The sequence below is a fragment of the Calonectris borealis genome, chromosome 18 (assembly GCF_964195595.1).
Source record: "Calonectris borealis chromosome 18, bCalBor7.hap1.2, whole genome shotgun sequence".
In the NCBI taxonomy this organism is placed as follows: Eukaryota; Metazoa; Chordata; class Aves; order Procellariiformes; family Procellariidae; genus Calonectris; species Calonectris borealis.
Window position 1 is genome coordinate 4,123,120 of NC_134329.1, and position 108,501 is coordinate 4,231,620.

General features: G+C 40.0%; 2 protein-coding genes across 2 annotated transcripts; one reads left to right on the top strand and one right to left on the bottom strand.

The window, feature by feature from the left end:
- Positions 1–624: 624 nt before the first annotated feature.
- On the top strand, positions 625–10,092 carry PRKAB1 (protein kinase AMP-activated non-catalytic subunit beta 1). The gene is made up of 8 exons (XM_075167295.1): positions 625–697; positions 2,194–2,368; positions 3,257–3,423; positions 5,169–5,262; positions 6,235–6,349; positions 7,646–7,779; positions 8,293–8,361; positions 8,443–10,092. Exons 2-8 carry the CDS (start codon positions 2,204–2,206, stop codon positions 8,518–8,520), a joined length of 822 nt encoding a protein of 273 aa, XP_075023396.1. The 5' UTR covers positions 625–697; positions 2,194–2,203; the 3' UTR covers positions 8,521–10,092.
- Positions 10,093–13,777: 3,685 nt separating this feature from the next.
- CIT (citron rho-interacting serine/threonine kinase) lies at positions 13,778–88,261 on the bottom strand. Its single transcript, XM_075167261.1, has 48 exons — positions 88,242–88,261; positions 87,793–87,913; positions 86,894–87,035; positions 85,440–85,615; positions 83,983–84,084; positions 83,599–83,741; positions 82,559–82,652; positions 81,016–81,219; positions 79,656–79,809; positions 72,043–72,223; positions 64,700–64,805; positions 63,686–63,829; positions 62,226–62,345; positions 58,498–58,668; positions 58,174–58,233; positions 57,561–57,614; positions 56,230–56,370; positions 55,732–55,857; positions 51,754–51,849; positions 49,879–49,995; positions 49,330–49,439; positions 46,216–46,390; positions 44,587–44,784; positions 42,334–42,387; positions 34,259–34,456; positions 33,595–33,788; positions 32,953–33,088; positions 32,434–32,538; positions 30,899–31,039; positions 30,596–30,703; positions 29,725–29,887; positions 29,317–29,481; positions 27,910–28,047; positions 27,457–27,637; positions 26,637–26,728; positions 26,227–26,331; positions 25,200–25,369; positions 24,165–24,245; positions 23,818–23,953; positions 22,419–22,558; positions 21,445–21,537; positions 19,584–19,692; positions 19,335–19,463; positions 18,402–18,482; positions 17,700–17,778; positions 17,402–17,584; positions 16,247–16,550; positions 13,778–15,762 (listed from the first exon to the last, which is right to left on the bottom strand). The coding sequence occupies exons 2-48, from the start codon at positions 87,886–87,888 to the stop codon at positions 15,739–15,741; spliced, it is 6,219 nt and encodes a 2,072-aa protein (XP_075023362.1). The 5' UTR covers positions 87,889–87,913; positions 88,242–88,261; the 3' UTR covers positions 13,778–15,738.
- Between the last annotated feature and the right edge of the window lie 20,240 nt (positions 88,262–108,501).

A 108,501-nucleotide genomic window follows, 5' to 3' on the forward strand; every position in this document is an offset into this window, starting at 1 on the left:
TCCTCGCAACTTTCTCCCTGTTGGAAAAGTGGAAGAAAGACAGCAACAGCTGATGAAGAGCAAAGGGTAAAATGAGATAGTGTAATTGGAAATGCTTAGAGAAATATGTTAGATGAGTATATGAGCGTAATTTAATTTGGGAAACATTTATCAGTTGAGGACTTAAATTTCCATCTGTGCGTCCTCAGAGGAAACAGAGCCGTGTGGCGGTGGTTTCACAGCCTGCTGTGACCATTGCTGGTCAGTGTCCGCACAGCTGGCTCTTGCCAGTTTCACGACGAGGGGAAATGCACTTATTGCCTAGTTCCAGCGCCCCGGTGCTCGCTCACCTGCAGTTCTCCTGAGCTTACCCAAAAGCTCCGTGTGGTGGTGACTTACGGAAAATGGCAGGTAACGAGCCGTCATGCTTCGCTACTGACCTCATACCTACACCAGTTTAGCAGTCATGCTAAGGCGGTATGGGATGGCCCTGGTGGAATAGTCGGCGCAGAGCCCGCCTCGGGGGCCTGAGGGAGGCTGCGCGGCCCCAGAGCGCCCAGTAAAGGGCCTTGCCTGCTGCCTGGGGCGGGGGCCGGCGGCGGAACCTGCGCGCCGGGCTCGGGTTCTCCCCGGGGCGGCAGCCTGGGCGCGCGGCCGGACGGAAGCGGAAGCGCCTCGGCGGCGGTGGCGGGACAGCGGCGGGCTCCGAAGGCGGGCGGTGGGTTCCCTTGGCCGGGCGGGGCGGTGCGGGAAGCTCCGGGGCAGCCGGCCAGCAGCGAGGCCGGGGGGAGAGGCGGGGTCCTGGCGGGTGCTGTGGGGACGGTTGCTACGGGGACGGTGAGGCCGGGGCGGGTTGCTATGGGGACGGCGGGCCGCAGCCCCGGGGCGGCTCGGCTGCGAGGCCCGGGCTTTGCCGTCCGTGGGAGGAGCGAGTGGCCCGCGCCGGGTGCCGGGGTGCCGTGCGGGTGCAGCCCCGGCGGCCTTTGTAACGCGTCCTGGGCGCTTGCCGGGGAGCCTTGCCGAGTCTGCTCGGCGGGTCCGGGCAGAGGTGGGGGCGGAGGCAGTGACCGCCCGGCTGCCCGCCTCGGGGCAGCTCGGCAGGTAAAATACACGGGGGCGTTTGCTGGTGAGAGCTTCAGTGGCTGTTCGATTTCATTCGGGCCTTCTCAAAAGTCCATCCCGCAGAATCAGCGAGTCGATATTTAAAGGAGATACAGAATGCTCAAAGCTGTTGCAGTTTCACATACCAGTTAATGTTTGCATGTATAGCTATTTTTTATCGTGCCAGTTAAATTATTTGTTTGTTTAGTTGTTTATTTACTCAAGTTGTGCACGCTGAGATTGGTTTCAGGTTGTGACTGAGCTGAGAACTGCACAGTTGAAAGTTGGGCAATGTCCGTAATTTGAGCTTACAGGAAACAGGGCAGTATCCCAAACACAGTACTCGCACCCTGCTCTGCGCTCTGCAAGGCCCTGTTGGTACGGTTCCACGCGGCCCCTTGGCCACCGCTAAGTTGCTGCTCTTCACCTGTAAGGAGTCTTTCAGATAAGATACGGTGTGCGCATCCAGTCTTATCCCTTCTGCCTGTGGATGTGGCCTCAAGGGTTGTGGAGCGGGAGGAAGTGTTGTGTTTCTTGCACAGCAGGCCCCTGCCTCTCCCAGAGAAAAGCGGAGGCTGGAGGAAGCCTCCAGTGGAACATCAGCGTGTGCTGTTCGTGTGTTAGAGCCACAGTCAGCCACTATAAGGATCCTCAGCCGGTTGCCGCCTGAGATAACTTTATTTTCTAGTGAAGTCACATTTCTAGTAGCATTCTGACAGAAAGTTCTACTCATGCTTCAACTGACATGGTAGAACATTATATGCATGGGTATTCAGAAGACAGAAGAACAAGCACTTAGCTTGGGAAGACAGAATGCCGGTGTGCTGCAGTGACAGATACCTGCTTGGTCAACTTTTAGAGTGGCTGAGTCTTGCAGAGATGCTAGGATATTGAACTGTAGCATGTTATTAAGAGAAGCTAAAAATTGTCATTTAGTGTCTTGGTTCTGAGTGTAATGTAATTTTAAGATGCTAGCATTTTGGGTTAATCAAGTTTCTTAGACTTTTCAACTCAGAAACAAAGCCCAGATCTACTGATGGGCCTGCTTTCCTGCCTACTGGTGTTCTGGCTTCAAAAGTACATGTGCTAATCTGGCTTTTCTTGCTCTTTTAGGTCCTTAAAAATGGGGAACACAAGCAGCGAGCGAGCTGGACTGGAGCGTCATGGGCATAAGGCATCCCGAGGTGACAGCTCAGGAGGAGCCATCGGTACGAAAGAGGGTGATAGACCAAAAATTTTAATGGACAGTCCTGAAGATGCAGACTTGTTCCCTTCAGAGGAAATGAAGGTACCGCTGGTTTGTTCATGTCTTCTAATGTTACTAGCTTGGGAATGCTGTTCAGTCGTGGTGCTGTTAGCAGCCTTCAGTAATTCTGTCATTGAGCTTACACACAAAACTGACTATCTCCCTTGCTTCCCACGCTAAGGAGAGATACTGCGTTGATGTTCAAACAGATACGATGAGTGTAATGTCATGGTTTCCAGCAAGAATTAATTGTAGAAAAACTAAAATGTAACTGGCTCCAAGCTCTTTCCCAGTTCAGTGCCCCAGCTTCCTCCAGATCCTTAATGCTCTTGCAGTCACCAGTGACATTTTACCTATTATTTTCCGTATTGAAAGATCTGTTAACTGGATTTTTGCTCAGTATTAGCTGGATCGTTAGAAACATCTTGCTGTGTATCGTGTTTCACAAGAAAATCTATCAGAAAATTACACTTAGATTTTTACTGTCGGACAGAGCTGTTTCCTATAGACAACTCATAATCTTTCTGCCAACTACAAATTTTGTGCCTATGGTATTTGTATAATCTAAATGCTTTAGTATATTTCTTCTTGATTATTTTTCTCCCTCCTGTTATATCTGTGTATTTTGAAAACTCTTGTGAGCTCAAGTAATTTCTTTTTAACCTAATTTAGACTGGAGGGAGGGGGATTATTTTGCCTTCCGCTCTTTCTGCAAATTTGGAAGGCTTTAACATCTTTGCAGAATTTGTACAAATGAATTTGTGAACAGCATCTAGAAATGCACAGTTTCTAATCTCTATCTGGCAAAAACTACTTCTAGACTTGTACCTTAGAGAATTGTGCCTGAGCGCAAAAATGCCTTCGGTAAAATATAGGTTGTCTAAGTCTTCCAGGAAAGAATTCCTTTTGATTAAGACACTGTGCTTGTAGGCTCCATTGGAGAAAGAAGAATTCCTAGCTTGGCAACAAGATCTGGAAGTGAATGATAAAACTCCCACTCAAGCTCGACCAACAGTCTTTCGCTGGACTGGAGGAGGGAAAGAAGTTTATTTATCTGGGTCCTTCAACAACTGGAGTAAAATTCCTCTGACAAGGAGGTAATAAACTGCTGCTGCAGTATCGGTGATATTCCTCATGTACTGGGAATGCTTAGTGCAGTGGGAAAGGTGGTCAGTTGATAGATTGGTATTGTGCTTGGATTTGCTACTTTCCTGCTTCTCTTCTCAAGCCCTTGATGAGAATCTGACTTTTTGATTCTTGGATGGCACAGGATGAAAGTTGAGCTGTGCGTCAATTTTGAAGGAGTGATTTGTTCACTAGGCACCATGCACCAATGACCCAAAACAATCCTTATTGTGCAGTCTGCTACCGGGGATAAAGTTGGGGTATGTAAGTTGAAGCTGGTTTTAAGCATAGTGTCTCTGATGGCAGATGTACTTTCTTGCCATATCATTGGCTTTTGCCCAGCTCAAAGGGTCCACATTCTGCTTAGGAAACTCTGAGCCTGGGATACCTGCTGGTAAACTACATGAACGAGAGAATAAATCTGTGTTAAGGTACCACGTGCTTTTTCCTGCCAGAGAGCTCTGAAGCTCTGCTTAATTCTGTACCTGAGTAAGTATTTCATTTAAACCAATGTTTTTTCAAAAATTTAAAGCTTAATGGATGGCAGAGTGTCCGAATTTAACTGTTGATCTGAGCCCTGTTGTCTGTCAACAATGACATATCCATGAAAGGTTGGTCTCCTGCCAGTTTCTGGTGTTTCTCATCTCAGTGAGAGGCTACCTGCATTGTCATTGTTGCAGAAGTGTCTTAGGAAACTTGAGGGAGGAGCATAGTGGCCTGATGAAATGGTGTGGGAGGATTGTTCTGTGCATGAACAATGTGAAATAAATTATCAAGACAGGAGCTGGAAAAAAGGCCAGTGGAACATCAGTATTACTGTCATACTCTAAGTAGAAAGCCTGGGAGACGGGAAGTGGTGAAATGAATCTGGAAGAAGGACAAAAATGTCTCTTTACCGAAGAAAAAAAAAAAAAAAGACAGGTTTGTCTCTTGTCAGATTAGGTATTCTGGGAAAGGAGATACTTGGACCTCCTTAGAGGCTGGATAAAATCATGTTACTGCATCAAATATGCTCAGGTAGAAGAGTTCATTATTCCAAACTGAAATTTCAAATCCAGCTCTGTGGTGGTACACTTGCACTCCTTACCTGAGAGGAAGTAAAGAGAGATACTGGCATTGTGTGGCCTGTTTGGATTGTTCAGATAGAATCAACTGTTTCTCAGCTTCTTTGAGATGCTGGTAAAGATTTCTGAAGAATCAGGAAATTCACAGCACAGGAGTATCAAAATTACCAAGCAGCAGCTATTCAGACCCAAAGTAACTCAGAAGTTGAGTTGGTGTTTTCATCTTCTAGTCATTGTTCATTTATTTCATAGGCATTTGTGAAATGCAATTTATGATAGCAAATTCTAAAAAGCAAGGAAATATGAGTAAGCTGATCTTGTTCCATCAATAGGAGTCTCACAGATAAAATAAGGTCTCATGCACTAACAAGTAACGTGAAGATGTGAGGATGACTTTACAAAAGCTCAGTGCCAATTCCTTGATGCCAGGAATGTGATGCTAGATGTGTTGGGACTTCCTGTCACAGAAGAAATAATCATTAACATTAACCTTAGTTTGATTCTTTACCTTTAGATTGCATGAGATTCTCTTAAACGTGGCACTGCCTTTTTAAGTTTTTGCATGTTAAGGAGGCTTGTATTCTGTGTTACAGTTTATAGATTGAGGTACTCTTCAGAATATTTTGGGGCTGATTGTTTGTCTTGAATTCCAGTCACAATAACTTTGTAGCAATCCTGGACCTGCCCGAAGGAGAGCACCAATACAAGTTCTTCGTGGATGGGCAGTGGACACACGATCCTTCAGAGGTAATGTTTTCTTCGACTCACTGTATTGAGGCATCTGAAGATGAGAAACTGGCTAGTTTCTCTACCAATAGCTGGCCTTTTCGGAGAGAAGGTATTGGTTAATGACAGAAACTGACTTTTTAAACTGGTGAGAGAGAGATTTCTGATCCTAGCTGGCCTAGGTGGCGGCATCAGACTGACAGCCTCAAAGGACAGGAGATTTTGTAACAAATGGGTGACAAGATCTCTTGGGTATTGGTTCATAAGAGATGGTGAGCTTTTCTTGTTAGCGCAAAACTGTCTTTTAGAGCACTGTAGCATTGCTGACAGCCCAAATATCTCTGTGCTGTACTTGCTATCTGTGCCAGAGTGTTGCTATTGCTGCTCTAGATATTTTCGTAGTCCAGTAATTGTGCCAAAATCTACCAGGCCTTTTCCTCCTCCTCTGCTATAAAATGAGATTTAACCCTAGCCTGCCCAGCAGTCCCTACCTGCTTCAGAACTCATCATTCACAATTGCTGGTTCCTGTCTTGGCAAACCTCGCAGAACCTCACAGAATTTACCTTGCAGTAAATTTATCTCTTGGAACCCTCTGCCCTGGATTCTAGTCTTAGCTTTAGTAGTAAACCAGCAATACCAACCGTACTCTGTCCTACATCAGGCCATGCAGATCTTAGCCTGGTTCTGAAAGCCCTGTAGAAGCTAAAAGTAAAGCTTAGTTCCTTGTGTCGTCACTGTTAACTTTAGCCCAAACCTGATCCTAGGCCTTATCTATAGCCCAAGAATTTATCAAGTGCTGTGGACCTAGCAGGTTCAACGGACATGCACCCCCCCAGTCCTAGCTGAGCAATGGTAAGCTCTTTTCATATCTGGTACTAGCATATTTTAAAAGCAATGTATCTCGTTCTTGGTAATGCTGATTGTGTAGTTTTGAGAATCTAACAGTCCTGCAAGCTTTTTTATTCTGACTTTTGTATCTTGTTTCTTCCCAGCCAGTAGTAACCAGCCAGCTAGGTACTGTCAACAACATCATACAGGTGAAGAAAACTGACTTCGAAGTATTCGATGCTTTGATGGTGGACTCCCAAAAATGTTCAGACGTGTCTGGTATGAGCGTACTAGTAATTTTATATCACGCTTTTTAGAGCTGTTAAAAATTCCATCTTCCTTTTATCTGGAGTTAAAGCTCCAGTATAGATTAATCTCCACTTTTGTCAGGCCCTGTGGACGTGTGCAGGAATCACAAATGCACAAAGGAAGAATGTGAAATGCATAAAGGAGGAAGCCTCTGACAGAGCAACACAGGCCACTGTGGATCTGATTAGGAGGAAGTCATGGGTGCTTAATAGCTGTTTGTTTGCCTGTGCGATGTGAAACGGCTGGTTTTGGTGCACTCAGTGGTGGATCAGTCTCTGCCTTACAACATCAAACCAATGTTTGCTGCCTACACTGCTCCTCGTACCATCTTTCTCTGCTAAGGGGATGGGTTGAGGAGGTCGGAAGTTGCACATTGAAAGGTAGAAATTAGGTGCATTTTAGTAGTGCTAACACAGGCTCAGGAATATGTCATATCCTCTCAGTTTAGTATAAATGATCTATATCTTAGAATAATATAAAAATGCTATTTTTGCCTTAAGTTTCCTATTCTAGTGTAACAGAAGGGAGGTAAGGTTTAGCTGGAGTCATCTCTGAGATCAGCCTTGCCACCTGTTCTATAAAAGACCTTTGTAGGGATGGAGATCATGATCAAAGTAGTACCTTAAGTCCTCCTTCAGAAGACCTGTCCTTTGAATCTGAGGCAGAAGGTGCATTTGGTTGTTTTTTGCTATATGCCACTTTCCCCTGGACAAAGCTTTTTTGGAGAAAGAATGTGATTTGTGAGACTTGGACAGTGCAGGAAGTCAGGAGATGATTCTAGCAGATGCCTTCCCCCCACGTGCTGTAACAGCCTTTCGTTATATTGCTTTAAACTCTGAAGAGCTCTATTTATTACCCTGTCCCTGCATGGGAGTAATACCTGCCTTTTACATGTGCGTACCAAGTTTTTAGTGCTTCCCATGGCGGTAACATTGTGGAGCAATGTTTACTATTAAGCGTTTGCTGGAGAAGTGCTGGGCAGAGATGACAGTGAAGTTCTGGAGTGCAGTAGAGCCTTCAGAACTCCGCCTCCCACATCTTCACAGCTAGTCTCAAGTCAGACAGACTTTGGACATCTTAAATCACTTCTTGGGCAGTGACTGATCCTCTGGCACTGCATCAGCTGCTGCAGTTCTTGTACTTACATGCCATTGATTTCTTTTGGCCGCATGTTCCTGGATGTGAAAATTGACTTGGAATACTGGTAAAAACGTACCGTTTTCTTACAGACTGTTTAAGAATAAATATTTAACATCTCTCTGGCAGAGTTGTCAAGTTCACCCCCAGGACCGTACCACCAGGAGCCCTATGTTTGTAAGGCAGAGGAGCGCTTTAAATCACCACCTATTCTTCCCCCCCACCTGTTGCAGGTCATCCTGAATAAGGACACAGGCATTTCTGTGAGTACATCGGTTTGTTTTGCTGACTAAGGGCCTTGAGGGTGTGAACAGATGGGGAAAAATGTGGATGCAGACAGGGGACAGGCAAGGAAAAACCTTAAGAGTAGTTGCCATGTTGGTAAATTCCTTATTACATATGTCCAGATGGATCCATCTGAAGTAAATTTATTTTTCTACTTTGTTCTTTTCAAAATTGAAAAGAAAACTAGATCGCTATTTTACTCCCAGAAACCCTAATCTTCCCACTGCAAGACTATTAAAATGTCAGAAGCACATAAGAAATAATTGAGCTCTATTTCATGATCGCAGAGAGGATGCAGAGGGTTTCACCCTGGAGGGATCTTGGATTGTTCTGAAACTTTGTCTACATTTGTTGATGGACTCAGCGTAAGGAGCAGTGTGATGTATTTGAGGGTATGGCTAGTTACAGACGGTGTTTATCACCCATCAGCTGTGATGAGTAAACTGTGAGTTCTGCTATTTTCACACTGTCTCACTTTCTCTTTCTTCCAGTGCGATCCTGCTCTACTCCCTGAACCCAACCACGTCATGTTGAACCACCTCTACGCACTTTCTATTAAGGTGAGAGGCCAGGGCATGTTTTCACGCTCGCAGCTTTTAGATCACCGTGTAATATGCTCACTTGTTTCCCATCTCCTGTAGGATGGAGTGATGGTGCTCAGTGCTACACATCGTTACAAGAAGAAATACGTGACTACTTTGCTGTACAAGCCAATATGAACGTCACAGTACTTTTGACCAATTGTTCTGGGCCAGTGCAGTCTCAGAAAAAAAATTCTTTTCTTAACCAAATGTACTCCTGCTCTGTGCTGTAGCAAATGAACTGTGATTTCGTATTGTCTCTGAGACTTCCAAGTTCTCCTATATTTGCCTTATTTTCCCAGTCCTACCTTGGAAGTTCTTGGAGATGGCAGCTTCATGGCAACTAGACAGATGGCAAAGGTGTCAGTGCCCATTGTCAGCTCAGTTAAAAAAACACCAATTTAATTAGGCTGAAAAATGTGAGGGCAGCCACAGATTAAAGGCCTTTAGCAGTGAGGCAGACTCTAAGAAATAAATAAGCCAGCCCAAAGTCTAGAAACTTCAGGATTCTTGTGGAATCTTATTTGACCTCAACACTCAGCAAGCAAGCCCATTACTGCTTTCATAACTCATCAAACACGCAATTATTTCAGTAGCAAGTTCCAAACTTGCATGGCTGAAATAAGTGTGAATATTGATGATCTTTTTGTAGCAGCCTTTCTAGGCAAAAATCAGCAACACAATCGCCGACAAGCTCATTTTTATTTTACAGTAGGCTGGGGTGCACTGTGTCTACTGTGAATAGCTCTGTAGTTTTTCTCTTCGTGAGAACTGAAATACAACTTTTCCCCTGTGGAATTTCTGGTAAAGACAATTGTTTTTAATGGCTGGATTTTTCATAAATGTGTCTTGCAGTAATCTGCTTTTTGAAACTAATTTCTCTTGCTGTCACTGATAAGGACTTCCTTAAGCTGGGATAGGTAGCTGTGAGGAAATCGATACATTCAGTTTGGGGATTAGTTCTTCAGTAACAGCCTGAAGGTGGCTGTAGGTCACCTGTATGGCAGTGGCCAAACTTGCCCCTTGGTGTAAGCAGTTGCAGCACGCCGGATGCAGCGCACTGCACCCTTCTGTGCCCAGGGCTAGAGCTGGGCCTCCGCTCCAGGTTGCAGCGTTGACCCTGGGTATGAAATCCCTGGTGCTTCCGCAGCCAGGGCTGTGGGGATCTCTGCAACTTTTTATTCTGTTTGTATTTTCTAAGTGATTATAGTAAGGCCGGGTTGCCTGTACTTGGTACTCGCAGCCCCTTCTATCCCAAAACAAATGCAACATAGATGCAGAACTGCCTGCCAGTGTGCCTCGGGCCTGCCCTGGAGGAACCAGCTGAGGAGGTGACCTGCCGGGTCCTCCCTGCTGTTTGTTTTTTGGTGCCTGAGGGTGCCAGTGACTGTGCCAATGATAACCAGCGCCCGTCCGACTGTGGGGAGAGCGCACGGCACGATCAGTGAGGAGTTTGAGTGGGGACAGAAGCTGCAGCAGCCAGCGTTCAGTGGAACCAGCCGCAGAGGAAGGGCGGTTTGCCATCCTCGGATCTGTTCACTACCCTTGTGGCAATATCCCGAGTAGCTCAGTGGATCTGGGGATAGTGCAATGGTTTTCTCTGAAAACTCCTTCTTCGTTCTGTGCTATGGATGGTATTTGGTATTCTGAAATACGGAATTGCTTTTGTTTTCAGCCTCTTTAGAAACAAATAAAACATTTTCAAGAAAAGTGGGTGACTTGCTTTGTTATTATCCTTTCCATCTTTGGTAACCTCAGCTTCCTTGAGGCTTGTTTTTTATAACCCTTGATTGCAGTTTTGCGCCTCGGTGGATTGTACAAGCTTTTCATTCATAGATGCAGTTCGAAATACTTTGTCCGCTTGCAGTTAATCAGTGAAGAAGACGAGGAAGGTGTGAGTGTGTATTTGTGACGTATCGTTTACAGGAAGAACAGGGGTCCAATTACTTACATGCTCCAGCGATCCGTTCCTTAGGGCTGAGAAAGTTGGTATTAGCCTTAAGCCTCCCATCGGCTCCTCTTTGTTCCAGCCAGCCAGTCTTCAAGCAGACTTTTTTTTCTCCAAGCCTTTCTCCTTGCCAGCGTGTAATTGCAGGTTGGATATGGTTTGTGGCGTCACATGGATTAGGCATTGGATTAGGCTGTGCAGTGGGACAGCCTCTGTCATATTTATTGGCACCAGAGAACGCTGACTTGTGAGGCGGTCAGGGAAGAGGCCGCGGGATGCGTGACCAGTGCTGGTACCGCAGAGCAGCATGTTCTGCGGGGAGGCCTGTCTGCGGTGCCGGGGCGGGGAGGTGGGGGGTCCTTTTAGCTGGAGCTGGTCGGGTCAGGGCAAAGATGCATCAATAGCAGAGAAGGGGCAGCAGGTTGGAACAGTTCCACTTAACTAATTTAACAGATTGCCTTTTGTTGAAATGTGAACGAACTCAGTCAAAACACCTAGAAATTTAAATGTAGAAGTATATGCTGGTAGATAAATGTGTGACCACAGCCATTCTTTGTCAGTTCCCTGCCAGAGAGAAACCTGGTTAAATAATAGTAAATAATGGTGTTAAATAATGGCTTCTCCTTCCACAGCAGTGTCAGCAAAGGTGCGCCAGGCCCCGATGTCTTGTAGGGCAATGGTGCTATTGCACAGGAGCGGCGGGGGGGTCTCCTGGGACACGCTTTGCTGCCGGCGTAGTAGGAGTGGTCACGGTCCGTTACCTGAAGGAGGGCTCAGGGCCTGCAGCTTGGGGAGGTGTGGGCAAGTGAGCCCTGGCGCCTGGCTGTGGCTCTTTGCTTGGCGTATATGCCACAGTGGGAGCGCTTGGCCAGACACCGTGGGCCAAGGCACCAGCAGTAAATGCCCCCGGAGCGCGTGACGGGGCTGAGCTGTGTGCTGCAGGGTGCTGAGCACGGCTTGAAGGCTACAGAAGCAAACTAGGTGAAGGCATTTGTGCAGCACTGAGTCTGTGTGGTAGAATAAGCGTCAGCAGCGCAGAGGCACGTGTGGGAAGGAATTTTTCAGCTGTGTTCGAAGAAGAGTAGATGTGAGAATGTATTGGCAGACAAGTCATGCAGCGAGTCCTCTTAAATGCTTTTAGTGCCAGCAGGGAAATGATACAAGTTTCTTATTTGAATGACCTAGAACTAATTTTTTTTTGCTAGAAGAGAGGAGCTTAGAGGTAGCTTAATAAGTTTGTTGTTTTTTTTTTTTTCAGTTGCAAAACAAATGTTTCACAAGTCAAAGACTAAAGAAGCAGAAACTTTGAGAAATGGAGAACAGAAAGGAAGGTGAAAGTATGCAATACTGTCCACACTTCTCATTAGTTCTCGCTAAGCTTTGTGGATTTATTTCCAGTTACATATATGCATGACTCACTCCAGGCTCTTCATCAGTGTTGGTATGGTGGAGCCACAGGGCAGAACCAAATATGTTACAGAAAGTTTTTTCTGTTTGGTGGTGGCTTTTTGTAGTTTGCAGCCTATAGCCATGCCTCAGATGGTAAAGAGCACTTGGTACGTGGCGCGCAGCTGGCACTGCACCATTAGCTTTTGCAGCCCAAAAAAAGCTTTGCTCGTTTGCCTCAGAAACCGGGGTGAGGGGCCCAGGCTTTGTGACCAGCAAGCAGCCCAGCACCCCACCTGCGGGCTTGCAGGAGTAATTATTCTGTGGCCACCTCTGCCTTCCTCTGCTTGCTTGGGTGAATGAGCACAGCTGCCGCTGGCCCAAGGGCCTTTCCCAGACGGAGGGGGGCAGGCACCAGGTGGCCGCCACTGACATCTCCCAGGAGCCAGAGCTGCCCCTCAGCCCCCCCGGTTCCTTTCTCTTCAGCAGGGGCATCTCGGGAGCGCTGGCTCCTGGCACGGCGGGCGGCTGATGAAGGAAGAGGTAGACGGGTTGATTTGGGTTTCACTTTGGGGTGGGGGCTTTTTTTTTTTTTTTTTTTTTTTGCTAGGTTGTTTTCTGCTTGACAGGTGAGTGCAGACTGTGTTCCCTTATTGTAATGGAATGAAGCAAATCCCTCCAAAGGCAAAAGCTGGGTCAAGAGTTGGATTTATTAGCTCGCTTACACTTCCCACCCACATCTCGAGGTCTGTGCTGTTATGTTTATTCTTGGCTGTTGCTAGGAGAGCACATTTTTTAAGGTAGAGGCAGAGACTTTTGTTAGTCATTTTTGGGACTCTTGAGTAAGCCGTTACATTCTGTGTCTACGGCAGAAATAAGAGCTCCCTGCCCTCCCCGACCCCCTAAATTTTAGCACAGCGCATGGTGGTCAAGCTGACAGTGGATTGGTGCAAGGTTCTTGGTAATCAAAAGGCTCAATAAATAATTTTTTTTTACTCCGCCAGTTTCTGGATTATTTTAGTTTTCTTACAATTCTGATCATGCATCATAGGACTGCAACAATGAGCTTTAAATAAGTATTCTTTGTGCACAGTAAAATAGAAATAAAGGAACATTTAACAAGTTAGCATTTCATCATATACATCAGATAGTAGGCACAATAGATAACTCAAGCAGCTTGGTCTTTATGTAGAGCATTTTCATGAAGAATGTCATGTAGACCAGAAAGTGAGAGGAGCTATTAGTAACCCGCCCACACCCCCTCCAACAAGCCCTTTATTGGGGTAAGGGGGTGGGTATGAACACGGAACAGTAGGAGGACAAATTAAGTTACTGTAGGCAGCAGTGTGAATATTAAAAACCTCTTCCTGTGAAAGAATACTTCAGACCCTGTAAAAACTGGTTCAGTTAAAAATAGATGTATTTACATTTAAGTCTGATCTAGCAAGTTTTCCCAGCAGGTGTAAGTTAAGCTGTACAGTAACTCTGCAGGTTGTACTCAATCTGACTTGAATTGTGAATGTGTGTTTTTTTTTAAAAGTTGCAGCTATTAGGCCTTAAAGCACCAGCGTATTACAGTGGTGGATGAGTCACTATCTCCGTCCGCTTTGCTACCAGTACACTGCTGGGATAAATCCCAAACCTGTCATTAGATCACACTATTGTTAATCAAGATGTTTTTTCCAGCTCAAGATGTGTGGGTCATTTACCAGGGCGAGACTGTTTTCCCAGATACTCACACGTGTCTTACCTCTACCCATATCACTAGTTAAGTACACGAGGGCAGAATTTAGCTGTAGGTGTTTGCAGCCGACTGCTGCTATAGTAAAATATTTGGACAAATCCACCTGTTTTAGTTCATATGAACATGCTTTGTTTTTGTGAAGCCACTTATGCTACGTGTTCAGGGAATCACGACTATTACAATGCTAGATATTGTCAAGGTTAGCTCTTTGGTAAGCTTTGACGCCTATAGATTACACAGCCTCTAATGCTGGGTGCAATGGTCGGATGGCTCAGTGTTACTCTATGTAGAAGGAAGCGTTCATTTCACCATGCCAGTCAAGATAGTTATTTGTTTTATTTGGTTATCGTTCAACAACAAAGTTCAATACTTTCCAGGTGAAGTGTTGAACTGTCCCTCTGGTTCCCTCCCTTGTCAATAATAAAAAGGTAATGAAGAAAAATCCTGTACTTTTAGAGACCTAAAACCTCATTTATGCTAACAAGCTTCAATTGCAATTTAATGTTACAATATTTCTTCATGGGAGCGAGGAGGACTAAGCTGAGGCCCCTCCAGTGTCTGAAGATGGCTGTCCACAACCACCATTAAAACAAAAAGCTAGTGTTGAAAAACGCACAGTTTACAATAAAAAAGTAGAAACCAATTCAATTCCCTTTTGTTACGAATATAAAGTTTCTTGTAAATATGTACAGTCCTTTGAGCTATTTCTATAGCAGGAAGCATTTCACGAACAAGACACAAGATATACACTTTCAGGACTCAACAAGCCCGTTTCTGAGGTCTTGAAGATCTTCCATGAGATGCAAAGATTTAAAGACTGATCTCAGTGACCTTTCAAAATATTCAGACCAGGAGACAAAAACTTTCACCAAGTTTCCTGCCAAATCATCTGATCTAAAATAACCCAACAGACAAGAGAACAGAATACAATATTCATGAAACTCGCCAAAGGACACTGACAAGGCATTTGAATTGTTATGGGTTTCTAGAACAGGTTAGCACAGGCTTGCAAGGGACTAGCAGAAGTTTGAGTGTGGCCAAGGGAAGATTGGATGCAGTTTTGCTCTTTCTAGTTGTAAAGAACATGGTGGTTCACTTAGAATGTTGCTATTGCAGATTGAATGGTCAAAACCTGCTTTGAAAATCATTTGCTCTCTGCTTCATGTTCACAGCAAAAGAGAATAGAAAGCAATAAATGGCTCGAGGTTAGATACGCAGAAGCAAAGGCGAAGGCGTGTTCAGTAACCGCTAAAGCTGTTCATTGTGAGTATCCTCTTGTGCCGTGACATTTGGTTCTTACTGTACGACAAGTTACAGGTCACGGGAAGAGCCAGCCCTGGGCTGCTCTTCCCTCTGGGGAGCCCGGGACTGTCAGGACCACGGTGTCGTGTCTGAAGGGACCACGTTCAATGCTGAGAGGAGAAGACAAGTGTGACTCTAATTCTTGTCATAGAATAAGGCTCGTTAACTCCTCCTTGCCAAATTTCCAGAGTAATTAACGGTTATTTTGCAGCATAATCTAAAGGTTTCAGTTAATTTACAAGTGAGGTACAATACACTACTCAGCAAAGCAACCTAAAAGGAGAGAGCAGCCAGTGATGGTGCAGCAGCATGCAGTGAACTGTCATGCAGAAGACCTGGATAAAGTCTTACACCCCAGTAGCTTATCGGTAATGCACTTTGTCTCAGGGCAGGGCACATGGGATCGTTTAAAGCAGGGTTCTTCCCTCCCCATCAGAGCTGCTCTAGAGCAATTTTAGTGAGAACAAAATAACTTTCAGAAGCGGCAGGTGAACAGACTAATCAGAAGTCATTTTTCTTGTGTTCTGTAGAGAATATCCAATCACACCTTCTATTGAAAGACTCGCTCACCTTGGCCCTTCTGTTTCCAGGCCACCAGGCACTCCCAGCACGTCTCAGAACTGTGATCAATTATCTGGTAAGGGGCGCTAACCACATTAAAGACCTGGGGCGGGACTCTAGTCCCATGTAATTTCTTTGATGAACTACTAGGGACTAAAGTGAATACAAAAAGTTCATGAACTGCTTGAAAGAGTAACAGTGGTACAAAGTGCAAAAACAGGAGTGCAGGAAAGTGCAGAGAAATTAACTGAGATGCGAACAATCTTCAAAAGCGTCACGTCTCCCGATGCAGAGCTAGCTGTGGCCCAGGAATGCTGTTTTGGTAACTGGGCAGCAGACATATGGAGTGCATATACTCAGTATATTTCCTTTTTTTTCCTGCAGGTCAAGATGAGTAACTTTGTCTAGCTGAGACTTACACTGAAGACTGGTCCCAGACCTGGCAGGGAAATAAAAAGACAGTTACAGGTTGCACATATTTTTCTCACGTGCGCACAGGTGCCAGCAGCAGTACGTCGCCTAACTACTGCTGCCACCGCTGAGCGAGTGCTGCATGCCTGCTTGCTTCTAGGTGGCATAATTCTGGCAAAGGCAAGTACTACCAGCATCGCTGAACACAGCAGGCTCCCACATTCCTTTCTCCAGACACTGTCCCCCTTCAAGTCCTCAATAACTCGACTTCTGTTTGCTTTCAGATCTGGAGGACTTTAGCCTGTTCCAGAGTCAAGCTGCTTTTGCAGTTACAGAACTAGCAGAAGGGAAGGTGTGCACAGGGCCAGTGAGTTACAGCATATGTGCCCTGATTTAATAGAAGTTGAGGGGGGTGAGATTTGGTTTGCTCTTGTACTTTACAGTACCACCAGCTCTTCTGCAGTACCTGCCTTTTCCCGAGAACAGAGAAGTGCCCCAGGCTCCTGACTTACTTTATTGACTTGGGCAAGGGGCGTTCTGGCACCGCTCACAGGCATTCGTCCTCGGCTGCTCTCTTCAAACAGCCTTCCAGGGGACCTTTCTCTGCGGGTGCTCAGGAGCCGGCCTGGAGATTTCTCCCTCTCCAGTGGTCGCCCAGGTGACTTGTCCCTCCGCAGCTCTGTCCTTCCCTCGCGGTACCGATGTGGTGTGCTTGGTTCTCGAGGGTGGCTTGGACCTTCCGGTGGTCCTGGGCTTGATGCTACCCGCTTGGTTATGTGCTCGTTGTATGTGGGCGGACCTCTCTTGTTAGGGCTACTGTCATTCAAAAATAATGGACGCGAACAGCTGAGCGACAAAAACCTCATGTTACATTTTCTTTTAGCAAAAATGTAACTTTCCCCAAACACCCAGCATCAGACCTCCCTGAGCCAAGATATTTTGATAGCTGAGTATTCATTACAGTAGCCACATTAGTAAATTGCTAATGTAAGTCATGTCTATGTATAGGCCACAAAACTACTTCAGCAGTATACTTTTCCATATAAAAGTACACTAAAATTTGATACATGTCTTTTCACATACAAAATTTTCAGTAGCTCTAGCATGTTCAGGCCAGGTTAGGATGAGCTACAAGCCTCAATTTCTCAGTTTCCAGCGCACAGTGGCACTATCAACCTCAGTATTTATTCACCTGGCTGAAGTATCGCCGTTCTGCTGAACAGAATAAGATCATATCACAACTTCCCAACGCTGTCTCCCTAAGGCGTAGTCATTATTTAAGAGGAAAGGGCTCCTGCTTTAGAGAGTGTTACAGTCAATCGATGTTTAGTGTCATATTAATAGCATCTAAGCTCACCAAGCTTTGAAGTCACAGCTATATCACAACATAAAAGTAAACCAGCTGAAGATGACAAAGCATTTGTGGAGGAGATTACCCGCATATTCCTACAGAGCTAATGTTTCTTTGCCTTCTGGATTTTAAAACATCAGTGACTCTACTCCTTGTTCCATTCCAGTGTTACAACAGCTGGCTAACGCCAGCCTCTGTCTCTGAGAATGGAACCAGGGCATCCAACATTTCCCCCCCATTTCGGGGGAAAAAGCCATCTGGAGCGAAGTTTGCTTACGAGGTGCACAAGGACCGTAACACAGGGACTTCATCATACCTGCGTGTAGCAGAAGATCCTCTGTGGTGCTGCTCATTGTTGGTCTCCTTCACTAGATTGCCCTTACAGCAAATCACCCTTAATTTGTCTTGGTAGGAGGAGGCCAAGTAGATAGCTCCAGATGAAATTGCAGGCCCTAGATACCGCGGATTCGGTATCTCCAAGTGGGCTCGTGCAGGAGTTCTGGGTAAAATTGCAGGAAAAAGCCTTTACTATGACAACACTGTCCCTTTTCCGGGGAAGTACACATACTCTTGCAGCGCATGCTGTTCAAAGTCATGAAAAGAGAACAACTTACCCTAGAGAAGCTCGTGCCTGAATCTCGATCACCTCAAGGGAATTGAAGTGGGTCACAAAGAGATAGGGCTCCCTGTAGGCTGAAGGAGCATCACAGAGGGAGGAAAAACACAAAATAAAATTCTCTATTAAAAACTTCTAAAAAGCATCAGTGAGCACAACAGAGCCTCACAGCCCCTTAGGAAAATTAAGGGAATATCTTTTCTGTAATAAGACATGGACACTATTACTAAATAACGAGATGCAAGCTTAAAGAATTGTTGCTTTGAAACGATCTGTATCTCTAGAATTTTACTAACCAAAAATGGTGAGAGAGGCAATAAATACAGACTCTTAACTGAATAAAATCCCACTGCGTAGTGCGAAAGGCCGGAGGGAACCACACTGACATTATATATTCTTGACTATTTCAGAAACTTCCAAGCATCACTAAAAATTCCACTAGCCAGTTCAGTCACTGTCAGACGGGGAACATTAAGGAAATATAACTTTGGTTTAGTTTTCCTCAAATTGTTTATACTTCAGAAGGTTTGCCATTTGGATTTATAATTATCTTAAATCATAGGAAAATCTCCACAGTTTCTGGGAGAATTGGGAGAGGGAAGAAGAAACGGAAGCGCTGAGTGAAGAGTACCTGTCCCACAAGGGTGCTTCCTGGTTTCAATAATTTCCATAATCCAAGTGAATGTCCCTCAACACCTACCAAAAGCTAAGGGCAAGCGATTCCATTTCAGGTCATCTGTCCTACTGCGTCTTCCATAGGAATCCACAAAGACACCGAACTCTGCCAAGAAAAGTAATGTCACGTCATGAGCACGTGCCCGAACTTAATTCATTTATTTTTGAAGTGACAAAGGCAATTGACCCTGGGCTTGTGAGCAGGGACAGGGTGCTTACTATCTTGCAAATCCTAGAGTGCTGTGAATTACTCTAATTGACATTGAATTGGCTACATGTAGGAGTACTTTCAGTACTGAAAGGTACTGCAATTCTAGGTCTCGCTATACCAATTAAGGTAAGTTTATTATTTAATCTACAGTTGGGAAGACTGTGAGACTCCTACTGTAAGTCACCCAAAATTACTGCCAGTGAGCTGCTGAAGCCTTCCTGTGCACCTCCATGACACTATCCTAGAGGACCAACAAAAGCAGCTATACAAAAAAATAACACCCTCTTTTATTTGATCACAAGAAGACTAAACAGTCTCATCTGTCTGTATGGAAACCAGACAAGAATGCCAAAGGTTGAAAACCCCTTAACATTTTATCTGGATAATCAAACACCTGCTTGCACTTAACATTGACAACAATCCCTTCCCTTTAGGCACAGAAGCCTACCGTGGTAACCGATCCACAGGCATGGAGAACTTTTAAGCCAGAAGCAAGCTGACCAAAAGCACCTCAACAAGTGCTATTTTAGTGCCAATGCGCTGTGCGTCTTACTGTTTAAACCACCAGCCACAACTCTTCCAGGGCGCTTAGATTCACAGTCTTCAACAAATCTTCGTTACCAGGTACTAGAAAGTCGTCTCCATTCAGCGTTCCTTCACAACAGTACTGGGTACCTTCTGGCAGTTCGCGTACCAGAGAGAGCAGATGTAGTGCAACAACTGCACAACCATACCACACACACTTACCGTGGAAACACAGCAGGTACTCCTCCCTCTGCCCCGTTGGGTTCACTTGGATGATACTGACTGGAAAACTGTTGGTGGAAGCAGCAAACACAGCAGAGGCCAAAGTGTGGTCATTTTTGTCCAGAAACTCTGCAAAGAGAATGGGGAAAAAGATCAGCACCAACGTTTTTTTTTCTAAACTGCTTTAGAAAAGCCCCACCAAAGCATCTGTGGAGCCACTTGGTGTGTTCCTCAGGAAATGTCTCCTACCCTCCAGTGTATACTGCTTCATCTCAATTTCATAGAACTTGTTGGTTCCAATGATGATGCTGTAAGTGGTCAAATGGATGCAGCTGCAAGGCTCAGAGGTTTCGATCTCCTGGAAAAGAGGAGGAAAGTACGGACCTGTATTAGTTCCCTATAACACTTTACAGATTTTTCTTATTTTGGAAGATTATATATTGCCACATTTATTGCTTTAAAAGGGAGAGACAGCAACCTCAAAATCACTAACTGTCTCTCAAAAGCAAAGTATCTCTGCAGTTAACACTTAAGAAGTTAGCTTGATGGCTCCTCAAGCAAAAAGGAAGACAAACATACACCATCTTCTTTCCTTCTTTGTACAACGTAACACAGATATGTTGTCCACCAAGATTTGTATTGTCATTGAACAGGTAGGATAGCTCTGTGGGTTAGCCTGACGCAACACAGGGATCCCAAGATCTTCTGAGGACAAGATTCCTTGCATAATTCCTAGTTTATCTGGAAATTTACTTGGCAGAACAGAAGAGCATATTCTGGGCTTGCTGCCATCTTGTTAGGATCTAAATTCACTTGTCTGGATTAGTAAAGATAAGGAAAACATGCCTTCTGAAACACGCCTTTAGATGTTTTGCGTGTAAGCCCTTGGCAGTATGGAGGCGAATGGCGGCACTAGCAGAGGACGGTGACTGTACATCTTCAGTGTTTCCTGCCGGCTGCTGCTCCATGGTGAGCGGGAGTTGGTATCAGCTACAATGCCTGTAGATGTTCCAGGTTTGCTGGCATCCGCATTGATTGTGCCAAGATCTTCTCCATCGAACATGTCTTTACTTTACATCTGAATTACTGTGCCGACGCTGCTGCCTTACAGCAGTGCCAGTGTAGCACTCAGTGGGCATAAAAGCCTCAGTCAAGCTGTAAATTGAACTGGTGCCTTCAACGTAACCTGCAGAAGCTCACAGGGATATGTAGTTTGACCTGAACATCCCCTGATTTGTGAATGGGAGAGGACATGCGTTTCTGGGTACCAGCCCATTTTAAGGCAGGGAGTGTTTAAGTTCTCTGTTCTGAGGAGAGATGCCTAATATTTTGGTTTTTTCTGGATGTGTATGAGCATATAAAATTTATTCGTGACAATTCCTTGGACTTGCCTTCGAGAGGAATAGTGGGTTAGATGCTCAGAGTATTATCTGCCTGCAGTTGGCTGTCTGAGGAAGAGTTGCCGTAGTTCTGCTTTTCATACCCATGCACGGCAGAATGAAGCAATACACGTACCAGCACCGTACAGTACCGGTGTTGCAGGTGGACAGGGCTACATACAGAGGAGGCGTACACACAGCCACGTGAGATCCACATCTTACCGCCTTGTTTGCTGGCCAGGAGAAAGTACACGTATATCAGGGTAAGTATGGGAAACAGCTGCCTATCCTGTGATGGAATCATACCAAATACCCTTTGATTTTCACTGGTACAGTAAGTAAATTCAGATACCCATTGCTTCCTCAATTGCAAAGAAGAGAGAAGTCGTTTGTTATGGATTTCTCCAAAGACAACAGAGGTGAGGGAACACTGCTGGACAATTAAGAAGAAAGCCTTTTCTGGGTAAATAAGCGAGGGTATGATTACCGCTGAGTCCAGTATCTCAGAAAAGCGTAGTTCTGTTCTGCATCTCTCCAAATATGCCAACTCTTATTAAAGGAAATTGCTGCCTACTCCAGTTTTAGTCAGTGCATGTTGCAGCTTGTTATCATTTTAGCTGACAAACAAATGTTCTTATGCATGCAAAAAGGTTTAAGATGTTTGCTCCAAAGCAAAGTCTTAGTGCAATCTGTGAATTACCTTAGCTACTGGAGGGAATTACTAAACTCACCTTTCTGATACAGAACTTGCTCAAGCTCTCATTGTATCGCAGAACAACCACTTTATTGGGCATGGCAGCACAAATACAAAGACCATTCTCAACCTGAAAAGAAGATTACAAGCACAGTTCAGGATGGTAATACAGAGTAAATTCTAATGCTGAGCGTGTGAAATGGATCTGAGTACCTCTTGCCACAAAAAGAACTTTGCAGAGATGGGCAAGTACATTTTTTAATAGGGTAGTTACTGTGAATTAGTGAAATAATGAAAAGTCTCTTCACATTCTCAAAAAAGAATGTGAATTTGAACTGCTTCTATGATTTCTTTTATACTTGAAAGAAGTTAATAAAAAATTGGAAGATTTTCAACAGAAAAATGTTTCATTAAAAGGGATAAGAAATTCACACAGGTTAGGTCTAAATTTTAACCCCTGAAACTGTTATCTTAAACGTCATCTTGAAATGAATGATGTTCAGTTTGTAATCAAAGTAGTCTGTAGAATTAATTGTTAATGAGAATTTTTGCTGTGGCTAAATGTTCTATGCTAAAACTGGGAATTGATGTAAATATCAAGCGTTATCAAGAGACGCAAACACCTAAGTAAATTTGCTAGCCTGGAAACTGTTAAATGAGATTCAAGAACTAACAATGGATGGAATTCACTGATTATAAATCTCAAAATTGAAGTCAGCTGTGAGGAGGCAGTTATACTATGCTGTGCTGTATTTCTTATTATGTAGCAGTTTAGACTATACCATCATGTCATCCTGACTGAATTTATTCATATTTGTAGTAGATCCTCCATACTGGCTCCAGCTCAGCCTCTCTTCAGCCCCTATACTCTTCTGATTTGAAGAAAAAGATTTAAAAGAAGGATATAGACCTTGGATTTGTTGCCAGTGAAGTAAAGGTGCTGATTTCATTAATATTAAACTCAGTGCCGTATAAAGGGTGGTCTGGGGGCATGAGGGAGCTGTATCCTACCTTTCCAGCAGCAAAAAGGTGACATCCTTTGACAGCCTCAAAGATGTTTGGTGAGACATCAGGCTGGGCTGGGAGGTGAGACTGGGCTAGAGATTGCTTCACTTTCTTTACATCAACAAGACACAGAGCCCTTTCTTCTCCTGGAAACAAAAATGGTTACGTTTTGTCACGGGAAAACTCCCTATTCTCTACAAAAGTCTGTTGTTACCCAAGCAGCAGCTTATCATTACAGGCTGTTACTGTGGTAACAGTCACAATGTGCCATGTAGAATTCATCCCATATTATTCCTATTAAAAGTGAAACGGAAAACTTACAAAAACCCAACCACACAACAGGCAGTGAATCCACTGGGAGAACAACCATTCTCTCTGTGGATTATTAGTGTTGCTAAGGTCTAGTAGGTCACAGTAACAGAGGCCTCATTAGGACACTATTCAAAATTAGCCAGGAAGTCTTATTTTACCCTTCAGAACTTCTTAAAGTAAAAGGTGCTTTAGCCTCTCTGTGCCAACAGAACCAGCAATGGACTTCCAATAAATCTCATTATAGGCCAAGCCCAGTTCCTCTCGGAAGTCTAGCGATACAGTAACATAGCCTTCTCCTAATTTTGCGTGAGGTTTTCTTTTTCCAATTGCTTTTTTCTCTGCTACCCTGAAACAAAGCAAGCATGGACAGCTTAAATCCTTACAAGGGGAAAAATGCAGAACAAACAGAACAAGAGAGAGAATTTGTTTTTCACTCCCTACAAATGTCATATAGACACTTGATAATTTGGGCTTTCAGATGAAGATACGCCCTAATGTTCAGCATGCCTACATCAGTGCAGGAAGGATTATCTCTGGAACACCACAGATGGAGAGATTAAAGCTAGTTTTCCTTTCCTAAGGGAATCTTAAATAAACCATGAAAGAAGCCCCAATTTTGTTACATGGATTAGTGTTTAGAGCAAGAGAGGTGAAGAGTTGTTGGCCCTAGGCCACAGTGATCACATCGTGGTCCTCAAATGGTCAACGACGTTAAAAAGAAAGGTTATGTAGTGATTAGGAAAAGAGATGCTCTCTGATCAGCTCAACACTTTTAAAATTGAACTTAAAATGACGACTAACTCCTAAGCTGAAAATGTTTTGTCTCTGGTTCCTCCCTCCCTCAGCTTTGGAAACTGGGAAATCACTTTCTTGTGAAGGTTTAACTGAGCCTTCATTCACATATTCATTTACTAGAAAGCCTCAGACAATACTGTGTTAACCACAGTAATTGATTCCTGACAATATGCTGATGAAAAAAAAGAAAAAGGCTGTAATGAATCCAAAGGAAAGCCCGGCACTGCAGTACTCCCAGCAGTACAAAGCAATTACCATATATTCACTGCAGGACAAATGGTAACATATAGCCCCCTACCTGCTATCATGAGTAGCTTCTCCAGATCCTTGATGAGGTGAATTTGGAAGACAGCACCCATTCCTGGGATGTGCGTTAAGGAATTCTTCAGGACATTCAGGGCATAGAGACCTTCTTCTGCACCCACCAGTACTACCTACAGTGACAACACGAGAAAAATAAAGATAGTACTTACATGAGGAGAACAAGGAATGCTCCAAGAGCAAACTTGGACAATACTGTTGAGCAGTGAAGAGAAAAAACAAACGAACAAACAAGTATATAATTACACATATTGCTCTTAAGATACCCTTTCCATGAAAGAAATACCCAATACTCAGAAGGGCCTGACTGAATATTATCATTACCTGGTCACTGAAGGGCATTGTGCAATTTATGTCCAAACGGTCTTCACCTTCTAGCTTCAGCAGGGAGTTTCCAAGCAACTTCTGCAAACAACAAAAAGATTTTTTTTTTGTTAAGTTAATCTTTATCTCTTTTCCTATTAGTATTTTAACAATGTAAGGTCATCATTTCAGACAGGCAAAAAGCTTGGCACAGATTTCTTTATCTCAGAACGCTAAAAATTGTGGGGATATTGCCTACAAAAGAAATAGTAAACATTTATCTACCTGAAACGCAGTCAGGCAAACCGATCAGAGTTAACCTAAACTCTGTCCCTATCCTTTCCGTTTCCCCCAGTCTCCTGCATTGGAGCAGTGAAATTTTCCTAGGGGAAGGATTAAAAAAAAGTCCAAATGTGGTGGGAGCATGTATTTTCCTCAAAGAAAATAGGAATGCCAGCATGAGAAAAGAGATGATTTCCTGCTGGTCAGATATTCCCTACCTCCAGAGCTAACATTCTAATATGCAATGCCATAGAATCAAATCTCCCTTTATCAGAAAACAAAGAGTTATCAGTGCAACAATGGTGAAAAAGGCTATCCAAAACAAAAACAAATCCATTTTAACCTCTTATTTTTACCAGGAATAAAGCTGAAAGTAAAAAACACACAAACACTCCCCCCCAAGAAACAAAAAACCCCCAACTCTGTAAGAATGGGAGAGGAGGGAACTTTTTGCTTGTTTCTTATGTGATGCATTATGAGATTGGATTTAAACCATGTCCTAACTGCTCTTTCTTCCTTTTCTGTTTGCTGGAATTACAGAGATATAAATTTGGGATCCTCTTACTATGCTCCCCAGGTCTAAAGAAGGGTTTGTAATACAAAGCATGTGTCTCACAATGAACTAGTTTCCTGGTACTCATATTGTACATCATAAGGCAGAAGTAATAACTTACCTTCAGTTAAACCTCAGTATGTCAAATACCGAAAAATTATTTTTCACAACTCTGCTCCCTCCCAGAATATTTTATTATTAAATTAAACTTTTATACTCACAGCATCAGCCTCAGCTTTTTCTCTGGAAACTCTCCCACCTGCCACTATTGATTCCAGTGCTGTGACCCAGCGCTGTTTGTCAGGGAAGCTGGGTGCTAACAGGTAGAGTGTTCTACCAGGCCAGCAAGTGGTGTGTGGATGAGACTCCAATTTTAGGATATATGGCACATCTGAGATGTTATATAGATAGAATAAGACTTAGATTAGTTTTTGGAATATTGTCAGTGGACTTAAAATCAACACCTTTCAGCCTCATTGGAGAGAAGTTGTATTTATCATGACGTGTTACCATGCAATTTATACATAGGTTTCTCCTTTACAGGTCCTGCACAGGCTAGCTACTTAAAGCTAAATATTAGCTGGATGTATGCAATCCATACATACAATGCTGTCTCTACTAAATAAAAATAATTTCTTGCCTTTTATTCAAAAGAGAAAGAAATACCATTGTGAAAAAAAGTACAAAAACAGCCACTTGACTAAAGTTTTCCCTGTACTGTTCAAGCAAAATCTGTAAAAATTGGTTATGGAAACCTTTGTTTTTAACAATCTGTATCCTTTAATGTTAAAGTCAAGACATACATAATCTTTTCATCAGTTCTATTCAATACATACAAATCAAAACATCGACATTTTTTCATAATAGACTGTATACACCCCACAGTATTTCTATGTTAATGACTTTCTGGTTAGAGCACAATGGTGGCATGAATTATGACACTTCACATTTGATAGAGAGCATTGAGAGAAGAAATTTAAATAAACCGAGTGCTTTACAAAACTCTTAAAATTTACTTCCATTTGGCTTCATTATATTATTCACAGTTCAACTACCATGACAGAAGCAATCGCCTATGTCTAAATCTCGATGACTGACCTATTCACCTAACTCAAATAGAGGTAACCTCAAAATTACACAGTTACAGAGCGGAAGTTAAAGGGAGAAAACTCTGTTCAGCCAAACAGAATGCCAACTGATGGCAAGCCAGATGAAATCCATTTGACCTCATCTACGTAAGATTCTCACCTGTCTTTGCTGTATTGGTAAGTTCAGTAGCTCCTACAGCTCCATGAACAGTTACATCACCATCAGGAAGGCAGAGCTCAAACTCCTCCAGAGGCCTCTGTCCAGCTGCGGGGAGAGTGGGGAGGCAGATTAAGAAAGAAGAACAAACACGTAAGTAGCAAGCAAATGATTGTGATAGCAAAATGAAGTGGGTACACACTGGATGTTTCACAGCTGGATTATTATGACATTATTATGACCAGCTAGTAAAACCGTTAAGGATCTAGAAAAACAACAATGTTGCCTTATTATAGAAGATTTAGCTAAACTAGGTATGGCCACAGCAAACAGTAACAATCTTTTAGCCGCTCAACTCAGGAAACAATATCTGAAGATTAAAAAAAATGTTCTTCCTAGAAATGCTAAGTTACCTTCTCTTGCTTCTGCATCATAAATGAGCACTTTCGTTCCCTCCAGGACAATATACTTCCTGTCCCAGCCCTGTTGCCCACGTTTATTATTCCTGAAGAAAATAAACACAAAACCATGTTGGATTTTCTGCTTGGATTCTGAATAAAACGAGCATGCAACTCCTAGGAAGACAGATTTCAGTGGCAATAAGTAATTGTAACGGGCATGTACCGATTATCACATTGTAAGAGCCAGGATAATATAAGGAACTGTTCCAAATGTTTTAGCACCTGATATGGCACCATGTCTATACCTGTTGTGCTTTAATCTGGCAAGCAGCCAAAAACTGCGCAGCCGCTCGCTCACTCCCCCCCCTCACCCCCCCAGCGGGACGGGGAGAGAATCAGAAGGGTAAGAGTGAGAAAAACTCGTGGGTTGAGATAAAGACAGTTTAATAGAACAGAAAAAGGGATAATAATAATGATAATGATAGAATATACAAAATGAGCGATGCACAATGCAATTGCTCACCACCCGCACTGACCGATAACCAAGTAGCGATCGGTACTTCCTGGATCACGCCTACCGTTCATATACTGAGCATGACGTCACATGGTATGGAATACCCCATTGGCCAGCTGGGCTGGCTGTCCTGATTATGTTCCCTCCCATCTTGTGTACCTAGCTCAGTCAGTAGGCACGGGAGCTGTCCTTGGACTAGGAGGGCACTTAGCAACAACTGAAAACATCAGTGTGTTATCAACATTCTTCTCATACTAAATCCAAAACACAGCACTAGGAAGAAATTTAACCCTATCCCAGCCGAAACCAGGACAATACCTTGGCACTTTCATCCATCCTTCAAGACGTAGACTGCTGCTTGGCTCCTTCAGCTGCAGACCGGGAGAATTCATTTTATCCCGGCAGAATGCTTCAGAGAAGTGTGTGGCATATTCTGCTGGCAGTCCACAAGTAGCTGGCAAGCAAGTTGAGCATTTTGGGTGACACATCACCTGGCATTCTGACAAAAGGACAGAGAAAAACTTTTGTTAAATGACAAAAAAATCATGACACCACTGCCTCAACTTCTAATGCACAAACCCCCGCTTTTCCAAGAATCTCCTTCTACTCTAAACCATCAAATGTTTTCTAATGTAGAATGTTTGCACCGATTTCAAAGACTTCATACTTGGTCCTTTCTTCAGCTTTCACTGAAAATCTGTTCGAGGTGGCTGATGCCTTTTCATTCCACCGTCCGGTTACACTTTGTTTATGCACACACTCTGCTCTTACCAAGACATTTAGATGCTTGCCGTCCAAAGTGCACAGTATCCAGACACACCGCACATTTTGTTGCTCTCATATTTAGCCCCACGTTAAAACGATGTGGGATATTATGATGCATTCGCTCTTTCAGGCGTCGGCTGTACTCTGGAAGGTACAAAATTTATTATCAGGATGAAAACTGTGATAGGGATGAAAATTGTAGTAAGTTTTGGCATTTTAAGGCCAAGGTAATATAAAGTGACCACATATCTCTATCAAAGCCCTGCTGACATGGACACTGTTTTCCCTTGCAATCTGCAAATCTTAAGCTACATTAGCATCTCAGTAATTACCTTATACAGATGCACAGAATGTGCCGCTTGAGAACAGACTGCAGAACTGAAATGGCTAGTGTTCGATGTAGCAAAATTATGTCAATCAAACCATCTAAATTTCGAGTCTGCACTCAGCTCCAATTCTTACGATGCGCTAAACTAATCTCCCAACTTTGCTTACAGCTAACAAACCCTTCAACACCTACACTGTTGTAATCCATACACAGCAGGCCTTCTTCATACAGCCTTCATGCTAGCCATCAGTGCCAGCATATCTCAAAGCATACCTAAAATCCCTGTTAGTGGATCTATATTGAGCAAAGTTTATCCTTGAAATTCAGGGCATGGTCTTTCACTGATGAACATGATTCTCTTCCCTGCCCATGATCTGCCTCTGAGGACATCTCCCCATGCCAATGTTACCCACCCTCAGAGCACCCTGTGCCTCCCCAGCTCTCTGTGATGGCTGGACCAGTTTGTGGGTTCTGGCTTTTTCCAGCTAAAAGCTGGAGGTTTTAGTTTAGAGTCTCTGGGTTCAACACTGACTCTGGAATACTGGTTAACTAAGAATAAATGAGCAGAGCTCTTAATCCTTTAATTTTTTCTGATGATCCTCTCCCCTCCATTCTCAAGGATATGGAAGGGTATCCCCTTTTTCTCGTTAATAGGATATTAATGTCATCTTTGACCTGGTATCTTCCTTTTATGCCTAACCAAAGTCTTCTCCCTTTACCAAAAGTCTTGATAAAATCTTTCTGCTCAGCACAACAAATCTGCAGTTTAGACAAGTAAAAATGTTAACTGCTAAGGAAACAGTCATGAATCCTTTTGATCAATGCAGAGAGTAGTACAGAAAACATACTCCTTTGAAAAAAACCATGCTCTTAAAACAATTCATGCTAATAATTATTTTATTGCTGAGGTTTTCAGAAATGAAATACATAATCCAAACAGAGAATTTTAAATCAAAAACGAAAGCAAAACTTATCATCTGATATTCCTATCGTGAAAAAAATCTGGTTTTGGAATTTAAAAAAAAGAGATCGCATTCAAATAGTAGACAGAAAAATAGTAACAGAAAAGTTCACCAAGAACCTACCCTCTGGCGTGGAAGATTCCTTCCTGCGACTGGAAGGTGGAGCTAGCAAACTGATCGGAGTAGGCTGATGCTCTGGTGAGCGGACTATGGCAGACATGATGATCTGCTGCCTGGCTGTGGCTGGAGTAGATGGATGAGGGTGGTCTGATATTTTCCGATGAGCAGCTACAGATGAGATAAATGCCACTCATTAACATAACCAATATGAAACACTGGTTCATAGCAGTGGTTCTGTGTAACCATTCCGTTACAACCCACAGAAAAAAGTGTAGCCTTATTGCACCTTCACAGCAGTGGGTAAGAATTAAACAACATATGTTACTGCTATAGTCGCACACAATTAAAGGCACGTTTTCAGACCAAAAACGTGCGTCTCCTTCCAGATTCATCTTTTCTGTTAACCCCTACCTTCTTCACGAGCAGATCTGAGTTCAATGCGTGTTTTCTGTAGAGCCTCCTCCAGCTCAGCAGAACGAGCCTTCTCCTTCTCCAGTGCCACTTTCAGCTCATTGTATTGCAGGGGAACCTGTGTGGGTAAAGAAGGGTCCTCTTTCCGCCGACTAAACAGGCCCTAGCAACAGAAACACACAGACAACTCCTAACTCCTAGTAAGAGATGGCTTAAACTAGGCAAAGTGAAACTAGCTAGTGGCAGTCCGGCCAGAGGGCCTAATGGTAATTCTGATATGCGTAAGGATGGATTTTTAGTTCGTATTGGCACTGGAGATAAAATGTTGAGATATGGATTAACTTAAAGAGGGATGTACATTACCTGTTAGTACTCACACCTTGAGTTTCCGAAAGCATCTAAACAGAGGATCTCAAAATAGGTGGTTAAAATTAAATTACTTAATTCAAAATGACAGAACGGCTTATGACAAAGATGCGACACAAGTCACATCGCCTGACTAATCAATCCTATGCTGTAACTAAAGACAACCACTCTAGATACACAATATGTTCATACATGCATACATACTTACCATTAAAAAAAAAAAAAAAAAAAGAAGCATGGTTAAAATTCTGTATTCCTACAGCCTCACTGAGGTGTAGCTACTGGGTTGTAACCTAAGTATTGTAGGAATAACAACATACTGGAAAAGCCATAAAGAACACGTTCTGCCTAGTAAAGTTTGCGTTCAGCAACTCAGAATACTCTTTAATGAGGACACATTTGTGTTACACAAAGAAAGATAAAACAGAATATTATGAATACAGAGCACGTAACTAATCACAAAACCATCATTTAATTCCATGCCTCTCAAACCTTTTTTACCCACCTTTTTCTTTTTCGCTGGTTGGTCCATCTTTGCCTGCAGGAAATCAATGAGTTTGGTTTGCTGAGAAATAGTGCCCTCCATTTTCACTTTTTCGTGGGAATAGAGAACCTGTGAACCACACACACGTAAGAAATTTCATCTTAATAGAAGAAACAAACAGATAACTCAATAGCAGAACAGAGCTAAAAAATAGTATAAGGAAAGTGTCACAGAGAAACAGTAGATCACATCCTAAAACCCCACAGGGAGTGGGGTTTTAGGATGGGGAGCACAGAGTGCTGCCCACTGTTTCCTCACCCTCACCTGAATGTTTTCCAGCTGATATTCCAGGTCACTTCTTTCAGTCTTCAGAAGATCTGCTCGATCTAGAGCCTCTTGCAGACCTTGAGTTAGGCGGAAGATGTGATTCTTTTGTAGATCCATTTGCTGCTGCAGCTTTGCCTGCTGTTAACAGGAAAACAAAGGCCAGTGTTTTGGTTTTGTTGTTTGCTTGTTTTTAAATAAAAGCTATTAAATGTTATCATTCCTTGTAAAATAAGCATCATTGCGGAACTTAAAAGTAAACAGACAATTATTTAAAAGCTTGGAAATTACAATATTCTAGAAATTTTCCTTCCTTTCAGAACACATTATGACTAAAGATCCATTTCTATGCAGTGTATTTATATTAATTTGTAGCAATACCATTTCTTTCAACTGCATGTTCAAGTTATTTGCTTTTTTAAGCATTTAAAATCTTGTAATTGTTAATAAGACTGCACATACATGAAAAATTTCTCAATGCCATTTTCTCAAGCTCTCTATACAATCACCAGAAGACATCTCAGTACTTTGTAATAAAAAAAAAAGTCTTCCCTATAAACTAGGGTAAACTCCTTCCTCTATAATCATATAAGATAAGGAAAATTATGTCCAATTGTTTACATCCTGTCTCCAACTAACAACAGAAAAGGGCACATGATAAACTGCTCCTAATTCTTTCAGGTTTTGTACTTCAATGAGAAAATCCCCAAGTATGAAAACCATTAATGCTCATGTTATGAAGCAAGAGCCAGAAATCTCTCACTGTGATGCATAATGGAGTTCTCAACTCCAGGATAACTTGTCAGTACCCCAGCTACATCAAAAGGCTCTAATTGCCCTGTCTAATTGCCTGTAACCACCCTTCCCCTGAAATCCTCTGCAACCTCCTCCCCCACTGTCCAGGTCCGGCTGCCTGCATTCAATGTCTCACTGATATGGTGCAGGTGTGTAACCTTGGATCAGACTTCTGTGAACCACGCTAAATTATGAAAAAAGAGCTGTGAGAAGCCTCACCCGTGGCCTCCACCCATGCACCCTCAGCACATCGGCTCCAGAGCTGCCTTTAAGCTATGGTCCTTGCACTTGGTCTGCTCAGAGCTACGTTTAAGAATGCTGTGCCTTGGCACAGACCTTGCCTTGCAAACCTGACCTGGGATGTGCCTCATCACTACAGGCTTCTGTAATGATCACCGGGCCGCTGGCTGAACCTGATTACCTTCACCAAACCTGCTCTGCTCTTCTTACTCAGGTACTGTGGGACTGGGCCCACTGGCTGCAAGGTCCCTGTCCTTCCCTGACTTGCTGTCACCCTTGGCTCCCAGCTCACCTTCCCTTGAGGAGCAGTTCACTTTTACCGCTCCCCGACATGGCCGCACACTTTGCAAAGTTTTAAGTAAAAACAAACCCCCCAACCTTATTAATGTCCCCAGTTACACAGAAGAAGGATGGATGTGTAACACTGCTATTCACACAACTTCCCGCCCCTCACGATGTGGAACCTTCTTCTGAAGTTAAACATGAATTTCCAAGGTTACCTCCTCCAGAAGTCTCTGCTTGAGCTCCCTTTCTGTCTCAAGCTTCTGTTGTAAACTGCGTGCATTCATCTCCAACATAGCGTGCTTCTTCTCCAGGTCATTGAGCTAGGCAGGTGGGATAGATGGTCAGAATAACATTGAACACTAACAAATATAGCATTCCACAATCTTAAAATCCAACTTCACCAAGCACACACTAAAGAAAAATGATACAATTATCCTTTACTTACTATAAAGATAACGAACAACATTGTGGTATGCCATTGCTCAAATGCAGATATCAAGTTATTGAAGGACTTCACTGTACACCAGGCATCATAGGCTGCTTTCTGCTTTAGTCTTTTTCAAAAGGAAATCTGAGGTCTTTAGCTTGAAGATAGGATTCTATTCTATGACCTCCAGTCTTTTTAATTTGCTCTAACATCTTGAAAAAGCTGCTCAAGACCACATTTCTTCAAGTAATATCTCTAGAAAAGTATCTCATCCAATTATGAGAGTCTAGGGTTGAAAGTTACTTACCTTATCAGAAAGGCTCTCAGCTTTGAGTTTTTGTTCCTTTAGTGCTTGCTGGAGGGCCAGAATCTCTGCCTTGTGTTCTTTGACAGCTAGTTCTACCACCTGACGAGATTCAGTAATACGCTGATCTGCTCTCACTCTGTATTAAAATGGAAAATAATGTTACCTAACTCCTTTCTGGGCTTGACCTCTTCCTAGCATGCAGTGGCATCAGTAACCCTTTCAGGGGGTTGCCTCAAATTCAAGATGTTACTTTATAAAGCCAGACCGTTTGCTGCAACACTTTTATATCATATAACCCTGTTCCTGCCCCTGCTAGAACTGCAGCCTGAAAATTCAAGACCCCACACGAAGTTAGGAGCAAAGACTATTTTTCCATATAATAAAGTAAAAGATAATAAATCAAGACATTTTATAAATTACAATGGTAAATACCACTCCCCACGAATCGCTTACTTGCGAAGAAACAAAAGGAACAATATCACTGGTGAATGACTACTAACTAATAAACCATTTTTAGAACTACCTCACAAGATTTTATATTTAGTTCCAACTCCCATATCCTATTCTAAATATAATTTTTGTACTAGCTTCTATAAAGCATTTTCATAAAAGTTAATAAAAGGAGGGGGAGGGAGGAGAGACCTGCTCTGTTTCTCAGTATCCAGCATCCTCTGCAACTCTCTAACTCGACATTCAAACTGGGACTTCTCATCCCCTAGAACACTTCTCCATGCTTCCCACTGACGCTCTTTCTCCAAGAGTTCATCATTCAGGGCCTCCAAGTCCATTACTTGCTCTTCCAGCATTGTACATGTTGTCTTCAAGGCCTCCATAGTCTAAAAATAAATCCTCCTATCAATTCTCACATCCCACATCAAGCGTGCACTTTAAGCTTCAGCCTTACCATTTAAATTACAGTACATGCAAATTTGCAGCAAACATAAGCTGGTAAGTCACAACCCATTTATTTCAAGGCTTCCATACATTCACTTGTGATTGCTGTTAACGTCAGTTCTATCTCATTATGAAAATTTTGAAATTTCCAGGGTCACAAAATTAAAATTAATAATTCTAAATTACAATATCTTCAGAGTGCAAAATTTCAAAATAAAATTGCATAAAAATACAATGGGAAATACAAAAATTTCCATTCACTCAACTGCTCTGGGAAGGCAGGCTTAAATGCCATTGCCTCTGGAAGCATATTCATTCCTTATAGGTTTCCATATTTAAAAGAATTTTTTGCCTTTCAGATAATTAGCTAGCTATCACAAAGAGATTGTGATCCAGACTTATAAAGCCTTACTTGTTTCTGACTGGTAAGCTGCATCTCTCTCTCTGTGATCTCTCGACGGAGATGGTCAACTTCACTTCGCAACTGGACAACCTCATCATTGGCCCCTGAGGCCTCATCAAGTTGTTTGGACAGGAAGAAATTCTGATTGTTCAGTTCTGCATTGTCTTCACTGAGCTGGTTCAGCTGCTCTTCCAAATCTGTAATCACCTAGAAAGAAAAATAAATTAAATTACATGTCAGTGAGTACAGTTTTTTTGAAAAAGTGTTCTCCTCTCACAGAACCATTTATTGCCAAGCAAGGAGACAACCTGGCTTTTAAATTTTTTCAAATTTAAACAAAAGCAATATTCTAATGGTAGATTTTATGCACCGGAGTGTACTCTGAGTAGGAATAGAGTTTTGTTTCTTACAGAAAATAGCTTGATTTTTTTAATTTCGTTTAGAGTATAAAAATGCTGCAATGCAATTTATTATTTGAGAGAGAACTGTCACATCTAAAGCACTGGATGGGGAGTCAGGAATTCTGTTTGTTTTCTCAGATCTGCTGCTGACTTAGAGTGTGCCTTTGCCAAAGCACTTTACCTTTTTTTGGCTCAATGTCCCCTTAAGTGAAATGAGGCTAATACCTCTCAGAGAGGCTTTCGAAGCATGATATTTAAGAAAACTGAACAAGAGGTGCAATGGAGGCAATACAATCTGGTGAACCTGCCTAGCAATTGTTTATATTACTATATGTAACACTGTATGTAACCAGGAAAAGCAGAAAAATTTTAAGAAATATATTCTGTCAAAGTAACAGCATTATGGATGGCAGCATGGGATATACGAAGAAAGAAAAAAGTGCGGCAACACAACAGCCTAACAGAAAATCAGTGAAAAGCAAAAACTCAACAAGGACAATAGCCTTGCCTTTAATGGAGTGGAAGCATCCATTTGTTTAATCAGAATACCATTATACTGTACACTTTAAACCACATTCCCCTTCAATTTAAAGAAAAATATGAACAACAGTGGCCATTTTCACAGTCCCATGTGATTTTTATGAATGAAAGGCCAAGAACACTGGATGGATGAATACCTGTACCTCCTCCTAACTCAAAAACATCATACAACAGAAGAGAAAGAAACCTCAGTATAATCTTGAAATCAGCTTAATAAAAAGAATTTCAGAAACTGGTAAACTTTATACAATTCATATTCAACTCTTACAAATATGTTCTAAAGGCATTTTTTGCCTAGATGACAAAGAAAAGTGAATAAGATACTTCATTAAATGGGAAAAATTAAAATTCCAGAGCACAGTTGGCCACACATTCAAATTTAAATGTTCCAATTTCCTACACAAGCCAAGGACTTAAATATCTGAAGCAGTAGAGCACAGAGCATACAGCTCTTCTCAGCTATCTGGAAAGATGACAACCATTTCTTCTTGAAGAATCTGTAACGCGTATTTTGGCAGCCTTTTACCATGCCTCTCCTAGACCTAAATTAACAGTATTTGATTTTTAAATTGTCAGCAGAAAAAGTCCAACTGACATTACTCCCTGCTGGGTGAAGGGGAGTTCCTGCTACCCATATGTTCAGGGTCAAATCAACATGATTCATACTTTAAAACACAACATTTCCAATGAAAATCTGATCGTGTGGTTGTTTCCTGAGCACTCTTACAGCCCTATTCAAAATACACATTTTATTCTGTATTGTATGCATCAAGTTTTCAAAGAACTCAGACTGTATCATAAGGATGTGTTAGTGTCTATACTGCTCTAGGGATAAGAACTTAGAAATGTATTTATACAAACAAAAAGGAACAAAAGAACATTTGTTTTTACAGTGTTTTACCTACCATTCTTACAAGTAACTTACATCTCTCACTGAGATTTCTTCTAACTGCCAGATAAGATAATCTCTCTTTTTCTTCTACTTGTTTTTATTTTCAGGTTTAACCACACCACATATCTAGGCAGTTTTGAGATATATTTTATACAACCATGGTTTCTTCCACATATATTTTATGTATCAATACAAATACTTTCTATAAAATTATTAAACTAGTTTTGAAATACAAAAAGCAGAGATAGGGGAAACACAAAATGGATAAGGTGACATGCAGAGTTAATGTATCAAACTACTTAATTAATTTTTTAAAACTGGCTGTATTTCAAGTTGATTTTATCCCTTAAAGGCTGGAAGTTAAGCTCCCATTCACCTTTATTCTATATTCTGAGATTTTGACTTCTTTCCCTAAACATAACTAAAATTAAACCAGACCATTTTATATTTCACTGTTACATTTTATCTAGTAGGATATTTCTGGAAAACTTAAGACAAATAACAAAGCAGTTAAGAAAGAACAGTTGCAGAAGAAGTGACATGATCTCCTTTCTTGAATATTTTCCTAACAGTATATTTATTGACAATTCCAAAATGGCTTGGCTTAAATTCCAAATATATTATAACCTATATAAGGTAATCTTTATAGATTGATAGATTTTAATTTTTTTTAAAGAGAGAAAATTTGTTCTTCTCAGTATAATTTTCCTTTTTTCATAGGGAAAGGGAAAATTTATTTAAAAATCCAATTTTTAAAAGCTATCTGCAGCTATGTATAACCCAAAGGATTACAGAGTTTATAAATACTACAAAGCCTAAATAGTAATGGGTAATACTGACACAGGAAAATGGGACATGGTGTGATATAAATGCCTGTCCTGGGAACCAAGAAGAAAGAAAACACAGATGAAGAAACAGATTTGATAGGAAATGTTGTTGTAGGCATACATACATACATACACCCTATGCCAGAATCCGGCACCTGAAAAGAGTTAATAGCTTTAGGTATTTTTCTTTTCAGTTAAGGAAATCTCCAGGCAAAAAAACCCAATTAAACGAACCAACCAACCCTGAGCTATTCTGGAGTTAAATTTGAAGTATATTAAAGGAAAGTATGTAAGAAAACACTATTTTATCCTTTAGAAACCCATAATATAATTACAAAAATCTTCAAATTCAAAGTTTATAAAACAACCAAACACTTGAAAGCTTGGAAAAGTGATTCTAGACAATCTAGACAGCCACTGTATCTGTGCCACTGTATCATCACTCACAGAGCAACTGAAATTTTCTCTTCAATCTGTGCACATCTTCATCACAACTAATCCACAAAATAGGGATATAATCTAACTACACCACACTAATCTTGCAGATTGTTCACTACATGCCACATCTAAGCGCACAACTTATCTTTATACCGATACAGAAGACTATATCTCATTTTTAAATATTACAGAGCAACCCAAACATAACAGCTCTTCAGCAAAAGTGGCCATATTCAGCACAATTCCCTCCCCATTGCATAGTTTCAGAAAAGCAAAGTGTTTCTCTGTTGTGAGATTGCGCAGATTCTCATTATACCTGGCCCTACAAACTTCCCCAGGCATGGATCACAAACTAAATATCATAGCAACAAGCAGTTCAGGGCCATGATGACTAGGCTTGCATACCAGACACAATGTACAAAATTTAATCCATATGTTCCACGTATCAAAACCACAGGCAAAATAATGAGGGAAAAGAGAAAAGGAAGCAGTTTTAGAATACTAATAACTGCAGCTTGCAAACTTCTCCATAACCATATTCCTTCATGAAGCCATCTCAGTTCTCAGATGCCACCGACAAACATGCAGGAAAATGCTAGGACACAGCAAGGTAAACTGTTTCAGGATGCTATCAGCAGCATTTTATTTCGAGTTTAATGCAATTTTTCGTACAACCTTAATTCAGAACTTCCAGACTAATGCATAGTTTTACTCTATCCATTTCCACTCCTCCCCACCCCCACCAGTCTTTACTAGAAAGCTAGCTGTCAGAAGTAAATAGGAAAACAGAAAAAGCTATCTCTCAGCCCCAAATTATTGTGAAGAGAAAGCAAAAGCAGGCATTAGATTCACTTCGTCTTAACCTACTTGCATTTGGATCTGAGAGACAAAGCTTTTCTCGCAGAGAAATACCAAGAATCGTCATGGAGCAGAATACCTCTTAATGAACACAGCTGCAGCTAGATACCAGTCTTGTATCTCTACCTGTTGGATCAATATATAACAATGAACTCCTCGCTTTCTTCCCCTTTCCATAGGCAGACAGCATCTGTGACTTGAAACATACCTTACACGGAGATCTCAGTCTCCAAAAACTCATCATGGCTTAGCTTGAGGGACATTGCTCTCTCGTTAGGAGCTGCAGAGTAGTAGGACATTGCACAGCCTGCATTCCTCTCCTTCCCACACCAACCCAATATTAAAACATAGTCTCCTGTACTCCTCTATCCTAGTTCCCAGAAGACAGGCTGCCTCTACCAACCATGGGCCTCATCCTCAAATGACGATGATGTCGTCGTCCGCGGCGAAGGTCCCATTAGCCTCTTTCACAGCAACACCTCATCAACACCCTAGAAGTCTCTGACTTTTTGTCAGGCTACAAAAACTACAAAGCTCCATTTTTGCCTATAACTGGCATCTGCCATCACATTTTCTGTGAAATGAGAATCAGGGATAACCACCCAACAGCCAATTTGTTTTTTCTTTTTTTGCAAATTTAACAAAGCCATATAAAAGTTTTTGCCTGGGTATTAGCCTTGTTACAGTGGGCAAGATCCCTTTACTCTGAAACATAATGTAGCATCAAAGTATATAAGATCTTTAGACATAATTTCGGAAGTCCTCAAGAACACAGATTATTCTTGTATGCCAACTCATTGAGCCAATGTGGAATCAGGATCTTAGACCGAAGTCAGCAGGACTTTATGCATGACTAAAATTACACATATGCCTAACGGGCTTGCAGATTTAATGCCTCAATATCCAGTCTCATAGACAAGTGCAGAATCAAGCCTGTTAATGCTTAACATAGGAACACAAGATGATGACATAAGAACCTCAAGGAGGGAAGATAAACCTTGCTTTACTGGAGAAATCTTGAATAAATGGAAATGCAATATCCAACTAGTATTAAGAAACATCACTCTCCTTGCTAAAGTAAAAGCAACAGCTTGTACCTGAAAAAAACTAGAAGATTCAGATGGTGGTCCCCTGGAATAGTAATAGTATTTTACTAAGCTGAGTGTAAATATTTTATAGGATTATTTTCTTCTAAATATTTATAGATTTTACCGCACGCTTACTGAATGTTTTCTTTTTCAAACAATTCTACAATTATTTAGATAATGTAGTTGTATTTTTAACTTCAAATGTGTTGATGATCCAACAACAAGCCATAATTAAGAGGCAGTTGGAAACAACTGAAAAATACATACATTTTCCTATTTAAGAAAATGCCTTTTATTTCTAGATCTTTTTCTGATTGCCTGGAAAATACTTTTAACACTCAGATGGATCATATTTTTGATAGAATAATTCTTTAAATGTAGAGAACTAGTCCTTCTCCCGCAACAGATTTGCTGGATGAGCTATCATTGTGAGAAGATTATGATAAAATATTGCTCTTCGTGTGTGTCCACATGCATCTGTGTGTGTACAGCAGGTACTAAAATTTACAATTTTTATTGCAATGATGTATCCTATTATTTCTTGCACAACTGAGAGACAGAGAAAGCAAATGCTAGCATTTTCTTTTTGACTCTCAATAGTAAAAGAGAGATGTCACAAGATGAAACAATGCAGAGCTATCAGAGCAACTGAATATAAACTCACAAACAAGGCAGAAATTATGACCAACATCATAGCAATGGTCTCTATGTATACACCCCAAAACACAGCAATTTAAAATGAACAAATAGGAGAACTTAAAAAATGTCTACTTGGTTCGAGACCTCAGCAAAAGGAAGAGCAAGAGTGCAATGAGAGTACAAGGAAAGCAGACACACATTTGAGGTGTAAGCCTTCTCTACAGTAGGAAGCTGTGACCTTTGTGAAGCTAGAGAAACAGAAGAAATACTAAAGAAAGTAGATTAAGTATTTTTATTTATCTTTTGAATACTATGAAAGTACTGAAGTAATTCAATCTTTCAATTTTTTTTTTCCCTGTCTAATCTTATTTTCGTAATTCTTATGCTTTTTTGGGCTTTCTAATAAGATTAAATAAAAAATAATTCCATACCAAAGTTTGCCAGACTAGTTCAAGGAGTTTGTTTCAGCTTAAAAAGGATACCTTTTCAAAACTTGCTAAAAGAATAAACCCACTGATTATCATGCTGCAGAAGTAGCAGCATATTACAATTATTCCCCTGAAGTGTTATCTTATTTTAAAAGGAGTATAAATTCTAATCACCTTCAAGCAGAATCACATGGTCACCAGAAAGCAAAGCCTGCATCATACTGGTCACAATCAGATAAAAATGAGGTTGAAACATCCGGTGAAAGCACCATAATAAACGTTCCCTGATCCCTCACTGTCAATAGAAGGTTGTCCTATATTTTCTCTCAGTGCTCCTCAGTAGACAGGGTGGACAGCTAGAACTACTCATAACACGGAACAAGAACATTTCTATCCACAGTCAATTACATTATACAGGCATTCTCCTGGGCTGGAAAGAGAATGTATGATGAGCATGTATTATTCATTTAGGAACTATTTAATTAATTTCATATTGATGAGGATGTCTGATCCCACTTATCCCACTGAAGGGCCTTACAATGCACAACACTTTTAGAAATCCTTTTATGCAGAACCTTTGAAGCTCTCAACATTCTTGAAATGTTATGGGTCGCTCTTCACTACTGGAGATTGTTCACCACGCTTACAGAGCCAAAGTGTTACTAGATAATGAGTTACAACCTCTGAAAGGCTGCCTACCATGCAGTGAAAAGAAGTTACAGATTTCCCACAACTCGTTTTTGCCTGCATGGAGATCACATAAGCATTTTCATAGAAAGCTATCATTCTGTATGAAGGGCAAGATAGAACAAAAGAAGATAGCTATGGATGTAAGATACACGATAGCACATACAGAGCTAGAGGATCAATCTAAGTAAACGAAGCAGGGAACAAAAAGTAAAGTTTCTTGTGCAGGATTTCTTTTAGCTAGAGGTTAACACACTTTAAGCTCTACTTCCTCATTTCTTCATATCAGGATATTCTATGAACAGAATACAAGAATCCCCTTTGCTTAGTGCTAAAGAGCAACTGAGGAAAACAGAGTAACTCTCATCCTGAAAAGATATTTTTGAAAGATGAAAACTTGTACATTAGATACCTAGTTCTACAGCATGAAAAATTAAGTTTGAGGAAATCACTGGAAGTAGGGAAACAATCAAGATTAAAAAACCCCAGCAATTAAGCCCGGCTTACAGGGTGGGGTAAGGAGAAAAAGCCTAGAAAGATCGGCAATCAATGCTGATCCAGAGGACTGTGGTCCTTATTCAACACTTTTGTAATTCATGTCATTGGAAGACAGATGGCCTCCATCAACCAAGTTTGAAAATAGTGTTAATCTGCAAGAATCCCTATTGACAGACAAACCCTCGGACATCTGTCCTGGATTGATGAAATGAAGCTAAAAACATGTCAAAAGATCTCAAGCAATAGAAGGTGCAAATTAAGATCCTAGAGTCCTCTCTGCTCTTTGAGCAGATGACTACATGTCAATGTATTATTTGGACCCGTAACATGTCTTGCCTCTTCAAACAGTGTTAAAGTCCTCCTTAAAACCCAGAGTAGCATGAAGGCTCTTCCACTGTGGCCTAGATCTACAGTCTAGCTCAGGATTTGGACAGGTATATCTTTTCTTCTCGTGAGCAGAAAAGATCTGCACCTACAATCATTTTTTGCAGCTGCTACACCATTCTTATTAGCTGCACTGCAATGAGATATTTTAATTTACTTTCTTCTCCAAAAAGAAGAATAGTGTCAATTTCACGATCAGACTAAAACCTCAAATTGAGGTTTACCTGAAACCTAAAAGAAATCAAATCCAATCCGTCTAGCTCCTACTAACACCTTGAAGCCAGAAGTCCACATTAGGAACTAGTGTCATCAAGGATTAAATAAGTAAATTGATTAAATAAATAAATAGTTTGTTTCCTTATCCTTAATTTCAAAGAACTCAATGATCTGTATTTAATACTCACTGTGCAGCTATTACGAAGGGCTTCAAATTTACGCTGGATTTCATCTCTATGTGCCTAAAGGAGGTAAGAAGTTAATCATCAATTTTTCATACATTAGAATTCGAATCCAACAGCTGTTGCTAAACAAACTGCAGAACAATCTACCAGCAAGCAAAGTTTGGAAGGCAGATGCTGCAGGCTATGAAAGCACTCTGTAGTAGCAAAGAACTGATTAGCAAAAGTCACATCCTACTTAATGAAAATACACTTGTGCTCCAAATTCTGAACTACTTTAGAAAAATGTACAAACTCAAGAACTGAATTATGTAAAAGGTTCCATCTGAAATGGTCACCAGAAGACATGTCGATTCCATGTTAAGTTTGTACATTCTTGACATTTAAATTTGAGTTGGTTTCACTTCCATATCCAGATTGGTATTTCATACAAAATAAATACTGCATACAATTTAATGCTTGCAAAGAAAAACTGTAATGAAGTATTATGCAAGCTATCCCAAACAGCTCTGCCAATCCTACCATAAAGTACCATTTAATCCTGAGCCTCTCTAAAAAGCAGTGACGAAACACAATAATCAATTCTTTGGAAGACAGCATCCAAAGTGTGGAAAAGTGCAAACATTTATTTTAAAGAATGCAGTATTGCATGCACCATTTTACCTCCTAATTTACAAGCAAAGCATGACAAAGCAAAAGTTCTTGTTTCAGCCTCATGGCCTCTCTCAAAATTCATCAAACTGATTTAACAAGTGTCTAATGTCATACGCTGTCTGAAAACGTAACAAATGAAAGGTTAGTGCATTAGCACATCCAGCCACCTTTCTTCATTCAGAACATTTTCCTTAGAGCCAAGAGACTAAACAGGAAAAAACTGTTCAGCAGAAGTCAAATACGAGAGCTAAAAAGCTATCTTACCACAACAGGCAATGTGAAAAATAAAAGAAGTATATTAAAAAAATCCATAACAAATACACCCAAGCCCACCGAACTGGACTATCTTACAAGAGCTGGTCCAAAAGCACTACCATTCTGCCATATTAACTGAAGCAATAACTGAGTGAACACAGGTCATAAATATTCATCTGTTTCAGTGGTGGTGCAGGGTAAAGATACCAAGCACATCGCCATCCCGTTGGCAGTGATATTAGTTGTTATGCAAAGCTTTCAGCTGGGAGGGGACCGCCTCAGTTTTGAGCAAAAAAGAAACTGATGCCATCTTCTGTTCAGTTATTCGTAAGCCTTGATGTTGTTGCGGCACTTTCCCAGCATGTGCCCGCTTAGGTTCTCCCATTCTTCTACCCAAAGCACCAACATAATACAAGCACCTATCTCAGCTGAGCCCACCATCCCTTCCGAAAAATAGCAATGGCAGAAATATTCGGAACAGTTCTTTGATCAAATGCCACTGGAGCAAGAGAATGCACATTTTCAACACTTCAAAATAACTGGATTTGAAGGTCATTTAAGACTGCTGCTCAATGGGGGTTAGCTGGTAACAGATCATATACTTCTCCACCCTTTCCCCCCACAGCCCTGGGAATCTTTTATGACGGAAATATTTCTTAGAATCGAGCAGTTTGAAACCATCTTTTTGTACTTAAGAGACAGCAACCGGCAGCATATAATTTAGAATTCCATTTACTGGGAGTGGGGGAAAAAAAGAAAGGAGGGGGGGCGGGAATTGAACTTTTTTTTTTCCTTTATATCATTCACACACCTCACCAGAGACTGCAAGACACACGTGACAATTTTTAATGAAATAAGCATTGGAATAAAATTACGTGCTAACAACACTATTTTCCTAGGAATTTGGTTTTGGGTTTTTTTCCCAAATAAGTATCCTCAAAGCGGGGTAACTGATAGAAAAAAAAAAAAGTCATCAAAACATTTATGATCATCAAGTACTTTCAAACTCATGAGATATTATTCAAATAAGTAAATCACAGAGTAAAACTCTTAACAATAACAATTTCATATTCAACTTTCACCTCATCACAAAAGGAATAATGCTCTTGCAATCAATCAGTTTTGGCAGCAATGAATCACTACTAGGAAGCATTCATATGGCTAAAAATAAGACAAACAAAATTTGACATTTTAGCCATTCCTGCCTCTATCAACACAAGGCACAATTCATATCCTGTTCTGAAAATGAAAAATTAAATAGTATAAATTCCTTTTAACCTCTTTATGAAACATGCACCTACATAGTTCTAATCTGTACATATAGCTCACAGTACAAATTTTAGGGCTCACCGTGAGAGCTTGAATCTCTTCCTCTGCCTCAGCTGTAGTCTCCTCTAGTTCAGTTTTGGCTTCGCGGAGCTGATTCTCCAGGGCTGTCCGTGCAGCCTGCAGCCCGGTAATTTGAGATTCCCGCTCCTGGAGTGTCAGCTGCAATTCTGTCAACTGCCTTTTGAGTTCCAGCTTTTGTTCTTCATGCTCTAGACTAACCTGAAGAAAGAAAAAGTAGCAGCCAAATATCAGTTACTAACAAAGAAAATACAGGCAATGTAATCTCATTTCAGACCTCACTTTAAGATGCCATTGCCATGTCTATCCCAAAAATCACATCTTGACAGATGGCTTAAGTCACTGAGAACTCAAGGATGCAGCTTTGTCTACTACCTAAAAACTACTGGTTTGCTTTGAAAAAGGTTAAAAGCAACCTGGCATTTTGAAACAACAACAAGGGCACAATGGTTCCAGCTGCGACTCCAATATCACATATCAAACGTTGATACAAAAAGCATAAAAGCTGAAGCAGTTTGTGATGAACTTTCTTCAGTGAAATTGAGAATCCTTAAGAATCTTTATTTGAGAACCTTTAGGCATAAACATCAATACTAATCTTTAGGTGTATGTAACATTACATAAGTTTTGCAATTGACTTTCATATCTCATTTTCCCTTCAGATGCTTTTTAAAGAAACCAACCAGATGATCTAGCTCTGGGTTTATTTGAATGGCTTCTGTTGAAGGTTTTGGTGAGGCATACTCAGGGATAAACATGTCATTTCCAGAAATGGGTAAGAAATGAACAAGCAGCAGAATGGATCTCAGTGCTCAAAATCAATTCCCGACCTTAGCACCTTCTTCAGGCTGTCTGCTATCCCAAGTGAATCTCTCTGTTGTGCTGTAGATGCGCGACAAGCCTGCCAGAAATCTTACACTGGTCCCAACCAACTTCCGGTCAAACAAGGACATGTGTTGGTCGTCCAACCCTCTTAGCTAAAGGCAAGATTTCAGTCTTAGCTGAAAATTAGTGGAGTGAGACTGGAGAAGGTAAAAGAAGATTTGCAGTGGATCCAAACTAGTTGATAGGAAACTAAAAATGAAGCACAGCTCAGAAATCTTTAAAAACGCATATTTTCATATTACTGTTAGGTTTCCTTTCCAGAAAACTGCTGAAAAATGTGCATGAAGTAACAGGTCTCCTGTTTTCTCACAGCAATTCTGTTGTGTCCTTTGCTTTCTATTCTGTAGACTCTAAGGCTATGGTTAAGCAGGTCATTGTACATAGCTAAGCTTTTATTCTCTACCCATAACTGCTCTAGCTGGACAACATTATAAGGATATTGTACAAAAAAACATAAATATGATTCTGAGAAAGCAGGATGATCTAAAAGCTCAGATTCAGTTAGGTCTAAGAATGACAAATCCTTAATACTTACTTTTATTTCCTTCTAATGAGCAATTTTTAATTTTTTTTTTTTCTCCTAGGGAAAAAAAAGTACTGCTAGACCAAACTAAATTAATACACCTCAAAATACCATTTTTTATGACACACAGAACTAAAGCAACTTAATTCTAGTTCTCACTATAATACTCAAAATGGGATACATTCAAGTAAGTTTGTTTGGAGGGATTAAACCCAAGTTTTCACCTCTCGCAGCCTAGTCTCTAACTCCAGCAGACGGTTCTTGTCAGTGTGATCTTGGTGACTCATCTTTTCCAATTGTTCTTCTAATTTTCGATTCTGGGCCTCTAACTTTCCAGCTTGTGTTTCCAAGTAGAACTTCTGTTGCCTGAGCTCTGAAATCATCTCCTCTTGGGCTTTCCTGATAGGAGAAAAGCACAAGTGACAAACCCAAAATGTCCTTTCACTGGGGTGAAGTAAGGAATAATAAACTACAAGTTTCCTGTTAAGTGAAAGAGTTAAGTTCATAGCTTAAATTCTACATCCCAACTAAAAAAAAAAACAACAAACCACATCAACTCTCTATTCCTGTCTGCAAAAGATCCATGTACTAGTGTATTCATCAACATATGCCCAGAGCACTAAAATTCCATGTTTGCAAGTTGTACAGAAAAATTAATCTTATACACAGTAATCTACAACAATATTTAAGCTACAGTTCATTCTTCTCATTTCACCAATTCCTTGTTACATGTTTTTCTATACAGGAAAAATAAATGCCAAGAATAGTTGCTTTCACACAATATATTTCCATGAGATAAGAGAAATCCTATGGTTTAGGGGGGTAGTGTGTTGTGGGTTGTTTTGTTGGTTTTTTTTAAGTTGTAATGGACCTAGAACTTGACCTACGTTGAAGCGAAGCTTTGTTGTCTCTGATCAAAGTCTTAATCTACAAAGTGAACAAAAACAATTACTTGTGCTCATAAGAATTTTGATTAATTATTACCATAAGAATTTGAAATGGATATCTTCATTTAAAAAAAAAAAAAAAAAGAAGGAAAAAAAGGTCTTTCTACATTATTTACAATTCCTGGAATCATTTTATCATGCATTGGAAAATTCTGCATCATAGTGTGCTTTCTACTTAGAAGTCTCACAAAGCTCTACATAGATTAATGAATTAATATTTTAAGAAGTTCACTGTGAGATAAGCTGTTATTAATCCTATCCCAGAGAAATTATGTGGGTTACCCAAGATCAAATAAGAAGACTTAACAAAACTAAAAATAGAACTTAAGTCTTCTGACTCACATTTCTGTGCATTGCACACAAAACCACCCTTCAGCCTTTCTCTTTTTTTAATTTACCTCTACAGATTATTGCCAGCCAGAACTGCCAAATGGTGGTGTTATTTCACTTCCTACTGTTTACTGGGCTATCTTCTCAGGAACCTGATAATCATTAGTTTCCTCAGATACTGATGGAACAAAAGCCAGCAGAGTTCCCCTCTCTTCTGAGGCATTTAATCACTAGTTCTCCTCTTCAAACATGCTCAGATTAGCTGTAGCTTTTGTTGATTCAAAATACAGTCCAACAACAGATTTATACATTTTCACGACCACAATTCACAAAATAAGCACAAAATCATTAGCTATCTGCATGCATAATAAAGCAATTTTCTCTTAAAATGCTGTTAATTCTGCACTATCTTCTACCAATCCTGCAAAATTATGTTACTTGACAATATGTCTCCCAATGATCTATTCTAAGTTGTATGTTAAAACATTATTATATTTTTTTCTTGTTTTCTATGGATCTCCAGTCAAGTGTCCTGCTCTCAGAGGATGCATCTAGCTCAGCTAAGTTCTTACACTCAGTTCAGCACCAATGACTGTGACACTAGACCTTGCATATGCTTCCCAGGTATACATTGAGACAATACTTGTGTTTTATTTCAGACTGAAGGTAAGTTATGGTTTTTGCTGCCTCAACAAACTTCCTGGGTGATTAACTGGAGGTCGTCTGGAGCATAAAGCAACACAATTAAATTTCTCAGTTATTTCTGTGAATGTTTTTGGCTGCTCAGGCTAAAATAACTTGCCAGGTATTTGAAATACAACAAAAGTTGGAGCCATTACATATCTGGAGGCATAATTACCACTGAAAAGGAAAAAAAACAAAGCAACCCTGTGCCAAAATTCATCCTTGCTTGATTCTATTCAATATTATAGATGAATCTATCCAAGCGCTTCCCACAGAGACACTACCTGACATTACATCCAGCAGTTGACGGACACGGAAAACCTTTCTGCAGACAGCCAAAGTTGATGAATCTTTTACCTCAGTAAGAGCATATACTACTTTAGCCCTACCTTGCAGGACATATCAAACAATCCGCACTTTTGCCTATACTTGAAGTAGAAGAATGCCTTTAAGTCATTTATGAAGGAAAATCATCTTTATAAAGACAAGGAATCTCAGCTAAAATCCAAAGCAAAATAAAGTTTCAGGCAGACAAAAAGATCTGACACAGATTTCCTCTGTGTTTAATAAATAAGAATTCACCACAAGAACAATTGCTCATTACACAGTGATTCAAGATGACATTAGATCTTGACCAGCAGCATACCCCAAAAAACACTGAACTGACTGTTACACCAGTCATGGTGAGAAATAAAGACAGGCTGAAGCCAAGAAGGCAATAGAGATATATGCAAGTGCTATCTAGGTTAGGAAGAAAACAAAATGAATTGAAGCAGCATTCTGAAGCTGAAGCTGGGGTATCTCCCACTTCACATTACTTCTGCCCATTTCAGTAACAAAATATCTCACTCTTGCAATTGGCAATTCAAAAACATGCAGAAAAACTCTCGCCTTAAAAACCTAGTTTTCTTACTTGTCTTTTCACCCATCAGGGCAGGATGGAATGTTTGTGAAAGAAAGGTGTTTAATGTTTTCAATTTCAACATCATGTAACTGTCACAGGAACCAAGGAAAATATAAATCTATTAGCAATATGTATGTTCAAAAAAGGAATATATGCTTCTCCAGGCGTATTTTAGTCATTAAAATCACTAGTATTCATTTAACATATTTGGTAAACCTGCACAAAGCACAGCCTTAGGAAACGCTCCAAAGTAAACATTGTAATACAAACCAATTTTCCTAGTCATGTTTGAGGAAACACAAAATACGCAGTGAACCACAACTATTTGAAGAACAAGCGTATTTTTGCATCACTGAAAAACAAGCAGGGAGAACAGCATGCCTGCAAAAAAGAACCACTTTTACATTAAGAGAACAGATCTTACTGAGAACTGTTCAGCAGTGACCAGTATTGATAAGAGTTGCTATACTTACATGTTCCTCTGGGTAAAAAGGCTGCTATTTGCTGCCAGTTTATTGGCTTCAGACAATTCCACTATTCTCTGCTCCAATGACCTAATCTTCGAATCCATTGCATTGATCATCTGAAACAGAGCAATGTGCCTTTGAGACTGTGCAATAGAAATTATTATAAAAACAATGTTTAAAAAAGTCTGAACTTTTTCCAGAAACAAAAAGAAGTAAAAGAAAACCAATCAAATCATCAAAAGAGCATCACAGATGCAATTACTGGAGCTATTTACAACTGCTTTCTACTGCTTTAATATTAGGAGAAAGCAACCATTATATTATCAATGCACAAAATGATGGGTACACAGCAAGCTACATGGCTACTCTTAAGGAAATATTCTTGAAGATACCTTGAATTAAAAAACCATGTCTTTTAAAAGCAGTATTAATCAGTGGATTTCCTTCAAAACAGCTCAGCAGCACTACAAAGTCTCAAAAAAGATTATCTTGCTTGAAATCAGAGTCTCAGAAAGCCACTCTTAAAATGCAACTACACAATTCAACTATACATACCGCCTTCTGTTCAGCCAGGACTTTACATTTCTCACGTGCTTCTTCTTCATGTCTTCTGAGCATATTCTCAAGTGCTTCCTTATCTGCAAGATCTTTCTTCATCTGATTTTCCAACACCTAAATGAAGACATTTCTTTTGTCTAAATTATATCTGTTTCACTGGGCAAAGGGCAAGCAGAAAGAAAATCATCAAGAAAGATAGAATATTTTTTTTAAGCAATTGATCATATCTCAAGCAAAATTAAACCCAAGATGCAATTGCATGAAATCCATGGAAGAGCAAACTCCAAAAAAGAGCATTCCCTCAGTTATCTCTGAAGACTGCATTTAATGATGGAATTTTATGAACACATGGAGATACTATAGATTTTTTTAATTATTATTTTAAGTGATATAAACTGTGTTCAAGAAATATTCCAGACTAATGCAACAGGAAACAGAAAAACCCTATACCCCGATATGCATAGTAGAGGAAGTAAGGAAGTGCACATCCTTTGGCTGCCCTACCAATATGGCTCAGAAGTAATCTGTAAGTTCTGTAAGTATGCATGAGCAACTGAGACCCCATGAATTCTTCAAGTCGGAGACACCAAATGAAACAGCTAAATAAAAGACTTCTTTCTGTGGCACAAATACCTATCATTAGGAACAGGACTCAAGTAACCAATTGTTACATTTTTTTAAAAATGCATGTTATGTATGCTTGTCCAGAGCTTTAAACTAGCTGTTAAACTGAAGGTCATTTCCTTCAAAGACAAGTTTTCAAAGGCACAAAGTCTGGACACCACAGGATATTTTTTACTGTTCCAGTTACAAACATTCCATGTCCTCTTTCATCCTCTTGAACCTTTTTCATCTAGTTTCCTGATTCCTCCCACTAAACCCCGTATCATATGTCCCTGTAATACACTGGCTCTCTTTTTCTTTTAATTCTTTTTCCAATCCCTATCCTCTTTTCCAGTTTTTGTGTCACCACTTCTCCTTTCCCAACATCTACCTCTGATCTTCCTGCTTTCAATCACTCTCCTCTCATTACTGATTACCATATGCTCTGGTCTGCCAGGAAACCTTCTTACTTCTCTCTTTTTCCTTCATATTTCTCCCATAGAAATTCCTTCTCTCCTCTTAAATTCTACAGCCTCTCACATTTAAGCCGAAATGTAGAGTTAAAGTCCTAGGTAAACACACTAGATAAAGATTGCTGAAAACAGATTATGCTTAGTAGAAACAAAGATTCTTACAAAATGCATTTACTGGCTGACATACTGCAAGTTCTTTAGAAAAATCCTTAGCCAGTGCACATACTCCTATTTCACAATTTGTTTTTCCTAATTTTAGATGGTGTCTATGATTCTATTTCCAACTGTTTGTTAGAGTCTTATGCTACCCTGGAAAAGACAAAAACAAAGTGGGTGGTTTCTGTGGCTCCTTGGCAGATGTTACAGCTCCAAGAAGATGGAATTTCAAGAAACGCTCTAGTATTTGCTGAATTTAAAACTTGCAGGTAGGCTGTGTGAATACTCTTAGAAAATCATCCGTAGGAACTGAAAGCTTTTTCAGGATGTGAGACCCAATAGCATTAAGTAAGTATTATTTAGTCAGCAACAGTCAAATTACAATCAACAACTGCCTTCCTATAGTTCCGACTTCAAATGCCACCTGTTTCAATGCAGTGCTAAAGACAGATAAGGTACAATGGCATGGACTGGAAGAAAAACTTATTCGGATTCCACTAAGCTCTCTGAACATTTCAGTAGTGGTAAGCAAGAAGGCAACTCATAAGACAAAGCAATCAGAGCCTAAAGGCAACTGTTTTTCCCTGAACTCATTCTACCCACAAAAGCTTGTAGGAAGATAATAAGAAGATATTTTTACTTTGAGTTTTTCCTCATAGAATTGTTCCTTCTGTTTCAGCTGCAACTCCAGATGTTGTGCTGCGATCTGAGCCTCGCGATGCTTTTCTTCCAGCTCCTAAAAGCAGCAGATTCATATTCAGACACAAAGAAATAGTAGGTGCTCTGTGTGTGTGTTACACAGGTATCAAACATTCATTCATTCTCTTAAGGCTTCACATAATAAAAATCCCAAGGCCAGGGCTGTCATAGTAAAAAAAAATTATGAGAGCTGCACACTATCAGTTTTAAACTTTGCATGTTGCTGCTGACCCATCTACTGTAGAGCAGATATACTGCTAAAGACAGAGACTTCTACTTTCACAGTAAGAATCTCCATTTCCCAGTAAAATATTCCCAAGGATGGGCCAAGGATGTTTTGTGAAAACAAGCAGTTATAAACACTTTATAGCTGCAGTGGCATCACAGGAAGTTCAAATCTATTTTTAACAAGGTCTCTCACTTGTTTTCTCACAGAAGACCTCAATAATGGGGCACGGCTGTCTATGCTGTTCATTCTACATTCACAGAGTGGGAATAATATTTACTTTGCTATATTTCTTAGACAAATTTTGTCAGAATAACTATTTATAAATTGCTTGGAAACTGAAAAGTGCAGGATGCAATATATATGGTAGAACATACCAGAATGTTTTTAACCTCTTTACTTCACATCAGATAGTTTGAGCCATGCACAGGAAGGACTTAAATAAATTTGTATCTTAGAAGTTAGCTAGTTCTGCTGTCAGACTATATTATTCAGGATATACCTATAATCACCTTTCAACAGGACACCTCGCAAGAGTTGAGCTTAGAACTTTATGCTCATTCATTGTCATATTTGCCATTCCAACAATTTCCTTAGAACAAGAGGCAGACTCAGGTCTGTCATTCACTACTGCTGTATTGACAGGTGCATAAACAAGTTCAGGTTTTGGGATGCATCCAGGTCTCCTGTCTGCCTTCATTACTGCATAGCACAGGAAAATTTTCTGATATTTCTACTTTAACTCTTTTCATATTCTTTCTTCTAATCTTCCTCATCTTGAAAACATACAAAGACTTTTTTGCTCCAGTAATTGCAATAGACCTCTTTTTCCAGAACGAAGAATCAAAGAGGAGGTTCACCAAAAGTAGGTCATCTACAGTGCCTAGTACCCGACACTTCTGCAAGGAATGGAGATTGCTGCTTTTTGCAATTGAAATATGTCTCCCAGCAACAAGAGGGACAACTCACCTCCCCCAGAAGCCCACGTGTTTCAGGTCCTGGCAGAGAATCTGACAACCGGATCAGCAGCAGCTTCAAAGCTACCAGCATCAGACTGCTCATATTGTAGCAGAAGCTTCACCAGTTTCTGCAGTGGCACGTAACAGCCAATGTGGGCTTAAAAAGGTAATCTCTTACCATTCCAGTTCTCGCTTACTATTCTCTATGCAGTGCTAACTTTGTTATTAGCAACATAGCAATGATCTACACTTTCAAGCAGTAATAAGTATCTTCTCTAACTTATTTCTTACTTCTTATTCAATTCTCTACAGGCAAATCAGCAGGTACTTCTCAGGTACGGCTAGATGAGTGTACATGAAACCAATGCCTTTATTCAACAATTTCCACCTTATTCTATGCAATTCTGTATCTTCAGCTCCCTTCCTACCTTTCTATATCAGGAAAAGTCAAAAGTGTTTGAAGAGATCAACTTGAGGGAACGAATGGCGTAGAAGTGGAGGAAAAAAGAAAACTATTACTCTGTGCTCCCAGATCAGAGCTGCGAGGGACTAGGAAAGACTCTGTAGGATTTCTTCTTCAATGCCTGTTTGACTTTTTTATAAAATACCTCTGTCTGTCTCCAACATTCTGTCAGAAATCCATGGAAACTACCTATAAGAAGAGTTAAACATATCCTATGGTGTAAAACAATTAGTCGATATTTCTGCATTCCCTTCCAGTTTTTCCTCCACAGAGAACGTAATCAAAACCAAGGAACAATCCCCAAATATACACAAGAGGCTTATGAAACAATTCAAAGTTTTACACTACTTCTAAACATAAAGTTGGCTCTGTGCCCAGCAAAACCATAGTCTCCCACTTACCATGCACTCATGTTATCAAAACAATTTGAAAGAAACAGCACTACTAAAGAACTGAATCTACCTTTTCCTGAGAGCGCCCAGGCGTCTGATGCTGAAGTCTACACATGCAGCTATTACCCAGAACAAGTACGGGTCATCTGTTGACTCCAAATACAGTTATTTATACATTTCCATTTGGCCTTCCTCAGGTGTGTCTATGCTCAGGATTGCTACCAATAAAAAGTAACCTTTTTTCCCTTATCATATTGGCAACACAGAAACACAACTCATGAGAAACACAAAATTAATTTAATTATTCCACTATAAAATTATGCTTCCTATCCCAGCGAAGTAAAAGTATTAGAAACACCCTCTGCTTGGTTCACTGTAGACTGACATACCAACTCGCTATAGAGATTTAATATGTTTAACAAGGAGAGAAACAAGAAACTGCCAGAGAAGTTATGTGGGTGAAAATGGATTCCTGACAAATATTATCTTTGGAGATGAACAGTTTAGATGACTAATTTCTCTCTGCTTCAAAACGTAAGCATTTGAAGTAGATCTGACCTCTAAATTTCTTTGCAATTTAGTTTAAAAGCTAGATATCGATGTTTTTATTGTTGCAGTATCCTGTACTGAGAATGTTTTACTTCTGAAGCAATTATTAGGTAATTAATTTAAATGTTACTAAGTTGACTTAAAAGTGCTCCCACTGAGACAACTAGAATTTTAAAGTAGTATTAAGACTAAAGGTACATATCTTTATCAATGATCTGGACGAGGGGATCGAGTGCTCCCTCAGTCAGTTTGCAGATGACACCAAGTTGGGCGGGAGTGTTGATCTGCTGGAGGGTAGGAAGGCTCTGCAGAGGGACCTGGACAGGCTGGATCGATGGGCCGAGGCCAACTGTATGAGATTCAACAAGGCCACGTGCCGGGTCCTGCACTTCGGCCACAACAACCCCAGGCAACGCTACAGGCTTGGGGAAGAGTGGCTGGAAAGTGCCCGGAGGAAAAGGACCTGGGGGTGCTGGTCGACAGCCGGCTGAACATGAGCCGGCAGTGTGCCCAGGTGGCCAAGGCGGCCAGTGGCATCCTGGCCTGTATCAGAAATGGTGTGGCCAGCAGGAGCAGGGATGTGGTTGTGCCCCTGTACTGGGCACTGGTGAGGCCGCACCTCGAATCCTGTGTTCAGTTCTGGGCCCCTCACTACAAGAAGGACATGGAGGTGCTGAAGCGTGTCCAGAGGAGGGCAACGAAGCTGGTGAAGGGCCTGGAGCACAAGTCTGATGGGGAGCGGCTGAGGGAACTGGGGTTGTTTAGCCTGGAGAAGAGGAGGCTGAGGGGAGACCTCATCGCGCTCTACAACTACCTGAAGGGAGGTTGTAGCGAGGTGGGGTCGGTCTCTTCTCCCAAGTAACCAGTGATAGGACGAGAGGAAATGGCCTCAAAGTTGCTCCAGGGGAGGTTTAGATTGGAAATTAGGAAAAATTTCTTCACCGAAAGGGTTGTCAAGCCTTGGAACAGGCTGCCCAGGGAAGTGGTTGAGTCACCATCCCTGGGGGTATTTAAAAGACATGTAGATGAGGCGCTTAGGGACATGGTTTAGTGGGCGTGGTGTGTTGAGTTGATGGTTGGACTCGATGATCTTAGAGGTCTTTTCCAACCTTAACGATTCTGTGATTCTCTGATACAGAAGTGAGTTTGTAACTAAAGGTGCAAATAGAATTTGAGCACTTAAGCTTTCTCCAGTATGACTGGTACAAGAAACAGACCCCTTTATTCAACAATTTCCACCTTATTCAATGCAATTCTATGTCTTCCATTCCTTTCCTACCCCTTTCTTACAAACTCTTACCCTTTATCTTTCATTTTCACCTCTGCTCACCAGAATTTTTTCTGCCATCTGTTGAATCTGTTGAGATTTAGTTTGAATATCTTCCTTTAGACGGTTTTCTCTTCGTTCCACAGTCTCTAATCTCTTCACTTGATTCTCCAGAGAATGGCGCCGTTCCTGTAGAGCAATTATTAACTGCCATTTAGGCTAACCAACTCTGCATTATCATAAAGCAATAAGTAGTTTCTAGAAAAAATCAGCTGAAGCAGTCAATGTATGGTTTTCTTTTGTATTTGAAATCCTCACCATGCCTCAAATCCCTTATGCTAACCACATGTCCTTATTGACTCCTCACTGAAAATAAAAAGCCTCTTGGTTTTCTTCAAAGAAATATATGCTTTTTAATTAAAAACGGATTAATGTCTAACATAACTTTCCCATGAATTGTTACTACAGGAATAAAGCTGTCCACCGTCATCCAGATGAGGGTTCCTAAACTGAGACACATCCCAATAACTAATTTACTCTAGATAGACATCCTCCACTCACCTCTGCTTCAAGCAATTTCTTCTTCATGCTTTCATTAGAATCTTCCCGATTCTGCAGTTTCTCTAACTCCTTCTCAGCTCTCTCCTTTGCTTGACGGATATTCTGAAGAAGTTCAGTTGCCTCTGAACTAGCTTTCACAGCCTAAAGGTCCAAGGAGGTGTGGGGGGGGAAGGTATTATAAGAAAAACACACACACACAAACTTGGTATGTGAAAAGTTCATAACCACAAGATGGTCAACATTCGGAATAAAATTGCTACAGAACTTCGGCCTAGCAGTCTAAAATTAAGACAACCTACAAACACGTGCAGGAACCAAAATTCTAACTTCTGTTACATAATTCTTTTACATAATTTACGTTTCACAAAAACCTGAAAATCCAGGAGATCTACATGTTTGTCTTGCTGCACTGCAAGTTTCTAATTGTCTCTATGTACTGAAAGTAAAGTCTACCCCCAAATTCTGCTCAAGTTCTTGGAAAGAACTCACAAAATATTCTTACTACAACACTAGGAGAATAACCTGTTGGCCTACAGATAATTCCTTAGAATTAATGAACGGAGAAAAGAGGAGTGGGGATTAAAACATGACTGATTTGAAATATTAGAACTACTATCTCCAAATAGTTTTGGCCTCCTGTTCAATATTCTAGATCACTAACCCTTGAAAAAGCCCTCTCTCAGCAGGTGCCAAGTTTGAAAAGCTCTCTCAGTGGATTATTATGACAACCCCTTTCTTTTCTCCTGAAAGATCCCAGTAAGAGAAGTTCCCCTACTGTTCTTACAGTGCCTTCTTAAGTGACAGACTGACCACAACTGCAAACATTAGATATTATGTACTTCCTTCACCTTACATTGCCAAGGTATTTTAATTCTGTTGTGAACCCTTATCATTCAACATTTTTTCTGTGAATAACTGAACTGGAAAGTGATTTTGCAATTAAAACAGAGTATACTGGGAGACTAAACCAAGTCCAACATGTATTTTACTAGTGAGCTAAAAACACCTGAACCCTGTCTTCAGAAGCAAGGGACCAGTGCATTGCATACAGCGTACCCAAAGTGGCCTTTTAAATTACAATTTCTGTACACTACTCCAGTTCTGACTCAGCTTCATTTGTAAAAATAAACACTGTTGACATGTCTCAAGAGCCGAAAGCATATTGAGAACACCAATGATTTCAGATACCAGTTCCCACCCCCTTTTTCTTATCATCCCCCATGCTATGACTAATTTTATTTTTGAGGATAAAACAAAGCGCATCCCTCCTCTGCATTAAGGTTTCACTGGAAAATCTTGTGGAAAATTCACTTTCACCACCCAGACATTACCTTTGTCAGCTTTTCCTGCAGCTCCTGGATTTTGGCCTGCTGCTCTGTGTTGATCTACAGTTAAATAAAAAGATGGGGGGAAAGAACGTTGTAAAACCAAAAAGGAAAAAATACTCTCTACTTACGATACCATATTTATTTTAATTCACTTCTCAAAAATCTTTGTTTCTCCCTATAAATTCCAACACACCAAAATGTTCCTTAGCAAATCTACTCCCATTTTACTAACTTCTGGTTGATTTCCTATTTTGGTCACCAAGTAGATTGTTCAGTGTGAGAATACTCAGAATTCTTTTTATTTTTCATTTGCTATTTTTATTCATAAAGAAAACCCTTATGTATCACTAACCTAACTCCAAACTCAAATTACACATAATGGCCTGTCTTTGCCTAGCTTCTGAACACAATCCATTAAGAACAGGATATCCAGACATAGTTTTATATCAAATCAGAAAGAACAGTGAATTGCACCAAGAAAAAGATTTAAAAAAAAAAAAAAAATAGGGAGGGATGGGAGGCTGTGCATGCCATTGACTAGCCAAAGACACTTCTGGTTTCTGTACATAATATGAAAGACCCAGGAAGCAAACTCCAGGACACTGAAGTAGCATACCTTCTCCAATTTGGAATACAACTCTCCTGCTTCATTTTTTCCTTGATCTTTAACCTGTAACTTAAATATAAAATATATAAAAGTCTCAGGAAAAGTTGTAGTACACTGGTCTTCTATCCAGTCATCACCTCACGCAATTTAAACACAAGCAGTTACACAAAGTATAAATTACATTATTTCGAGTGTACAACTGAAAGACATTTTGTATTGGTGCAAACCACGCTAATCTTTAGAGGACACACACACAAGTTGTACGTGTGTGTGTAAAACAGCACTAGAAATTCAAGCAAGCATCAGCCCCCTCTCCCATGAAGCCTAAACTACCTTTTGCAATTTGTTGTGACATTCAGCAGCTTTACGTTTGAATTCTTCAGCTGCCAGTCGGGACTCTCTCAACTCCGATTCATAAAGATCACTACGCCTGCGAGCTGAAATAAGATCCTCTTCTAATTGATTCATCATCAACCTCATTTCTTCTACTTGAGCTTGATATTCCTGTAGTTGTGGTGAAAAGGAAGGAAAAGGTATTACATTTTAGAGGCAACAGGGGAAATACTCGGAGCAGCAAATCCCAGAATACTGATTGCAGGCAAGAGGCACATTTAAGAATATGTGGAAGAAAAGTAAAGTACAAAATAAAACAATAGGAGCTAAATAAAATAACATATCCATGGTGTTCTGGTTTGAGTCTTGCCATTTTCAAGTCAATAGTCATAAAAGTCAAAACATTGACTTTTTGAGAGTGGCTTCACTGCAGAAACACAAACATACATCTACAAACAAATGATAAAAATTACTTACATTTCTAATTTCTGAAACAGAAATGTGCCTTTGAGTTGATGTCTCTACTAAATGCCCAGATGCTCCCTCAAGATATATTTTCTCAGGCTGATAACATGACAATTACCACAGATCTGCACAGCTTGGGTAAAAGGAAAGAAGGAGAAGTAGAGGGGTAGCATACTGTGGCTTCTAGCCGTCAGTTATCTTCTCTTGACAGAGTTAAAACGGATCATATTGCTCTGTATGGGAGACAACCTAAAATCAAATATTAACTTAGAAAAACTGTCTAAAAATGACGTTGCCCATTAAAGATATTTGCCTATATAGGCAGAAATAATGATTGCCCTTGCAGGACACCACAAGATAGGGCACTTGGATGGGGAAGGTGGGAGAAGAAAAGAACATTTGAATCGACTGTCTCAGTGAGAATGGGTACTCAAACTGAGACTAGCTCGTGAGATTGCTTCTCGTATCTTTACTGGACAAAAAGAATTTAATTATGTTTATTTAGCATTTACTAAGTCCTGTAAGAATACATTTTATAAAATTACTCTAAAAAAAAACCAAACCACCCCCAAACCAAAAACAAAGTATTTTTTATGAAGCTGAGAACAAGTGCACATCAAGAGCTAGGAAAAAAGATTATGAAGGACTGACAGTGGGGGAGTCTATCTTTCTTTCCATTTTAATATCTTACAATACGCCTGACTACCCCCATATTCAAAAGAGTAACTGTCTCATGACAAAATCAGGTTTGTCATCACTCCTTCCAGACAGCCAGCTGACTTTAGTTAGACCAGTGCTTGCATGAACACTGACCCTAATGTCAGCCTGTGATTCTCTAGCAAATGGAGAGCTTATGCAGATATTTAAAGAAGCTGGGCCTTTAACAGACTGCTTTACTATCCATTACGGGGAGCATGGCAGAATGGCTCTTTGGTTTGTAATCCCCAAATTGGTCCTCCAGTTTGTAAGGCAGACAGGGGATCTACCCTTTCCAGTTAGTCTCTCTATAGATAATCTTATTTTGTGGCTGGAAAGAATTAGAGTCTTTTTATAATAAGTGAGCATACATTAACTCAAATATTCATTTCATATAAACACATTTGTGAATATAAAAGGCAGAATGGTTTGAAGGAATAAATGTTCTGCTCAGAAATCATAATTTGTTAAGACTTCCTAAAACACTCAGCTTTTATATGAGCAAACACTTGACCAAAGAATTATAGGTATGACTAAAGTTGCCACTTTAGTTGCCACACTGAAAATGAGTGTTTGGGAAGGGAGGAGAATGGGGAGGGAGAAAAGAAGGAAGAAGAGGAGATCATTAGTAATATTTCAGTTTTTCTTGTTTCTTGACATTTGCAAGACTATCTTTGAATAAATCTCATGGTCAGGTCAGAGGAACAGGCCGCATCACTCAAGGCGACACAGAACAATACTTCTTGCATAAGCATTGGTCATAGTTTAAAAACTATCAAGATGTGCTTAAGCACATATTAATGGACAGACAAAGCTCAGGGCATATACCTGAAGAAAATCACATCAGGGTAGCTGCATACAAATGAGTGGGCCTTTCAAAAAATAGAGATTCTGATTTGTTGCAAGTTCATCCATCCACATGGGTCTTCATCAAGTGAAGACCAGGACACAGGTTTAGTTAAAAAAAAACAAAACGAAACAAAAAACCAAACACACACCCCAAACAAAAAAACAACCACAAACCCACCAAGCTCTTCTATTCAAGTATCTAGGGTTAAGTCGAACCTACAGTCTTGCCCTGAAAATACCAAATGCCTAATTGTTGGTTTTTGAAGATTCCGATTTGCTGTTAATTTTACTCGTTCTTTCTCAAGCTTCAGGTTTTCAACAGCGAAACTCTAAGGGACTCTTCCATCTCACCTCCCAGTTCCCCCTGACTTAAAAATAATGATCCAAATCTTTAATGGCTATGATCCACCTGCTGGCATGAGTCAGCAAAAACATCTCTGCATATTTTGTTGCGGTGTTCTTGCACATGAGTTTCAGATAGCTCAGAAGACCACCCCAGATATGAAAGTCTGCAGGCTATTACAAATTCATTTGTTGACCTAAGCAGCGTTTTTATGTCATCGTGAATCTTCGCAAGCCAACTTAAAAGATTCTGGGACAAAATATTTGATTAAAAATTACTTGCATTATTCTTCCTCTGTTACATGCGTCTGTACTGCCTAAGAATCTATCGATATTTATCATCCCCAAAAATGTTCCACATTTCAATATTTAAAGCAACTTTGCTAGCAAAGCACCAGAACACAGAGTAATGAGCTTTAGATCCCTTCTATTACATAAAACAACCATCCAGAAGAATGCTGTAGAAGTCTATGGAGGCCTGCTACATCCAGAGGGTTGTTTTTGCATTTCATTACTTTTTACATAAGAGCTGCTCATGTCTGGAGAATTATTACCAAGGTTTCAGCACTTCCTTGTCTCAAACACTATGAAATAAGTCAGTTAATGTTTGTGAAGTGCTTTGAAGATGAAAACCAACAGATAATTGCAAAGAATTGTTTGAATGCCATAGCAAATTTCAATTTCTTTTTCTCAATATAATATGTTGCTATTAATTCATAAAATTGAATGGGTTCTGTCTTGTAGACCATTTGAAATCCTAAAAATGTCCACATTTGTCACCATATTTTCATTTAACTTTGACTTTTTTTTTCCTTATGAACAACTGAATGGATTAATGAATTTTCAACATTGTTCTGGTGGAAAAAAATTATGAACATCTACTTTGCAAATAGATTAAATTAGGAAAAGAACAGTTAGGCAACACAGATTCTATTTTGAAAGACTATTAAGCATTTTAAATGGCCAGATAAGAAAGAAGAAAAAAAACCAACACAAAATTAAGGCTAGCTCAGTTCTCTGCCAGGTGAAGATTCATGAACTTGTTGTGAAATTTGTATAGCTTCACCATTTAAAATGGAGAGTTCATTTCTAATGCAGCATATTACTAAAGCATTGCAACTTTCTCCTAAGCTGATTTCATAGACAAAGTACTTTCAGGACTAGGAAAAGAAAAACCTGAAGTCTGGAGGTTGTGCTTACTTGCAACATACACAAAGGTGTACTTCCCATTTTGTTTAAGAAACCATGTGAAAACACACAGATTGGGAGTCATCACAGCCTACCAGCGTAAAACGTAATCCTGGCAACTGAGCTAGAATATGCCAAGAATGCCTGTTTGTAGATAGCCACTCTGCTCCCCGAAAAAGCAGGTATACCTGTTCTTTGATCTCTTGCAGTTTTCGGCTTTGCTCTCTGATATCATGAAGTAGCTGTAGTGCCTTATCATCTTCCTGAGACACTTCCATCCGTGCCTGCTCCAGGCTTCGCTTTAAGCTCTGCAGAAAGCAAAATGTTCAATACATAGTCTTTGGTTTTTCAGATGGCTGTATAATAAAGACCTTTAGCTATACAAATGCCTCCTTGACAGCATTCAGGCATCACAAAAAATCAAGGCACCAATGATGGAACCCTAAAGAAATTCATGGCCAGTGCTGCTTCTATTTGGATAGAAGCAGCCCATTTTACAAACACTGTTTACTACACTGAAATCTTAGTTCAAATCTCTACTTCCTCACATCAGGTTTAGAGACAAAAATCAAACGGAGATCACAAAAGGCATCCATTATTGACATCATTTATCTATATTTTATCTAGCGCTATTAATTCACAACCTAGATGCAATCCTTCAACTTCATGCTACTAACAAGCCTATTCATTTTTCTTGTTGCTGTTAAGTGAGTTAAATCCTTTAATCATCGTTAAACTTCTACAAAGAACAGAAGAGCTGCTTCTGTATCTCACCACATACCTTACCTGCAAATTTTGACAGACCAGTGGTTCTCCTATCAACTGTATATTATTCTTCAACAGAAAGACACAAACTTCATTTTATTTTTTAGTAGCACCTGGTATAGGAAAATCACTCAGCCCAGTTTTAAGATATGCTTCCCAACAAACCAATCCATCAGAAATACTTTTCAATTCTCTGAAACAGAGTATTATCTGGATTTTTGTTCTTGGTACAAGAGAGGAAACAGAATATTATATCCAACTGAAAATACACAGACGATTAACTAGAATGAAAATATCCTCACTGGAATCTTGCCAGGACAACTGGGCAGACATTCCAGCTGCCATGAAAAATGCCAAATGATCTTTGAAGATACATTTTTAAGGCCTCATTTTTATATTCTATCTGAAAAATAGCACCTGTCCAAGCATCATCCCTGACATTATGCTGGGGAACTGGATCAGTCTGAACTCAGAATACCACAGATGGAGGCAACACCATTGTTTCCTAATCCTCTTATTTGTCCTTGAAGATTTCTGTCTAGGTACTGATTAGGCCCCATCCTCTTATGGTTAAGAAACCTGCAAGAAGTCAAACCCAAGCGTGTTCTAGCACAGCCAGTAAGACAAACATCACAAATAGTTTCAGCAAGACCAGGACAGCAGTTATTCCTGTATGTTCTAAGCACATGACCATGAAACAAAGTTTGAATGAAACTATCGAGCAAGCCTCTGCAAACAATTCAGGGCTCCATATTCAACAGATATCCTCTCACATATTATTTTCTCTCCATCAAGTACCCCACTGAAACCATGATGCAAGAGAAAGGCAAAGACCACCAGATTTCAGGCCTTCAGAGCTGAAAGGACTGGTGTAAGGGCTCACACTGCATTCTGTGATATAGGTGGCCAGGTCCTGCTCCAGGAGGGATCGCTGGGTCTCGGAGGCTTTCAGTTCCACCTCCTTTTGGCTAAGTACAGCCTCCACCTCTGATACTCTCCGGTGCAACCGCGTCATTTCCTGCTCCATCTGCAATAAATATCAAGAGGTTATAAAGGGGGCTTCAAAAGCTTTCTTAACTGCTACTGTCAGAGCTCTGTTTGTAAGGAATTTGTCTCCAAGAGACTCCTAGCTATATTTCTCCAAATGGTGTTTAAATTCCGATACCATTGTCTCTGCTCCAGGAATGCACAGTTCTTCTTAAGGACAAGTAGTAAGTCTAAGTCACCCCATTCATTCAAGCTGCTTGTTCATATTCAGTCATTCTTCGAACCCCAGTTAGCAAAGAAGACACAATCATTTTTCACCTGACTTGCAGAGATGGGTCACTTTAACCTTATCCCAAATCCATGCTGGACCAGAAGATGGTTTCCCCCCATCTCCTTGTCAGGAGCAAATGGTCAAATCCAGAACAGAGCAGGGAGAAAAGTGATCGAACTCTCATAAAAGTCTCAAACAAGCAGTAAGTTTAAAAGACTCCACCGGGTTCCCTTTATTGGAGCACAGCAACCGTTATAAGATGTTCACCATAACCAGTCACTTGACAACAGTTATGTAAGTAGAAGCTGATGAGTTAGGAAGAGAACCTCAGAACAGTACTGCTGTAATTGTGCGTATGATGAAGAGGCACGGCCTGCAGGAAGAAGCAGTCGTCTGTGGCACGTTGAGAAAAGGGCTGTTTAAAATCCAGAGCCGCTTCTTGTTAAGATAAAAGTATCTAGAGCAACAGCATGGCCTAAATTCATCTCCCTTTGTATTGGACAGGAAGCCACCTCACTGAAGGAAAAGCACTTTGCCCACCATGAGTCTGGATGATCAGCAGCATCTGACAGATCCCTGGACATACAGTGGTTGCAGATTCCTGGAGCAATGGAGATGGCCAACCGCATAAATAAATACCTTGTGACACTTGTCCTGGGCGTCTTGGAGTTCTTTGCTCTTGAGAAGAAGTTTCTTTTCCATGGAGCTGACCTTGGCTGGAGAATCCACACTTGAAAAAACAGATCTAAAAGAGCAAAGCCAAACAGCACATGAATATAGGCAAAAGGTACAGAAATCTGCACTTACGCAGCCTTGGTAAAGTCATTGGGTACTTACTTATACCAGGATAAAAGAAAGGTGCAGCAATCACAGTCTAAAAGCCATCATTTCAGATCAAACATACCATAAAACCTGATGACAGTATATCATTATTAAATAATCCATGTGTACTTCCAGTTACAATATTAATATTTTCCATCATTGACTTTTATGTCAGAGTGCAAAACAATAAATCACAGCAACATTTTTACATAACTTATACGGATTTATAAAGTAACAAAAACAAAGCATAAAGTCAATGTAACCATTTGGAAAGATAACAAATTTTCAGAGAATTGCTTTTTATTTTGTACTTTATTTTTAAGCAGGTTTTAAAATTATCATCAAAGTACAAAAGCCCTAAAAACTTCAACATGTCATAATCTGCACCACAGGAAGAAGAATTTAATATCGTTAGTTGCCTTCTGTGAATCAAAATTGAAGTGAAACTTTCCTAACCCAATTCATATGATCCTTACGAACTCAATCAATATCAATATGATTAGTCACACTGCAGAACTTCAGAGTTCCACTTGTAAGTAATTTTTTTCATGAGACACAACTTAACTGTACTAGTCCAAACAATTTGACTCCAGAAACCTGGGGAAAATATTTACATGTTCTTAAGCTTTCTTTCTAATTGGGACTCAACATTTAAGAAGTTTACCATTTCTGTTAGCCTAAATTCTTTCTAGAAACCGATAGGAAGCCACTTAAAGTTTCGGAGTATATTTTTAGTGCTTTGCAGCCTTAAATATGTAATTTGCAACCAAAAAATTAAGTATACACATCAAAACATAATTTTAAAAATCACATTCTCCCTCGCATAAAATGATTCAAACTAGATATTGAAGCAGTTAACGATGGAACCAGTGTTACCTGATAGATGAAAATGCACAAGTACAATGAAGGCGCTAATAAAAGATCATACAGTCTGCCCACACATTGCTTTCTGCTTCTCCTGGCCACAGTTTGGTATGCAGCCAGTTATCCCCATGGAGAGAAATGAGCTTTGAGCAGCTCTCTGCATATAGCCATACACCCACACACAGCAGCACAGTCTCTTCTTAACACCACGGAAAGTTTGACTCCACCACCACCATTTTCTGAGAAAAATCTACTCCTTAATCCAAACAGATATGCAGGATAGTCACAAAAAAAGACACATGGATTTTTACGAAAATGCTGCAGCAACGTATCTGTATCAAAACAGATCTTCAGTACCACCACCTTAAGCAGTCATTAGGAAACACTGTTTTGATATTAGCAGGCAAACATAGCAAAATCCACCAATTCTGCCTTGAAAGGTCAAATATTAATATTTCTTCAGAAACCTGATGTGGAAAAACGTAGAAGAAAGAATCCTGCATGTCAACAATACAGATATGATCAGGACTTAATAAAAAACAAATGTTAAAAGTGAATGCTTTTGTAAAGCATCCCTTTAGTCCTGGTCCAATCAATCCGATCCATCGGATTATCATATTTAAAAATCAGTTTATAAAGCGTGTCTATACTCCTACAGAGAAAAGGCAACCATCTGAGAAAGATGCATATTAAATCCCATAACAGCTGGGTGTACAAACAAGGCTAAAAATGAATAGTTGAGAAAAGCAGTCTAAAAATACAAATTAAGCTCACATTAACTAAAAAAGACACTAAGGAATCTGCTTTAAAATGTTAATCAAATATTTGTAAATAGCTGCAAATGTGTACTGAGACAAGTCTGAAAATCTTTTTAAAATAAAAATTTAGCTTTACAGGTCTGAACTGTACTGGCTAAAGCATTTTGTTTTAATTTAGTTTTAACTTTAGCCATCACCTTTTTACTTTTATTCTTTTCAAATCTGAGACATTACCTAAGAAAACTCTAGCCAGTTCTCACAGACCTGGTTTTATTTGCTGCTTCTATTTCACCTCCCTAAAGAGGCTAATTTTATTTGGTTTTTTTGCTTATTTATTTTATTTGCTATTAAAAGAATCAGAGCCTAATATACAGGCACCATTTTGCATTTCAAAAATTTCTCTTAGGAAGGCAGCTTAAAGCTTCTATATGCACTGCAACACAGGAAGTAACAGGACAGATTCAGGCAAGAAGGTACAGAGCTCTGCAAAGACACCTTGTTCAGCCAGGAGCCATGGGATGGGACAGAGCACAGGAGGCTTGCACTGACCAAAGTTTGAATTTCATTAGGTGACTGTAGAGGGAGCTGCTCCTCAGGGTTGGTGTCAGTTTTGTAAGGAAAGAGAAGGCTACAAACTAGAACTACAATCTTTCTTCCTCATCCCTGTCCAAAGGGAGGAAGAAATTCCATAAAAATGTATGTCCTGGAGACACGATGATTTTTCTGCCATGGAAACAGTACATCTTATCCTCAAGTGAAGCTGATTTCAGCTTGGACACACAGTTTTTAAGAGACATAGTAATGTCCCAGTAATTCTTGCCTGTATACAAATTATATTAGAACAACTTCATGAACATCCATACAACCTTCGAAGTATCAGAAAGGGGGCAGACAGAGGAAATCAAGAGAAACGGAATACTGACTAATCTAATAAGCCTTGTCATGGTGATATAAGCTCTCAACACAGCATGACAAGGTGGAAAATACCCACATTGCTGGGGCACTTATATTCTTCCTCAGTCAGCATCATCTCAGAAATTGAAGACATACAATCCAACATCAAAAGCCATGATGCAAAGCTATCATTCGGGTTGGCACCATCTCAAAATATTTCAGGTAATTAACTGCTATATCTGGATCAATTCTCTTAGCACAACAGAGCAGTTTCTCCTGTTTCCTCTAAAGTGTGAAAAAAAGATTAACAAAAGGTAGCCAGCATACATCAACAAGAAAATTGCAATAAAAGATTAAAACAAAAAGTCAAATCTACAGTACCAAGCGCTGATAGCACTAGCTGTGCCAACTTACTTTCAAAAGAAGCACTGCCTGCATGACTAAAAAACAAGTTAACTTACAGCTGACTATCTAGTGATTTCACAGCTAGATCAGCAACAGACTCAACCAGCAGAATGATCAGAAATGGTGCTAGTTGTGTAAAAGCTCCTCCAGTCTTAACACGGCTGAGATGAAGAAGAAAAAAGTGTTAGTATAGGTGATTCTGAGGTATGGAACTCGTATCTTAACCTGTCTTGTGCATCATACCTATACCTTCCTTTGTCCTATTATGCCACTCTCATAAACCCCCAACTCACCTGTGCTTCTTCCTTCTCACAACGATTGACACCATCTGTCCCAATCCTGGCCCCCACACAACATGCCTATAATCTCATCCCCCGTCCCTCATGCTCTATTCTTTTTAGCATTATACTCATCTGTACCTTCCGCCCCCTCGTAAATGCTTGCTCAGGCCTAAAAAAAAAACCAACCAAAAACAAACAGTGATACCATCAATCTGTGAATAGAGCTAGCTGAAGCAAAGCATATTTTTGGCATGCCCATCCTCTGCTTCCTCTTTAATCTATCTTTGGTGAAAGAGTTTACCAGAACCCGACAAACTGTTGGAATAAATCAGTAGTCCTTTTTTTTGGCCCATTTTAACTCTCAGTATTTTATAATATCAATCATAAATCCATACCAAATTTTAAAATAAAAAAAAAAAAAAGAAATCTTAGGAACCTACAGAAAAGATTTGGACTATCTACCAAAGCCTCACAGACCACGATTCAAGAATTACTAGGATTACATTTATTATATTCTGAAAGATAATTAAAAAAAATAAAACCCTATATCAGCAACTGAGATCAGGTACTAGTCCCACTGTCAGCCTTGCCTGTGACTATACCTCTAGGTTCTGGTTTAGCAAGTGTTTTGTATTAACCTAAGTTTTCTATCATAAGCAGTCAGGCCCCTTTAGCTCCTTACTCCAGTCTAAGAGAGGACAGAGGCAGGCAAAAATTCACATAATAAACTATTTTTTTATTATTTTGGTATTTTTTTTTAATTAGGTATTTTGGTATATTTTATTAGGTATTTATTTTTATTAGGTATTTTGGTATATTTGGTTAGCCCTGGATTTATAATGTATTTATCTTATGCCTCAGGGCTTCTGCTAGTCACCTGCAAAGGACAAGAACAATTTTCTTTCACCACTTGATGCACACTTCTGGCATCTCAGGGTTTTTCTCACTTGTTCTAAGCACTGGAGATCAGCCACAGTTAGGGACAGGAAGTAAGGCGGGGCTGGCTTTTAATGGAATTAAACTCTTAGTTGCCTGTTATCTTGTCACAGTCACACACTGGCAGCCAAACCAGCAGCCAAATTTGCAGTCAGACAGGCATTTCTCCCCCAAATCAAGAATTCAGAGGCCATGATGGGAGAAGGAGTTAGCAGGTCCTTCTCTGCAGCCTGATCCCAGTTCTTAGAATCATACAGGAGATTCATTTAACAAACACTTTGCTAGTACAGGAACCGATGACATCAACAATGCCCTTGATTTCTCCTGATTGCTTCCTACGACACATTATTGTCATGCCTTTTGCTCTTTGTTAGATCTTACATTTGTTATAGGGTCACAAATTCTGCCCAAAACTCATGGTGTGGGCCAACATAGAGAACATTTTCATTCAAAGGACCCTTCTAAACTACACATCGACTATATAATTTCTGGCAACAGGTCTATGACTTAGGTGAACCATTCTAACCCTAAGTGGTTGGCAGAAAGAGGAGAATGGAAAAGACAACTTCTTTTACCCTTCTTCTGTCCAATTTTGTTGAACTGTCCTTTCTCTGAAGTATTTGAAATTCCCAGCTCAGCTACGGCTTCTCACTGTCCAGTGAACAAGGGCAAGAGTATAACCCTAAACTTCATACCTTGACAGCCCTCAAATTAAAATCAATGAAAGTTTCAAGGGCCTCGTTAATGGCACTCTGCAGTGCCTGGCCTAACTGTGAGCAGCACTAGAGGTATTAGAGCTATCATGCTGCAGACACAGGAAGACAGATCTGCATCACTTAGCAAGGGTTAGACTTCCAGAGGAAAGATTTTAAGAAGAAATATTCTGGACTGATAAACTTGATGACTTAGGACCTTCCAGAGAAGACATCCCAAGATTCACAACAGATAAGCCTACTCGCCATTTACTGTTCTCTTCCCCATCTAGAATTTGATATTTAAGCTAGTGTGGGCAGAAACAGTACTTTATTTCCTCGTGTAAAACATACACCACACAATATTCTGTAAGAAAGAAGTTCTCTTTATGACACAGTGTTGCAGTGATATTGAGAATAAACTAGTCACTGCATTATTTAAATACAGCTATTTTCAAGCCTCCATACACTCTTTGCCATATTTAAATCACCTTCTTAGAACAAAATGCAAGTATTCACTGCTAAAAATATCAAAGTGCATTTATCGAGATCTCATTCAAAAAAGAAACCGCTAAGATCTACTTATATTAAAATTATCTGGGGGCAAATTAAGTACATGATGTCTTTCTGTTCCAGCTCAGGAAAAAAACAGGCCACACCAACCAGAAATTTTACTTCAGTCAAAATTTCTCCAGAGCACATTAATCCCTATATTCTTTTGCTGTACCCCTTCTCATCCATTACCAAAATTCAAATATAACTTCAGTACGCATCTTCGGTACTAGCTCCACAAAGCAAGCATGTCAATCGATCTGCTGTATCTATATGACTTTTCAGCCTTCAACCTCCAGCACAGTTACACCACTGTTCCTGAGACTTTACCTCACGCTCCTCTTCAGTTCTAGTCCTGAGCCCTGATTACTCATACATTTTTACCATGCATCTGTGGTCACTGTTGAGCCTCTTCTGACTGTCATGAATGGTCATGTAGCCTTCATAGATGGATTGCAGTTCCCCAGGCAGAAAAGATAACACTGTAAGTTATTTCACTCCTAAAGCAAGATAGATTTTAACCCCAGGTATCTACAGATATAACATTCCATTTTTCTAATTCTGCTGACTATTAGATCATTTCACCAAAAGAATACTTTTTTGCTTGTTATGTCCTCTCCCTTCCTTCCTCTTTTGTCATAAAAGCAACCCCGCTGAGGAGGGACAACCAAAGATTCCCTTTTTATTCCTGGCATAACCATCATATAACCTTGATTCACAGTGTGGGCAAGATCAAAGATGTCAACAGGATCACCAGATTTGGTTACACACTTACCGCAGAGCAACTGTCACAACCAATATGACAAAAAAAATGAAAACTCGATTAAGACAGATTGATCACTAAGTCCCTCAAGGGAACTAACTACCAGCAATGAATGATGGTTGACACAAAAACACAGCGCCTTAGTGCACTGAGTCTCTAACCCAGCTAAAGCCATCGCATTCCTGAGAGGCCTCATGATACTGAGGGTAAGGACCTCTCAACTTAACGCACTGCACTAATACTTTTTCAATAGCTCTGTCATCAGAAACTAACCACCCACCACACCAAATGGTTTATACCATACTATTTATATTCTTCTTTTTCTCCGACTCCATTCGCTTGGAAAGCATGTTTTCTTTCAATTGAAAACCATTTTTTCTAGATCTTTACCTCCCTCCACAAACACATACCCTGCATACTTCATCTGACTCTCCAGTCTCTTAACACGCGATACAGCAGCCTTTGTATTTAACTTGACCCAACAGCACACAATCAGCTGCCGTGAAGCTCCTTCTCTTGTTCATTGACCCATCACTGAACATTCCCAGATTAGTGGAGCCCCATTTCTGTGGATCACTGATTCAGCCTTACACATCCCCAGCACTTGGTGCCCACTCTCTGACCCAATAAAATAACACCCCCCCTTTTCCATCTCTGAACTCCTCAGTATTCTCCTTCTTTCAGTGATCTGCAATACCAGAAATGCAATCACCTACTGCTCCCTGGTTAACAGCAACAACTAATTCAAAGTATTTGAACACCAATTTTAACAATAACTGTTTTAGAATCAATCTTTCCATTCCTTTCCCTCCCCTTCATCCCAGAAATAATCACAGAACAGTAGGACATGCACAAGCCACAGCAGCAACAGATAAAGCCAGAATCTGGCAGCTTCCTTAAAGCAGAGTACTGGCCAGTTAAAACAGCTTTTCCCCACACACACACCACCCTCACTGTAACAAACCTTCGCATTTTTCCAATGGTCCTATCCACCTAAGCAGTAATTCCTACTTACTCTGATCTGAGGATCCCTAATGCCTTGATGAATGAAAACCCCACAAACGGCAAATCTTCACCCGAGAAGCCTGCTGGGTTCAACTGGCGCGTAGAGGATAAAACCCGCGAATTCTTCTCTGGTTCATCAAAATTTGAGGTGTCATCATCAGACTTGAGAGTAGGAACGAAGGGGGGAGGAGCTGGTGAAAAAAGCAAGAAGAAAAGACAAAATTCAGCTACAGTTCACTCTGTAACAGTCCCACTCATTCAGTGCTTGCAATGGCACTGCAGCTCCTGCTTTTAATCTTGCTAACACAAGCAGACTGAGCTGCTGCTCTCAAATCGTATTACAGCAACAAGAGATTAACCCTTAAGCTACCAACATGGCTACCACTCTGCAGGCAGAATGTCTCCCACACGGATTATACTGGGGTTTAGGTTGGGGATTGGGTTTGTTGTTTTTTGGGGTTTTTTTTTTCAGGTTGGGGTTTTTTTAAACATACATTGAATCAAATCAAAGCACCAGGCTAAGAAAATCATTACTGTAATATAGCTAAAAGTAATACAATTCTGATTCATCTAGAAAAAGAAAATGTCTCCAACCTATCCAATTAGTGACACTACATGAGAATGTAGCCTGATCCTTTGCTAGTCAGCTAAGGGATATATCTACCCTTTAATACTACCAAGAATCTTCCCATCATGGGCTTCTAATCAACAGCAAACTGGTCTTTCTCCTGGAAGATTCTAATAAACTATAGCTACTAGAAGCTAATTGGTCTTTAGGAAGGGAAGAAGTATCAGTAAGATTTTATTTCTCTAAAAGAGCTTGTAAAAGATATGGAACTCTTGTTGGGACACTACTGCAGTCTGGCTCTGATACAATCAGCTCTGAAGAGAGGTATAAATAGCAGAAATTACAATATATTTCTTACTATAATTTCTAAATTGGTACCACTTAACTTGTTAAGCAGTTGTTTAATTTCAGCTGATTTTCCCATGTTTGCTTCAGTTTAATTAACCAACAGAACAAAAGAACAAGTTCTTCTCAATGATGTGCAGCACCCAAGCTACCTGCTGGCTTGGCTACGTGTGTGAAAGGAATGAATGCAAAAACCTGCTGTGCAATTTCTACCCCATTAAATCACAGTTTCTAAGATTTTTTTTTTATTTATTTCATCACTCAGGTCCTTACTCACTGCAAATCTACTAATCTCTTTTTTTGCTCTATAAAGGGGACAGCTCTTCAGTCAGCAGCTAGAACACAGCCCATTGTCACAAGCTGATGGAAGTGTAGTGTGCTAAAACCGTTACCATGGATCCAGTATAGATCTCCTGTAGCTGAAGGGCTGATGAGAATTGAAGAAGCGGGAACAAACATTACAACCCCTGCAGTGCAGGCTCCCTGCTCCTCACTCTCTGCATGCTCGGAGTTTAACCCTACCTGCCTGCATTCGTGACAGATGCTGATGCTTATCTGACTGACACAGGCAGAATGAGTCACGGCTGGAGCTTGCTAGCTCCCTCTAGGTTGCCAAAGCCTTTCACAGCCTGCTTTTTAACTCTTAATTCTCTAGGCAAATGTATGCTTAAACTACCCACCAGACCAGCATTAATAGTCCAAAAGAAAAAAAATGTCTGTACAAACTGCCAAATCACAACGACACATGCAGGCTTTGTTAGCAGCTCCCCAAGGAGCCATTCTGAGGCTGCTCCCAAGCAGGGAAGTGAGAAGAAATTCCACGAAGCAGATAGGATGCTGCTCACGTACAGTAGTCCCAAGTACATTAGAATGAGATAAATGGGGAAAATATACAAATTAAATAGGTTCTGTAGTAAGCAGTTTTACTTACTGGCTCCAGAACATTTAAATTTTCTGTCAATATCAGGAATGCATTAATTTCTGCTATTTTATCAGTTATAATATAAATTTAGATCCAATATAATGCTGACATTTATGCACTGTAAACATAATTTTGGAATACAGATTGTTGATTAGGATCTGTATTTTTTAAAAAACTCACTTAATGTCAGGATAATATCCAGCTACTCTTTCATATGCTCTTAATGATTAAAAACAGAGAAGCAACAGAAAACAGTTTGTAAGTATATCATCTTCAATGCAAATATAAGCCCAAACTTACAGTTAATTCATAGCAGAGGAGGAGAAGTTCAGGAATTAATATTTTTTAGTTTAGGACCTCTAACTTTGCACGTCCTCTTACAGGAAGGGGTTGCTGTGGGGTTTTTAACATTGTCTTTGAAGACAGCTACTCTCTATGAGGTAAAGTAATAGAGAAAACAGCAAACTACTCGCTTCGTCTGGGGAAGTCTAGAATCTTTCTTAAAGACATAGAAAAAAACAATATAGTTGCCTTTTTCTAATGGTATAACAACCCTGTTAGATACTCCTCAGAGTTTGACAGATAACTTCATCTTGAAAGAGAGATCCAGTGCCTTACTTCTCACCAGAAATTAGCTAAGAAGATCTTAAGAGTCATCTTCAAGCCCTTCCAATTAAAAAGAAAGTCTTTCCTCTTACTAACAATAAGAATTCCTAGTCAAACCACATCCATAAAAGAGAATACAATTTAAATACGCCTAAGATCAGCATGCACATAAAAAGATGAAAAGCACTCAATAGGGGAACAATGGATGCAAAAAGATAAAACTGAATGTGAGAGAGAGCAAACCTTTGGGGCTGGTGGAAAACTAGTTTAAAGAGCACAATGTTTTACACGACAGTTTCCTTTAATGTTTAATAAAAGATGTGAATGAAGAAGAGAAATTGGGAGCACTAGATTAAAAATAATGAAAAAATCATTTGCCCTCTATTTTGCATTCACTAAAAATCCATGACTAACAGACCAAAAGCTCTGCAACTTTGCAGTATAACCTTGTTACAATATTTGTATCAAGAAATAGTAGCAACTAAGAAGAAAAATTAAAAAGAACAGTCATTCAACAAAAACACCTCTAGATGTTAAGTAGTTCTGAACTGTCAACAGGGACTGAAAATGAGAAGCAGAACTTCTTCAGAAGTTTCAGGACACTGGAAGAAAACTCACTTAGGAGTAAGAGGGAATATCTTTAAGGAAAAAAAAAAGCTAGATCCACTTTGTCTGATTTTGTTAATTATTTGGTAGCTTCTTCATAGTCTTTTATTCCTAAGACTAAGGAGTCCTTTGTCTGATGTCCAAAATACATACAGAATAATCAGAGTAGTCTTCTAAAAACAAGCTGAAACAGACCAGCCATTTTGCTCTCAAATGTGGGTCACATGGTGACATAATCTCTAGTTAAATTATTATTTCTGGCTTAAAATCAGATGACTGTCACACAAGAATAGTATTTTCAGAACAAGATGAAGATTGGTGAATGCAAATACATTGATGTGCTTATCAGTTGCTTCTTTAAAGGGAAGAATCCTTCAGTAGAGGTCAAGATAAGCCTCTGAGAACTAAATGTTAAAGTCATGCCATCACATCTGACAAGGTGAAAAATTTGCATTTTTTTCAGACTCACCCAAAACGGAGGCAAAACTATTACTTAAAAAGATAGCAAACCCGATGCTTCTACTCGTACAAACGGATATAAAGACCTCTTTTTGCCTCCGATATGTAACATGTTCTGTTTACCATTTAAAGTATCTTGTAGAGAACTGCATGTTTTAAAAAAGCCAATTGCTTGCCTAGATACCTCCCCACTTGTGGAAGGATGTAACCCTCTTCCATCTGTTCCAAAGAATGACTTTCAGAGGAAAAGGGGGTGTTGTAGGTTGCTAAGTTTAAAAAAAAAGAAAAAAAGCAAAAACCAAAACCACCACACATACACTGCAGTACTTTAACCAGTTTATCATTAAGATTAGATGAAATGTCTCTTATGGAAAGAAGCTTTTTTTTTCTTTAATCTCTGCATTAGTGTGTGTATTTACGACTAGTTCAAGGAACATTGCCTTAATCAGGTCTTTCCATCCTTTCAAAATACTTTCATGCAAATTCAGAAAAGAGATACTGCATTTCCCCTGGGACAGTGAACGACTTAACCGAAATAGGAAATTTAAAGGAAATACAGAACATTTCTTAAGAATAAAAACGTGTTTTTTCTTGATCTACAAGGTGATCTATATATGCTTTCTGAGGAAAAGCATCCACACAGCCTTTGTAAGGAGATTAGGCATTACTCTTCCTAAGGCTTTAAGAGGCCCATTTGAGTAAAGTGTCATGGAAGGAAAATGAAAAATAGAAAGTCCAAGTGATGTAATTTAAGGATGTTTCTCTAAGACCACTTAAAAAAAAGGCATTATACTAGTTCTAACCAATCTATACAATACTATCTTAACATCTTTTCTGTTCTGTCAAGACAATAATCCAACACATACATCTCTCTTAATAAAAGTGATCTTCAAGCTGACATGCAAGTGATCTCCACTTAGAGAAACAAGTCATCTTTTTTCTGAAGGCAAGCTTTTAAATAAAACATCACAATGTTTAACTGTTAACTGTTGAATGACAACTGAATGACAACTTTGGATTCATAAAGATAAGGAAGAGTCTTGGACTTATGAACAATGAGATTTGGGTTCCTGCCTGTTTAATAGCAGAAGACAGCCTAAAAATCAGTCTTCAACACTTTCTCAAGTTCTTCTGTTTGCACAAAACATTAATTCTTTTCTTCTCATATATATAGTTTCCTCAAGTCAAAATATGCCATTCCATTTTCAAGACCTCTTGGACTGCAATTACAAAACAATTCTTAAAATGAAAGATTCTTTATGATAAACATATTTATCGCTTAGATGACAATAAAAGTCTTCTGACCATTTCTCAGCTAGCCTTCAGCAGGCAGATTTTTAATTCCAAATTAAACAGCTGATGTAATTTATGGATTTCAAATAACAAAATGTGATTAACAAAATCCCCCAATTATATAGAATGCAACCTTGTTGCCGATAACTGAAGTATGTCATCCCCCATTCTCTATCTCTGGTTTTAGATACCTATCAAGTACTCAAATAGTTCTGTTATCAACTTTCCAGTTAAAATCCTGATCATTTAGCTGAAACTCAGATAGAAATATGTTTATTCTAGGTAAATAAATTCCAAAATATTTTCAGAAAATTCTGTCAAATAAATCAACACAATCTTTCAAAAGTTTTGGGTTTTTTTCTTTTGTCTGGGGGGCGTGTGGTGGTGTCTGGTATTTTGGCTTTTTTTTAGAAGCTTTAGAAGTCATTAAATAGCAGAAATCAACAAATACAGGGAGCAAGATCTATAAATATGTTTCAGTACAACACTCCAAGGAAGGGGAAAATCACCTATTGAGACAGATTCAGTTAAACCTGACCTTAGGTTTAATGGTTGGAGTCTGTTTCTGTAACTTAAGAGCGGCTTCTACAGACATGTGCTACTTGAACCAAAGGAAGCTGGGAGCTTTTTTAGAGGCAACTATCTTTTGGGAAGGGGTTTACTGAAAAGTCAAGTGTTTCATAGGTTACCATAACAACAAAACGTAACAGTGAAAAACCCCTTAATGACACATGCTTAACCAAAATCGGTGCATTAAGAATGGTTATCCTGGAGCTCCCAGCGTGATAATTTAAATACCTGCAAGGCAAGGGTACCAATTTTTTCCCTACCTTTCTCAGTATGAAATAGAAGTAACATCATTGTTTTCATAGACTAGAGGAAAGTCTGACTGTGCTAACACACAATTTATTTAACAATCATAGAACCATTTAGGTTGGAAAAGATCTTTAAGATCATTGAGTCCAACATTCCATACCCCCAAAATCTTTGACCAGATTAACTTGAGGGAGTGAGATTCTTCAATCGAAATCTAAATCCTGTGGCCTCTTCCAGCACTCACTAGTTTCCTAATTTTCTCAGGCTGCCATTGCTCCAGTTAAACACCACTATCAGCGGAGGTCAAGATAAGAAAGAAACTTTTAGCTTTTAGATAGCCCGGGTCAAACCTAACAGGGGTTTTGAATAGAATGACAGCGACGCTGCCCTGAATAAACCAGCAAATGGAGAACCACTGCAGAGAGAAAAGCAATAGGTGATACATTGAATCTGCTACTAAAAGCAAGAAGACTGCTGTGTTTTGTGCTAGTTACAGTGGGGTTTTATGAAGTATGAGACATAACAACGAAGTCAGGGGTCAAAACTGCATCAATCTTAACAGTAGGTAGGTCCGGATGTTATAGGGAATGATGCAATCCACTGGCCAGCTGCAGACAGAAATGGGATTTTTAAAATCCCAAATGATTATTTCAATGTTATAATGACATCAGGACTGCCTACCAGCTTGTCCATCAGTATCACCGTTGTCACATGAAATGGCAAAACACTCAATTAACTTGTGCAGTTGTGTGAATACTGGACAGACAATTGCCAAGGAAACACAGAACATATGCACACATGCCATTTTTTTCCACATCTGAGATAATGTGATACAAATGCAATACAAAAGTTTCAGAAACTGAAACTGGTGGCTTAGGCAGGGTTCTGGGGAAAGAAGGCAGAATGAGCCTTCAGTCAGGAAGGCTCTCAGAATGAGACTTCAGTCTGGGAAACGTATGCTAAAATGATGAAAAAGACTCAAGGCTCAATGGCTCTCAAAGGGCAGAAACAATGGAATGTAACAGAACAGCAGCTCCACAAGTTCAAAATTAATGAATCAACAGAAAAGTGAGTAAACATTCTGTGGAGCTGACAGCTGAAGTGCTGAGATAGTCATCAAAAGTAGCAGCACTGGCTTAGCAATTTATCATGGAAAATGGAGCACTATCATTGCTCTTACAGCATATTTGATAAAGGATATAAGGCAGACATATTCCTTGCCCAGATAATCTTACAGTCCAAATAATTTAAAACACTATCCAACACAAGTCAGGCACTCATACACAGATCATTGCTGATCTGTGAAATATTTGCTTTTGCCATGGAGCTGGTGCCTCACTACTTCCAAATACTAAATTCCATTGCTTCCATAGTATTATAAACAATTTTCTGCATAGAAAATTATCTGTTTCACTGATTTTATTCCATTCCTAGCGGAATGAACTGATTTTTGACAAAAAATTAATCATATATTAGCCATATTAACTTTGAGGAAAAACTCCAATGCCCCTATGACCGCTGACATTTTATCACCTACAGGAGCTAAAAAAACCAAACAAACTTAAACAAAGCTGGATCACAAGCAATGATAGAGAGAAATACGAAGATAGAACAAAAAATAATAAGATTAAGCCAAAATTAAGCAAATTGAGGTGGAAAAGGCCTGAAAGAACATACTGATGCCTTTTAATCTGAGGAAAGACATGGGAAGGACCGTTTTGATTTTCCAGTCTAGTGCCTGCAGTAGTATGGCAATTGCATCAGAAATTCGTATAGAATTGTATTAAACTTCAGCTTACCTTACAATTTTCATCTGAGAGATGTTAACATATCCTATCCAAAAACCAAAATTAATTGTTTTGTTAAAAACACCTGCTCCAGGACACAATCCTGTTTCATTACGAATAATTATTCAGATCAAACACAATTAAATACTCACTTCGTAAAAATTTTCGTGTTACCCAAAAAAACCAGAAATTGTTTATAAATGCAGTATTATTCTACTTACAGTTACGGATATTATTCCAGTCAATTTTAGAAAAAAAAGCATGGCAGCAGAGTCCCTCATAACCCAGCCTTTCCTTCTGCCCACAAAGCAGGCTCTGGATCAGATCAAGAAATTCACTACTAACTTTCACATCCTCTGGGAACTTCAGAAATCTCTGCATTAGAAAGAAAAGGATTTCTGCTCAGTAGGAAAACAGTCCCAGAACAGTAAGATTAAGTTTCATTTTTCTGAGCTATGTCAGGCACAAAGGATAAATATTTATAGCATACAAATAAAAGTATTGTGCATTTTTTCCAAATGAGCTTTTATACGCGTTTACTGCAGTAAAGATAAGAACATGGGAACAAATGGTAGACCCACATCACCATCTTATGCTGAACAATGGCCAATGGCATACACAAATGGAAAAGTAAAACGAGACACTTCCCCAGAAAATTCTTCCAAACTTCCAAGGATTTGTGGCTCAGGATTTTCTGAACCAGGGATGATGTCTTTGTATTTGCCAGATTTCAATGGATTCTTCTTCTATGAATTTTTCTAGCCACTCCTTGAACCCATCTAAACATTCAGCAGCTGCAAACTTACGGCAAAGAGCTCCGCAGCATGAGAATGTGCTATATGAAGTACCCTTTTTTGTTTGTAACGTAGTTACTGCTGGCTACTTTCATTTGATGCCCCTGATTCCCATATTAGAAGAGATAATAGGTAACCATTCTTTGTTCACTTCCTCCCAGCAACACATGATTTTTTTTTTCTTTTTCTTTCCTACTAACTCCTACCATTCTATGTTCTGCTTTTCGGACTGTTACTTAAGAACTAAACTAACATTTGCATAGATTATAACATCAAGATACCGTTCTTGAGCCCACCACTGGGTAAAGTTGGGATACTTTTCCTTTCATATGCATTGGTTTAAATTTATTTACACTAAACTTCACATGATGTTTTAATCATGCAGACACTCAAAATCCTCAAGACTTCCTGCAGCTTTTCATAGCTAGCCTTTGTCTTTACTATCCAGAAACATTTAGTAAGATTCAGGAACTTTATCAATCCACAATTCATCCTTTCAATCCCTTTTCTAGATTATTTTGGAAATGCTGCAATTATAGTTGCCTAAGATGGACAGCTAAATCTTTTTTAATTCATGCATTGCAGATGGTTATTTTTAAACACCTGTTACAAAAAATAACTTAATATCTACAATACGGAGACATAAAAACAACATAAAGCATATATTCTAAATATTTTATGAACATGACAAAGTAAGAGACAGCCATAAGCTGCTTTTTTCAACTGTAAAAACATGATCTTTAGTTACAGCCTTTTTACCCAAGAACATGGAAGGAGTTCTCTCTACCTGGAAGTTCATGATGTTATTGAAAGTTTTTGCTGAAGTCCCTTCAGCGAACGGAGATCTTCCATAAATCATTTCATACGCAATGACTCCTAGGGACCACCAGTCACATTCTGGACCATAAGAAGCTTTGCCATCCCCATTCAACCCCGTTAGCATTTCTGGTGCCATGTAGTCAGGTGTGCCAACAGGTAGCTTGGCATTTACCTAGAAGCAAAGATATACCAAGTGAAATTACAGCACTTTCTATTCATTGTGATCTTGGTAATAAAACAAATCTTTTTTTTTTTCTTTTTAAATGAGACATATAATTTTCAGCCGTCCAAGTGAATTTTAAGTAAGTAATTTTAAGCAATGCTGTTAAACAAAAAAGTGCAAGGTTAAGGAAACTGCTGATAAACAAACAGAAAGCTAGCTATTTGGTAGAAAAAAAGAGTCAAATTATCAGCACTAATTGTTACTAGAAACTACAAACAGCTGAAGTAGAAAAGCGGCATTCTAAAAAGCACAGGATTACTAAACACTGATGTTTTAAGCAGTATACATACTCTAGCACTACTGCTTCAACTAGTATTAACGGGGACATCATAGCTGAAATTTCAAAAATAGTCAAATTTAGACATAAATGTTCCCTGCCCTCATTCCATTCTGTGTCATCCCTACCTTTTTACCTTGTGTTCATGATCAGCAAAGTACTAGTATTTGAATTTCTGGAGTGCTTAGAAAAGGTAATTCAGGAGCCAAAACTGCAATCATTTTTCCACTGAGTGGCATAAAGAATGAAACTAAACAGCAGGCAGACTAACACAAAAACCTGAAGATGACTCAAAAGATAATGTGAAGAAAAAAACTGAAAAGAAAAACGCAATGCAGAGAATTACTGAAAAGGAAAACAGAACATTAAGAGTCACAATACAAAGAAAATGCTACAAAAAAGTCAAAATTGTAAACGAAGACAGGAATCTGGTATAGAATTTCATATTCTCGCTTAGATATATTTTAATTTCAAATTATCACTGAAATTGTATGCAGTTACCTAAATTTACAAGCAACTTATAAAAAACCTCAACTGATTCACAGCTTTGAATCTAGTGCTTTCTGGTGAGTAAAGCCCAGAACATTGGATTGTGACTCATTTCAATCAAGAGCTCCCCGGTGTTCAAAAGTATGCCACCTTAGTTACAACAAACACAATTTTCAGTCCAATTATGAACAATTATAAATCCATGTCCTACTTTAAACACAGCATTGAACAGTTGTAAGAATCTCTAGAAGTATGATTTTGTATTGCAGTGCAGTAACTTGCCTTTATCTTACTTGTGTATCCAAATTTTAATAAGCAAATATATATCTACTGAGAGCTGCAAAAGATACTCGAGCTCATGTATGAAAAGCCATTCATAAATTGAAAAGTATCACTGTGAATAGATTCCATATTGGACAAGAAAGGCAGAAGAACAAGGTGTAATCAAGGAACAGATATAAAGTTAGTTTTCCCTTTTTGACTGGACTATCCAAACAAGCCATTTTAAATTCACATTATTACCGTTTTGTTCACTGTCATTTTGGCAGCTGACCCAAAGTCCACCAGTTTAATGTGTCCTGTTCGGTCAATAAGAACATTCTCTGGTTTGATATCTCTGTAAGCAAGAAGAAAGCAATCAGTACCTTTCCATACCATTCCCCACCGTCACATCTAGATAACAGGATATCCCTTTTCAGCTACACTCAACCGTATGCTCAGTTGCATAAAACCTTAACAAGCGGGAGTCTAATTTCTAACTGTTGTTCTGTTTCCAAGCAAATACGAAAGTAGTAAAAGTTCCTCTTATTTCACGGAAAGTTAATAATTATTGCCAGAAGGTGGAAAGAGAAGGTGGTTTTGCACCTTGACTACATTGTAACTGAGTTACAGTGAAGTATTATGTAGCTTTTTTCCCAAATTTCCTCACAACTTATTCTGTACATCTTTCAAATCCAGGCAGCTACCTTGCATTAGAAAGCCACAGCCACTTTCTAAGTGCAGCCACTACAGCTGCTTGGAACATAAAATACTTCATAACATTTCGAAAGTCTCAGAATGGAATAAATTTATTAAACACCAACATGATTTGAAAATGCATACAGTAACAGCCTTCAAGCCTTGACATGATCTTTCGAAAACGCTGTGATGTTTAACTACTCCAACATCCTATACTGCCCTGTTCACCAATCAGCACACAACAAGTTTTAACAATTACACTAATTTCCCATACTACTTGGTGCTAAAAGCAACAATCTCTGGAAAATATTTTAATTTTTTATAGTGCAACATTAAGGCTTCTTTTTACTAAGCCTCCAGAAAATATATGTAAAAATCCTTTCTTGATATTGGTTTGAACTTTACATCAAAGTTAATGCCTTTAGCTACAATTACAGTTGGAGTCCGATTAATTTTCTAATTTTCTCTTCTGATACAGCATGTGAAATATTGTCCGGAAAGAGGACGGAATATTAAAAAATCCCAAGAATGCATCATTCCAGAACACTTTTTCTGGAATGATACTGATCAAATATCATGTGCAATGTAAAGCAATCTTTACCTACCGGTGTACATAACCCATCTGATGGACGCTGTGAATAGCTAAAACCAACTCTGCAAGATAAAACTGCACCATACTCTCATCTAGTTGGTCCTCATATCGGTTTAAGAGTGACAGTAAGTCCCCTCCAGGCTGATACTCCATAACCTACATAAAATTGTAAAGGAACAGACATACAAACAGAAATATATACAGCTATATAAAAACACATATACAAAAGACATTCCATTCAACTCCTCCATATTACACTGGACACATATCAAACAGTTGCATGTAATGCAGGAAAATTTACAGAAGACGAGCACATTTCAACCATCGCGTTGTTCTTCAACATAACAATGGCAAGAGTGTTCAATAGAGGAGAAAAGAAACAAAGACTAGGCATTACCAAGTAAAGATTTTTCCTGTCTTGAAATGCATATTGTAACTGTGGAATCCATGGACTGGTGCTCTGAGATAATATACTGCGTTCTTCCTCAAAAAATGACACCTACAAAAAAAGGAAGTGTTCAGTTATATCATGACGAAAATGAGTTAGAATACATTAGAAACCCCTAGTTTTAGAAAGATTTGAGTCTGTGCCAAAGGCACACATCACAAAAAATTACACAGAAAATATTGAATGCTATTTCCTTATGACATGCACCTTTAAAAAAGTGATTTTATTCCTTTGTGTTTTCCATTCCCCTCCCACCTTCTGTTGTCTACCTTGCTTTCAACTGAATAGTTCCTGCCACAAAGGCCAGCTCCCCTTTCAAACTGGTGAAGCATCTACCAGTCTGGAGTGCAATCTTGGTTGACCTCATCTGGATTGGCCCTAATAAAATAAAACTAACCTCAAAAGAATCAGACAAGCAAAAAAGAAGCTAGAGCAATTATGGGGTAGCATCTTACAGCTAATTCAGTAATAAATTCATTGTAAGGTATTAAAATACAAACCTTTCTTGAAATCATCCTCTAGCATCTATTTAATTATTTAGATGTGCAGCCAGACAACAAGAAATTAATTTTATTAGTGCTAGTAATAAACGCTAGTTCATTCAGATCAATATTCCCTACTTTCACTGACCCACACTCAAAAAGATTGAGCAAGTGTCATACTGAGGGTAGTATCATACCTTGCTTTCTTGTCAACCTATGCCATAGGTTGACATAGTAATTTTAGTTTATCTTCCTTTCTGATAGCCACAAATAATGCTAAGGGATCTCAGGAGCCACCTAACTGCACCAAATATTGGGAACAATTGGTGTAGATATTGCTGTATAAATTCACAAGGTTGTTCATGGAGTATCTCTGTCCTACTTGTCATCTCATGTCAGTGAAAGATTAAACTTCTGTTTCTCACCAAACTATGACAACAACCTCCATTACCCCTTTTTTAAGTTTTCAAGTAACACATTTCTCACGCTAGTGAGAGGCTCTCCATAAAAATCCAGTCACCACAGTTTGCCTTCACACCCACTCTTGACATTCTATGTCGCTCTTTAAAATAAAAAAAAACTTAATGAATAGATTGCCTGAAAATTCAAGCCATCATCAAGCTGATCAATACTGATCCAGTATTTGCTTCATCTGTTTTTAGTTGTCTTGCCATTAGATGGTAAGCTCTTTGAGACAAGGGCCATTTTGTGTTTTGGATGGCACCTCAGCCAATAGATTTCATGGTCTATGACAATGGCTTTTAAACACAGCAAAACTACACACAAATATATTACTTCACTGAAATGTAGGATGATCCTTCTCAAGATATATTTTTAACTCAATTCTAATAGTAGCGACAAAAAGGAAATGTTTAGTAAATTGTAATTTATCATCTTACTGTCGTAACAGAAAAATATACATACATGCTCCTGCGCCAACAAGGACTCCTTGCTCATCACTTTCATAGCATATACGTCACCAGTAACTTTCTCTCTTACTACTTTTACATCTGCAAAATGACCATAGCCAACCACATTCTTTACTTCAAAATCCTTCACACTGGGTTGCAGTTCCCTTAATTCAGCTATAGTCTCTGCATCTATAAAAATAAAACACTTATTTTTACATTAGCCAACTAGCATTTCGTAATGAACACAACATCATAAATGGGGAATAAAACAAACAAACAAAAAAAATTAATTCCAGACTCTCAAGAAATGTTAAATCGTTCCAGAATATGCTTCTTAAAAAAAAAAAAAACAGTATGCATAAGAACTAGAAAAAGACTGTATTAATGCATAGTTAAGACTGAAATATGGTACATACAAAAGAACGAGGAAATGTTAAGACAGTTCCCATAGCAACCATAATTCCATCCCATTCATAACATCATAGGCTGATAGGCTCTTTTGTTTCAAATTAATTTCTTTCCAACCGTCCTTTACCAATACAAAGTGTATTCTCTAAATATGACGGCTTTACCCAGCGAGTTCTACAAGTCAGGTGGCAGGGTTTTCTCCTCTGCCTGTGGGAGGCACTAGTCTATTGTCTAACAAATAATCGTAGACATTTTATTTCAGATATTCAGTTCCAGTTTTCCATTGACTAATTTCAACCAGCATGCACTGTGATAATCAATTGCTCTCTGTAGATTGTTCTAAAAATTCTTCAGACTAGCAGAAAATTACTCTCTGCTAATAATATCTAGAAACTGGATGGATGGAACTATTATAGAGGGCATGATAAGTTACTTTTAACCAAATGGCTTTCTAGTATATTTTAATGGAACAAATTGATGAACCTTTTTTTTCCCCCCACAAAGGATCTGAGCACATCATAGGTAAAATATTTACTCCATCAGAAATTGTGTTTCTGAAGTACAGAATTACTATTTACAAGTTACACATGCAAAATTTGGATAACACGTGGAATCCAAAAGATTACTTCAAGCTGAAACAGCCAAGTATCACAAAGTTCCTTTCTAGATTTTTTTTTTCCTTGTACCTCTAGTCACTGTCCTGCTCTCAACTTCCGACATGCTTCTATTGTGCGGAGTTGGAGCTTTGCTGTACGCAGTGCTCAGACACTTCTAAAGAAAGTGCCTCCTCAACTATAAATACAGCACAGACTAAGAAGGATGCACATTCAAGGCACAGCACTTCAAAAGCCACTTGCATTTGACCTTTCTGGACCTGAACAAAGCCCTACTGAGACTGCCAAGGTCCCCTTTGCAGTGTTGAGTCTGTCCACAAAAAGTGCTGAAAGTCCTGGTTACAATCATTAATGAATGAAGGCAACTAAAGCATTATTTAAACATTCAGATTCTTAAGCACTACCTTTTAAAACGACACCTGCAAATTAGTCTAAACAAACTTACACTTTTTGACAAAGTTGCCAACATGTTTAATTTTCATTAAAGCGGGGTTTCTGCATTCTTCAAAAAGAACGAATAAAGAATCAAGGATGCCTTCCCGGGAGAGAGGAGACATCTGCTGTTGAGTCACAAAGAGTGGCTTCCCCTGGAAAAAAAAAGAAGCAACAGCAGATGGAGTCTCAGACAACAATGAAAACCCTCAAATCAATAACATATGTATAGAGCAGATTATATATTATCCATTTAAAAATCAGTACTTCAGAAATTAGACAAACGATGCAGAAGTGTGAGGTAAATATATCAACTCCCTATGTCTATCTGTAACAGCTATTACGGGTATTTTACTTCTAGACAAAGCCATTCTTTAAAGATTGTTAAAGTTCAAATCACAGCTTTCTTGAAACTATCTACATCGTACTGATGACTCTGATCTGACTGGCTTTTTTCTTGACATTGTACAATGCGGGTTTTTTCCCGGTACAAACAGTTTAAGCAATCGGTATCAACATTAGCTCTAGCAGGAAAACTACTGAACCTCAGATGGTCAGATAGCAGCTGGTTGGACAAATCCATCTTATGACAAACCCTCAGCTACATCACCCAAAAAGCCTGCAGATTATAGGACACAGAATGCCATATTCCATCTTTATGTGGGAAAATCCACTCAGGCTAAAACACTAACGGATGCACATAAGTATAAGACCAGCTACTATCTACTGAACTTTGTGCACACTAGATACACACTTTGAACTTCTACCAGTTATCCCCTTCTTTTACCCCTTCCTCCAAAGAACCACACACGCTTTGAGTGTCCACACAAACAAGCAAAACTGTATTTTGATATGCTGGGTATGGACGCAGACGAAACCGCAATCAGCAATCCCATGCCAGATGCTCTTTACCTGGAAGAGCAGATTTAGCCGAGAAATTCGGCTGGTGATGGGCTCCACCGGTCCTGCCTCTACCGCATTTCGGGAGCCGCATTTAAACTTCAACATCTTTACAGGTCTTAGAAAAGATCACCTGAGAAAGAGAAGCGGGACTTTCAAGCAGAGGCAATAAAAAAGGGGATGAGAGGGGCATAATTTAGGCAACATTTGTATTTCCTCGGAGACAAAATTTATTAAAACTAGCGAGTTTGAACGCATCCGGAGCGTAACAGCGCGTAACCTGCCTTCTGGGAAAGGCGGGGAGCGGGACAGGCTGCAGACGGAGAGCAAGCCCTGGCGGTGCAGAGCCCCCGAACGGCGGCTGCGGTTCGCGGAGCCGCTGCCCGCCACGCAAGAGCCCGCGCTCCCGCAGCCGCCGCTCCGGCCTCCAGCCACCCCACCGCCCCGCGCGCGCTCCCCACCTGCCGCCCCGCTTTACCGCCATCCAGGTTTGAACGGCGCGAAGGGCGGACCCCGGCGACCATCGCTTCCGATGACGCGCGCCGAGCGCCCCCGCCTCAGCCAATCCCGAGGCCGGTCTGGCGGAAGCGCAGCCGTCACGAGGCGCGGCCCCCCTAGAGGCGCGGCTGAGGCCCCTGGGGACGTCAGCTGTGCGTCACTGCGCCGAGCGGGGCGGGCGGTTAACGGTTTTAACCGCCGAGTTGGCGGCCGGTGCGGGCTGCCTGCCGCTGGGGAGGCGGTGCCGCGGGAGGGCCGAGGCGCGGGGCTTCCCCCCCCCCCCCCCCCCCCTCCGCGCCGGGCCTGGCGGGGGGGAGCCCGTCGGGGGAAGCGGGGCGGTGAGGGGAAAGGCCGGGCAGGACCCCGCGGCCTGCAGCTGGGCGTGAGCTGGGCCGGGTCGCGGCTGCCGCTCGGGGCCTGCGCGGCTCTCGCGGTTTTGTTCCCGTGCAGCGTACGCTGCTTATCCTGTATTGAACCTCTTCTTTTTATTTTTTCTGTGCCAAATCTTGAAAGGCAAAAATGACTCAGTAGTTCTGGCTGCAGCTGGTTCAACCGTAGACTAGACGTCATAGTTGGCAGCAGCAAACTGCCAGGTAGGACAGCCAGAGGAGGAATAAAAATGTTTTCAGAAGCTTTAAATTTTCCTCTCTAAAATGCTTATTTGACCTTTATGTCCCTTTTTTGTGCGTGTGTGGTATGTATGGCCATTTTATTCATATATAGGGTAATTGGTTTTCGAGCGAAGCATGGGTGAAAATGTTTCAGCTCGGCATCCCCTCCGAAGTGCCTGCGTGCCATCCATCAAGATGCCAAGTGGAGTGCAGCATGACCTTGTTTGACAATGGATCAGTACAGTGATGTCAGCGGAGAACATCAGCATGAAGCATTGATGCGCCGCAAACATCACAGTTATGCAAAACACAGGATGCTATTCCAAAGTACAGTTCATGGTTATACGCTGTCTTGGCAGGATTTAAGCTGGTAACAGAAGTCTAGGTGATGGGGTTCCTTAAAAATAATCATGTTGCTGTGTGGTGACATAAAACAAGATGTTTTGCTATCCAGCAGTCATTTTAATTATGCTAATACTGGCTTGGCATCTAGCTGATAAAGTAATGCACTGATGAATTTATTATATTATGACTTTATACAAATCATTTTACAGATTTGTTCTTCCTCCGACCTCTTCCAGTCCACCCCTGGAACGCTGACATATTTTCAGTGTGTTTCTTGTCTCAAACTTATATATCTGGGTTCATTTCGAGTTATAAAACCTGAAAGAGATTTTAAAATCTAATTTATTGTCCACTACCTGCACTGCCAATTTGCTTTCTGGATCCCATTCAGGACAGTGTCATTGTCTATGTCTCATCTGCAACTGCATTGCACAGGGGGGATCAGCTCTTAAAAAGAAGTGCAATAAAGAGCTTCCTTTTCATAAACCAGTCAATTTTCATGCTAGTGCATTTTAGTAAAATACTACATCCTGCCTTGATATTTGGAACCCTATTATGTCAAAGGGTACTCTGTCCTAGATTTTGGACAAGTCTCGTTGTCTGCCACCCAGTCTAAGAGGAGAACTGCTTTCCCCTTCTCCTGCACAAATGCCATTAGCCCCCTCTCTTTTAACAGCCAAAATTACGGTTGAACATCCACAGTCTTTCTAATGCCACTTGAGAAATTACCATGTCTGTACATTAGATTTAGAAAGCGGTGGAAGCAAAGGAGTTGAGTTCTCCTTCTGACAGCTCATTTCCATGTTCTGTTCAAATAACAAGGTGTGGCTGATTCCATCTTTTCTGCAGGATGGTGTGGAACAGTTGGTCCACAAACTGGATGAGGAGGTGGGTCATTAAGGGTTTCATCTCATCCACATTAGGCTACCCTTTCCCTTCTACAACAGGAGCACTACTTCTGGGTCTCCCACACAATACCCCAAACTGGTTTGACCAGCCAGGTGAGTTGCACAGCCCTACTTGGCTAACGGGTCTGCCTCAGTTATCTAACTGGCCTCTCAACTGCGCAGCAGGGTCAACTGCAGTATAAGTTGAGTTGCTACAATTTTCATGTTTATAACTTAATTTTCCCAAATAAGGATTTCCTTGTTTGTGTACTGTGGAGTGCTTGCAAGCAAGGAAGCTGGCTGTTGAAAGCATTCTTTGGGACAGATTCAGTTTTCCTCAAAAATTAGGTGAGGGCTCAAGTTAGATTAGTTCCCTTCAAGAAGGCCCTTAAGCATATATTTTGCTAGAAGTAGCCACGTGGTAGATCACTTACTGTTTTTCCTTTGTTGTTGCCGTGTAAAAGACTCACATAAACAAGAATGTCTACTAGCAAAATGAAATAGTAGCAAAAAAATACAGCGGCACCAGAACTGTTATCAAACATTAAGAAAAGAAGCTGAAGTGGCAGATGGAGGGAGTAGAGTGGAGAGAGAAAAGCTGTGCAGTTTCAGTTGATAAAACCTCAGTACCTATCTATTTCTGATGTCTCAGGTAAAAAATAAATACCTTTTCAGAAGAACACGTATTTCGTTTTTCTTTAAATTGGTGATCTGAAGTCTTCAGAATGAAAGTGATGATTCCTTCATACTTTTGATATTTTTATCAAGAGCAATCATAGTACGCTACTTCTTTGTCTTTATAACGGTCAAATTATATATCACTTCTTGATCTTAGCAGCTACTCCTATGGATGACCTCACTTAACTTGAAGGATCAGCAGCAGACCTGCAATTGTACAAAACAAGGGCTTATTCCCTACTATTAAATTAATAGGTCATTCAAAAGAATATCAGAATAAATAGCTCTATGACAGGTCTCAGTATGGTCCTTAACATGTTTTGACATCTCACCATGGATTGAATTGGTTACCATCTGTTTGGCATTTTTTTATTATAAGAGTAGGGGGTTCCCTTTATTTCCGTGGCCAAAATTCTCCTCCCTCATGCTGTTGTGTAGTGCGCCAAGATGACCGTGTTCCAAAGATTGGTTGTCACTGTAACACCCTTCAGGCTTGCTCGGGGTGTAAGACACTAAGTAAATGTAAAAGTAAAAGATCAGGCATGTAGGTATGCCAACTTTTTGCCAAGAACCTGGCGCTCAGATTCTCATCCAAACGAACAATGCCATATTTTAATGGGCAGAGGTATGCCAAATCCCCCCTAACACCATCTGGCTGTGAACTTCTGTATTTACAGCAGCATCACTCAAATATCTTCATCTTTGGAGCAGCAAGACACTCGTGACTGCTCCCAGGAAACTAACTTCCTGAGAGTTACATATGGCTAGAAGGTAATAAAAAAAGGCTTGTGCTATCACACTTCTAAGAGCTAAGCATGACCAAAAACTTCCTTTTTTTTTGTCCTACCTTGGAAATCTCTTCAGCTCTGTTCTTTCCAAATTTTAATGCTAATTCATTCATGCAGACTGGTAGCAGTTTGCAACCTAGGCTTCCAGAGTATGTGGACTCCAGAAATAAATTGTGTTCTTCAGTGATTCTTCTGTTGAATGTTATGGCTGGCCTTTACCACAGCTAATCTATATGCATATGAAAACAAAAAATGAATTATCCCTTATCAGCTCTATTCCTTTCCCTAACTCGCCAGTGTTTAAAAGATCCTGCAACAAACCAAGCTTTTCCATTTTTTTTCCTAGCCTTAACGCTGATCGTAGCTGGGTTATCACTTTCTGCATCAAAATAAAGGGTTGAACTTGGCTGAGTTAAATACGTCATAAACCCTTGCTAATAGTAACTCTAACCATTGTTTAATGGGACCTAAATAATCCTTAGATCCTAGGCACATTTTTTTCCACTTTGTTTCCCCAAGCTATCACAAAATATCCAACTTAGATGCAATAGTCTTGCACACTACAGGGGGTATAAATATTTGCACAATACATCTTCAGGAATAACAGTTATGGAAGAGGTTAGTACATTCCTTTTCAGAGAAGATATGAAGGCAAAGAGAAATAATCACCAGGAAAACAATTATACTGTCTTTCCTTCTGCAGTATTTTTAATTTCTTCCTCAGAATTTTTGGAAAAAGTCCACTCTGCAATCATTCTCCTAGGATAAGCAGAAAGGAAATGAAACTTTAAAAGACCTAAACGGCTGTGAGGTGTTTCTTCCATAGACTTCCACTGGAAGTTAGGTACAGAGCTACAACTGGTAATATTCTTCAAGGTTATTTTGATTGAAATATTGAAGGCCTTTTTTGTTTGTATCACCAGTATGCTAATAATAGTAGTATATAAGTGCTAATGTTCACTGGGGGGTTATACTTTGTTTTTATTTTCTTTATATTTACAGAAGTAAAATGCATTAAAATAGTGTTTTAAATACACATGGTAGCCTTCCTATTAGATACATAGCTGTCATCTGTCTTTTTATTTATTTATAAAAACGCACACAGACACATGTGATGCTCTTCAGACCTAATCCCAGTTCTGAGGATTCCTCATTCCAGCACACACTGTTCAGTGAGTACTCATGTTTTCTTACCAAACTCTCCTAACATACGGCCCTGTGTTGAATTCCTCTTTAAGCCACAACATAATCATGCTAAATTTCTGGTGAGACCAAAATGAAATGGTAACTGAATTGGGTCACTAACAATCCTTTTTATATGCGAACTGAGCATTTAACCGCATGAAAGTGAAGCTTTTTTTTAATCCTAATTGTCTTCCACGTTAATTTTGTTAATATTTATCCTAAAACAAGTACTTCACTACTTACTGGAGAAACAATTTATTAATTTTTAGATGCAGTGAAAAGCAAATGATCTTTTACTTATCTCAGCTTCAGGCTTCCTTTGTACTATCACAGGAACACCCCTGATTCCACAAAAATTGTTTTATAGAAAGCAATTTATTAAACGTCACGATCTGTCAAGACACATGAATATTGATGTATTCACATTAACATCTCCTAGAGCAGCTGAAAACTAAATTTGTCATGATTTAATGGGAATTATATGTTTTAGAGCAACAAGTGACAGGGGCTTAATTAAAGCAAAACTGACAAAGTATCTGAGCAACTATAATAAATGTTTTGTTTTAAATGTAGCTAAAGAACTGCTTGCGTGTTTTCATTGACGTGGAAAGGAAGGCAATGTTGAACTCTGTTTTAGAAGATAAAACCTAGAATGGGACAGGTGCAGTTTATCATCTGGAAATTGCATATAACAAAATGCTCAATTACTCTGGAATTTAGATACGGTAATCATGTAGAAGATGGCCATATCAAATTTTATATTTTACCTAGATTGCAGAAGATATGAACTGAGATACCTTTATAGTGAAGGTAGCAAATCCTTCTGAGGATTAAAACTTATTATTGGAATTTAATCTTACATTGGTCCTAAGACGAATGAATTCTAGATGTTCACAGGAGGACTTTTTCCTTGCCTTAAATTAACAAACAATAATCTGCTTGCTTGTGGGATGGCATGTGTTGGAATTCCATTTAGAAACCTGGCACTCCCCATCCTCCTGTGGGTTGCGGAACCTGATTTGTGGTGAAAGAATTTCTGACTCAATCCAGTCCATGCACTATATTTGGAAACTGGAAATCTGACCGTCATCAAGGGAAAGAGCACAAAAAGATTCATTCTGTCTTAATATAAGTCGCAGGCTCTTAGTTGATCCCTGTCCCTGAGATCAGCCAGAATCAGAGATGTGCCAGGCAGACATCTCCCTATCCAATACTGATGAGTAGCAGAGCCATGCATACCCATAAATGTCTTTGGCTGACTTCCAGAAAGGTGTAAGAATGTGAATTAATTTAGGATTTAGCTAGATGGCGTTGAAAGATACTCGTATGTCGCTATACCATTATGATTTTGGGGAGACAGGTCTAGTTATTGTTTGGAGCTTTCTGGAATAAATAAGATTAGGTTGAAACTACACTATGTAACAAAATGGCAGGCAGCCATGTGGGGAGAGAAGCATCACTAAATCAGTTTTCCACTGGAGTGGAAAACATCCCCCTCTTTGGAACAGGGATGTTTTTTAGTTTGTTTTTTTTTTTAAAATAGTTGCAAACTACAATTCAGTTGGGAAGAGCCTGCTCATACCAAATCCACACGCTGAGGCAATTGCTCCAGTCGTCTCTGCTGTAGAAGTCACTGGGAAGTATAAGGCGCTTTCCTGCAGCCCAGCGTTGGCTGACAGATGTAGCTACAACGTACTACAGAGTACCAAGATTTGTTATCTAAAAGCAAAATAAAACCACGCGCTCTTACCTACAGTTTAGTAAAACTAATACTGTCAGACTGAAGCACCAAAATTAAGTATAAAAGTAGATTAAACAAAATATGACTGTTAAAATTATGTAAGCTCTTTTTTTAAAAAAAAAAACTTTTTACTAACTCTGGTGAATTAAGATACAGAGGTAGACTTGGCTTCTTCATATAACTGAACTTGAAAGAAATTCTATCTTTTTTCTTTTGAAGATTTATTCCAAAAATTCCAGTAAACTATACTCTGTGCACTGCAGCCTTATAGGCATGGTGCACAAGAATGAATAAGGTAGAAAAGAGCAATAGTAGCACTTTGTTCAGAGTATAAATAAAAGCATCAGATGAGGCAATGACAGCTTTAATGTAGAAGGACTCTTCCAGGTAAGACTAAAAGAAATTTAGATATGATTGCCTGTCTATTTTTTAATTTGGAATCACGATTAAGATGTTCACATTTAAAATGTTCTTGCTCTGAGTGGGTGTCTTCATTCCTGTCTTGAAGAACTCAGCAATGACAGCCTACATGTTACTTTATTTAATTCTTCTAGAATTAGTTCTATACTGTTTGCTTGGAGGCCAAGAAATACTTTAGAGTGACTATTGTGGGATTCTGATTTTCAAACAGCTTTTCCATGTTAAGAATTGTGATGAATAAGTGATTAAGAGATTAACACTGACAAACAGTGAAGTAACTTAATGTTCATAGAGGGATTGAATGACGATCTCTGGCTGCTCTGGAGGTCCCTGCGTGGTCAAATCGCTCTTTTTGGAGCACTGTTCACCATTCCTGACATGCTATTGGCCTGGCTCACCTTGTTTTCTTACGCTTTTAAATTTCCCTTGCTACCTGGAAGGAATAGGCTACAAAACCAGTATATTCTTCCTCAAACAGAAAAAAAAAGCATCGTGGGAGGTTGCTGCAACGATGCAATGTTCATGGTCTGCCAAGGAATTGCGTTTAGCCATTTTTAGCCAAAGGCTGGATACTAAAATACAAGTCTTGAAAGAAGAACAGAAACTCCATGCAAAAGAGTTTCTGTGGAATAAACATTGTTTGGGAAAAAAAAAAAAACAGTGAAGGCTACTTTTCTTTTTTTTTTTCCTTTGTTTTTAAAGTACTGCAAATGAACTTAAAGTTTCAAAAATCACTTTTTAATAAAAGGTGGTTTTATGCTACTGTTTCAAATTCCTCTATAATTCAATGAATTACGTAAGTACTAAGGTAGAATATTTTCTACTTTCTGCTCTTCACATCATTCAGCTATCCAGTTTTCCTTAGAGCAATGAGTCTTGTGCATTGATTCTCTGAAATTTTGAAATGGATCAGATGCAGCATTTATGAATTGTGCCAGTGGATGAAAACAGCTGATGGCAATTACTTTCTTGGAAACAAAGGGAGAGGTGCAAACTTGTTGGGGCATAGTAAACATTACAATTTTTAAACCTTTTAAACATGAAGCAGAAAGCAGTCAGCTTTTATATCAAACAATTATCAGAAAAAGCCTAATAGCCAACCTCAAAATGACAAAAAACAAACAAAAAAATCTATGCTAAGTAATTGCTATTTGCTAACAACCTTTCTAAAGCAAAACACCAGCTACCACTTAAAATCCTCCAGAAGACAGCAGTAAAAGCAGTGGGTTCTGCAGCAGCTCAATCCACCATGAACAGACATTAGGAAATAAAGATTTTACATTTTAGAATACAGGATGCTGGAATAAAAGAGTATGGGCACACGGGCTGCATAGTTTGTTGCACCTCTGTCTTCTCTATATTCTCCTGGGTTTCATTTGATGCCTTTCAGTACCCCAGCACCAAAAGATGATATATCATGTAGTTCCTGTGAATAAGAACAGCTATTTCTCTCTTCAAAAGGGCTCTTTAAATCCTACTGTTTTTCTGTTTTGCCAAGCTGGGATTCTTCAGCACCAAACTGAGCCAGAGGCACAGACAGGCAATGCTGGCAGTGGTGTTCAACAGCTGTGTAGAGTCTGCTACAGGACGGCTATTCTAGGGCCAGTCTTCCCACTTTATATGTAGCCTCTTGGGGCAAAAATGCCATCTAGACATTCAAAAAGATCCAATAAACAGGCTGGTAGAAGGTATTTATAACTGATGAGACTGCAGGAACAAGCCTGTCTCACCACCCTGTTGTCAACTGCCCAGCTGTGGTATGAGCAGGACACACAATTCCCACAGCATGGATCTGGAGTACCAACACATCAGAAAATGGCAACTGCTAAATAACATTTTTCTTTTCATCCATATCACGTCTTTTGTAAGGGGCCATTTCTGCCCAAGCTGCATATAAATTGTACATTGTTAGTAGATTGATGCGCTCTCGCTTCATCTGCACAGCGCTTCATGCCAAAACCACGAGACTGCAGGACTTCAATCATAAAGAAAAAAATAATCAATAAGCCTGGGCAGCTTGTGACGCTTAGTGACAGATTTTCACTGCCTATATGGCTATATTTTAATTTAGACAAAAATAGTTAGCATCGCACTTGCATGCAAAAAGAAGTCATCTGCTTCTTATCTAATGTGTAATTCAATAATTCCTATAATTGATCTTCATTGACAGTTGATGCAAGCTCACTCACCCACACTGCACATACTGTGCTTCCTGACATAATTCCCAACATAGACTATGATATTTCAACAGAGGAAGCTTGATAAATCAGGTCAAACAAAATAAAGAATCAGAATCAGAATCTGATGCAAGTCCTTGCAGCTGTCTGTCTTTTCACCCTCTTCCCCCCCCCCCTCAAAAAAAAAAAGAAACCCAACTATTGGTATTTTTGTAATGGGCTAAAAATACAAAAAACAATTTTGTTAAATGTTGATGGGCTTCAGAAGAAAAATACATCATCATTTTTTCCCTAGATGCTGGACTATTACTGTTGATCAGACATAACTGCCAGTCTTTATTGTTTCCACGTGGTTTGATTTTCCCTGGAAGTGCTATATATATTCTAATGATCTGCTGAATTAAAAGAATTCTAAATTGGTTCTCAATTGATGAGGCTCTATTTCTGAGATAGGCCAATAAAGGACATTTTCTTTCATAGACAAAGCAACACAAAAATTATGGAGGTGATAATGGGTTTTCAGGTGTCTGAAAGAGTGATATGTAATTTCAGAGAAACACAAGCAATAGATGCATTTTCCATTTACAATAATTGTAAATAAAGAGGAACATAATGTTTCTGTTTTATAAACACAATCACTTGCCTAGCCACCATTCTCCAACTATTTCAAATGACTCTTATTCTCCAAAGAAATGAGATATATGAAGAGTTTAACAGACTAATGACTAATAGATACAATTAATATAGCAGAAAGCCAGACAAAGTTAAATAGAAGCATGCTAAAATACTAGACACAAAAGGTTGGAAGATCATTTCCAGAGCATATGCTAGCACAGGGGAACTCCTGGTTTAATCTTCTATAAATACAAAGAAAACTCCAGCTTTTTAAACAAAGCATTATTTGAAGATCAGAGTGAGACACTTTTCCAAAGATGTAGATTCCTGTATTACAGATTCTCCTTCCAACTGTAAGACCTAAATCTATACCAGTTGAGCAAATGATTCCCATAAATAACTTCCTTCACCCACAAGGCTTTTCCTCCATCAGCTGGGGTAGGCTCTTAGGCTAACTACCAACTCTGGTGCTGAATGATTTTCCAATTTCTGATGGCAATAGCACTTCAGGTTAGTTACGCTACACCTTATTGAGCTAGTAAGTCATCAGGAGAAAAAGGGAAGCAACCAAGGGTGACATACGTGCAGACGCAATAAAAATCACAGTAGCCCACTCTTACTGTTCTTGCCCACAGCAAGTTCCTAGGGAGGCTTCTGCACAGGAGAGGGATGTTGGTGTGCTCCGAAGAGTAAGGCAATATTTCATGAGTTCTGCAGACGTATCATTTTATGTGGAAGCATCTTCTTTGTCCCACAGAGTAACTTCTGAAACACTAAACAAACAAAAAACACTTGAAGGGCAAACGCATAAATATTTCAGTTGTTTGTTTCAGAGGTTACTCTTTTGGAGTTCAAAAATGGAGTAAAACTGCCACAGCGTGTATCTTACCTGTCACTGACACTGAATAGCACAAAACTGACCCAAGGAGTAGCAAGGATTACTAGCTCTAGGCCAGACTGTGTCGCGCAGGCAAGCCATATAGCCTCTTTTGGCAGGATATTCAATAATGCTTTGGAAGGTAGTTACTTCCCTCCCTTTTGGCCTTTGCTGACATTTCTTCACTTAAACGTAAATTTGGGGAAACAATATTCATCTATTTATGCAATGTCCTTGAATCAAAACAGTGAAGGAAAATATAAAAATTAATTAAAGCCCTCACATAAGGCTACATCTGACACTAACATAAAAGAGGATGATTAAAATAGGCAAAAAATGTATTCATTTAAACTAAGGTGTTCTTTTAATAGTAAAGTGTTTCTGAAAGAAACCAGATACCCAAATATGTGGGAGATAATGCAAGCTAGCCCACAGCACTCAGATAATGCACGTGAGAAGACTTTTGATGATTCTTCCTGCCCAACAAGGCTGATTTCATGTGGTTCAAAAGATCTTGTCAGGCAAAGGTCTGGGAGCTTTATAAAACAACCTGATCTCCAAGAGAGAGGAGAATCACAGTCCAAAGCACAACAGGTGTGAAAAGGCAATCAGCCAAACCGAGCTCTGCTGGAGAGCCTGAATTGCTGTGGAGTTTTATTATAGTCTCTGCGTCTAAGACGAAAGACTGTCAAGTAAGCAAAATACGCACACGATCTCTATATCCTTTTACAACAGCATGTCAAAGTATTCATCAATCCCAATGAATAATATTTGGCTTCATGTTTGTCACATCTCTCGTTTGGCACGTTGCAGGTCACGCTGCTTTCACACAGCCCGTGGGAGAAGCTGACTGTGAACTCAGACCAAGGCTGCACTAAATGTTCATAAATGTCATTTCCGATGAGACTGAGCTTGCCTGGCCTCTGCAGGCGTGGAATGCTATAAAGCAAATTTAAAAATGGGAAACAAGAATGGAAGATACTTTATTAAGGTAATGTTCACATCTGAATTTCACCCCCATATAGATCATGTGTGGGTGAATATTAGATTTAAGCAGTTAAATGAATGCTGAATATGTTAGTGACAAATATCATCTATGCACTTCCTAAAATGTCTAGAAGTATGCAAAGCAATAATATGGGAAAGGCAAGACAGAAAGACAAAGGAAACTTTTAATCTCAAGGTTTATTTTTAGGTCATATATTGAATGAAGGTTTGGCTTTTCAATAGAATACCCACACCCATGCAGCAGAGCAAAGATTCTGATGAATGTGATACCCAGAGTATCAGAACTTTCTCCATGATTGTTTTTTTCATATAATGTAGTTAGTTAATTGGATCTCCTCTGATCAGTCATTGAATTACCGCTTATGATATGATGAGAGTGCCTCACAGCAATTAAGCACTTTGATTTTTCTGTCCTAACACATTTACAGCTAGTGTGAACTAGGTCCTCCCAGCAGGAATAAAGAAATACTTTTTCTTTTTTTAAATTACAAGCACAATTTATCTCACAATTTAAAAACTGACCAGTAAAATTATTGTAATATGGATTTGTTCTCTCCCCTTCTCCCTTCTGGAATTTAAGACTAATCGCTTTCATGTTTTCCATGTGTCTTATGTTTTGATCTCAAGCTCTTTGGAGCTGCGACCTTCTCTGTCGCTCATGTTCTATTCAGCTCTTTCAATACCACCACTGTTACACATCTGTGACTTCAGCTGTGTTATAGCGTCTCCTTCCTTGATCCTCAGGAGTCTGTCTCAAAAACCAAAGTGTAGTCGTTACAGGAAGATACTAACAGGACCTCTTCTCTTTTCCTTTGCAACTTGGCTCTTGAAGAGAAATTGTGATCTAAGGGTTAAGACTGTAAGTCGCAACTTCAGCATGAGATTTGTGCATGACCTGGCATTGGGGACTGTTGGCTAGTTACTGCCTTGGCTTCTCTTCATCCCTCTGTGAGAGGGGAACAGTGATTACAGGACAGGGTTACCCCGAGACTTGCCTCATTATAGCTTCTATAAAGAGCTTTGGAGTCTTTGGAAAGCAGACAGTACAGGAAGAGATGGCATGTAGTTTTTGGAAAAGTCTGGTTTTGCTGCCTCTCCAAAAGCAGATGACATTGCATGTGTAATACTCAGGGATCTTCGCATAGTGCTGTAGAGAGGACTTCTGCTAGCAGTAAAGCAGAAAAATAAAAAAGCTTTCAAAGTCATGCTTCTCTTAGTGATACAAGTCCCCAAATGGGGAGAAAAGATGCATTATTTTTTTGAGCAGTATAAATGATGGAAAATAATTTACTTTTTAATCGTAAAGAAATACATTTGCCAGATGAAAGAGAGCTGAACTGTAGCATAGGAAGTTCTGCAGTTGCCTTTCCAGCAGGATAGTGCAATCTGCAGGTAATTAAACAACAAAAACCAATACCCATAATTCAACAGTATGTCTTGGCTATTATTTGGCAATTCTTTTTCTCTTGAAAACTCTTATACATAAATGTGAGCTTAAAATGGAAATTACTCATAACAAGTTTTATTTCATTGTGAATTGTTCTCATATAGCAACATGCGACCACATTTGTAAAAAAACCAAATCTCTTCTACTGCCAGACGAAGCTGACCTGCACTCTTACAAAGTCTGCTATTTTGAATTTGAATGTGCTACCTGTTACGTGGGCAACAGGCCCCAGAGAGATGATACACCAGTCTGGCAACTCTCCATTCTGTGAAGCAGAAAGGTGCTGACAAACTGAAGGGGATTTAGAAACTAGCAATTAGAATGAGGAGACACAGGATTTTCATTTTTCTGGAGAGATTAAGACCTTGAGGATTTTTATAGCAAGGTCAATTACAACCCCAAATTAAACCCCACTACTCAGACAGGGAAACAAATGATCATCTGGAAGCTCTTTTCCTAGTACTTGCAGTGTTCCCCATGGCCAGGCCGGCCACATTTCCAGGTGCCCTCCAGAGCCAAGAGGAGGAGAGGTTCCTGCTCCTGACCACCCTGCAGAGCCACTTTTCCTGGGGCCCAGGGAGGCTGATGTCCCTGTGCGGCCCCCGTCCTGCGGTGTTCACAGACACTACTTCACTTTCCGAAAGCTATTTCAGGAGGAATGGACATTTGAATAGAAGCCACTTGGACTTCTCAGACTTAAATATTAAGAAGTTCTCTTACTTCTTTCATTTCTTTTTTAGTGTCGGTTTCTTTCTGAACACTGTTTCAACCCAGAGGACTCTGTTTCTCATGAGCTAGTATTTAGTAAACACTACACAGCAATTTAGTATTCAGTCAATATTAAGAAGCAATACCTGGCTTTTCCAGCTTGAACTGATATGGGCAAGGTGAAAACCAAGAATGTTTCCAAGTACAATCCTGTTACCAGCACACACATTGATGGACATCTCACCCTACCTGCCCCTCCCTGACCCCCCCCCCAGATGCCGAAAAGATCAGGCATTTAACTTCAGGCTTAAGATGAACACATATAAGGTAACAATGCTCTTTTTAGTAACTGAACTGTTTAAAAGAAACAGAAGTAAAGAAACCACAGTTTGAAAGCATCAAAAAGGAGAAGGATGCTGGGGAATAGCACTGACTAACTCATGCTAATGCAGGGTCCCTCAACCATGTAGAATGAGCGCCAGCTAACCAGGAGCAACTTAATTACTTCTGTTCAATGGTTTTCCACCTACATGTTTATCATAATTCATGCTCTTGAAAAGCACTGAAGAAACAGCTCTGGGGATGAAAGGCAGCTCCTCTCGTAGGTAATGGGCGCTGCAAAAACTCTTTCTGAAAGCTGTGCTGCACTTATCCAGGATGCCTCCATCCAGGCAGGATTGTCTAGCTCCTAATGATGTGACACTTCAGGCTCTGTGATTTTTTTTCAGGGCTTGGGTTTAGTAAATAAGGGGATCCCTTTGCACCGGTTGAAAGGGTAGGTTTTGTTTGGACAAAATACCCCAAACCAAAAACCCCTCAAGGCTGCCCATTCCTTTATCTTAAGGCAAGAAACTAGCAGTAGATGGGAAGGAAACGCTTGCACACACAGCCTCTCTGAAATGTTTAAATGATTGAACAGGAGCAAGAGGTTCTTGTATCAGATTATCAATCTCTTGCAGCGTCCAGTCCCCCATAAATCTTGGTACCAAAGACAAAAGGACACCTCCTTCCTGCCACCGCCACATGCAGCATTGGCCACAGCACAGCCAGGGCAAGGCTCAGGAGCCCTGCGGATGGAACACAGAAATGTTCTCCAAATCCAGCAAGGTTGGCAGGGGGGCACCTAGACATAGGCAGGAACAAGCTCGTCTTCAGTTGTGCGTATCCACTGGTCACACATTCTCTAACGAGAGAGAACAGCTGACCAGATCCTGCACGGATGTGAAGGTGCTGGTATTTGCACCAAATAGTTATTAGGATTAGTAATTACACAAATAAATATATAGCTAATTAAAAAACTTTTATCCTGTACTTTTTACTTTCAAAATTCTTGTTCCCAAGAAGTGAATCAGGCCTCTCATCAGATAATTTATAGAATACCAGTTTCCATAACAACATAATTGCTTAATGAAGCAAAAATACCTGGCAGAGTTGCCATTATCATGAAATAATTGACCACAACAGTGAGTGAAGGAGGCTGCATTAAAACCAAGATTGCTTCATGTCAACATGGCCAATTACAATCCAATAATCCTAGATCAAAGACCATCGTTCCTAACGTGAGTCACTACGAATTGCAGCATGTACATAAGACGCAGAGCAACATGGTAGTGAACAAATATTTTTCCCCACAACAAAGCACAAAGTCACGTCTAATCATTTAATAGTTGCAGAACTCCATGGCCAACACTATGACAGGTAATTTTAGGACCTAATGGTTTCCTACAAAGAAATCCAAGCAAGAACGTCTCACTCAGCCTGTGTCTTCATATGAGCAAAGGCACAGGCTACTTTTTCTTTTTTAATAGGAGTGTTTGTTCCACAAAGACTTGTCAAACATTGTCACGTTGTAAGATTCAAGAGGGAGTAATTCACACCCACTGCTGAGAACACCTACTTCATTAAAAAAACACAGCCCTAGTCCAGATGTAGATCTACATCTACCCATGGAGCCATCACATCTTAACTCCTTCTGTGGACTGCAGAAGCAGCAAGCCCAGGGCCAGGTTTGTGTGGAAGTGCTCAGGCCTAACACCTTTCAAGTGGACCTGCGGTGCCCACCCTGCACAGCCCTGTCCCAGGCCTGCTCTGGACCCTATTGTGCTCACCGTGTCCCCAGGACGTTTTTTGTTTCTTTGCAGCTTCTCCAGCTGAGAAACTTGAAGCAGTGAGAAGCGGTGCTGCAGCCGCTCCGAGTAGCATACGTCTGTAACACGATGCTGAAGACACGCGATGGCAATCCTTGCAGCTGGTGCAAGAGTATGTGAGGATGGGAGCCCTCCTGGGATAAGTGTTGGAGGATTGTCCCAGTAAGAGGGAGCCAGCTTGGACCCTGTCTGTGTCCGGAGTCTACCTGGAGCATGGTAAGTTGAGAAGGAGCCCTAGGTGCAAAGTAGCATGTATGTCATATGGCCGGTCATATGGCCAGGTGTGAAACAAATTCAAATTGCCGGTGTGGTACCCCTAACAAATCAAGCTGGCCTGAAATATTGGCCATGCATCTCCACTAGCTGCAGAGTAGTTCTGCTTGTTCCCAGCACTGTCAGGAACTTTGTTCTGGAGAGAGCACTACGCCATGCTTCCAAACTTCACACCTCAAAGTGACTAAAAGCTGCAGTACAAAGTGTTTACATCTCTAACTCATAGATGTCTCGGCACGATACTCATATGTGCCATATAACAAGTCAAAAGTATTACCCTATCCTTTTCCCTTTGCATCCCTTGTTCCTTACACGCAGGCAGTAGGGTGAGCACAGTATGGTGTCAGCTCTGTCCTTAGGCAGTCCTGAGTCACCCAGGCCATGCTTTATACCCTTAGCAGTCAAGGGATTTTTCCCCTGACTTCAATGTTATGAGTCACCTTGGTGGATGAGTGCTTTTTCTGCTCTAACTGACATAATATTGATAACCCTGGGGAACAACAAACTTGCTGGGAACTCTGTGGGGATCTTGAGCCTTGGGAAGAATCAGGATGGTCTTTTATTTTACTACATGTTGCTTGGCTAACACCCATAACAGCTTTCTTTTCCCTTCTATTTAACCAGAAATTTCTGTTCTCTTCTCCCTTACCAACCTCTGCAAATACACTTTCCCATCTTGTATTTCCTCTGCCCAGCACCAGGGAAAACCTGGGCATGCACACACCGGATAGCTTTGGACGTTATGGAAGCAAAGAGAGAAAAAGGTCACACAGGAGTCTTATCTCTGGCTTTGCAGTCTGGCCTGCTTCAAAAGCAGGACACGTATGTCCTTTAATTATTCATTTGGGTAACTGCAAACTCTGAGCAAACTCTCTTAGGCTGCCTGCACCTCTTGCTGCCCATCTTGCAGCAGCAGGAGGCTGTGATACACTGAAACACCTCAGCAGACACAAACAGGGACACAAACAACCAGAATAACTAAAACATTTGTCAGAAATAAAGTGCAGTAAAGCAAAGAGAAAAATAAAGCAATTAATCATTCAAAAAGATGAGAGAGAGAGCATGGCAAAAGAAACCTGATAGCTTGTGCCGCCTCCCCTGGAAGACTGTCAGCCCACTGACAGGAAGATTAAGGATGCTGGTGGGAATTCCTCTCTCACCGCAGTCAGCTTTAAAAGCATAGGACAATAATCTGCTTTTACAGGTCTGGCTGTGGCTTTCCCACAACACGTCTTTTTCTCCCCTTACTCTAAATAAAAAAGGATGAGCCCTTGCAGTGTTTGTTTTCTGAGTGCTGCCCTCACAGCTGAGGTGAAAGTATTGATTGAAGCACTTGGACATTTATTGGATTTGCGGCTTTTCTGATGTGTAAAAAATGTTTTGTCCTGCTTAGCTCGTACAGTCCTACATACTCCAGTATTTGTTGGTGTAACCACCAAAGGTCCAGACCCTCTGCCACACTTCCTTTGTGAAGAGACCAACCGGTTAAATCCCTGGAAGGCAGAACACTAGTTTCAAAGCATCGGTTTTAACGATATACTTGACACTGGGCTTGAAGAGCCTGCACAGCTTAGAGTTCACCTCTCCTTGACCCTCTGGGGAGGACAATACACGTTGCCATATCCATAGCTTAAGCTGGATTGCCTGTTTCAGTATCTTGCTCCTTTAGGAACCTGTTTAGCAGAGTGAATTGCACTGGCAGATTGCCCTGAATGGCTCCTTGAGCGAAGTTCTCCAACCATCCCCATGGCTCATTTACTGAATTGGGTAATCGTGGGATGGGGAAAAGCAAGAAGGGGAAATTACTTAGCAACAAAGTCAGTGCTGTCCTTTGCCCCACACAGGGTTGAACATTTTACTACTTGCTTTTCTTTTACAGCCCTGTAAGTTTTCCACCTGAGCAAGCAAAGAATGATTGCTCCTCTTACAGGCAATCTTACACCACTCTCCTATACCAATGCTTTATTTTCACTCTCATTTCCTAATACCACAGAGAAGGCCTTCATATGTCCTGGACAAGGTGACATTTTTGTGTTATGTGATGACGTCACTTTCATCAGTCACTTGCTCTCAGTTCTCTCTGTGCCTGAATCAGCCTGGCCTTTTTGCATTTTCAGAAAGAGTCATCCCTGTGGTGATTTCCATGCTGAAAGATAATTTGCATGGTACACACAGGAACCTTCCACACTGTGAGAGCATCAGCTCCTGAAATGCTTGATCTAAATCTCCACAAGAACTACCCACTATTTGCAGTTCTTAGTACCTGAGTAGTGAAGTCTCGCATCACGCTTGAGCAGTGCCATTAAAAAAAAAATTTGTTTGACTCATTTTGCTTAACTCATTCTTCTTTTTTCTAGGCTGAGGTTCTCCAAAGGACATAATCAAATCTAACTAGGGGAAGAAGAGCAGAAACGGGAGTCAGGTGTCCACCTATGGACAGCAACTGTCCCAGCTCTCAGCTAAAATACACTTTAGGATCCTAATGGATAATGGCACCATGTAACTGTAAAGAAACTGTACTGTTGTACTCTTAACAGTTTTTCATGGATATTTTATTGGGGTAACACATACCAGATAAAATACTAGTAAAGTAACATACAAAGGAGTTTTAAAAAACAGTAACCTAATATATTTCTAAAAAGTTAAATTAGTAATTAAATTCACAGGACAAAGGATTTTTTTTTTAAGTGGAAGTTAATAACAGGTCATGCTGTGAACAAAGCTTTATGTTTTGCAGTCAACAGGCCCCAAATGAACATTAAGCTTGTATAGATGCTTATACATACTGATTTATATGTGCTTTTTCTTTCCATCCAGGCAATAGCTTTTTTTCCCTCCCTATCTTAACAGCTGCAGCTATGGGTTCTGTTTCAGGCTTTGTTTGAGGGATTAAAACCATCTCAGTATAATCTCTTTTTGTTTTATACACTGAAAGAAGCATTAGAGATGAAAATTAATGCCACAATGGATTTCATTAATCACACCAGAAGGCTTGGTTTGCTGTAGTAGGCACTTCCAGCAGAAGGTGCTCACAATCAGTTTAAATATTAAACGCCCTCCTCTGTTTAAGTAGCGATGATTGAATCTGTGAAAGCACGGTTCCTGCGTCGGGGCAGGGGGGATTCTTTTAAAAGGGCCAATACTGTTCAAATCATCTCGCCTTACGGCGAGTCCTGCTTTCCAGCAATGTAAGTGTCAGTTGATTGCAAGGACAAAAGGTCTAGCAAAATTGGTGCCTGGGAGAATTGCTATGAGATAAAAAAGGCGTTACCTCTGGGTCACCAGCGCAAAAGAAATCACGGGCATAATAGCCAACAGTTACCATCATGGGACGGGTGCTGGCAGGCAGCACGGCACGAGGTACCAGGTCTCTGCCTGGTCTTTGAAGAGCAGGTGCTCATGTTACAAAAAGCATTAACTGACCTTGCCAGGAAAAGGGCCAAGTATCGATAAGTCCTGCTAGCTGGGCTGTTGGGGCGTATCCCCCATGAAAGGCTAAGTCCCAGTGGCAGATGGCCAGAGGGACGTTTGCATTCCCCAATTCATGCTCTAACCGTTACGAATAATTAGCAGTTCTCCAGGGCCCTGGGTCTGACGCGAGGCAGGAGCCTGCCCTGGTAGAAAATTGCATCAGCCATCAACTGTCCCAGCCAAAAACATCCTTGGACCGATGTGTTGGGGCAATCGGATAGCAATGAACATGGTCTGAGTGAATCTTCTGTAGGAGGAAGGAAAGCAAGCCCCGTGGAAGCAGAGTCTAAAGAGAAAAGCTGTAAAATTCATCATTTCTTTCTGCAGAATCTGGGAGTCAGAAGCACAGGTTTCCTTAAAAATGCTTTTGTTCAATCACTATTAATACCTTGTTTGAAATTAAAGCATAATCAGAAATTGAGGAAACGCAATCTCAGCAAACGTGACAATATACTGTTTTACCCCACCTTACTCTGCCTGAGCCTTCCTCCCGTGGCAAGAAGGAAAGCGATGCCTGGATCCAAGGGGGGAGAAAGTCAACAAAACCAAAACTGAAAAACCAACTGGTCCTGCCCCCAATAGAGTCTCCTCCCAGAGAGAAAAGTGCTATGAGCAGAATTGACTACAACTCCCAACGTTCACTGAGGCTGCTTTTGAGACAAATTTTATCCGGGAACACCCCAAACAATCTGAAATTGAAAGCAAGCCCCAGTGGTTGCTGGAAGCTGTAGTCAGGTCGCCAGGGGTGAACTGCTGAGTAGAAAGATCCTGAGAGCTGCTCTTGTAACCAAAAGAGCCCCGCTAGGGATCTGGAGGAGCACGTAGCGAGCTGGAGGAGAGCGCTG

What these genes read in the sequence shown, in the direction of transcription:
- CIT (XM_075167261.1), bottom strand. Translation starts at nt 87,888, where the DNA reads ATGTTGAAGTTTAAATGCGGCTCCCGAAATGCGGTAGAGGCAGGACCG. An exon ending in TGCAAGAGATCAAAGAACAG is followed by an intron (nt 58,669 to 62,225) that starts GTATACCTGCTT and finishes CCACAACTACAG; the next exon opens with GAATATCAAGCTCAAGTAGA. An exon ending in AACCAGCGAAAAAGAAAAAG is followed by an intron (nt 29,888 to 30,595) that starts GTGGGTAAAAAA and finishes TTCTGTTGCTAG; the next exon opens with GGCCTGTTTAGTCGGCGGAA.
- PRKAB1 (XM_075167295.1), top strand. Translation starts at nt 2,204, where the DNA reads ATGGGGAACACAAGCAGCGAGCGAGCTGGACTGGAGCGTCATGGGCAT. An exon ending in AAAATGTTCAGACGTGTCTG is followed by an intron (nt 6,350 to 7,645) that starts GTATGAGCGTAC and finishes TCTCTCTGGCAG; the next exon opens with AGTTGTCAAGTTCACCCCCA. An exon ending in ATAAGGACACAGGCATTTCT is followed by an intron (nt 7,780 to 8,292) that starts GTGAGTACATCG and finishes TCTTTCTTCCAG; the next exon opens with TGCGATCCTGCTCTACTCCC.